The 144,179-nt window shown below is 35.4% G+C and overlaps 1 protein-coding gene across 2 annotated transcripts; it reads right to left on the bottom strand.

Moving 5' to 3' along the window:
- Positions 1 to 1,263: 1,263 nt before the first annotated feature.
- Positions 1,264 to 86,398, bottom strand: Wars2 (tryptophanyl tRNA synthetase 2, mitochondrial). 2 transcript variants are annotated; one of them, XM_063256353.1, is made up of 6 exons: positions 86,146 to 86,324; positions 38,482 to 38,739; positions 22,124 to 22,204; positions 19,924 to 20,009; positions 3,473 to 3,591; positions 1,264 to 1,952 (listed from the first exon to the last, which is right to left on the bottom strand). In XM_063256353.1, exons 1-6 carry the CDS (start codon positions 86,233 to 86,235, stop codon positions 1,504 to 1,506), a joined length of 1,083 nt encoding a protein of 360 aa, XP_063112423.1. In that variant the 5' UTR covers positions 86,236 to 86,324; the 3' UTR covers positions 1,264 to 1,503. The 2 variants fall into 2 exon arrangements, with proteins under 2 accessions (XP_063112423.1, XP_063112434.1); XM_063256364.1 differs by lacking the exon at positions 19,924 to 20,009 and having other exon boundaries at positions 1,777 to 1,952; positions 86,146 to 86,398.
- Between the last annotated feature and the right edge of the window lie 57,781 nt (positions 86,399 to 144,179).

Here is a 144,179-nt window from a genome sequence, read left to right on the forward strand (position 1 = left end):
CAAACTCACTTTCAAAATCACAATGTTTGCTGGCTTGAAGATGCTGCTTCACAGAGCTTTATGAAAATGAAAAAAATAAAAACAAAACAACACAACAACAAAAGCAAACCAATCAACCAACCAACCAAAACATACTACTTCCTCAAGGAGTAAAGGTTTTACTTCTGGATTTGCTTCTTACTCTATGAGCTAACTGTGCTCCCTGAGTTTCACTTTCTGCATATGAGAATGACAATACCTCTTCCCTAAACTGAGATAAAGGTAAAAAAGGGTTAGTTAAAATAATAATCCAGAGACCTGTACAATTCTTTCTTTCTTTTTTTTTTTTTTTTGTCTTTTTCCTTTTTATCGGTACCAGGGATCGAACTCACAACTGCCTGCTTGCAAGGCAGGCGTTTATGCTGCTGAGCTAAATCCCCAGCCCCAACCTGTACAATTCTTTTACAATGAATGAATCAAGTTGAAATAATGCAACATATTCACAAGAGGGTATCCCATATATTTCAATTAAAAATCAAACAAGTATTTGCTGGAATGATCAGTGTGGCCCCTGGAGAAACAAGCAGCTTAGATACATTAAGTCAGGCAATATCTCAGTGATAGAGAAACCATATAATAACCAACCTGTTCCTATGAGATCTGTTATGGTTGAATTTAGAAAGACTCCCAAAGTCTCGTGTGTTCAGAGATGTTTTAGAAGGTGATTACATCATAGAATGCTATACTCATCAATAGATTCATCCACTAATCAATCCATAGTTAAATATGCTATTAGGAGGTTGGGTATGGTTGGGGGCTGGCCACTGGTGGTGTATTCTTATTCCTGGCTCTTCTTTTCCTCTCTCACCTCTTGGCCTGCATGACATGAACAACTTTCCTCTGCCAGGTTCTTCTACTATGCCCCTTCTGCCTTGGAGCCAGCTGAGTATGAAATGAATTCTCTAGAAATCATAAATCAAAATAAACTATTCCTTTTTTAAGTTGTGAGTGTCAGGTATTTCCATTCCAGTGAAAGGGAAGTGAGTAAAACAAAACCTGAATATAAGTTGGATCAAATGACATCCTATGGATTTCAAGTCTGAGACCTCAAAGTACTGCTTTTAAAATGAGTTGGGATAGGTAAAGTTAATATATATTAAAGTACTCAAGGAAGGAAACACATATCATACCCTACTTCCCAAGTTACTTCTCACTTCCATACATTTGTACAGATACATTCAGATCAAACAGCATTCCCCAAATCATTGGAGATTCACACAGCTATGCCTTCTTTAGTATTTTTTATTTTCTGATCATATTTCATTGATGAGATTTGGAACATTATTTGAACACTATAAAACCTTATTCATTAAAGGAAACCAATAATAAGCTATACAAAATTAAATGATTTAAATAGCCCCAAGCTCCGTGTGTATTTGTGTGTGCAGAAACTGGAGAAAGCTAACTTTAATACAGTGTCCAGACTGCAAAATACAGATCCTTTTGTGGTTACTTTCAAGCTTCCTATAGAATACCCACCAATTTCTTCACTTCTTGGATCACAGGATATGCTAATTCTTTGGCCTTTGCTGATCCAGTGTGTAAAACCTTCTCTAAATATTGCTTGTCCATCTTCAGTTTTTCGATTTCATTCTTAATTGGAGCAAATTTCTCAATCACAGCCTCCGCTACCACCCGCTTGTAGTGGGCAGTATCAATGCCTATGCTACGGTGGACCACTTCCTCCACGGAGAGTCCTGTTACTGCAGCGTGGATTGCCACCAGGTTGGAGACGCCCTCTCGTCTAGCAGGGTCATAGGTGACCTCAGAAGTGAAGTCTGTCACAGCCTTACGGAATTTAGTCACTATCTCCTCTGGGCTGTCTGTTATCCGGACAGTGGCCAATCTGTCAGGGTCTGATTTTGACATTTTGGCAGAAGGGTCACGGAGGGATTTCACTTTCTTCATAGATGCTGGGTAATACCAACACACACATGCCAAAAAACAGAACAAAACAAAATATGAAACAAACAAAGCACCAGAAACGTCACTGTATAAATCTTGAAAACAACAAGAATATCAAATAATTATTATTTTACCTGATTATACAAATAATACTCATAGTGAAACTCAAGTAATGTATGAATGACTATCTCAGTCCTGATAACATTAACATTGTGCATTTTAAAGCATCTTTGAATGTACACAGTCACATAAAAATGTAAAATTTTACACAAAATTATGTCAGTCATTCTGCTTTTGTTGTGTACATATTTTAAACTATTCCTCTTCTTTTCTGCCCTATTACAAGTAATCTTTTCCTGTCTTTCCTGCCTCCCCTCCTCAATCAATTTTAACAATCTGTGGCAATTCTTCCATTTTCTCATCCAGGATTATGTAAGTTTTACATACACACACACACACACACACACACACACACACACACACACAGAGAGTCACATGTGACTTGTTTATTGCTGTTAGAATAAAGATGTTAATTTGTGCTTAATAAACCAGCGTTATTATTAGTAATTGCCTATTTTATGGCCATTACAGAAACATATAAAATTTAAATAAGTAAAATAATAATAGGTCAAAACATTAAAATCCTATTTATTGCTAAGGAAAGTTGACTTAAATGTATGGAGTACTCTGAATTTATTGTTGTGAGCTATTGAGCTAAATGCATTCACACACACACACACACACACACACACACACACACACACTGGATTTTTGTTTCTAACTGACACTAGGCACATATTATCCTCCTTTAAAATGCTGTCAGCTTAATAAAGATGGACAGTGCTCAGGTTCCATGATCTCTGATAGAGACTTGTGGCACCTGTCATGAAGAAGTTATACAGACTGAACAGCATCAGAAGGCTGGGGCTGACAGATCGGATCCAATAGGTGCATTACACACATTCCATCTCTCTGTCTCCATTTAGGTAGACAGAGTGTGAACCTAGTTGATTCCCTCTTGTTTTATCTAGATCTTTATTCAGCAGTTCTCATTCTTATGACGTATTTTATTGTATTTAGGAAGGCAAGGTACACAGAAGAACTCAGTGTAGGATCCAACTCTGATTTTAAGTAGACACAAATTGGTAAACAAAGTAAGATTTGCCAAGCCTTCATTTCTTTATTCATCTTATAGGAAAAGATATCTGCTCCATCAAATAAAAGTATATATTGTATAAATATACATATATATATATATAATTATAACGTATACACATAATTACATATTTAATACATTAAAGTATTATTTTTAGTTTTTGTTCTCTCATGCTAACTCAACAGTTTTAATTAACTTTTTCAATAATCCAATGCAGTCTAGTTGTCCTACATGAAAAAATGAGGATTCGAGCTATAAATCCTTATAACTGTCCGTGAGAAAGTTAAGTTTAGTAGCAAAACAGTCCCAAGTCTCTGTATATTATCCAGTCCTCTCTTCAAGTATGATTTAACAATCTCATTTGCTACTTACTTAGAATGGACTGGGGTACTGGAAAGAACTGACCGTATTTCTTGTTGAAACTTTGTGCTAGATCCTGAACTAACTCCATGTGTTGGACTTGATCTTCTCCAACAGGAACGTGTGTGGACCTTTAATAAAAGACAGACAGGAAAGCTCAGCAAGGCTGTGTCTTAGAAAGAAATAGTGTTGTAAGCAGCTATACTTCCTGTGCCTATTTCACTACTGATGTTCAACAAATATTCACCAACATTGAGAACCAATTCTTTATGTGTGTATCAGATGAATAGTTAATAGCCATTTGTCTATTCTGTTTTGTTTCTTCCACAGCAGAGAAATACAGCCATCAACACCAGTGTGATAGGACCTTGCTGGGGAGGATGAATGGGATTTTCAATAGCATATGCTGTACCCATAATTGCATTTTAAAGTCACTTTGTTTTCTCATCCAGTCAGGGAATATTATTCCAGGCTTAGTTAAGTACTTTTTACCTTGGAGCAGTGGCTCACAGTTGAAAGACACCACGTTCCCAACTTAGAATCAAAAATAGCAGAAAGCTCAGCTCTTCAGGCAAGAATGTTTCCTCCTTGGCACACAGGGAATAACTAACGATCTTTTTGGAATATACTTAAGTTTTAAGTAAATTGCCATCACAGGACAATTAATATGCTGTAGGGAAAGGAAATGAACAAAATCTACAAGTACAATGTAACTGGAAGTTAAAAACGATGTGGGATGAAGAAAGTTGGTATAAAAACTTACAGGAGTGAAAACACCTCCTCAAATCTATGTGATAGCTACTTCCAGAGAACATGGGCCTGAGGTTAAGACATGGGTCTGAAGAAAGGAACAAAGGAGATCTCAAGTTTATCTGTAACACTTTACTTTATTAAACATATGAAAAACAAAAAATCAGAATATAGGGAATTTATAAGTACTTTAATTTCATATATGAAATTTGCTGGGTCAGATCATGATGAGGTATTCCAAATAACAATAGAATTAAGCATTATAAAGTAGCCTTGGTGGGGAAAACTTTGTACTGAAGTGTTAGGGTGGGTAGAGTCAGGTGATTTTAAGTATGTATTTAATACTTGGCTGGCAAGTTTATATTTGATGATACAGCTAATAAGTGGTCATACTTCCTTGATCAAAGAAATTTAATATTACTGCTGTGAAAGAAGCAATTAAAAGTTCCTGCACACCATCTCAAGCCCCAGGAGAGGTTAAGATCATCGCTCCCAGTGGTCAAAGACCCATCCAGCTTCCAGCCACACTACACTGGACTCTTCAGGTTTTGGGCCTGTCTGGGCCATGACCAGTGACCTTCTTTCAATATGGGGAACTGGGCTTCAGAGGAGGTGAGTTCCTGCACACCATCCCAAGCTCTAGGAGACTTCAAGATCATCGTTCCAAGTGATGAATGACCCACCCAGATTCCAGCCACACTAGACTGGACTCTGAGGTTTCAAGCCTGCCTGGACCAGGACCAGTGACCTTTCAATCCAGGGAAGAGGTTTGCCTGCAGGGGTGAGTTCCTGCACACCATCAGAGCTCCGGGAGAGTTTAACATTCATCACTCCCAGAGGTCAAAGACCCGTCCAGCTTCCAGCCACACTAGACTAGGCTTGGGAGGTTTTGCAGCCTGACTAGATTACACCCAGTGACCTTTTTCAATCAGGGAAGTTGAGAGCACGTGAAGTTCCAGTAAATTGGTTCTCGCCCAGAGAGAGCTTTGGACCATCATCCACAGTGGTTAGGTCCCCGCCCAGCTTCCTAGAATACTGGAGGTGACATGAGAAGGCCTGAGGGCCTAATTGGACCACACTCAGCAACCTCCATTCAGTCCCAGGAGCTGAGGGCATAAGAGATGATTTCTAACACGTGCAGGGGAAGCCATGGAAAAACACTTGAAACACAGAAATATAGGAAAATGATGAAACGAAAGACCAAAATGCAATCTCAAACCTGCAGCCCAACCCACAAAAGCCTACGAGCCATGTACAAAGAAGAAAATATACGCCATACACCTGAAATAATAGCAACTGAAATAAAGAAGCAACTTCAGGAAGCTCTAAGGAATTCAAACAAGAAATAATCTCCAAGGTAAAAGAAGAAATGATAAAAGTAATGAAAGAGATGCTGAACACATCTAAAGAAGATACAGTTAAAAAATTAGAAGAACAACAAAACAATAGAATCCCTAGATGAACAATATAAGAAACAAACAGAATGAATGAGGTAGATTCAAAGAAATACACAGGAAATGAAAAATTCCATTGAAAGCTGTCAAACGAAAGCTGCCTCAACGAAAGTGAAGACAGAATTTCAGACCGCGAAGACAAGATTGTAGCTAGTGAACAGCAAAGGAAAGATCTTTTAAAAATAAGAAATCAGGCAATAATTCAACAGCTGCAAGATGATGCAAAAAAAAAAAAAAAAAAACCATAAGATTGATAGGGATAAATGAAAAAGAAGTGGATAACACAAACAATATCAAGAGGATATTTAGAGAATAGCTGAAAATTTGCCAAATATGAGAATGGAAACTGACATTAAGATTAGTGAAGCATATAGAACTCCAAATAACCATAACCAAATAAAACTACACCTAGACAGATAATAATCACCATCTCGGAAATTCAACGTAAGAACAGAATATTAAAACCTGTTAGAGAGAAGAGACAGATCACCTATAAAGAAAAACCTATTAGAATCAAAGCAGGCTTCTCAACACAGACAATGAAGTAAAAAAATGCATGGAGTGAAGAATTTCAGATCCTAAAGGAAAATGATTTCCAACACAGACTGATGTACTCTGCAAAACTGTCCTGCAAAAGGGATGGAAAAATAAGACACTTCCATGACAACAGCTGCAGAACTTCGTGATCACCAAGCAAACCCTGCAAAGAATACTGAAAGACAGCTTAGATACACATAGGAAAAAAATCACTAAGCAAGGCAAACAACTAAACTGAATGTAAGGATAAAGATGCAGCATCAGAAAGATAACATGTCAACAATAAACCAGCATATGACAGTTAAAATGGTCTCAATTCATCAATTAAAAGAAACAGACTGGCAGAATGGATCAAGAAACAACATCCAATCATATGCTGTCTACAAGAAATCCATCTAATACAAAATGAAACTCACTGACTGAAACTGAAGGCCATCTATGACAAACCAAAAGCCAGCATCATATTAAATGGCCAAAAAACTAAATGCCTTTACCTTAAAATCAGGCATAAGACAATGATATCCCTTATCACTGCTCCTATTACTAGCCAGAGCAATTAGACAAGAGAGAGAAATAAAAGGGGTAAAGATAGGAAAAGAGGAAGTTAAATTATCATTATTTGCAGATGACATGATACTCTACATAGAAGACCCCAAAACTCCATTGAAAGACTCCTAGATATAATAAATAAATTGAGCAATGTAGCTGGATACAAAATCAATACTCAAAAATCAATAGCATTCCTATACACTAACAACAAAATCACTGAAAGAGAAATAAGAGAAGCCACACCCTTCAAACTAGCATCCAAAAAATGAAATTCTTAGGAATTAATCTCATGAAAGAAGTAAAAGATCTAGAGAGGGTAAATTATAACACCCTGAAAAAGAAATCAAAATCAGAAAACGGAAAGACATCCCTTGTTCATGGATAAGAAGAATAAACATTGTGAAAATGGCCATTCTCCCAAAACTGTTATATAGATTCAACACAATCCCAATGAAAATACAATCAACATACTTCATATATCTAGAGAAATCATTCCTAAAATTCATTAGAATTAGAAAAGACCTAGAATAGCAAAGACAGTTCTAAGCAGCAAAGGCAAAGCAGGAAGCATCACAGTCCCTGACTTGAAGTTATACTACGAAGCAATCAACATATTACTGGAATAAAAACAGAGCTGAAGATCAATGGAATAGATCAGAAGATACAACCACAATTACAAACACACTCATCCACCTTATCTTTGATAAAGGGGCCAAATGGAAGAATGACAGTCTCTTTAACAAATGGTACTGGAAAAACTGGCTCTCTATATGCCAAAAACTAAAACTAGACCCATGTCTATCACCACGTACTAAACTAAAATTTAAATGGATCAAAGATCTGAATATTAAAACAGAAACACTATAACTGTTGGAAGACAGATTGGGTAAAATTCTTGAAGACATAAGGGTAGGTAGAGAATTCATAAACAGGAATCAAACCTCCTGGGAAATACTTCCCAGAATCAATACCTGGGATCATGCCTTATTAAAAAGTTTCTGCATGTTGAAAGAAATCTCTAGCATAGTGAAAAGAAAACTCACAAACTGGGAAAAAATCTTAGTGAACTGTCCCTCAGACAAAGGACTTCTGTCTAAAACATATAAAGAATTAAAAAATCAAACCCCTGAAATTCAAAGACCCAATCCAAAAATAGGCATCTGAGATGAATCCACAGTTCTCAGATGAAGAAATACAAATGGCAAATAAATACATGAAAAAATCTTCATCATCATTAGTCATTAGAGAAATGCAAATTAAAACCATACTGAGATTCCATCTCACTCCTGAAAGAATGGCCAGGATCAAGAAAACTGCCCACAACAAATGCTAGAGAGGCTGTGGGGAAAAAAGAACTCTCCTGCCCTGTTGGTGGGATTGTAGACTGGCAAACACTGTGGAGGTCATTCTGGAGATTTCTCAAAAGGCTTGGATTGGAAGTCCCATTTGATCCAGCTATACCACTTCTAGGCATATTCCCAGAAGAACTGAAAACATCACACTATAGTGATATATGTGCATCCATGTTTATAGCCACACAATTTGTAATAGCTCAGGCTAAGAAACAACTTATGTGTCCAACAACTGAAGAATGGATAAAAAAGTTGTAGTATTTTTATACAATGGAGTACTACTGAGCTATGAAGAATGATCACATTGAGATATTTATGAATAAATGGAGGCAACTCGAGACCATACTCATAAGTGAAATAAATCAAACTCACATGTATAAATACCACATAGTCTCCCTAGTGTTAGAAATGGTAAGAGTACATAAAAGTTTATGGTAATCATGATTCCCCATTACATTGCTTTGAAGCCTTATAACGTTTCCATTCATTAGTTGGAATGGTTTTATCCTAGGTTTATTATCTGTGATGGTATGAACAGCTATTTTGAAGAAAAGAAGACATAAAAGCCAGCGCTGATTTAATATCATCTTGTTTTGAAGTCCTACCATACTTTTGTTCTTCTGCTTCCATTGGTTCTATCATGTAGTATCTTATTGGATTTTATCATGTGTGGTAGTATAAATAAATTTTTTATGGACAATGAAATAATATAGTAACCATTGTTCATTTTCTGTTATTTGGTTCTGAATGCCCTGAAATACTTCCATTCTCTTTAATGGTTTTATACTACTTTGTTATATTTTATACTATTGTATATGAAGGTATGCTCAATTATTTCAAGGAAAGAGACATTATGGTAGCTATCGTTGTATCAGGTTCTCTTGTGGTGAAATACTTTGTTGCTTAAATTGTTCTGTTCTGAAAAAAAAAAAAAAAAAAAGAAGCAATTAAGCTGCCACTGCAAGATTCTCACCCTTTCTAAGTCTTCATACCCTGAATCAAGGGGATCAAAATGGTGCTGAACACACACAATTCTTTAAAAAATGAAAAGCACAGCAAATGATAGAGCTCGGTAAACACTAGCTACTGACATATATATTTATTTCTACCTGAAATAATAAAGAAGAGCTGGTAAAAGGAAGATACTATAAGGGATCTTAATGCTGGTATACTGCAATTTTTTTCAAATAAGATAATTTTTCTTCTTGATAGTTGACTCACTATATATACACAATTATCAACAGAAAATCTCAGAGATGATCTCAGTGCTGGGAAGCAGCCGTGAAATGGGTGCAAAATATACTTCAAACTGCCAGTTCACATACTCAGTCAGGTGATCCTAAAATGCTATAAGAACTCCTACTAAATGATTGTGAGGGTCATATCTACACAGCCAGGGGCAAAAAGTCACAGCTAATAAATGATACAAACAAAAACGCTTATTTTTTCCTCTCTTCAGTACCTTGCGAAAGACTACAGTGCACCTCTCTGAGGTATACATGAATGAGTGCTACTTTTGTAAGTTTCTCCTTTGGCTGGATCTTGCTATTGCTGTCTGGTAATTATAGTGAGCTGACATGCAGAGATCATTTTGACTGCCCCAAACCAAATTAGCCATCAGAGCAGGTTAAAAAGCAATTACAGTAGCCCGTAGGAAATCACCATGGACTGCAACTAACACAGAAAAAACAATTACCATAATCAATACACTTTAAGCACATCAAAATGAATATTTCCACATGTCAAAATGGTTCCAGATTCACAAAGCAACCAAACTAAACAGAAAACACATTTAGTTTTCGTAATGACGCTAAGTGTATCTTGCCTTATGTGGGATCCTTGTCTTTTTCTTACAGTTCTGTGGGGTTTTGATTTTTGAAAAAAAGGATTAAACATTTTTAAAGTGTTTCAACTGGTCTTATTGCTTCACGTGGCTTTTGCATCTGACTTTCATTGTTTGTTTCTGGTATTTCCTCCCTCTGCTCCTGCTGCTCCTTTCACCTCCTGCAATTTATTTTGGCGTTTACTTCTCATCCACTGAGTTTACACTCTGTATTAATTCAGTCTGTCTTTGATTTTACTCACTTACGGGGCTTATTCTCTTCACGTTTTCAACCTCTCCCCTCAGTCTTCCTTTCACTTCAGATAATTTAGTGCTGTTCTTTAAAAACTTACACGCAACATAATGCTATCCATATTAATATGTCTATTCTTTTTTTCTCTTACCCTGACTCTGCTTTGAGGCACATCATAAAGCAAAAGTCTTTCATAATTTTGATTGTTACAACCTCTGTCACATAATAATGCGTCTGATCTTTTTCTTTGGTGACTAAATCATTTTTTCTTTCATTTAGTTTCTTATTGCATCTAGTTTACTTGGGATGTACCCCACCTCTCTGGCAGAATTAGTGTCCAGGTAAATAATCACGGCGGACAAATATTTGCTTGCAGAGATTGACTCTCTCCCCCGTGGCCCCTGTCAATTGCTAGGCTATGTGAGTTCTCAGCACTGCCTCCTGGACCCTGCATAGGTAAGACAGGGGCTAGTGTGTCTTTCCTGTCATAAAGCATTGATTCTTCCTCACTGCTGGCTCACTGGATTTGCTATAATGAATCTAATTTAGTAATCTAGAGAAAACACACAACGTGAAAGGCTTGGGGTGGGTGTTATGAGAGAGATTACAAAGTTTTTAAACTTCTTCAAGGGAAGATACTGAATAGAGCCACAAATTCCTTTAACTATTCCTCTTTTGGGGTCCCCCATCTCAGTGCATGACAACACCATCAATTCAGTTGCATGAGAAAAGTGCTCTCACTGCTGAAGCCCCACCCTCGTACACATTGAGGTCAGGATGGAGTCCTGTCAGTGTGACCTCCTCAGAGTCCCTTACATTTGGCTGTTTCTCATCCTCTTCATTGCCATAACATGGTCCGTGTGAAACAGCTTCTGAGTAGACTGTTCAGCTATTCTTCTCTTCCTATAACTCATTCTCTACATTTTAATCAATTAGCTTTTGAAAAGTATAAGTCATATCAAATTCACTTTCTCCTTAAACTGTATGAATAGCTTTACACTCCTTTTTGGTGAGTGACCTGGATTGTTCAACATCTTGCCACAATTCTCTCCTTTCTATGCTGTCTTCTGGTTTTCAGGGGCTAGTCTGAGAACTACTTATCCCAGATGGCATTTCAGTAGAAGTTTAATTTAGTGTGGTACTTGCCCAATAGAAAGAAAGAAAAAATGATTTCTGAGGCAGTGTGAGCAAATATGTGGGTAGTTGTCAGACCAGACAAACAGAGTTTAGGCAGTAGCTTTCATGATCTCATAAAAGTTCAGGTCCCTCAAAGAATAGATGTAGTTCAAGAACTGGAATTCCTCAAACCAGTGTTAGGAACTTTAAATACCTAGTATCAGCTCTTACAAAGCTTATTTTTAGAATCGGTAGTCTGATCCACAGACATCACAATGACCCATCTCTACTTGTACTCTACCAGTTAGGAGTTTGGGGCCAGTCATTTTACTCTCTATACTCTTTGTTTAGGGTTTGGTTTGTGTTACGGTTTGGATCTTAAATGTCCTCTAAAGGCCCTGTGTTGAAGACATGGTGTCAGCTGGTGATGCTATTGAGGGGAGTAGAGCCTTTTAGCAATGACCTAGCAGGGCGGAGGTCAGGTCACTAGGGGTCTGCTCTTGAAGGGGACAAAAGGACCTGGCCCCTGACATATTCTTACTTCCTGGCTGAAATGAGATGAACAGCTTTGCTCCTCTGTGTAATCTGTTATTATGTAATTCCTCATCACAGCCCACAGTTACAAGGCCAAGGACTATGTGATGAATCTTCTGAACAATGAGCAAAAGTAAACCTTTTTCTCTCTTAAATTGATTTAATAGGTGATTTATCTCATGTATTTTATCACATTCCTGGAAGGGTAACTAACACAGTTTGGTGTTCACTTATTCGTAGTTTCTTGAGGCCTCTGTTCCTTATTTTCCTACGTTACTTCAGATTTTGATTTCACAACCTTATTCTGTTCTTCTATGCTTCTGTTCAAATTTTTGAAGACAATAATCTGATTAGTTGATGCAATCACTCTCATAACTATGAGTAAATTCAGCAATTCTTGCCTGAAATGTGATTTATCCGTCAAATAGGGATAATAGTATCATCCTTACGTTACAGAGCTAAGATTGAAATACATAATGTGCGTGTAGCAGCTATTATGTTGCATGGCAACTATTACTTAGCCCATCGTTAATTCTTCCTTCTCTTTCCCTCGAGGTCATAGGTACTGCCTTTAACCATAGGTAGTGAACAAATACTTGTTGAATACAAATAAAAACCGTGTGTATATGTGTGTGTGGAAAGAGAACAAGAGAGACACTCAATATACACTCAGTTATTTGAAATTAGGCATTTAGATGAGTAAAGCCATATGAAATAAAAGTGAGCACATGCTAGTCTAGAATATTTTACCTTTCTTCAAATATCTGTTATTTGCTTTTAGGAAAAGATGGTTTCTGTTCCTGAGTTAATTATCACATTTTACCAAAACAGTTACATAAACCCTTTGTAAGTCTATCTAGAAGGCTCCATTTCTACTCCTTCCCTTTGTGTTTGTTGTCTGGCCAACCATGCCACTCATTCTAATGCTGATTTTAACGAAAGCAAATACTAAATCTGTACTTGATTTGCATCACTGTTTTATGAAAAGGCCACACAGATTTACTAGCAGAAAAAAATTTATAAGTATTTCATTCACATTTCATTTGTCAGCCTATCACCTATCTACATATATAATGTAAATATTCATAGATATTCTAGCTATAACCTTTTGAAAATCTGGAAATATCTGAAACAAATAAAAAACATCCATAAGTGCATAAGTGGTCCAGCCCCAGACCAGACAGGAGGGAACTATCAGACTGTTTCCCTTACAGAACATTCAGAAGTCTACCTCATGTCTATGCTTAATTGTGGAATTACATACAGCAGGGGATGGTTAAGATAGCAGTCATTGGTTTAACATACTCAAATCAATAAATGTAATACACCACATCAACAGAGCCAAAAACAAAAATCTCATGATCATCTCAATAGATGCAGAAAAAGCTTCTGATAAAGTCCAACACCTGTTCATGATAAAACTCTTCAGAAAGTCAGAATACATGGTGTCTATCTCAATCTTATAAAGGCCATCTATGACAAACCAACAGCCAACATTATACTAAATGGGCAAAAACTGAAAGTCCTCATTCTAAAATCAGGAACAAGAAAAGGATGTCCACTATCACCACTCCTATTCAATATAGTTCTGGAAATATTAGCCAGAGCAATCAGACAAGACAGAAATAAAAGGAATAAAAATAGGAAAGAAGAAGTTAAATTATCATTATTTGCCGATGACATGATACTTTATATAGAAGACCCAAAAAACTCCATTAAAAGACTACTAGAGGTAATAAATTTAGCAGCGTAGCTGGATATACAGTCAACACTCAAAAATCAATAGCATTCTTGTACATAAACAACAAACTCACTGAGAGAGAACTTATGGAAATATTGCCTTTCACAAATAGCACCTAAAAAAATGAAATATCTAGGAATCAACCTAACCAAGAATGTAAAAGACCTATATGCTGAAAATTATAGTACTCTAAAAAAGGAGATTGAAGAGGGTATTAGAATGGAAGGATATTTCTTGCTCTTGGTTAGGAAAAACCAATGTTGTAAAAATGGCCATACTCCCAAAACTGTTATACAGATTTAATGCAATCCTAATCAAAATACCACTAATATACCTTACAGATCTAGAGAAAACATTTCTAAAATTAATATGGAAACAGAAGAAACCTAGAATAGCAAAGGAAATTCTGGGCAACAAAGGCAAGGCAGGAGGCATCTCAATTCCTGACTTGAAATTATACTACAAAGCCACAGTGACAAAATCAGCATGGTACTGGCAAAGAAATAGACCTGAGGACCAATGGAACAGATCAGAAGATGCAAACACAACTATGAAGACACTCAGCCACCTTATTTTGACAAAGATGTTAAACATGTTCACTGGAAAAAGGATAGCCTCTTTAATAAATGGTGTTGGAAAAATTGGCTTTCCACATGCCAAAGACTGAAACTAAACCATGCCTGTCACCATACACTAAACTAAATGTGGATCAGAGATCTAAATATTAAAACAGAAACACTAAATCTATTGGAAGACAAGGTAGGTGGGAAATTTGGAGACTTAGGAGTAGGCAGAAAATTCATGAACAAAATGCAAACTGCATGGGAAATGCTTCAAAGAATCAACAACTGGGATCTCATATTATTAAAAAGTTTTTGCACTTCAAAAGAAATCACCAACAAAATGAAAAGAAAACCCCACAGAATGGAAAAGAATTATAGCTGACAATCTCTCAGACAAAGTACTTATATTCAGAACATATAAAGAATTGAAAAAATCAAGCCCCCCAAATTCAAAGACCCTTTCCAATGTGTGCTTCTGAGATGAGCACACATTTCTCAGCTGAAGATATACAAATGGTGAATAAATACATGAGGAAATGTTCACAATTACTGATCATTCAAGAAATGTAAATTAAAATAGCATTGAGATTTCATCTCACTCAGGAAAGAGTAGCTGCCATCAAGAAATCAATTGATAATTAATGTTGGTGATAGGGGCTGGGGATTTAGCTCAGTGGCATAAGCACCTGCCTTGCAAACAGGCGGTCATGAGTTTGATCCCGATTAAAAAAAAAAAAAAAAAATGTTGGTGAGGATGTGGGGAAAAAGGAACACTTCTCCACTGTTGGTGGGATGTAGCCTGGTGCACCCATTATGGAAATAAATATGGAGATTCCTCAAAAGATTGGAAATTCCATTCAATCCAGCTATCCCCCTCCTGGGTACATTCCCCCCAAAATGGAAAAGATTATGTCACAGTGATGTATGTGCACCCATATTTATTTATAGCAGCATAATTTATAATAGCTAAATCTTGGAAACAACCAAAATGCCTATCAACTACAGAATGGATGAAAAAGATGTGGTATTTTTATACCATGGAATATTACTCAGCTATAAAAAGGATGATTTCGAGGCCTTTATAAGTAAATGGAGACAACACTATCCTCATAACTGAAATAAGACCCACATTTTTAAATATCACACTATCTTTCTAGTGTAAAAAAAAACAGTAAAAAACTGAAAGAGTATTAAAGTCCAAAATGTATAACAGAAATTGTGAAAGTGAAAGGGAGGGAAAGTGCTCTAAAGGATATAACTGTATGTAAGTTTAAGTGTGTAAGACAGAAGACCATATTACTAGGTTTTCATTAGATCATTGAACAGAATGGTTTGCATTGTGAATGTCTGAGTATCTGTCCGCCTTTGATTTTGTAACTTCAATAACTATTTCTAAGAGGACAATATATAAGTCATCAACTAGTAATATCTTAGTATTAATATTTCTCTTTGAAACTATGTATTACCTCTACTCTTTTTTGTTTTGTCTTTTTTTTTCTTTAAATAAAAAAAGACAGCAGTCATCTTGAATATCATTTTATATTTACTCTACAGTTTTATAGAAAAACTTTTTTTTTTTTTTGCCTTTTTCCTTTTTATCGGTACCAGGGATTGAACTCACGACTGCCTGCTTGCAAGGCAGGTACTTATGCCGCTGAGCTAAACCCCCAGCCCCTAGGAAAACATTTTTATCTGTTTGTTTGAACAAATTCTAAAAAAACATGTCTTGAGGAATTCTACCACTACTAGCTTCCTTTTGAAGATAAGCAAAAAAGTATCTTATGCCCTTCTTAGAACATATTCCAACCACCAGATAGATCAGTAAAAGTTAAAGGAATATTTACAACATGGGAATTCCTTTGCTACGGCAGTTGGCTGAGACAAAGTTAAGGTTTAAAAAGAAATGTGTACCCCTGGAAACATTAAACATTTTTATGTGAGAATCCTGATATTAAGTGACAGTGAGAACACTTTTAAGGATTACCCACCATATCTGAAACACTTATTGTTTGATATAACATAAAAAGACATTTATAACCTCAGGCTCTGTAATAAATAGGGCAGCATGCAATACATGTTTTGAGATCTTAAGCTATTTTTGCCAATGTCAACCTTTTAAAATTGCCTCTTACTGCCTAAAATTTTTGGATTGCTTTTACACTGAATGATAGCAACTTACATGTAATTTGCTTATAACACCCTAAGCTTTATCCCATTGATGTACTTGATAGGTTAGAGAACTATAGTATTTTAACATTCTGATAAATTATATTTTAGGAAATTGATAAAAATATACAGTGGTTACCCCTTATCCATGGTTTCAATTTCAGTTACTTGGGATCAACTATGGTCCAAAAGTATAAAATGGAAATTTCCAGAAATAAATAAGTTTTGATGTGCATGTTGTTCTAAGCAGTATGATGAAATCTTACACTGGCCCACAGATCTGTTCTGCTCAGCATATGAAACATCCCTTTGTCCACACTCATTCCATTAATTGCTTGGGAGTCATCTAGGTCATCACATTATCTGCTGCAGTGTCACAATGCTTATGTTCACTAGCCCTGACCTTAATATGATCACTAAAGCACAAGGATAACGATGCTGGCAATTTAGAAATGCCAAAGAGAAACTAAGTGAAAATATGAAAGTTCTTAAGGAAAATAAAAGAATCATATGCTGAATTTGTTAATATTTGTAAGTACATATCTTCTACCTGAGAAATTATGGGGAAAGAAAATGAAATATGTGCCAATTTTACTGCCATGCCTCAAACTGCAAAAGTTATGGCCCACTTCTCAGGTATGTGACATACTTTGTCATTTACTTCCTTTGTTCTATCCTGTAGGCATTGTATTATCTCACATTCTCAAAAGAAGGATATGTACAAGGTATTTTGAGATAATTCACATTGACATAACTTTCATTTGAGTACAGTACGATAACTTTTATGTTATTACTGTTTGTTTCCTATGATGTGTTATTTATATGTTTAAAATGACCATAGGGATATATGTGTTATTGTATGGATACGTTTGCTGCACATTTTCATATGTAAAGGTCCTGGTCCCAATGTGGTACTACTGGGTGGTACTGCAGATCTTTAGGAGGTGGGCCTTACAGTCTGATTAAGTCACTGTACCACGTGCATGCAAGGAATTGTGGGACACCCCTTCCCCTTTATCTTCTCTTCTCTTGTTTTCTGGGTATGAGCTAAGCAACTTGGTTCCATTCTTTATCATCTGGCATCCACAGAAGCCCAAAGCAATGAGTCTGTCCTGTCTTGGGCAGGAACTTCCAAAATTGTGAGGCAAAAATTCTTTGTAAGTTAATTTTCTTTTTTTAGGTATTTCGTTATAGGGATGGAAAACTGACAAATACAGTATGTATTGGAAAAAACATGGTACCTGTATGGTCCAAGGAATCCCCTGGGAATCTTGGAATGCACCTCTTGCAGAGAAAGTGGACCTATTGCATTCACCATGTGACACTATACTGTGATATTGTATTGTTCTGGCTGTTTTATGTGATAGTTTTGTTTCCTAACACCGCTACTGGTCTACCACTAACCTCAGCAAACCACTGAGTATGCTCTGATGCTCCTCTGTGTGCTGACTGGACACTGGTGCTCAACCTTATGGTCAATATCTGTAAACAAAGGAACTGAAGACGTTCCTTTAAGCTAATCTCCACTCCATACTTCATGGTAACATGAAGAGAGCATTTCTTTTTGTTAAAAGTTACTCTTTTTCAGACCTGAACTCAGAGAACTCTTCTGCTATAGCTCCTAAACTATCATGGAAATCACTATGCCTGTGTTTTTTCATATTGGCCTCATGAAAAGACTCAGTTTTTGTTTCTGTAAAGCAGTAGTCTTTAAAATCAGAATTACATATAAAATTGCAATCATCAAAGATATAATTATTAACAATCATAAAAAGTAACAGCTTCCAGAAATAGCACTTCTTTACCCACATTTCATTTTAATTCTAATAATCTCATACAGAATAATTAACCCTATTTTACAACTACAATCATCAGAATTTTTACAGAATTTTAAAGTAAGTATTTTCCTTCCTTAGGAAATGCATTATTGGATTACTTTTGTTATCTGTTAGACAAAAATATTCTATATTTCCCAGGAAAAATCAAAAAGTCTTCTTAAAATGTTAAGTGGTATCAAGAGTCCAGTATTTAAGTTAATATAACAGGTACAAAATCCTTTCATGTGTTATAATCAGAATTAAAAACATGCCTCATGGACTCATGTGAAGTCCCTATTTGTACAGCTAAGCAGCTACGCTCCTGATCGTTTCCATCATAACTGCCTAAGAGTTTTGGTTCCTTCATTGAAATAAAGATATTGTCATTTTCATAGCACTATCAGATTTACATGCAAAGAATTCTAATTCTCGTGATCTTAGCAGAAAGAGGTGAAAATGGAATTCCTGGAGTCCTCGTCCCTCTGCCCTCACTCCAAGCGTTCATATAAGGAGGCTAAGGTTGTAAGTGCACACTGACTAGGAGGTTTGATCTCCAGAAAGTGAAATGGGGTTAAGGGAAGCAGATGAGGGGAGAGCAGGAAAAAATTAGACAGGGATGAGATCAGAAGTCCAGGGCAGCACAATGGAGTACAGGGGTATATTTTTGAGGCCCATAAGCAGTAGCGAAATGATGGATTATGGGTCCAGGATCATAGGGAGTTAATGTATATTCTTTTCAAAAATTTATTCTCAACAGATAGTCTAATACAGGAGTCATTAATTAGTTTCAGGTGGGTCTTTACATTTCAATTAATTAAAGTGAAATATATATATATATATATATATATATATATATTTTTTTTTTTTTTTTTACGTTTTTTTAAGACAGGGTCTTGCTATGTGGTTCAGGCTGGTCTTGAATTTATTATATAGTCTAGGCTGGCTTCAAACTTGGTGGATCCTATTGCCTCAGCATTCCAAGTTATGGGATTATAGGTGTGCATCACTATATCCAGCTAAGAAAGTTAAATAAAAATTTCAGTCAGACAGGAACACTAAAACATTCCAAAGGCTCATTAGCTACATGTGGCTAGTGTTGACAGCATTAGAAAGTACAGATGTAAAACATTTCCTTATCATAGCAAATCCTATTGAATAGCATTGTTCTGTAATCCAGATTATGCAGGAAATCAACATTCAAAACTGTTAAAGTTTAACTGTTACTACAGAAATACATATGGCATAGAGTGAATAGAAATATAGCCTGAAGAAATATAGCCTGATAGAAATATAGTCTGCATAGACTTAAGAAATATATTTGACATGGTGCTTAAGAGCATAGCCCGAGGGAACATATATGGCATAGTGCTTGGGAGTAAATTTGTACTCAGATTTCTGGGACTCAAAGCCTGGCTCTAACTTTTGCAAGCTACATGACTCTGGGCCCAGTATTAACTATTTTGTGCCTCAGTTTCCTTGTTTGTAGAACTGGGATACTAATAGTGTAAATTTTACAAGGCTGTTGTCTGGATTAATGTATATGAAGCTTTAACAACATTTTCAAATACATAACATGTGATACTTAAGTGTTAGCTCTTAATGTTACTATTTTCTCATTAAAACATATATGCATGATTTAGTTCCTATCACTAAGGAATACACAAACTGATTCACAGGTCTGATCCTATCTGTCCCTTGCCCCATAGACCACTGTCTGTTCCCTGCCCTATGGATCAACCGTTTGTTTTATGAGTTAAAACACTCTTGTTATCCCAAGTGCGTGAGACCAGAGGTGGTCTTTCTTCTTACTTGTAGGATAGAATGTCAGCAGCCTGGAGTACTGGGTATGTGAGCAGACCCATCATTCCATGATGTTTCTGTTGGGCAGTCTTCACCTGTGGGGAATGAAGAGGGGAAGAAATCTGAGTTGGACCTAATTATATTGTTCAATTAAGAAGCTGTAAAGTAAGTCAAGTGTGATCTGAAGCCACCTGTAATAACATATAACCTCAGTTCCTTTTAGCAACTGTTTTCTGGTAGGCTTGCCTTCATGTTACGTAAGGATAAGGTGACTATTTCACCCCTCTTCATTCATTTATGCATCTATCCATTTATTCATTTAGTTATGCTGGGCCCAGGGCCTTGCTCATGCAACACACACATTCTATCACTGAAAGATATCTCTGGTCACTTGCCCCCTGAAAAGATCCTGAACTGTCACTGTTTCGTATTTATTTTATTAAAGACAAAGCAACTTTTTAGTTTCTAAGTCAGACAAAGTCCATATTTCACAGATAAGGTCAGAAATTATTATGAAAATGACCTTCAAGAAGTTAACATGACTTAGGATCACCCTTATCACAATGCCTATAAAAAAGGCTAGTTCGTCATTTTTAACAAGTAAAGATTATGCAAGTTCATTTGGAGATGAGCAAATGAGCTCTTACCAGATCTACTCCTTGGCATTGGAATCCTGCCCTTAGAGCATCACACTTTATTACTTGTTTAATTGTCTTTGTAAATAGACTATATCTCTGTCATATAAAATGCTATATCTCTAGCACCTACCATGACAAAAGATTTGCAGAAATTACCACCAGAGTTTGTTATTGAAGTTCTGACCACAGACGACACCAGCATGTGCTGACACAAGGCTAGGATTTGAAATTCATGTTTCCTACAGATAAGAAATCACTGACTTGTGCAAGGGATTCTCCAGAAAATCAGCTCATTCACTAGTATTCAGAAGTCCCTTTCAAATCATTTTTAAGGGAGAGCAGTGCCTATTAAATCAACATTCACTTCCTATTATAAAAAGTTTTTAGCATCAAACTCAGTGGTAGATTATGATGATAAAAAGCTAAAGTTTTGCCTAAACCCAAATATGGTAGAGAATGTTATAAAATGCTGTTTTTAATTCCTGGCAGGTAATAAATCTGCAGTACTATCAATACTATTTTATTTAGTATCTTAGTCTGTCTAGGCTTTTATAACAAAATATCATATCATATACTCAGTGGCTTATACACAACAGAAATTCATTTCTCATTGTTCTAGAAGCTGGGAATTCCTAGTTGAAGGCAAAGTTAGGGCCTATCAAGGGCCTATTTCCTAGCTCCTCAACGCTGCTTTCTTTCTGTGTTCTCTCATAATGGAAGAAGAAGAAGAAGAAAAAAAAAAAATCTCTCTGGAGTTTCCTACACTTTTTATGAGAGCTCTACTTTCATGATCATCTCTCAAAGGCTCTACCTTTGGAGAGTAGACTTTAACATGTAAATTTTAGGGGGATACAAATATCCAGACCACATCATTTAGGTATTGTCACTTCAGAGATCTTTTTCTCTTTTTCTTTTTCCCCGTGCAGCATATGTGAAAGCTTCTGAAGACCAACTTCTGAGAAAAGCACTGGCCCTGAAAATATGCTCAAAGGTGCTTGAAACTGAAATTAGTGTTGACATGGTACCATTAATTTATCTAATTGCAAAAATAAATGGATGTAAAGTACTACAAATTATCTAATTTATCTTTCTCAGTTGAACATCTTACAAAAACAGAGCCGTAGTTTTTCTGAGTTTGAAATCTTGCCTACACTAGGTATGTTAAATAAAATATATTTTCTCTTCTCTCCACAATGAAAATGTTTTTGCCTGATTGCCAGTTATTTCAGTGAGGATGAGAAGCAACTTTGGGGCTCACATTCGGACTTTGGGGTTTGAATTTTGTAATTTCAATCAAGAAATTATGGCCTAAGTTAAATATAATGTGGTAAGCACAAAATCATCACCAAGTTGATTGCAAGACAGGTAAGAAAATACAGTTAATAGTATTTGTAAGTTAGAAGGAATGTTGCACTCTTTCATTTTCCACTTAATATCCTGAAGCAGAGAAAGACGCTACACTAGCCATTAGTGGGTAGCAGGTAGGAAAGTAGACTTAGGATTCCCAGAACCTAACAGAATAATAAAAGGAAAGTAGAAAATGGCTTCCTTTCTGTTGATTAATCACTTACCTTCCACTGGTGTAAATGTTGTAATCGAGGCAGTCTGACCATGCAGGTAAGGATCCAACTTAATTGTGTGTGTTCAGAAACCTACAGAAGTAAGATAGAATGTTAACAAAAAGACCAATAATTTCTTGCATATAAGCCAAACTAAAGAGTAATATGTACAATCTTAAGTGTCTGAGACTATTCCAAGTCAAGGTTATTAAAATAAGGACAGGTAAAGGAGATTTAGCAGTGCTTCATGATAGAATTTTAGGTAAAGAAACTGTAAAAGATGACTGATATACGCTCCAATTTTGTGTTAAATTCTCTTTACAATATACCAGGAAAGGACTGACCAAAGTCTGCTATTACAACACCTTACTGAGGGGGTTTGATTGTGTCCTAAGGCATTCAATGCATCTTTAAAAAGTCAAGCTTGCTAAGAAAATGTGTGTGTGTGCACGCGTGTGTGCACATGCGCGTGCACACACACAGAGCAGATTCTTTTTAATCAGCTTTTAAACATATAAAAATAGTAACAATGTCTTACATATAAATGGTGGGATATCACTCACCTTAACAATTGAAGTTTTTAGCTCTAGAGAGATTTGAAAATTAGGAATGAATTTTATCATCCCATCACTCCAAAGGGTATTTTTATAATTTCTAGTTCTTTCTCTTCCTCATCCTCTTTTTCTTCTTTCTTCATTTCCTCTTTTAACTTTTTTAAAATAGAAGAGCTCTAATAGAAAATATAAACTTTTCCCAATTCATTTTTGTTTAAATCAACTTTAGTCAAATAACCAAGCCTGGCAACAACTTGGGTGATTCTTGGGTCTAAGCCATGGTCTGACTGATGACCTACAATTTCAGTTCTATGCATCCCATTTCTGGGTCTTGGGGACTCCTAGCTCTTCATTAACTGTGGCTTTTTTGTGTCCATATGATTTCCTTAAAACCAGAGACTGTTGCCAAGTCTGCAAAGTGGCCCCAAATGTTTTCTTTGTGGATTTTGCAAAAGGAATGAAACTGAATCAGCACTGGCCTATTACACTGCCATCTGGTGTAAGATAGTTTCTTGTTTTTATTCCCCTGAAGTTATAAGGCGGGAAGAGTTGTTTTTCACATGTTTGACAAGGAATCACTTTTAAAGTTTAGCAAGTTGCTAGGCTGAATCTGTCATCTTTCTTCCAAGAGGCATTTGAGCTTCACTGAGGGCAGTAACTCTGACAGCAATGTCCAAGTAAATTGCTAACTGCTGCTGTAAACAAACAACTATCAGACAAAAACAGTAACCCAGGATGTAAGCAAGAGGATTAGAGTTAGTTTCAATCACTGAGAAAAATACATTCCCATAGGAAGTAATCCAACAAACACTACGTTTTGGCATGAAGAAGTATGTAAAGATTTTTTCCCCTCTTTTACAGAGTTGGGGGAAAGGAATGAAAACAGAAAATAACCATGGATATGTGGAAGAGACAAGATGGTTCCTTCCTTACATCTCTGGTTCAAATGCTTAGCTTTGGTGATAGACAAAGAGCTATTACTATGTTTCTGCTAACAAGTATTTTACTGGGAGTGGCCTTTTATTTGGCCATATGGTATGAAACTTACTTAATATTCTGCAGAGATGTTCCTGCTGTTTCCAAAATAGAGAACATCCAATTAGTTCAAGTTATTTTCATACAGGAAAAATAGGTAAAAGTTTAAAGGCAAATAATTTTTCATAATTCATCATTCATGATTATTTAAGAAAAGTAGCATTTCAAAAACTGGTTATCTTTATATTCAAGAAGGCAAAAGCAAAAGTCATAGGTATATAAATATAGTATTTCCTTATGTTATGAAGTCACAAACAAACATAAGATCTGTTTCATCCACAGAAGAACAAAAGGAGTGGACAGCAACCTGGATCACTAATCATCCACAAACAAGTCAGCAGTGATTAGCAGAAAAGAACTGAAGGTTTCTGACCCTCTTGGCTGTAACAAGTGCATTCTTCAGTTATACTACATTTTGCCAGTCTCAGTTATTCCTGTAACAGAGCCTGGCACATTGAATGTGTTCAGTAAATATTTGTTGAATACATTAACTCTATCAAAGCTCACAGAAAGAAAAAGGCCATTAGATTTGGCTCCTGACCTCTTGATCCAGGCAAAAGCAATTTCAAATGAGTAACTGAGATGGAATCTAAATTACCATCAGATTAAGAACAAGACTAGAAGATGCAATACAAAGACAGATGAGCAAAGAACACAGCAGAGTGGTTAAGAGTTCCGTCTTCAGAGTGAAACTACATGGGATGGAACAGCAGTTTTACTATTTATTAGCTGAGAGATTGTGAGTCAGTGACTTAAGCTGTCTGTGTCTCAGTTTTGCAATTAGTAAAGTCAGGTTAACAATACTATCCACTTAGTGTTTACAAGCATACTTAACACATAGTAAACAGCCAATATTATGCTTATTATTACTGCTGTGTAGGTAATTTTTAGAAATACTTTTAACTTCCTATTTTGAGATAATTATAGATTCACATGCAGTTGTAAGAAATAATATTTAGAGTCAACATACCTTTTTCCCACTTTCCCCTAGAGTAACATCTTGAATAAATACATGTTAATATCATAGTCAGGGATGTTGACTGAATTTGATACAATCCATCTACACTATTTAGATTTCACCAGTTTTACATGTATTCACTATGTGGGGGTACTTAGTTTTATGCAATTTTATCATATGTGTAAGACATTTATTTTTTAAGAATAAGGCAACTAGTAGGAGCTTGTATATGTTATCTTTCCATTGCTCGAACACAAGAGTTGACACCATTAAATTAAACAAGGAAAGCCATATGTAGGTTCAGGGGTTTCCGTTCATGGTCAACTAGCTTCAAGGAGCAAACTATGGTAGAAGAGGATGATGGACAAAAGCTGCCCAACTCATGCCATCCAGGAAACAGAGAGAAGAGAAACAGTCAGATAAAGATATATTCTCCATGGACATGCCCACAGTGACCTATTTTCTCCAACTAGACCTTACCTGCTAATTGCTCATTCAACTATCAACTCATCAATGGATTAATCCAGTGATGAATACAACAATGTCAGGATCTAATCACCTTCTGAAAGCCCCACCTCAGAACACACAAGTCTTTTGGGAAGATATTTTGGATCCAAACCATAACACAGCTAGAGAGTAAAAAGCTTGTTTGTTAAGGCTGGCTAGATCTACTGAGTAAAAAGTTTGTTAAGGTTGACTAGATCTTTTGCATTATGTACTAAATAGGAAGCGAGCTGCTGAAGATACAGGAAAGAGGAAAATTTGAAGAACAATAATCCCAAGTCAAATCCAACTCCAGAACCTTTCAACACTGTTAGTAAGGAGAATGGGTTCTCATCACTGATGTAAGACACAGAGAGAGCACAGCTGCATTGTGCTTGAGACTCCCTCACACCATTCTTACGCAACCCACCCCAGCAGATTTCATTTCACCACAGCACTAAAACTGTTCAATTATGATCATTTATGCTCACAGCAGAGGAGAGGCTGTCATCTTCCTTGACATGTTCAGCATCATATGACATAAGTGATTATATCCTTCCACCATGATACATTTTCTTCAGGTGGAACCCCAGACGCTAAATGACTGTAGTTTTTCTCCCTAGTTTATCAGTTTCTTTTTAGTATCCTACTACTGTTTGTACTTTCTCTTGTCCCTGACTTCATCATATTGCCAAAACTCAAATTTTAGTGGTTCTTTACTTAGATTCTTTTTTATACATGCTCTTTTCAATTTTGTGTTAACTCATTGCTTTAAATAAAATCCATAAAACAGATGATTTCAGAATTGATACCCCAGCCAGGCTTCTCTGATGAACTCCAAACATATGCATTGAACTGTGTATTCAGCATGTATGCGGATATCTACTGGACATCTTGAGCTCAACATATCTGCAAACCAAAGATCCTCCATCCCAAAATGTAATAAAGACATATTCTTATTTTTAATGGAGTTTAATTTATAAAGGATTTTGGTAGGGAGCGGCTTCGAATAGCTGCTGCTGCCCTGCCCCTCCTGCCTGAGGGCATTTTGTGTGTCAGCCTACATTTCCCATGATCCTCATGTCCGCCTACATTACCCATAATCCTCTCCTGCTTACGTCATATATCTGGATGTGATGATGACCTATCAGATAACACTCTGTGACCTCTTCCTGCCCTTGGCCCGCCCCCCACCCTATATAAGTTGTAGCCATTTTAAAAATAAACGAGACTCGATTGGAATCGCATCCTGTCTCCATCTCTCTTTTCTCTTGCCCTGCCCCCATCCCCGACCCCCTCTCCAGGTGAGACCCATAGATTGGTCCACAGGTCAGATCAGGTTTTTATGTTTAGCCATTCTGAATCTTGTTAAAAATCTTTAATGATGAAAGGAAACAAAAATACAATGAACTGTTTGACTCAGGGCTCTCGTGCTTGACCTATAGCTCTCCTATCTCTGTGGTTGGAAACTCTGTCCTCACTGTAGCTAGGGAAAAACTTTGTGTCAATCTATGTTTTTCTTTTCTCAAATTCCATATCCAATCTACCTGAAAATACTACTGCCTCAATTAAAAAACACAGTCAGAACCACACCACTTTGCACTACTTCTGCTACAACTGTGACTTGGATATATCAGTACTTTCCTCTGGCATTCTGTAAAGTTTCCTCAGTGGTCTCCTTGTTCTCCACCTCCCTATGGTCTACTAAGAGCAGAGCAAGTAAGGTATCGCAGATTATATCACCTCTTTGTTCAAAATCCTTAACTTACTTTTCATTTCCCTAGAGTACAAGGCCAAGTCCAGTAGTGGCCTATGAAATCAGGCATGAGCATCTCCTCCCATTCAACACTGTTACCTCAGTGACTCAAATTCCACTCTGGAATCTCCTCCTTTGCTCCTGTTCTCCTGTGTCCTGGCCTCAAGTTCTCTGAAAACACTGATGCATTACCATGTCAGAAGCTTTGAAATGGCTCTTTTCTCTGACAGAATTTTCTCCTCAAAGGCACTGACCTGGTTAAATTCCTCACCTTACATCTGATCAAATACTACCTTGTCATGGGGGCTTATCTAAACCACACTATTTGAAGTAGCAATCTGTTCCCCTTAATTATCCTTAATTTGTCTCCATTTCTCTTATCATCTTCTAATATACTTTATATTTGACTTACTCATTGTGGTTACTTTGTTACTCTAAAAGAATGTAAGTATTACAGTAGCAAATATTTCAGTTTTGTTTTTTTCATGATATAACACGAATACTTAGCACAATACTTAGAATATAGTGTTCATTAAATATTTAAGAAATAAACGCATGAATAAAATTAAAGCTTTAGTAATAAAAAAATGCCTAAATAAAACATGATACATAATGGGAAATGTAGTGTAATGGCATACTGAATAACATACAAAAGAAATGAGATATATTTACATGTATAAACACAAATCACAAAACATACTATTCTATGAGAAAAAAATTGAAAAACATACTACAATGCATCATTTTAAAAAAATTTCAAGCAATAAAACAAAAAAATATTTCATATTCTTCATGTTATTACAAATGTAAAATATGAGCTTCTGGAAAATAAATGCAAAAATATGAGCTAGACTAATATACACCAAACACAAGACTGTAGGTACCTAGGGTTAGAGGAGAGGAATGTAAGGAGGAAAGGCAGAGACAATAACCAAGTCAAAGAATTAAAAGAGACTTCAGCAATAAGATTCACTATGATGCCCATTCTTGTTTGACTATTATATTCTTTTGAAGTCCTGTAATGTTTACAAGGTTTAGGTTTTATTGGTCTTGTTCTCTACAGTTTTGTTCAACTTTATAATACCTAATGAGATAGACAATTCTTTTTAAGGAAGCAAGAGGCATTATGGTAACCATTGTTGATAACCTTATACTCTGTTTTTACATCATGTGCTATATCTATCCTTGGTTTTGACTGACAGCTTTGTTTTGTCATATTTGATTTTATTCTATTCCAAAAAAAAAGTAATTAGAACTATGAGAGTAATAAAACCCAAAATGTGTAAATTTTGTTGTAAAAAAGAGAGGAAAAAAAAGTGCTCTAAAGGATACAATTGCAAGTGTGTTTAGGTGTGTTAGATGACCATATTAATGTTTTTGGTTGGATCACTGAACACAACTGTTTGCAGTCTCACTGTTTGAATGTCCACTTTGTATGCTTTGATCCTGTGATTTGAGCAACTATCTCTAAGATGATAATGTGTAATCTATTAACTGGTGATTTCTTTTTTTTTTTTTTTTTTTTTTTTTTGTAGTTCTGTATTACTTGTAGCCTTACAGTGTTTTGTTTTGTTTTGTTTTCTCTTTTTCCTTTTAAATAAAATTAAAAAAAATAAAAGGGCCTTCAACTTTGTCTATAATTTTATATAAGGAAGTCAAAACAAATATGCCAAGATTTTAATAATATATACCCTTGATACGAGGACCTGAATACTACAATAAACTGTCTGCATTTCACTACATTTTTAAAAAAAACTTTCAAAAATATTTAATTAATAGAGTACAGGAAAGCACTGATTTCAAAAGACATAGCTGCTAGGTAGCAATCACATTTACTCAAGAAATTATCTGATTCCATAATTCCTGGATCTAACCTCCAAGATACTTTGGTGCCCCATAGAATTTTATTATTTCGCACATAAATGTTATCTTGCCAGGAATCAGGTCGTACAAATTTTAGTCAGGACACTTGGAAGACTATTCAGACTCACAAATTCCCATTTATTGTTTCCTCTCGGAAACTAGCAATTTCATGCTGAGTTATTTTTATTAGACTCTTATCATCCCCATGACAAATCCCCTTAACAAGAACCTTGTATAAGGATCTGATTTTAATTAAAAGAACTCTGTATCAGTGATAAGCTCACACTGTCTTCAACTGGTCTGCCTCTTGCTGTACTTGTATCTGCCAGTACACACTTGGGGTTCCAGAATTTGTTCTTCATCTAAGATTTCCAAAGCTAAATAAATTTCTTCTATTAATCTCCTGACTTAAAAATTCATTTTTATCTAAATTTTGTTCTTTATTGTATATGCATGTATATATTATACATTTTTGCTTTACTTATAGCATTACATTCATCTATTTTGCTAGGATATACTAGGTAATAAACAGCCTCCAAATTTAAGCAGCTGGTAGAAATTGAGTCTTTCTCATTTACATTACATATTGGTACCTATAGATTGGCTACAACTGCTTTATATATCTTTTCATTCCACAATCCAAAGCGAAAGAGAAACCTCTTTTTTGGAAAATATCATGCTTATGCCAGAGGAAAGACAAGATAAATACAGTAAATATGGAAAGACTCTGCTTGAACATCTGCAAATGATAAAGAGAACTACAGAAAATTATCAAATCATGAAGGTAAATAAGAGAGGGGCAGAAAAGAAGCAAGCTACAAACCCAAACAACAAGCGATACAACGGCAGCAGTAAACTCTTACTATCAATTAATACCCTTGAATATATGGATTAAATTCTCCAATCAAAAGATACAGAATGACTGAATGAATAAAAGGCAAGATTCCATGATGTGCTACCAACAGGAGAGCTATAAGGGCACACCTGAGCTGAAGGTAAAAGAAAACAAGATACTGCATCGACTCTGCTGGTAGAAGTTATATATCATGCCCATTTGCCTTCCTCTGACTAAAAGAAAAGTCATATGGACAATCCCTATGTCCACGCGGCAAGAAGAGAAACTTCTCACACAGGGTGCTGTGTCAGTCGCAAGGCCACGGCTAGGACAGACAGCCTCATACATAAAGCTTACTAAATACTGCTTTCAGACCATGTCAAGTCTATAGAGAGTTTCTGTTCAGTTCCTGGGCTAAAAGAGATTTTTTACATTTTATAATGGTAGTGAAATTTTAAAATGAGAAGAAAAGGAAATGGAAGAAAGAAGAGGAGGAAAAGGAGAGAAAGAGGGGAAAGAAGATAAAGAAAATTAGGAAGTGAAAGGGAGGTAGCTGGTCATGGTAGTACATGCCTATAATCCCAACACTTGGTAGGCTGAGGCAGGACAATTGCCATCAGTTTTAGGCTAGTCTGGGCTACACACTGAAACCTTGTTCCCCAAAACAAAACACAACATAACAAAAAAAAAGGGGTGGTGATAACTGCTATGATAACAGAGACCACAAATGACCTGTTTTCTACCCTTACAGAAAATGAAAATGAGTAATTATGAACAATAACAATCTACTACAAATATCTCCCTAAAATTAGCTAACTTGAAGGAAAATATCTAGACCCTGATGGTAGACAACTGATTTTTTTTTAAATAAAAGCTACATTTTCAGTACGTTTCTATTTAAATTTGTCCCATGAAATTTCTATTTAAATTTGTCCAAGAAAATAATGAAGGTATTTCTTTCTCTTTCGTATCACATCAAAATTTAAAACTCTCTGCATCAAAAAAGATAACCAAAGGAGTGAAAAGGCAAGCTATAAAGGGAAAAACATTAGCTGCTTAAAAGTTACCAAGTAACAAGAAGGACATTTCAAAGAAAATAAAACAAAGATAGTGGAAGTAATGAAATAGAACACCAAGATACAAGAGAGAGAGCCATAAAACCAAATTTGTCCTCTAAAAAAATTCCGGTTGTCTTCCAGTAAAATTCATCAAGAAGTAGCAAAACAAGAGTGGCAGTTCAAGGAATAAAATAGTGGATAACGGGGATCGGTACTGATACATTTTCATTTCCAGTGATTTCAGAATTTTAGAAAACATGTACCTATCACTATGTATAGACCAGCTTCCCCACACTTGGAGATTTTCCTGATGGGTCTGTGGATAGGTTGGAATTTGTAAGGAGGTCTACATAATTCAGTTTTAAATGTGAAAAGCAAAACTGAAAAAAGAAATGGAAGTAAAACTTAGGCACAACAAAAAACAGCACTAAAAAACACCAGTTAAATACAGCATAGGATTCAGAATACATAAAGAACTTCTGTGAATCAGTAAGAAAATTTCAAAAATAGGCAAAAGATATAAACAAATAATTCATAGAAGAAAACAAAATGGTTAAAGAAAATATTTAACTTTATCAGATTTCAAGAAAATGCTGATAGTCTACCAACTATAATGAGAAAAGTAAAATATTTAATAACACATCAATATTTCTGGCAATTAGATGAACAGGAATTCTCCTGTTGGTGGAAATGTAAATCAAATTCCAATCTTTTGAGCAATGCGGTAACATCTACATGTCATACATCCTCATGATTCTGCTGTTAGGTATACACAGCTAAAGTCTTTCATTCATGCACAAAAGGTATTTCCCTCTATGCCCACTGTAATATGTTTTGCACTAACAAAATGTTGGAAAAAAATCAAAAGATCCTTGGCAAGGAAGATGGGTTAACAAACTGTTACATAACCAGACAATATAATACTGTATAGCAATTAAAACAAACAAATCTCAAGGCATGTACCATGTAACCAGATCATATAGATGCAGGAAGATATACAGTATGCTGCCATTTACAGAAAGTTGTAAAAATGCGGAAGAAATAATATAGATTACTTATGGTCATATCATATGAAAAAGCAACATTTATGTGTGAATGATAATGTTAAATCAATATCATGAATACAACTGAGGAAGCAGGGAGCAGAATAGGATTAGAATGAGCTATACAGAAAGTTCCTATTATATTTACAATGTTTCTTTTTTCTAAAAAACAAAAAGGTAAAACAAGTATGCCAAAAAGTACTTCAAAAGGCGTTTATATTTATACTTTCTGAATGGTTAAAATATATTTATTTTAAAAAAGCAAAACTAAAGAAAGGATAGAAATGATACAGAATTTCAAAAAATAATAGGAAATTAACACTAATTAATATATTGCATATTGTTATCTTAGAAGCAGTTGTTCAAGTTATAAGATTTAGGCACAAACAGAAAGATCAAACAATCAAATAATGAAAGCACAAACTTTTCTTTTGAATGAACTAACAGAGATTAGTGGTATAGCTACCTATAGTTCTTTAAAAGCCAAAATAGTTCTTTAAAAGGTTTCCAAATGAAAAAAAAGTCACCAAGAAAGTCTTCTGAACATATTTTATTTTACTTTATTGCAGTGCTGAGGACCAAACCTAGGGCCTCATGCTTGCTAGGCAAACACTGTACCATTGAGTTACACCCACCAGCTTTGAAAATATTTTATTATTGAGGATAAGAAGATGTATTGTCATTAGTTTGATCTACATCTTTTAGATTTTTTTGTTTTTGTTTTTGTTTTGTTGTTGTTTTGAGGCAGGGTCTCATTACATAGTCCAGGCTGGCCTTGGGCAATGCTCCTGCCTAAATCTCCTGAGTGGGATTACAGATTTGCACCACCATGCTAGGTGATCTCCATCTTTTAATCCTACTTTACCTTTATCTATATCCTTACAACATCAGTGTGCCTGATAGGGAAGTACAGTATATATACAGTGGAGTGAGGTCATGTGAAGATAGCATTTACCAAGGATGATACATCATTTTAGTTAAGTCCTTATTATAGACATTGAAAGGACAGTTCAGAAAATTTTAGTAATTTGTCCACTGTGTTACAGTGAAGACGAGGTAATAGTGACATTGAAGCCAAATCTATCTGGTTCTAAAGCGTACACTTTCCACTACTGCTTTGACAGAAATCTCCCTCCAAGTTTCCTCAAAGTACAAGGGATTATACCCAGAGCTTTTGCCTGCAGCATTTATTTATTTATTTATTTTTAATTGCAATAGGATCTTGCTAAGTCACGAAAGTGCCCAGGCTAATCATGATCTTCCTGCCTCAGCCTTCCACAGTGAAGAATATTTTTTGAAGATATAATCAAGCTATGACCTGTTCCTCTGGATAGAGGCAACAAAAACACCATCACTGTTCATCAGGTCACCCAGGGGTAATAATCTAGGCAACAAGTGGTGCTAGGGTATGAGTGGAAACTGCAGAGAGAAACTACTTGAAGATTTGGTTACATAATCATTTTTCTAACTTCTCATCATCTCCCAAGTCCATCACTGTCTGCAGGCATTTCTTTGCTTTTTTCTATTATGCGCTAAATGTGGACCTCTTTTTGATATCTAACAATTTTGAGAACCCAACAAAGTACATGTATTCAAATACGATTTTTTAATTACCAGGATAAATAAAGTCAACGGAGACTCTGTCCAACCTTAGACCTTCATTTAACATTCTAAGACAAGGAACAATAGAGTAGGTATAACTCCTGTTTGTGTATAGAGAGCCAAGATTCATGTAGTCACTTCCCTTGGCCTCCATTCAGAAACTGATTCCTCTATCCTCCCCTCTTATTTATCATTATTATTGATTTTAGTTTCCTGGGAAACAAAACATAACTCTAACTAGAGAACAAAGCCACATTCCAAAACTGCAGTTCCCATTCTCCTCCCTGGACTGATTTGGACTTTCTGTAACATGAGGGCTAATGGTCTAAACTGTCATTTTTCTGGCCTTAGCAAAAAATCAGTGCCTAAAGCTTTTTATCTTCCATCTGTAAGGTGATTAGATTGTAAGAAAAGTAACAATGAAGGATTCAAAGATCTGTACCTCAGAGATATCTGTGGCACTCAGATATCTGCAGTCGGGCCTGCTGGACATTAAAGTCCATTGACTTTGGCATTTAAACAGAGACCACTGCCAAACACACACACAGATGCACGTACACACACACACACACACACACACACATACACACACACACAAACTTTTAGAACAGAGTCTGTAAAATTTCCCACATATGGCAAACATACTTTAGGGGAAGCACTATGACTATAAGCCAGTGGGAAAAAAAAAGAAAAAAAAAAATGAGAAAAATCTTCAATACATTTAAACTGTTCCAGTCAGAATGCTAAGAATGAACACAGAGGCTAGGAGATGCACATTACTGGTAAAATCAGCATTATACCACAGCTGAATTCCTTCCCTACTCCATGTCATTACCAGGCATCTTCTGATCCACAAGAACAGCATATGGGAACATTGTCTTTATACTCTCGCAGTAAATACACTGTAAAAATTCATGTAATTTTAGAAATACAAAAGAGTAATAAATGTAAAAATAATGAGAACACAGTTAGAAGAGTGAGATCATATGTGGAATCTAAAAAACATCCAACTTGTAGAACCAGAGTAATAGTATAAAACAATATTTTTCTTTAACACACAATTTCAAATAATCTTCATTTTACTTACAAATAATTCTGTGGGGGGTACAGGTCTAATTAATTTAACTGGCATTTACTTTCAAAATTTCAAGAAAAATAATTTTTCAAATTCCTATCCTCTTTGTGACATATTTGATGATCAATTAAAGGTTTAAATGTACAACAAAATCCTCAATATAAGGTAACTAACAAAAACACTTTATAAAATGTGGATAAGTGATTAATTTATCAAATTTCCTCAAAATAAATCAGAAAAAATTCTTCAACATTTAAACAATTACTGATAAAGAAGTTGAATTCAATCATATGAATACAAAATAAACTGATGATAAAAATAGCTTCATGATTTAGTGGAAGAAATGGTAGTCTAATGCTCTTTGAGATTTCACTGCTGAAGGCCTTTCTAGATAAACTGAGATTACATTTTTTATGTGAGGGCAGGAGCAAAGTATGCATGCATTTCTGGTAGAAAGATCACTGTCACCTAGGGACTGAACTGCCACTCTGTAACAGTAAGACAGGAGTAAAGGGAAATTCAGTTGTCCAAGCAAGAAATAATGCAAGATCCCCTTGCAGTTGGCTGGAGATCACTACTGTCCCTCTGCCAGGACCTCCTGAGGCAAAGGCACTGGGCAGGTTGGCAGGCATGGGGCAGAATAAGGTTCCCACCCCATAAGTATTTCTTATAAAAGTGATGTATCTGGGGAAAAGCAAAGAGTCCTGGATTGCTCAAGGTATATAACTCCAGACAGCTAATTAATAAGTTACAGGGATAAAGAGCGTTTGTGAAATCCAAGCTTCCACAGCCTGGGAAGTATCATATAGCATACCCAGAGTCCAGAGAAGCCTGGCCTGGGTTAATTGTGGATCTGGTGGAGTCATAATCACCTCTTTATACCTTTATTTAATCAGGAGTAAAAGAAAGATAATAGTAAGATCTAACTCCTGTGTCTGTTCTGATGATTAACAAAAAAGTCACACGTATCAAAGGACTGGGTAAAAATAATTTTAAAATATTAGTTTTCTAATAAATGTGACATCAAACTTTTTATAAATCTAAAAATGCTGATTAATTTCTTTTCTGTTCCATAATTAGAAAATTCACAGACTGACCACTTCACACTGTTTGAACGAATATTATTAAAAAGTTAAAACATAATAAGTGTTAAGAAAACATGGGAAAAGACAAACTCTTCTTTGTTGTTAGGGACTATAAATTAGTATAGTCATCATAGAAAATGGTATGGAGGTTTCAAAGAAAATTAAAAACAGAGATACCACATAAATCCACTATTGGATATATATCCAAGGGATATAAAACTATGTCAAAGAGATGTATGTATTCTCATTATTTCTTCAGTATCATTCATATTAGCCAAGATATGGAGTCAGCCTATGTTAATCACCTGATGAATAGATAAAGAAAATGCGGTATAAATAAATACACACAAAATAGAATACTATTCAGTCTTTAAAAAGAAAGAAATCCTATGATTTGTGACAACATGGATGAACCTGGAGAAAATTATGTTAAAAAAATGAGGCACAGAAATATCAATGCCATACAGAGCACATGTCGGATCTAACAAAAATTGAACTCACAGAAACAAGGAGTAAAATGGTGGCTTATTAGGGGCATTTGAAGGGGAAATGGAGAGGTGTTGGTGAAATGATATGATATAAAATTGCAGTCAAACATAGGAATGAATTTGAGAAGCTTTTTGTATACCATAACAGGATATAGTCAACATCAAAAAGATTTTCAACATTTTCATTACAAAACCCTGAGGTAATTTATGTATTCTTGAGGTTGATTTAGCCACTCCACAATGTATACATATACCAACATCATGTTGTATTTATAAAAACGCACAAGTTTTATTTGTCAATTAAAAAGGAAAGAAATGATCACGATCAAGCATGACTTGTAGTCCAAAAGACTGAGGAAGCCTTTTAGATTGGCTTTAAGGAACATATGAGATATATGCAAAGTGAATACTTCCCTCAAGTTTGTTGGTGGACTATTCAAAATTCCATATAACAGAGCTAAGTCAGGAATGGCAGGAAGGTAACTGTGAGGCAGCCTCAGGCCTACACAGAGGAGAAAGGCACATGCCAGTCAACATTCACACCCTGCGCTCTGCTACCTACAACCTCAGCCTTCTTAGAATCAATGAGCTTGTGAGGCTCCTTGGCACCATTCAAATGGAAGGTAAATTTTCTTAAACCTCATTTATGAGAGGGCCTATACAAAGTCTTTTACACTGTGAGTTACTCTTTCACAACTGCTGCTTTGTACAACAGTGTTCCATATGGAAGTACACCATCAATTACTGAGAATTTTAGATCTTATGAGGTCACCACCAAAGATTCATTACAAAGGAAAACACACCTATAACTGTTCATATTATAATATAGTAACTATTTCTGAAGAAGTAAGTTTACAGTACATTTGTTGAATGTGACTATACATAAACTGTTAATATTTACAAGTTACTTAAAAAGCCATCTGACAAGGGGTGACTGGGGATTGCTTATATGTAATAAAGATGATGTGCCTTGCAAAATGCATTAGGTGATTCAAATGACTGTGATGATGAGCACCTTCCCATGTCAGAGAGAATGCAAAGAGTTTGAATAAACTTTATTTCATGAAATATCAGAGATAGATTCCTTTCAGAGAGAAAGTGAGAATGCTTCTAAAGTAGGGTGACTGAGACAGACAGAATTGGAAACAACAAACATGAAGATAAAACTTACAGGGTAAGGACAGTATATAACAAATGTCTCCAAGTATGTGAAGAACAGATGTGTAGAAAAGTTAATTTGTTGTCTAGTTTTAGAGAGCAGAAATTAAATGACTGGGTAGAAATCATGGAGAGGCAGATGTTTGCCCAATATAAGCAAGAACTTGACAGCAATTAGAGCTTTCTGAAATTGAATTTTAAAAGTCATGTGTAGCGAATACTTCTTGACCAAAAAAACCCAAACCAAAACAAAAATACTTGGAGTGAATTACCTCTATGGGCCTTTTAATGATTATATTCTAGTATTTTATCAAAATATCTACATGCTAGCAACAAACAAATTGATAACTTCATTCATTTTTGACAATAACTCATGTAGTGTGCATATGTGCATGTATACACTTTGCAGTCTGGAAATCAAACCCCAGGCATTGTGCATCCCAGGCAAACGGTCTACCACTGAACTACACCTTGACCCTATAATATAGATTTTAATCACTTGCTTTGTATGAATTGTTACATTAAGTTCTGTGGGTAATAAAACATACATTAAAATAATGGTAGATGGTTATGAGTAAGGAAAGCAATTCTTTTGCTTCAGGTTAAAGTAAATACGTAATGTGGGCTTGATCCAGTTAGAATTTGTATCATGTTTCATTGTCCTATATCTAGGCCAGAGAATGAACTGATTCTGTCCAAGAATGAACTGATTCATCTAGAGCAAAGATATAAGTCAAATATTTTTGCTTTGTTCTGATTTGAAGCCTTTCTTGGTTTGGCCACAAGACACTGGGACTTTGTTTTCCAATTTCCCAGCTTATTTTAACAAATCTTTTCAAAAAACTATTATACAATGAATGAACAATGGGAATTATCCAAAAGGCCTTCCAAACACATAAACAATTAGAGCTTTCTGAAACTGAATTTGAAAAGTCATTTGTAGTAAATATTTCTTGAGCAGAAAACCAAACCAAAACAAAAATACCCAATAAAGCAACACCAGAATTATGTAAAACAATTGATCACTATATCCTATTCTTGATCAAGGAGATTAGTCAACAGCAGGAAGTCATCAAATTAAGTGCAACTCAATATAGAAAAAATAGTTTCAAGTTTATAAATTTTGATGAGATACAACTTCTTGGTAGATGAAGGACTATAAATTTATGGAGAATAGTACAAGGAAAGTAAAAAACTATAAAATATGAAGATACTTAACGATATGGTTATGGATAAGAGATTAAAGTGAAATAATGACATTTGGTGAAATCATCCTCAAATGTAAAGGTCATGAAAAAGAGCTGTTGGAATCATTCCATTTTTTCTTTAACTAATGTGAAAACAAAAATGTTCTCAGTTGTAATCTGAGAAGCTAACCTGAGATTGCTGAAAGAGGATGCTTTTCTCTGGGTTTATGCCACAGGCAAGGAGAGCAGCAGTCATGTCTAGGATGCTCTGCTGAAGGACGGTCGGATCTTGAGGGACAGTGAGGGAGTGGAGGTCAACAATACTGTAAAGCACTGTGTCATACTCATCCTGTAACTTCACCCAGCTCTCAATGGCTCCCAGGTAATTTCCCAGGTGGAGGATTCCTGTAGGTTGAATACCGGAAAACACTCGCTCCATGCTGTCTTTCTGGAAAAAAGGAAAACAAACAGGTTTTTTTTTTTGCTACTGGGGATGGAACTCACAACCTTGTGCTTTCAAGGTAGCCGCTTATGCCAGTGAGCTAAATCCTCGGCCCCAAACAAACGATTCTTATGATTACCGGATATCTGTACTTCTGTGAAGAACATATTCAAGTTATTTGGTGATTTTTCCTCAGATTGTATTGTTGTTTATTGATTTAAGAATTTGCATATATTATAGATACTAATATTTTGTCAGAGAAATGTATAACAAATTATTGTCATTTATTGATTTAAGAATTTGCATATATTATAGATACTAATATTTTGTCATAGAAATGTATAACAAATGTGTTCGCTCATGCTCTGGCAACTTGTCTTCTCTTTATGTTACCTTTTGATGAAGTGAAGTTCTTAACTTTATCAGTCAAATATGTAACTTTTGAAAACAGAGTTTTATGTCACAGAAGAAATGTTTCACTATCCAGCGGTCATGAAGATATGTACAAGTATATATATATATATATATATATATATATACACACTTATACACACAGAAAGCATGTATATGTGTCGACATGTAAAGTTTTATCTTTCATGTTTTGGTCTGTATTCATTTAGCATCTTTTGCATATGGTATGAGGTAAGCAATCAATTCCTACCACCCACACACCTAATATAGACATTTCATCATTCTAATATCATTTATTTAAATATCTTTGGAAAATCATTACTCTGGAATGTCATCTCTGTCCTAAAGAATTGCTGCATCAAAAATCTGGCAAGAATCTGTTCTTTCAGTTTTATCCCATTGGTCTATTTGTTTAAATCTATGGCAGAATCATACTGCTTTTTAAATAAGTCCTGGGGCCTAGTAGATTGAATCTTCTTCTCTTCTTTTCTTCCAGATTATCTTATATATCCTTGGCCCTTCATACTTTCCAATACATTCTGGAGTCATTTTGTCAAGGAAAAAAAAATCTGTTGAAGTTTTCTTGAGTGGAATTACACTGAGGCTTACATATTCTTTCCTCAGAACCACCACCTTGGGCCTTCCTTTCCCAGAAGCCACAGAGCATACTAAGGCTTTATCTTTATGTCTAACATTAGTTCCCAAAAGATAACCAACATCAAATATGTAAGTGCCAAGATCATGTAAAATTTCCCCTTCCCCGTCCCTAGGAACTCCAAATGTACAAATAGCCATTTGTTTTCCTGCCTAGTCCGCTAACACTTCTAAAATAGAATGTTTCGTCACAGTTCCATGGTCTAGAATTGTACTTGATCCAAGCACTCAAGAAGAGACCCAACAGATCTGCAGCTCTGAGGATATGAGAAATATCGTTTAAGTACCTGAGAACAAATATAATCTAACCATTCAAAATCATAAATGCACACACACTTTCACTAAGTCTTCAAGTAACTAACAAATCATAATTTAGAAACACTATTTTAAAAATACTTTCCAATTGAGAATTGAGGGGAAACAGAGAGAGGATGGAGGAATAGAGGGAGGGGTGAAAGGAAGGAGGGGGATGTGGGGGGGATGAGAATGAGGGGGGCACAGAATGAGTACACATATTAGTGAGGTTTCCTTCAGCACCCAGGGATCCTAACAAGTTCTGGATTCCTGATATGGGAATAAGCAAAGGAATTTTCAGTACAGTAAAAATGATTAATGGGTTTTAGGGTTGACTGATGAAAAGAAAAAACAGAGCAGAAAAACAAACTCTGAACTTAGTAAATGGAAGCGAAAAAAATTCCATCCAGAAATACTTGACTCAGAAAGAAGAGGGACTGCTTATGGTAACGTAAAGGGTTATAAAGATGAGACATATGAAGTTGAAAAAAAAAAAATGAGTATTTCTACAAAATTTCTTCCTAAGAAATTATTCCCCAAGAGAAATGGAGGAAACAAATTCTTGAGAAAACTAGAAGGAGGAGAGACTGTGGGAAAAAAGAATTGTGACCAGTGGGAAAGGGCTAGACATGACCTAATGCATCTTTTCCATTTCTCCAGTTTCTGAGATTCTATACATCAGTGCAGAGGGAATGATATTATCATGAAATAGGAGCAACAAAAAATGTTTTGTTCAATATTGAAGCAGTTATTAAAAAAATACAGACTCTAAATGGGAGCTGGATTCCTAGCCTTAAAAATATACAGAGAGCATCCTGCTCTTCTAGGGTGAGTTTATGTTCCTGTCTATTCCCCCTGCAAGAGACAGCAGGCGGCCTGGCGGCATGGCAGGGGAGATATGCCTGGTACCATGAGATCACAGGGTTGGAATGCAGAGTTTAGGTGGTGGGAGGATGGGGGTTCTGTGTTCAAAAGCGTTAGGGTTGGAGAAGAATGAAAATGAAAGAAGCATGGGCTTCCCAGTGGGCAGGAGACAAACCACAAAGAAAACAGCTTTAAGACTAGCCCATAGGCATTCACTCACAGGAAAGACTATAGTTCCATCCCAAGGAAGAGGACAGAGTGGGTGTACTTTACAAAACAGGTCTTTATTTTTTATTTCAGGCATATTTCCTTAACAAATACCACTTTCAATCAGTGCATGTTTGGGTTCATTTTAGAACTAGTCCTACTAACAGTTCTGGGACTTGGTATCATCCAGAAGAGAGGATAATTGCTTGAATCAAAGGTAGAACAGATTTATTAATTCAAAACATAATCAAAACTATTCCTATATAAGACACTGCATATACTTTATAATTTTTAATTTTAATGATATTCAAAAGCAACTGAAAAACTGATAATATGGCAAAAAAAAAAAAAATGTGATCCACTCAAGACAGCTTGTCTTTAATTCCCAAAACCAAATAACCTACATAAAAACAAGGCTGCCTTTTAGCTATTTAGATACTTTCAACTTCAACATAGTAATAAGAACCAAAACTTCAACTAAAGTGTCTGTTTTCTTAGAAAGTCCAGTTCTACCTAACCGCAGGTAATTGTCCAATGATCACACTTGCTTTAACCACAGTCAAGAGTAAACCAAAAACTTGACTGAGCAATCATCATGCCTTTTGGTTAAAAGAAAGGCATTTTATCAAAAATTGCAAAAAAGAAAGTAATCAATAGTGTTACTAGGTGATTGTAGTGGACATTTCTTTCTGTAAATCTATTTGTTCTCTTAATTATATATAAATTAAAAATACTTTTTGAAACTGTCACTCCTCAGCATACATTACCCCCATTTTAACTCTATGCTCTAAAATAGCAGGGCAAAATAAACAATTTAAAGTAGAGTTTTCTATAGGCTTATTTAAGCTACTTCAAAAATTTAAGAATTGTATATCCATTTTCCTTATGCATACTGTGCCATCCTTACCGGAAGATGTTTCAAGGCTAAATAACCTTCACAGGCAAGTGAGTCAAATCTGGATCTGTGTGCTTATTTCTGGGCTCTTTCTCCTTTTCTTATTGGCCTGGCCGCCATTAAACAACCCCACTCTCCTGAACTCCTTACTTCTCGAAAGAGGAAAGTGAACTGCTGAGATGCTGAATCCAGAACTTTAGTGCTCTGCCCACCACAACATCCAACATTCCTGCCCAAGTTGAATACTGTCTTATCTAAAATGCCTGTTGAAACTTATACCCCATTGTGGTAGTGTAGGAGATGGGCCTTTGGTGATGTGACTAGGATTGATGCCCTTTAAAAAAAAAAGGCTTCAGAGAAAATTCATTCTTTTTGGCTTTCCGTCTCTTCTGCTATGTAAAGATATAGCATTCCTTCCTCCGAGATACAACAACATAGTTACTCAAAATTGAACAAAACATAGAGAGCAGCCTCATAGACACAAATGCTGACACACTGATCTTGGACTTCCAGCCTCCAGAAATTAAGAAAATCATTTTATGTTCTTTATAAAATTAGTCAGTCTGTGGTGGTTTGTTATAGAAACACAAACGGACTAGGATAGTAGGTGTGTTATTAGCTACTACACTGAAAAGCAATTGAAAAATCCCATTATCCCTTTTTTTGGATGGGGGTACTTAAATATCTCTTTGGCTTATTTCCCTCACGTCTTTCTTCTCCCTATCACACAGCACCTCAGTGAGTGTGTCCTTGTCAGAAGAAAATGAGAAAATATTAAATCTTGGAAGTTTGATTCCCAGAAAGCATATATCACCATTTCAGGGCAGTTAAGAAACATTAAGTGCATTATATAAAAACTGCTTTATGGCAAGCCTGTAATTCCAGCACTCAGGAGGCTGAAGTAGGAGAATCAGTACAAGTTTTAGGCTAGCCAGGGTTACATAGCAAGCCTCTGATTTAAACAACAAGAAATAAACAGAGGTAATTTTATTGAGCTACGTATGGTGGCACATGGCTGCAATTCCAACTCCTGGGAAGGCTGAGGCAAGTGGTTTTGACCAGCACTAGTTGAAGGTTAGTTTAAAGGATCATGTTTTGCAAATGGGAAGGGCATCAAGATATAGACACATAGGGGAGAAGGACAGAAGGAGAAGGGCAAGTGGAAGCAAAAAGAACTGAGATGGGTTATGAACATGTACCAACTACCAACAATGGGTATAATAATTATGTGCAAAATATACTCATAAAAATTATGAACAATTAAAAAAGGATGCATGGAAGTTTTGGGGTTAATTTCTAAGACTTAAATAAATAAGGCTGGGAATGTAGCTCAGGAATCAGTACTCCAGTACTGCCTGACCTACAAAATCTGAGGTATAATTTATATACCATAAGATATAATTAAGGTTAAGTTGTAGGTATTTTTTAGTTTTAGTACAAAGGAGATGAAACTTAAATTAACATATCACTTAAATTAAACATGATTATATAAATACGTGCAAAATATTTTCAATTCCTAATGATAACTATTTGCTCAGTTAAATCAGTAAGTGTCATATGCTTGCCATGTATGACTTATTTACCACTGAACAATTTACTTTTATTTCTCTTCAATACAATCGAAGTTTGTTTCTTACAATTCAACGGTCTGAGAATTTTTCAGATCACTGGTAAACTGTGGCAGGACTGATTTCTGCGGAATGTTGGGAACAAAAACCTAAAGTGATTAAACAAAGAATGGGGAAAAGGAGAATTATAATTGGAGAATGTATACCAACAGTTTGCTCAAAAGGTTTTGTTATAAAAGGGAATCCAAATGGGGTAGTATTTTGAGGGAGCTATAGGTTTGAAACATTTTTTGTTGATTTTTTTCTTTTTTTTTTAGGGTGCTAATTAAGATAGAGCATTAGATAAATGTATAGTCAGAGCTGTATCCTCAGCTTTTATGACTAATTTTTTATTCCAAAGAGAATAAAACCAAAAGTAATAAAACAGAATAAAGATAATCAAAACAAAACAATGAACGTGACACAAAACTTCAAAACCAGATAAAAGGAAACCAACAATGCTATCATTATGCCTCTTGCTATTTTCAAAATAACTTCCTATACCATCATGTACAATAAAATCAAACAAAATAGAACAAAATAAAAGCAATCAAAACCAAAACAATGAAAGCAATACAGGACTTCAAAGCAACACAGTAGGAATACAACAATGGCTACCCTAAGTAGCTACAACAGGGGCATCTTGTTATCTTTAAAGTACTGTTTATACCTTCAGACATAATAAAATCAAACAAAACAAAACAGGATAGTCAATCAAAAAAACTCAAATGATACAAGGCTTCAAAACAAGATAAAAGGAAATCAATAATGGCTACCATAATGCCTCTTGGTATCTTCAAAATAACTTCTCATACCATCAGGCATAATCAAATTAAACAGAACAGAATAAAACCAATCAACACAAACCAATGAAAGCAATACAGAACTTCAAAACAAGACAGCAGGAATACAACAGTGGCTACCATAATGCATCCTGTTATCTTCAAAGTAGCTGCTTAAACCATCAGACAAAATAAAATCAAATAAAACAAAAGCAATACAGGGCTTCAAAACAAGATAATTAGAAATCAATAATGGCTACTATAACACATTTTATTAATTTTTGAAACAGCTGTCCATTCCATCAAATATGATAAAAACAAACAAAACAAAACAGAATAAAAATAAGCTAAAAAGAACAATGAAAACAACACAGGATTTCAAAACAGGATTAACCATGGCCACTGCCTTTTCTCTCCAGACATCTCCTTCCCTTTCACTTTCATAACATCTATTGTGCATTTTGGATTCCACTAACTCCATTAGTTTTTCATACTAGGAAGACAACACGAAGTTCACTCACATGACTCTCAACCATTTCACCCACGTATGATCTCAAATTGTATTCATTTACCTACAAGAGCCTTGAGGTTATCTTTCTTTATAGCTGAGTAGCTTTCCATTGTATAGAAATGCCATATTTTTCTTATCCATTCTGTGGTTGATGGGTGAGCTACCCCTACTTTTTTTCTGATTCCCTGTCACATTGAGCATTGTTTTCTCTCCTTTGGCTTTTAGTCTATGAATTTCCTTTTGAGTTAAATGTGTTTCTTGAATAAAGCATATTGATGGATCTTGTCTCCTGATCCACTGTGCCTGTGTTTCTTTTCAATTGGTGAATTGAGGCCATCTACATTAATGGTTATGATCAACATGCACTTGCTCGTATCTACCATGCTATTTTCCTGTTGTTGGCTGCCTATTTTTCCCCTCCATTCAATTGTCTGCCCTGCTTGGTGATTCCCCTCTGCCATTGTTCCTGGAACCATGATCTTTTTTATCTCTTTCTAGAATGTCCTTCAGTATGTTTTGTAGGGTTGATTTGGTGTTCATGAATCCCTTCAGTTATTCCTTATCATGGAAATATCTTGTTTCTCCATTAATTCTGAAAGATAGTTTTGCACGTTACATCAATCTTGGCTGGAAGTTCTTTTCTTTCAGGACTTCAAATATTTCACTCCAAGCTCTTCTTGACTTGATGGTTTATGTTGAGAAGTCTGTCATGATTCTGATGGTTTTCCTTTATAGGTGATCTATCTCTTTTCCCTAACAGGTTTTAATATTCTGTTCTTATGTTGAATTTCTGGAATCTTGATTATGATATGTCTGGGTATACATTTATTTCAATTATGCCTAGCTAGAATTACATAAGCATCACTTATCTGTATACCACATCCTTTTTCCATGTTTGGAAAGTTTTCTGTTGTTACTTCTGTAAATAGGATTTTAATGTCATTTGTGTTGACTCCTGTTTTTTCACTGACAATTATTCTTAAGTTGTTTTGCTTTGTATCATCTTGCAGTTGTTGAATTGTTATTTCCTGGTTCTTTGTTATTTTTAAGAGATCTTTCATTTCATGATCACAAGTTGCACACCTGTCTTCAAGGTCTGAAAGTCTATCTTTAGTTTCTTTTAAGCAGTTTTGCCAACTTTCAATGGAGTTTTTAATTTCCTGGATATCTCTTTGAATCTGTGTCAAGCATTCTAAATCTCTCTTATGCAGGGGATTTAGCTCAGTGACATAAGTCCCTGCCTGGCAAGCGCAAGGTAATGAATTTTATCCCTGGTACAAACAAACAAACAAAGTACCACGTTAATCTAAATCTCTCATATATTGTTCATTCATGGTTTTTCTCATATTCTTATGCACCTCTATTTTTAAAATTTATGTCTTTTTAGAAATGCTTAGCAATTCTTTTATTATGTTTTTCATTTCTTCCTTTACCTGAGGTAGAATTTCTGTTCTAATTTCTTTTATAGCCTCATGAAGTTGCCTCTTTACTTCATTTGCCATCACTTCAGAAACTTCAGGTGTGTGACTCTCGATCTCTTCCATGTTTTCATCTCCTGGACATGCTCTGCTTGGGTTGGAGTCCAGGAACTGCCTTCTGCTTCTTCTTGACATTTTCTTAGGTTCTTCCAAACAAGCGGGCAGTGAAGTTCCAGGTACTTTCTATGTTGGCTACAATTTCTCCAGAACATGACTGCTTGGTTCTCCTGGCCAGTGCTGGTTACAGGTATCCAATGGTGGCCACTGGGTGTGCTGGTCCAGGACCAGTTGCTGTTTTACCAGCCCATGCTGGCTATCTGGAGCAGATGGCTGTTGGGGTGTACGCATAAGCCGGACTGGCTGCTGCCTTCCTATAGAGCTGGTTACCTGTGGGCAGTGTCTTCCGATGACTGCTGGAGTACGCAAGAGGGTAGGGCCTGCTTCTGCCTCCCTTTCTGGGATGGTTACTCGCAGGCAATGCCTTTAGATGGCTGCTGGAGTGTGTGCAGGGGCAGGGCTGGCTGCTGCTTCCTTACCCAGCTGGTTACCTGCGGGCAGTGTCTTCTGATGCCTGCTGGAGTGCATGAGGGGACAAGGCCTGCCTCTGCCTCCCAACCTGGGCTATTTACTGGTGGACAGTGTCTTCAGATGGCTGCTAGAGTGCCTTATGATTGATTTTTCTTTTCTTTTTTTTTTTTTTTGGTTTTGATGGGCACTAAACCCAGGACCCTATGCACACCAGGCAAGTGCCTCACTACTGAGCCACATCCCCAAATAAGTTTTTTTTTTTTTAAATAGGAAAAATTACAGCATGCTTTAGTGCTAATACAAGAAAGACCTGAAGATGCAGGAACATGAGAATTTCAAGAGCCTATTTGAGTATGTAGAGGAAATGTCAACTAGAGTAAAAGGTGGCTGCAGGTAGCAGAATGGGTGACTCGGCCATGCAGACAGCAGCCTAGCCTAACTGCATGGGTGCAGAAGTAGGCAAGGCAACCACTAATCCTGGTGTGCCTGAGGTTGAGGGGCTTATTCAGTCACAGGAATTTCAATGCCCTGACCGAACTAGAATGTTTGAAGGGCTGTGGTGGTAAACATATGGCAGAAATGCTACAGTCATCTGTGTGTTTTCACTGAAAGTTCTGAAAGGTTTGCCATCACTGACCTAAAGGTAGGCAGTATGCAATGGAAGTTTATGGTAGCTATGTTTTGATTGTTTTGACTACTGCCATATAAGAAAGGTCAAAAAATTCTCTGCAGATTCAATCCATTACCAAGCATAGGTAGTCTTAAAGCCTGTGTTCTGCACTCACAGTACAGGATATCATAAGTTATAGTTCTTGGGCTAGGGCTATAGCTTAGTGGTACAGAGCCTGCCTACCATGTGCAAGGCCCTGTGTTCAGTATCCAGCCCCATAACACAACAACAATAATAAATTCCTTAAGCAAAGCAAAACATTAGTACTTCTGGTTTTGTAGGCACTTGGCATAGTGGATGAGAGAAATGAACAGGACTACATATACAGCAAGTCAATGTGAGATTTAGATAATGAGTTTACTCATTTAAGCCATCTAAATTATGTTCTACATTCTCAGGAATATACTATCTACTAGAAGTAGATGATACTTAAATAAAAAAAAAAAAGAAACATTGCCTGAAATTTTACTGATTTTCAGCATGTACAGATCCATCATCTCTTTATCTTCACAATGATATTGGGTAGATGCTCCTATTATCATTTCCACTTCAACTGAGACAAAAACCCACATGAAATGATTAAGCAATTTGTTATCCCAAGTCACACAGGAAGTAGAGGAAGGTCTAGCAGCTTTGTTTATTCCAGAGCCTAAGCTTTCAGCACTACATTGCATTGCCTTCTAGAAATTGCTGCATTATATAGAGATAAATTAGTATCATAGCCAAGTGACTCACATATTTAGAGACAGAGAGAGGCTAGGAATGCAGCTTAATGGAAGAACACTTGCCCAGTGTGAGCAAGTTTTGAGTGGAATAGTAAATACAGGAAAGAGATCAATAAATGTTAAAATTTTTAAAATATAAAGAATAATCTAAGTATTTAAAATTAGCTTTTGAGGTCAGAGCTTTAGCTAAGTGGCCTATTTGGCAAGCGCAAGGTCCTAAGTTTGACCACTGGTACCAAATAAATAAATAAAATTAGCTTTTTTGCTTTAAAAAATTTATCATTAGTCTGAAAGTGTTCATCTAGGAATACAATTTTGTCATTAAATATTGTGACCAACCTAAGGCTTATCCTGCCTATCAGAATCACTGTTTACATACCCATATCAATGTCTGTCTGACAGTCCTTCCACTGATCATCAAAAACATCTATCCTTTTTTTGAAATTCTGTATTATTTTGACCCTTTTTGTTTTGCTTTTTTTCTTTAAACAAAACACACACACACATACATACATACCATCTATCCTTTTGCTATCCACAAAGTCCTCAGACTGCTGTTAAATTTCTGAGAATTAGACTATTCTAAAACTTTTCTTAATTATGTACATTTTTTGAATGCAATATTCTTATTAAACATACCCGATATGTAGAAAGTCTTAAGAAGAGCTTGGCAGGTGGCAAGGTAACTAGAGAACAAGGTGGGGAGCCCTATGAAGCCCTCTCTGCTCTTTTGATCTCCCAGCCAACCTCAGAGGAAGATTCCTGGGGCAGTTTGAAACTACTTATTTCAAGACATTATAAAATAATTAATACTTTATTGATTATTAAAATTTCCTTCCTCGTGATTGTATGAAATAGGAGAAAGCTCTTTAAAAAAGGAAAACCTGGATTAAAAATATAAATATCTCCCAGCACGTAGGAGTTGGGAGGCTGAAGCAGGAAGATCATTGCAAGTTTGAGATCAGCCTGGGTTACAAAGTGAGCTCAAGGTCCTCCTCAACTGCATAGTGAGACCCTGTCTTTTTGAGACAGGGTCTCACTATGCAGTTGATAGTGGTAGTTGATACTATATATATATATATATATATATATATATATAGTATCTAATAAATGAGTATAAGCTTTCTCATTCCTCTGGAGTAAGGTTTATGGGGCACTTACAGTGCTCCTCAATCACATCACACCATATGGGGAGCTTATCTGACTCTTTCGCTTTCCCATATAGCTCATTCCTCTCTACAACTCTTTTTCTCCCTGAAGAAATCCCCCTAGCTTTTAACTCCTAATGATCTCTTCCTGATTGCAAACCTCTCTTTCCCCTACCGAATGTGTGCCCACACAGGCTCACACGCATGTTCACTACACTCCCACTCACTACATTCAGTAGCTTTTCTCTTGCTGCTCACCGCGCTCCCAGTCTTTGCCCCATGCTTCCAAGAACAGATCCCTCCTTTAGTTTTTCCTTATTGCACAAATCACATCAGTAACTTGGTAAATATTTTCTTATTTGCTTAGTAAATATTTTCCCACCTAGAATACGAGCTCCTCTAGGGCAGAGGCTGTCTTTTTCATCTTTATATTCCTAGTAAATAGCACATGACCAGGTACATTGTGAGCACCCAATAAACATTAACTGAATACATGACAAATCTTTTCTCCACCACTTTGGCTCCAAATGTAAAGGGCAAAATAACTACAAACAAAATAAACCAAATGTTCTAGTTACAGGCAGCTGCTAAACAGATTTTGTTCTATAAGTTTGTTTAAAAATTGTTTTTTTAAACCTCACAAACTCGTCTTTAAATGGCAGTTAAACTCCTGAAGGCAGCCCATCAAGGCTTCTTTGAGCCCACATAATTCCAGAAGAATGGTTCTAATAGCAGGATTTCAGCTGTACCTAAACATTCATAAAATTGTTTCTCTGGGAAAATGAAGTCCAAGATCCACATTGGAACATTAGAAACCTATCCATGGTCGGGTCCAATTCTGAAATAAAAGGTACATAGGGGGAGTAATTTTGTATGAAGAGATTGCTTTTGCATATATAGTACATTGTTTTTAATCAGATTTGATGATTACTTGGAGGTAGAACAATATGCTAAATTCTCCTCCAACATCTATGATATATATATATATTTTTGTACCATAAATTGAACTCAGAACCTTGTGTCAGGCAGGCACTGTGCCGCTGAGCTATATCTCTGACCCTGTATGATCTTTCTAACACTGACATTTTGAGTACAAACCATCTAAGGCAGTTTCCCTAGCCACGTCTAGTGGCAAAGGGCAGAAGAAAGGTGGGAAGACGAAATTAGAGTCAAAGTTCTTCAAGTATTCTCTTTACCAACAGTTTTACCATAACTCTATAACTTGGGAGTTTTCTGGGTCCCTGTAAGGCCTACTAAATCAGAAATTCTGATAGTTGAGCTTACCCTAGAAAAAGAAATGGGAAAAGTTATGCAATCTGTGCTTTCACAGGCTTAGGTGATCCTGATGCATACTAAAGTTTGAGAGGAGCTTTTGGGCACCAATAATCTATTCTTCAAGTTCATTTCAACAGCATAAAATGAGCTACAGATGAAAACACTATGAATGAAAAAAATAAAAGATACTTTCTAAGGCTTACCCAAATGTTCTCAATCTTGGCTGCAGTAATCGCCTGGGAGCTTTAAATATACCAATGCCCCCACCCTAAGAGATTCCAATTTAATCAGCCTGGGCTTTGGCATGAGGACCAGGAGTTTTAAGAGCTCCCCAGGTGATTTTAATGTGAGGCCAAGATTCAGAAACCAGTATTCAAGGACAATTACTAGATAATTATTCTCTGAAGCTGCCAATCTGCTAGAAATCCCCTCCCACCACACACACACACACACACACAGAGAGAGAGAGAGAGAGAGAGAGAGAGAGAGAGAGAGAGAGAGAGAGAGAGAGAGACAGAGACAGAGAGACAGAGACAGAGAGACAGAGAGACAGAGAGAGAGAGACAGAGAGAGACAGAGAGAAAGAAAAGACTAAACATCTGAGGAGTAAATTTACTTGCTTATAATTTACATTTCAAGGTCATAAACTCTCTAAGACAATTACATGTTACAGAGGCCAGAGGTCTCTTAGCGTGGGGTAGTTCAAATATCACATTTGGCAGCTAGAAGGTCAGCAGAGAACGAAAGTGAGAAGAGACACCTGATGTCATCACCTGGCACTGGAGAGAGAAGGCATCAGAGGAAGAAGCACACTATCTTTGATGGTGAAATAGACTTACTTGGCAATGTCCAGTTCTATAAATCCCTATGGCTCAGGGATTTAGAAAGGATACACAACTTGGATTTCATCAAAAAAATAATCCCACTAACATGTTTGTCACAAAACAACGCTCATGGATAGAAGATAAGATTATTCTACTTGAAGAGATATCTTTTCTACCTATTTCACATTTGGCAATCTATGTAGGTTTTTCTCGATTCATCATCCAGGCAGCAATATGAGGGCCCTGTAGCTAGTAACTGCTTGGCCAAAATTGGGACTCACTAACAGATGGCCTTAACCTAGTGAAGCTGAGATGCCAGAAATTCTTACATACCGTATGTGAAATAATTCCATGTCTATCTTGAGAGTGTTCTGTAACTTTTTTGAGAGAGCAAAATGAGCTCCCACAACAGAGGAAAAACATTTCTTAGAAGTTGTTTTCCTGGCATAAAGACAGGATACACACACACACACACACACACACACACACACACACACACACATCTCTGTTTATCCTGACCTCTACCATGTGAAAAAAAAAATATCTCACTTTCTAGCTGGTCGTGGTTCCCTTTCTCAGCATGCAACGCATAAACAGACAGAATCCCACACTTGTTTCAACCATTGTTACATCAGTTCACAACCCAGTCAGCTCAGACTGTTAGCTCAATTTTAATGTAAACTAGAAAAATCACAAGGTCAAGTGGTAAGTTATGATTATGATAACTAGCTTGGTTGTCGACCACTGCAAGTAAACAGGACTTAGTGCTAGACTGCCTGGACTGAAGTCCTCATTCTAGTATTGAGCGCCTGCAAACGGGGGAAAACAACGGCACCTACTTCATAGGATGCTTAGGAAAACTGTGAGGAGTTTCTTAGCATAAATTCCTTCATGTCTGCTGCACAGTAAGCTCTTCGTAAATTATTTATAGAGGTGAGCATTTCAAATGCCTTATTTTGATTCAACCAGTCAACATAAGGAAGTCTGCCCTACAGAAATATGCAAGGCTATCCAATGTTCCCCATTTGATTATTTACTGACAAAAGGACTACAAGTGACTATTATGTATTAGCAGGGGAAGTACTAACTAAATGACAGTTTTCTTTTTAGATAATGGAATTCTATAAACAGATGAGAAGAATTAAGTACTATAACTACTGGTAGAGAGAAGGAAGCTAATCCTGGAGCCAGAACATGTTAAATCCAGTACGAGTCTGATGTGCATTATGTGTGTTCCCATTGACAAATCATAGAATCTCCTCCTCTGTCAAACAGGAAGAACAATGTAACTCCCTGAAGATCCAAGGATGTTCTTTAGCCTTCAGTGGTTCTATACAAACATTTGTAGAATACACAAATGCTGAAAAGGAATGAAGGATGCACATCTAAGTTATCACTGGTTTCCTAAGGGAATGGCAGCAATGACTTACTTTGGGCAGTTTTTTATTAACTTTTATCTTTGAACAGTCTTTGTCATCAAATAAAATAGGCCTAGTCTTCCTGCATCCAGTTTGATTAAATTAATTGGCATGGTATGTACCTACAAGGGTTCCATACTAACAGAAATGTCATCAATTACCATTTTAATTTTACATAATAAGAAATAAACATATACAGTTATGTATGAATTGAAACAGCATAGTTTAAAGGGCATGAGTTTCAAAGGTATGAAAGTGCTAGGTTTAAATTCTTTCTATGCCTCTTAGTATATTTCACAAATTCTTTGACTTCTCTGAACCTCATTTTTATTATTTGAATAATGAGTTTAATGAGAAGAGCTAACATTTGTGGAGTACCTACCATTTAAGAAGCCCTACAACAAGTGCTATGAATGCATTATCTCATTTAATCCTTGCAAGAACTCTGAGGTCATACTACCATCCCTGTTTTACAGATGTAGAAATTGAGGCAAAGAGGAGCTAAGTAACAGATAGTAACAGTGAAGACATGACTTGAACCACAGCCATACATAAGTCAGAGGGAGACCATAAGAAGATAGTGATGCATTAAAGATATTATTTGCCTCCACCACTTTGATCCACTGACACTACCTTTGAGTATTACCTAAAAATCTACCTTAATTTTATGTTATTATAAACTGCTAAAGGGATGGGTGACTCACTTGTCTACACTGCTTACACTGAAGGTAACTGCTTGATGTACTTTTTTTCACTGAGAAGTGGTGGCCCATACTAGGGCAGGTGACAAGGACAGTGGTTCTTATTCATCTGGGCAGCAGCTTCAGTGCTAATTCTAAACACAGGTGGTGAGAGAGACAGCCAACAGGAAGGGAGAAGGAATCACTGCTGACATGAGCAACTGGGAAGATTGATGGCTTCCCTCTCTCCTTTTCCCCAATGTGTCAGCCTGAGGGCAGAGATGTAGGGTCTGCTGTGCCGGGGACAGTAAAATACACAGCACAGTGTCTACTTGCTGCGACACTGATTAATGAGACCAAAATGACACAGAAAACAGGCAGTGCTTCGGCAGGAGAATTCACAGGCATTTTTTCTTTAATGATTTTGACAAAAGCAGTTCCCATAAACCACCAGGTTTGAAGCAGAATACCCTGTGGTTAGAGCCATGCATGGGTGTATTCAGTGGGAAGCATGCATCAAAGGCTGAATGGGGGGGTCTATGATGAAGTAAATTGGCTTCTGACTACAGGAAGGCTACAAATTAATCACAAACTGCTCTATCTGATTTATTAAAAAATTCTCCAGAGTCCCAAATAAGGTATTTATTTGCTTATCTTAATGTAAAAAGGACATGAGAATATACAATCTCAAAGATTCTGTTGAAAGCATTCTTACTTTTCAGAACTAGAAAAATAATAATAATTCTCATGTTTTGTTTCTCAGCTGCCTCATATAAAGATTAACACATTACTGTCTCTCATCAGAAAAGGTGAATGTTAATGTTAAATTACTCCAGTAATACACGGTGATCTATGGGACATATCCATTTGACCAGAAAGTCTCCAAACCACAACTACATTCAAAACAAAATATATTGACTCACAAATTGAACAGCTTTTCCCAAACCTGCTATGCTTCTGCATTTTTAATCCTGGCTCATGGATGATAGCCATTCAGTTTGAATTTTATGAGCCATTCCCAATTCCTTCTTTTCCTTCACTACAGTCTATGGATTCAATGCCTACCTCCTCTAATTACCTGCATGATCTTTAGCAAATACTTATGATTCAGTTTCTTCATCGAAAATAAAAATTTATACAGTACTTCATAGGATTATTCCAAGAATAGTGTACAAAAGTACACTAAAGTGCTTAGAAGAGTGACTGGCACTTACATGTACTCAATAAATATTAGCTAATCAATTAACAGGGACATTATGTAGTATGATTTCACTTTTCTATCTCCACCACCATCGTCAGAAATACCATTCATCTTACCTGTGCTGTTTTTGATTTTGCACCTTTCCTTATCATCAGCAGAAATGTCTTCTCAAAACAGTAATTCTGCACCGGTTATTACTTCTTATAGAGGCAATTCCAATCTCCTCAGTTTAATATGTAAATCCTCCACAATCTGACTTCATACACACATTACTAAAATACATGGAGATGAGCATCTCTATATCAACTTCTACTGAGCAATTAAAAATCTTATGAAAAAATTTTTGTTTGTCCTTTATACTTTTGTATCATGCTATCTTTCTTTTTTTTTTTTTTTTTTTTTTTTTTTGTCTTTTTCCTTTTTTCGGTACTGGGGATCAAACTCATGACTTCCTGCTTGCAAGGCAGGTGCTTATGCCGCTGAGCTAAATCCCCAGCCCCCATGCTATCTTTCATTAACAACCTAACTCTAGAGCTAAGTTCAAATAAAACCCTAACAGTAATCAATAATTGTTAGAAACTGTAATTTAAAGCCCAAAAGGTAAGAAATATTTATATAGCAATTTACGGTAAGAAAAATATATAGTATTTCCAGTGTTTGGTGTAGAGGCTTAACTATTTTCACCATAAATTCATATCTACCTGGGACCTCAGAATTTGATTTTATTTAGAAAGCAGATATAATCACTTAAAATAAGACACACTGGATTAGAGTGTCCCCTGAATTCAATAATCTTTTTTTTTTTTTTTAATAAAAGAAGACACATGGAGACACAGAGGTAAGGTCATGTGATTCACGATGGAGGCAAGGTTTAGAATGATGCAGCTGCAAGTGGAGGATGCCCAAGGACTACTGGAGCCCCCAGAAGTTAACAAGTGGCAAGCAAGGATTCTTCCCTAGGGCCTACAGAGAGGGCATTTCCTACCAACACCCAAAATTAGACTCCTAGCTTCTATGACTGTGAGAGAAAATATTTCTGCTCTATGAGGTCATCCAGTATGACATACTTTTTTCAGCAGGCTTAGGAAACTAGTGCACTTGGTTGAAGCAGTAAATTGATACAGCAAGTCTTCCAGACCCAAAATCTGGCTAGAATGTCATCACCGTGGCCACCGAACTCCTCTTCCAGAACTGCACAACCTAATGCTGGGCAACGCAGAGTAGAACAAAAGCATTCTGTATTGACTACTGTGATTGGCCAAACTCTAATTGGACACAGGTAGTAGTGTTAAGATGCAGGAAGCATTACTGGGTCAGCCACATCAACCAAACAAACCACAGATCAACTATGGTAGTAAAATCATAGATAAAATTGCTGTTATTTTAAAATTTTATTTTAAAGAGGATAAAACCAAGGACAATAAACAGAATAAAATCAATCAAGAATAAACCAGTATAAGAGACACAGGACTTCAAAACCTTAGCAAACCAACAATAGTTACCATAATGCCTGTTGTTGTTTTCAAAATAGCTGTAGATACTTTTGGACATAATAAAAATTGAACAGAACAGAATAGAATAGAAACAATAAAGCCAAAACAGTGACTGCAATTAAGACTTCAAAACAAGCCAATAGTAAATCCAAAAAGGCTACCATAGTATGTCTTCTTATCTTTCAAACAACTCTTGCTCCTGCCATCAGGTTTAACATAATCAAACAAAACAAAAGAAAATAAAACCCAACCCAACAAATGAAAATGATATGGTTTCCTGGCCAGGATCGCTTCCTGGTGAGGCTCATGGTCGTCCTCCCACCAGCTACAATCTGTGAATGGTGAAGACTTATCTTTCTTTGAAATTTTGAGACTATTTTATTTTTTAGTTTTTGGCATAATCACTCCAGCCCAAATGTTTTTAGGATATAGGTTTTGTTAGAAACTCACTGAACTATTACTTTGAAAATGAAGTACACATGTCTATAATTTTTTTCTTTGAAGCTCTTCAGAAAGAATTCTTCAAACCCTGTGTATGCAATTAATAAACTTGAGTGGGGAGAGAAATTCAAATTTACAAATCAGTGTCAGCTGATCATTAATTCACCATCCTTCTTTATGTTTAAAAGAGTATGTCAATAACCTCTGGAAGCTCTCAATAACAGCCCATAATGTTAGAGAACAAATAGTCCAATATATTTTTGACATGCCACATGGCTTCCTGCATGTCACATCTTTGGGCTGCTTATAAAACTTTGAAAAAACTTGTGATCTATATACAGATGCAGAAAGGATGTTATCAAAGAAGTGTCAGTATTGGAAACATTTCAGAGCGTTCGATTTCTTAAACTTACTAATATACCTTAGAATTTTGCACATGCAAATACATAGGTCTTCCTCAAAACTTTTGCCATCATGCTCAATTTTCTACTTATGTTTAGTCACACCACCCGAATTCTGATTTACCCTCAGTCGTGTGTGTATCTGTAAAATAACTCTGTATTGCTTAGCCATTTGTTTCATTAAGTCTAATAAGATTCAAGAACATTTCTTAAGAAAGCCTTCACCTTCTTGATTGTTGACATAAACTGATAACGTTTTTTTCATTTTGTTACTAAATTGGTTCATCACATATTGGTAATAATCTGAAGAAAATTTTATCTTGTAAAATAATTCAGCTTCATGTCTTTAAAAAATTCCAATTATTTCTTTTGGTATTTATGAATTCTTATAGTAACTAAATTGTGAATGTATAAATTTAAAATAACATTTTAATTTTCTTTTGATTTTTCAAGAGCTCCAAGAAATGTTTTTATTCACCAGTGGGATATTTATCACGTTCCTTTGTATTGAATACTCTTGTTCCAATGTACTGTGCACATTCTAAATAAAAGTCTTTATTTATTGTATATTCTGTTCTTATGTAGATATACTCAAATTCTGTAAGCACTTTGAGTCAAAAAATGATAGTTTCCAATGACACCTTAACCACAAAACCAGCACTCACTCAACTGTAAGATTTTAAGTATAAGTTACTTAAAAGTTTTTTAGATTCCTCCTTCCTAGCTAGAATTTTAAGATTTCAAACATAATCCTCCACAGCTACATTTTAATATATAAAATAATTATCACAAATAATACAATATTGTTCTTTTAATAATTCTAAGCACATGGTTTGACAGTGTACCCTTAAGGTACATTATTCTGGTTAGATGACAAATTACTATGTGCTGAATAATTATTAATCATAAACACTTGGTACCTCAAGTGACATCACTGATTGTTTCAACTGGTAAATTCTTGGATATTTTTGTGGAAAATAAGATTTTTGTTTTGATATTACAATTACATAATCACGGTCTCAACAAAGTAACTTCAGATGCTTATGTTCAAAGCATTAAACTGATGAAGAGTGAAATATGTGAGGTAGATCAGAGCTGTTTAATACAAACAGTAGGGATGGTGAAAGACAATGCAATGCTTTTAAAATGCCACCAGTTCAGTTTTACAGAAATGATTTTCTTAGTTTCTTTTCTTTTTTATTTTTAAAGAGAAAAATACAGAAAAATCAAGAAGCAAACAAACATTTAAAAATCAAACTGACAAAAATGGCAATAAAGGATTTCAAAACAAGATAGGAATTTAATAATGATTGTTATAATGCATGTAGTTATACTCAAATTAACTGTTTAAGCTACTAGATACCGGCATACAAGATTAATTAAACAATATAATTTCCATTTGAACAATGTCTTTCCCTTTTACTGTATCTAGTGTAACTTTTGATCATATTTACTCTTTCACCTTTTTATGTTAGCAAGACAATACAGTATTTACACATGCAAGTCTGACTTATTTCACTTACGAGTATGGTTTCTAGTTGCATGCATTTACACATAAAAGCCTCGAGTTTACTGTTCTTTATGGCTGAGTAGTATTTCATTATATAAAAATACCACATCATTTTTTATCCATTCCTCAGCTGATGAACACTTGGGTTGTTTCCAAGACTTAGCTATTACAAATTATGCTGCGATAAACATGAATGCACATATATCGCTGTAGTATGATGTTTTAAATTATTCTGGGAAAGTACCCAGAAGGAAAATAGCTGGATTGAATAGAATCTCTAATCCTAGTTTTTTGAGGACTCTCCATATTGACTTCCACAGTAGTTGTAGCAGTCTACACTTCCACCAACAATGGAGAAGTGTTCTTTTTTCCCATCTCCCTGCCACAGCATTTGTTATTGGTCAATTTCTTGATGTCAGCCATTCTTTCTAGAGTGAGGTAATATCAGTGTTACTTGCATTGCTCAAATGACCAGTGATGCTGAATAATTTTTCACACATGGATCTGCCATTTGTATTTCTTCATCTGAGAATTGTGTATTCATCTCAGCTGCATCATTTTTTCATTGAGTTTTTAAATTTGGGGGGCCTGATTTTTTCAATTCTTTATACATTCTAGATAAAAGTCCTTTGTCAGAGAAACATTTGGCATAAATATTTTCCCAATCTGTGGGTTTTCTTTTCACTGTTGGTATTTCTTTTGATATGCAAAAACTTTTTAATAAAGCAAGAATCCAATTGTTCATTCTTTGAAATACTTCCCATGCAGTTTGGTTTTTGTTCATGAACTCTAGGCCTACCCTTATGTCCTTGAGATTTGTCTTCTAGTATGTTTAGTGTTTCTGTTTTAATATTTAGATCTTTGATCCATTTTGACTTTAGTTCAGTGATGATAGACATAGGTCCTTTAACCCTTCAGCATGTGGAAAACCAGTTTTTAAACTGGTTTAAAACACCACTAATTAACACCACTAATTAAAGAAGCTAACTTTCTTCCAGTGAATATGTTTGGCCTCTGTATCAAAGATAAGATGGCTGAGTGCATCTATATCTTCTGTTCTATTCCATTTAAGAAATTTCTGATTTTTCAAAATACAATAGCAGAAAAAATAGCCCAGTGATCTATCAGATTGTTTATGTAAGAAAGAATTTTTCGAATTTTCTTTTATGTAACGTGTGTGTGTGTGTGTGTATGTGTGTGTGTGTGTTTGTGTGTGTGTGTGTGTGTGTGTGTGTGTGTGTGTGTGTGTGTATGCATGTTACTGGGGTATTAAACTCAGGTATGCTCTATCACTGAGCTACTTTCCCACCCCTTTCTACTGTTTATCTTAAGATAGGTCTTGTTAAGTTGCCCATGTAACAACTTCCAATCCTCCCAACGTGCTGGGGATTAGACATGTGCCACCCCACTGTGCTATATTTCCCACAGTTTTAACTTCTTTGGTGAGTTTCTATTGCATTCATTGGTCCTACTGAGTTAAAAAGGTGCAAGTCTACTTTGCTAGCCATTTCCTACTATCCCTTCATTCTGTGAGTTGTATACTTTCCTGAGTCTTGAAAAAGCCATATTCTTTCTAAATTCTAAGCCTTTGTGCATGCAGTATCTTCTGCTTAGCATACCTTTTCTCATGTGCAAAATTGCAATTTATCTTTTAAGACCCAGTTCAGAGTAATCACATTTGTTACATCTTCTCCAAATCCCCAGGTATGACTTACTTGCTTCTATAAGTACTTACCATCCTCTGTTCTCCTTCTTTTAGATAACATGGTAACTTACATGTTCTACATGTCTACTACCTTCACTTGTCAGAGAAACCCTATAGTACATAAGCTAAGCTTGTATCCCTCAGGGAGTAGAGGTTCAATATATATACATACATGGATGTAACAGAAATGAACATTCTAGGATGCAAGAGCCATCAATCTGGTCTTAAGCTTCAGGGTACTCAGGCATTCCAGGGAAAAGAAGGATGAAGGGAAGACATTTACCAAGAATGAAAAGGGAATTTTCAAATGCTCCCTCCCAGGCTGCCCATGTACATCATGGGCACCTTTTAGTAAACAATGACTACAGATATCACAACACTTTTCCAAATTACTGATGCATTATCATTTTAATTGAATCTGTAGTCAAGTTCCCTTTAAAGTAATATGTAGTTGTTAGCAACTACTATATATACAATATACATATATACATACCACTATACATACACTATCTATATCTATATCTATATCTGTGTATATGCCATATATATGGTACCGAAACTAGCACCTTTGCTTTGACAAGAGTCTCTCTAAATCAGAGTCACCCCTGTTGGGCATGAACTTCATTGTACGTGCTACTAAGACCAGCAACAACTAATTTCATCACATCCAACAATTTATGACCTGTATAATGTTACTCAATTCCTCTTACAATGCAAGCAATCCTACCTTAAGGTTCAAAGTGGGTTTTATGTGATAATTTCTGGATACTTAATTTTATCACTGTGTTGTTAAACAGACATTCAACAGTACACAGGGAGCTCAGAGAACTCAGTTTGATTTTTTGACTAGCTCTATCCAGAGGTAGAGTCTGTGTCTAATCTACAATACAGTGCATTTCCTCTTTTCTAGGAGAACAGCACTACTTGCACCCCACCAGGCACCCAGGAGCATTCCTAATCTGGCAAGGGTAGAAACAGAGCAAAACACCACAGGATCAGGATGTTTTGAGTTAAATTAAGGGCTGAGATTCATGGGAAAACTGAGTAGAAATGTGTTTATGTTTTTAAATCAGAATCCTTAAAAAGAATAAGAATCGTGAAATCAGTATCAGATGTTGCACGATGACTTCAACACAGCAAATAACACTGGAAAACAAAACATTTGAAATCTAGTTTGTTCTTTGCTCATTTGCTGCTGCTATGGTTCAAGGGGTCAGGGCTTCCATTGTGATGGTTCCTAACAACCAAAAGCAACGCTAGAAAATACTTTGGTCCAACTAGCATTCTTAGCAGTAATGAAGAAAACTGCAAACTTCCAAAATTCATTGGCAAGTAGAGGTAAATAATTCTGTTTAGCAACAGAATTATTTCAACTTTCTTTTTAGAATATATGTTCTGATCTTAAATCCAAATCAGATACATGCTAAAATTTATGAAGAAGAATCAAACATGTTCTCAATGAACAAATCATGTTTTACTAGTCTCATCTTAATAAGAACTTCTCTCTGTGGAGCACAGGTGTCCATACATAATTATTATTAATTAACCTCTGTATCTATGTACCTTTGCATCCTGTGCAATCTAAGCATATACTCTATCACTGAGCTACATCAGCCCCTTAATACAAATGATGGTTTCATCATCATTTTCCTTTTTATTCTCAAAAGCCTTTTTCTTTTCATGTTTCTAGCAGTTTCTGATCCTGTCCTTTCTCTTCAAAGCCTTTTACTGAAGTAAAGGCAATGAAATGTACATAGTCACTTATTATATATAAGACTCGAAAATGCAAGATCCCAGGCTAGTCACAATTCAATCTTAAACACGGAGATGTGAACAATCTTAATGTTACTGGAATATTCTGATGAATCAAGAATCAAGGTGCAGGTTCCTTAGGAAACATGGAAATTCTCAGTATGATATTTCTGAATGTGGCTCAGATTCAGAACTAAAAGCAGCAAAATGATACATATTAGATATCATAACTCACCCTTTTTACCTACTACTACCCAGACAATATGCCACTGCTATTCCTTAATCTACAGAATGCCAACCCTCATGATTTGGGAGCTATAAAAAAAGGTACCGTCTACTTTACTAAGTCCTGTCTTCAAGTTGTAGATGTGAGTTTAGTTTAATAAGTATGTTTAATCTCATCCAGGCTTTTGTTTAGGGCAACAGTAGTTTAATTCAATAAAGTAATTTTTCAGTGAACACATACTAAATACTAGATTCATCCTTAACTTCTTTCCTTCATCCATCCATCCATCTATCCAGATATTTATTGAGATTATCCATGTGGCAAATACTCTGTTGCATGTTGAGGACACAATGATAAGTATAAAATAAAATGTGAAAATAAGTAAAAAAAAAAACTATGCAACCAACAAAACACAGCTGCTGCCCTTGATAAGTCTGTAGTTTGGTGAAGACTGAGCTATATACAGCTACTTTACTTGGAGCTACTTTTCAATCTCTAGTTGGTTAAATTCCTAGAAGCTTTCCTCTGTTTATCAAGTAATCTCATTTCTTGCTTTACAGACATTACTATGTACATCTTTTCTACTTTACACTTCCAAATACTCCCATGTTGAAAACCATCTTTTCTTCCACTTTAGAGAAAAAAAAAAAAAATCCCTCTAAGATTACTGTTTTCCACAGTGTGACAGGTTACCTTTTCACATCCCTCACAATATTTCTCCATCAAGTTTTCTTTTTCTGTCTCCCTCTTTAGTCTTCATCTCTTTACCAGATCTTTAATTCTTCACTACTGTGGAGAAATGTAAAGAGCTACCCCAATCTGGGGTTATTTCTCCTGCCCTACTCTTCCCAACTGTACCTGTAGGAACCCCACACTGCCACCCACCTTAACTTTACCCTCAATCTATTTTAGGTTCTCTGACTTCTCCATTTTGGCTTTTTAGTTTCTGTTTTTTATTTTCATTTGTTCAATGGGGTTCTGATCCAATGTATTTTTCAGCTTCTTTTCTTCTACAACAGACAACATTTACAGAAAGAGGAGGCTTCTTTCTTCATTTCTTTTTGAGTCAAAAAATTGCTCATTCACTTAATACTCTTCAAGGACTGTGACCAGGCGACAGTGCTCCTGCCATTCCGCAGACTTATCCTCGAGCCAGGCCTGGCTCCCTGAGTCAGCCCCGTTCAGGAACTGGTATTCTCTTTTGCACCCTCTATCTCAGGAAGCTGGTAATATACATTTTAATATTTGGGTTTGGGTTTAGGGTAGAGAAACTTAGGCCTATTCAAGTTTACCATAACTGTATGCTAGAGTATCAAGTCCATACCAAGTCGGTAATAAAACAGTATTTTACCACTCTCCGTATGTGTGTGTGTGTGTGTGTGTGTGTGTGTCTATATATATATATATATATATTCTGTAAGCTCCTTGACAAAGAAATCTGTCCTTTAAAAAAAAATATGCGCACTCATGGAACTCAAACTGTCACCTTTTTGTTCCATCCTTATTAGACTAAAAAACAAACAAACAAACAAACAAAAAAACAAAACCAAAAAGCTGTAGCTGTGTGTGGTGGTGCATGCTTCTAACCATGCTACTTTGGGGGCTGAGGCAGGAGGATTGCAAGTTCAAAGATAACCTTGAAAATTAGGCTAGACCTTCAAAATAAAATATAAAAATTAGAAGCTAGGAATGTAGCTCAGTGGAGGAGCACTTGTCTGTCATGTGCTTCCCAAGTTCCATACCCATTACCACCCTGAAGCCAAATAATATAAAATTATATAAAGAAAAGAATAAAAATTTTCTTTGCTTTTGAAACCCAGCAATATTAGGTCACAAGAATATATATATTCACTTTATCAAAAACATGAAAAATTTACATATGTAGCATAAATTTTTAAACAAAATTGGGATATTACTCTCATTTGCTTTTACTACCACATTACAAAATACCATGAATATCCTCCCAAGTAAATCATGCAGATGTAACAAGTTCTTTTTAATTAACTAACACCTGTAAGATTAGGATACTTTTTCTTCACGCCTGTCTCTCTGATAATAACCTTTCCACTATTTTGTTGCCTCTGTTCTCTTCCTTTTGAGAACCATAAGACACAGGAACGTTAAAAGTCATTAAGTTATACATAAAAACATTTCTAGTTTTTTAAAAAAAAGATGTTTCAAGATATTAAAAAACTACCTTACGAACATTATATTAGTGGAAAAGATGGTCATTTAATAAATATTTCTGCAGTGCCTACTCTGTGATCTTGGTATTATAGAGCTTAAATTTTAGGAAAAATCATGCAAAACTCAAGGAAACAAATAAATATGATAACTGTAGAACATGATTAGTACCATGAAGAAAAAAAAAGAAATTAAGCATATTATAGATGTGCCTACTTTAGACAGAATGCAACAAGAAGTATCTTGGAGTATATAACTTTTTAATTTTACCTAGAGAGGGAATAAATTTTAAAAAGGGGCAAGACAAAAATATTCCAAAGTAAAAAACAAAAATGGCAACAATAGAAGAAAAATCAGCAATCCTGGTGTGCAGTGATGAAGGGGAACAGAGGACTAGGAAATAAGGCTGGAAAAGCAGACAGAGAGGCCTTGCAGGTAAGGGAAGAAGCCAGTTTGGGGAACTGATGCAAAGATCTTAAGTAAGGAGTGATTTAATCAGATTTATATATCACAAAGGATTACTCTGATCTCCAGACAAAGAAACAATTGAAAGTAGCCAAGAAAGGAAGAAGGAAAGTCACCACAGAAGCAGGGGTAAGTAATGACAGTAGTTATGCTCAAGGGAAGCGAATTGATGTGGACAGATTTGACAAGGATTTGAAAGAGTATTACCATGAGTCTGGCTGATGGACTGGGTGTGACACTGAGGAAAAGGGTGATACCAACAATGGATCCAAAGCACTGCTTGGTAAATCTGGTATTTATTTATTTGTACTTGGCAAAACTTGGAAGCAGCCAAGATGTTCTTCAATAGATGAGCAGACAATTTCTGGGACCTCCAGACAATGGAGTATTACTCAGTGCTAAAAAGAAATGAGCTATGAAGACACAAAAGACACGGGAAAAAGCTAAATGCTTATTACCTAGAGAAAGAAACCAATCTTAGAAGGATATGCGTTGTATGATTCCAACTACATGACAGTCAGTAAAAGGCAAAACTATGGGGACAGTAAAAAGCCTAGTAATTTTGAGGTGTTCTGGAAAGGGAGGGATGAAAAGGCAGAGTATACAGAACTTTTTAGGGTAGCAAACTATTGTGTACAACATTACAATGATGGACACGTGTCATTAAATATCTGTCCAAATTCATTAAATACACATCTCTAAGAGTGATCCCTAATGTGAACCATGAGCTCTAAGTGATAATGATGTCAGCAGTGATTCATCACTTGTGACAAATGTACCATTGTAGTGTGGAAGTCTACACTGGGGAAGGCTATTCCTATATGGGGAAAAAGGAGGTACGCAAACTCTCTGTATTTTCTATTTTGCTGTGTACCTAAAACTTCCCTGAATTGTTAACATTTTTTTCAATCTTCAAACTCCTAAAATGGTCTATTCTAGACCGATGTTTGTTCTCATCCCTATTTACTTCCTATCTTTTATTGTCAAAGTCTCCAACAACTTTTACAGTGCCAAATCCAGTGGTGACTACTTAGAACCTGTATTACTTAATGTGTTGATCCCATTCCCTTATCCTTCCTAAAACATTTTTTAAAACAAGTGTTCATTCCAACACATGTCTCTGATTTATGACAACCTTTCTGGCTGCATTTTCTCTGTTACATATGCTGGTCTCTCCGCTCTTTCCCTACTGACCACTTCTACATGTTGGAAGGCCTCTAAATTACCAACTGACCACACCTGCCTTCAGTGAGCTCATTTGCCCTCTGCAAGATTCAGAGGCCAGAAAGACAAATGGCTGCACTCAGCAATTCATGTGCATTACTCACTCATTCTACCTGAGCACAGAGAGGAAGTTTCTCAGAGGCCCCACTTTGGCTTCGACAGCAGCGGAAGTGGTCTTGCCTCACACCAAATGCAAAGAATTTTCTAATATTAGAAAGGAGTATAATCAGGCAATAATGTTTTAAAAAAGGAAAAATGTTTAAAAGTCATTTTTTACTTTTTTTTTAATTCACAGGAGTTTATGAGGGACTGAGCTGAGGTCAAGAAGACAACTGAAGATGTAATCACTATCTGAGGCGTCAGAAATCATTGCAGAGACCAGTAAGGCAAAACCAAACAAAAAGATGAAATCTCTGTGCTTCTAGATTTTACCTTGCAGTGGAGATTGAGCATCTTGGCTGTTTCCAACCTACTATGTATCTGCTACTCTTACAAAGCTAACAAGACAATATTGTGATTTTAAGGATCTCCTCCTTGCTCCAATTGTTCTTGCTTGCTAACTCTTGACATTCTTCCGTGAGAATACAAGTTCTCCTCATTTATAATAATAAAACGCTTAACATGCTTGGTACTTTGCTGAAGTACAAATAACTACACCTCTTATATTAGCTCCCTTTCCATCACTATGAAAAAATACTGAGATGAACAATTTAATGAAGAAAATAGTTAATTTAGCTTAGAGTTTCAGAGGTTTCTGTCTGTCAACACTTGGCCGTAGGCTTTGGGTCTGTGGCAGCACAGGACCTCATGGCCAGAGCATGAAGTTGGAGAAGGTGTCTTCACTTCATGGTCACTGAAAAGCAATGAGCAGCAGACCTTTAAGGTTATACCCCACATCTCCTTTAAGGTTATACCCCAGTGACATGACTCCTTCAACAGGGGCCCACTTCCTAAAGGTTCCACCACTTCCCAAAATACAACGGCCTTTGGGGACACTTAAGATCCAAACTATGGTACCTGTTTATTCAAAAGTATATCACATAGGGACAATGATAGTAAATTCTTATGTATTGAACACTCTGCCATATCAATTTGTTCTCTTCATTTACTGTATTCACAACAAAGCTATAATGCAGCCATAATACAGGCACCACCATTATTTGTATTTTACAAATATGATGGCTAATGCACCAAGGGGATAAAAACAGTGGGAGATGGCAGAGTCAGGAAGGTGGCTATAGTAATGACTTGAATACTAGCTTTTCTTCTATTTTTTTTTTTTTTTCACCAGAGAGAGGATATCAGAGTAGGCAAAAATAAGAATACAGAAAGGGATAAGCTTACCTGGACATGACTGTATACATCTCATATCCCAGCACTCTGGGAGTCTGAAGCAAGAGAATGACAAGTTAGATGCCAGCAAGAGCAATTTAGTGTCCCTATCTCAAGATTTAAAAAGAAGAAAAAAGGGCTACGAACAGACCAAAAAGTCCCTGGTTCAATCCCTGGTATGAAAAAAAAAAAAAAAAAGTGGTGAGTAGGCAAATCAAAGCTCAACACGGACAACACTCTTAAAAATTGGCAGCATTTGGATTAATAAGGTTTGGAGATTTTGTTTCTTTTTCTTAATCTAGAAAAAAGTACTTTTTCTCAGTATTGAGGGATCTAAGACAGATAAGAACAAGAAGATTCTGAGATTGAAGTCCCTTAATAATGAGAAGCAGGGAGTACAAACAGAACCAGTTTGGAGTAGAAAAAATAATCACGTTGGACCTACCAAGGGTCCTCACTTTAACAGCACATACACTAAAATTGGACCTACAAAGGAACACAAACAGGTACAAAACTCTTTTGTTGCTTCACAAGAATTCACCAAGAGCATCCTCAGCTTTTTAGATAAGGTTCTGAGATTTGGGAGTTGATCTAATATTTAAAGTGCAACCTGAGGGTCATCTTGTTCATAAGAAAAATAATTTTTATGGTTAGGATTTGACAATTTTGCCTGTCATACCATCTCAGTTGAAGAGACAGTGTGGCAATTACCCATAATTCTGTCTGCTACAGAAGCTAAAAACTCATTTCTAAGTACATCCTGCAAAGATTCAAACCAAAGCCTGCTGTATCAGAAAGTAGGGTGAGATGGCCTCTAGCTACCTTAAAATGCAGCCATATGCTCCCATTACAGGTTCTATTATGCAAGTCTCCCCCCGCCCCCACTATCCCAGAGGAGACTAGAGGACATGCCACTGCTGTTTCTTCCTATCCACATTTTAAAGTAACAAAAAATAAATAAATAAATAACCTACCCACAATTGGCTCCAGTTGGTGTGAATAATGAGATGTAGTTGTCAGATTCCTGGAAAGTTGCCAGTAAGGTCATTAGCGGGCCAGATACTAGGCCCATTTATAAAAAGAACTATGAATACCATGAGGTAAATCTCAAAGAGATTTTAAATTTGGAATTTGGGTGCGGAATGAAATAATCTATGAATCAGTATCTTTCTTATAGTAAGTTCGGACCATAAGAAAGGGGATAGATCAAACTGAGAGGAGAGTAATCTGGAAATCAAATTACTCTTCAGTAATTTTGCCCAATTAAAACATAGTCCTTTTTTGAAGTCTGATAGAAGTATCCTAGCTTTGACAAGTTGGCAGTAATCCTTATGATCTACTTTACTGCGATATATATTGCCACTGCAAAAAATAAAACATACTACAAACTGGAGAGCAGACCCTGCCTGTGATCATTAGACAGACTGGACCAAGTGCCTCAAGCCTTTGATGCCCTGACATATTATTTTCTGGATGGTGTCCAGCAACTCATTGCAGAATAGTTCTTTCTCTACTGTATCCAGATGGCAAATGGAACAGATCAAATTCAACATTTTCAGGGATAACCTTAATGGATATGAAAGGCTGGCTCCTCTATTAGCTTTTCAGAAATCTACAGTACAGGAAGAGAAAAAAAAAAAAAGGCCTGGAACAAAGAGATAAATAATTGGTTTCTCTGCTCCACCCTTCAAAACAAAACCATGGATGTAGTAATCTGAATCAAGTCCATCTCCTGGTTGAAAAAGCCAAATATCAGATCAGTTCTAATCACTGACATTCTTATGATACTTTCTGTGAAGTTCAGATGGCATTAATCTTTATATTCTGAAAAGTTCTTTTCATACTCATCAAGTAAATATTTTCACTCTTCTTCTATTTCTTTCAAACTCTTAACCAAATATATGTATGTATGTAGGTTGTGTGTGTGTGTGTGTGTGTGTGTGTGTGTGTGTGTCTGCAATGCAAGAATTCTTAAACGTTTAGGTTATAATTAGGTTATAATGAGATTATCACACTTCTACTACAGGCTGAGTTTCAGCACTGGCTAGTATGAGCCTTAGCTATTTGTGCTGAGGAGGCAGAGATGATGAAGGGGTCCCACAATGTGCAAAATAGAGATAGGTCCATAAAATAGAGATAGATCAACTTTAAAATAGGAGAACTGCACTGAAGCTTATGGATTTGTCAAACTGTACACATAGTTTTTAGAAAAGACATACACATTTTACAAGGTAGCAAACATTTAAATCAGAGCAAATAGTTACACACACACACACACACACACACACACACACACACGCACGTGTGCACACACCCCAAAATATGAGAGCTCTAAGATCAAGACTTAGAAATGAGATTAGGCACATTAATAAACCTAAAGAGAGAATACCTTCTCTTGAGGAGTAGAAGCTCAAAAAAGACAGATCTATTGGGAAAACTTTTACATTGTAAAGAACTGTCCAAGCGAAATGGACTTGCACAGAGGCTAGTAATGTCCAAGAAACAGGAGTGTTTCATGCTGGTGAGGGACCTGAGTTATCACAAGCTTAACTATCTAGCCAGCGTGGTAATACAATGAACTCCCTCTAGCTTGATTTCATACTGTCAAGCTATCTGTTACGGTTTTAAATAGCTGTTCCCCTACAGCCTCATGTGCTCATAGGCAGGTCTTTTGGGGGGTAATTAGATTTTGGGGATGTGACACTCATCAGTGGATTAGTGATGAGTTTATAGTTCAACATGATTTGAGAGATCAAGGCTGGTTGAAAAAAGTAGGTCACTTGGGGCATGGCCTGGAAGGGGATAGCTCCTTTCCTTCTGCCTTGATTGCTCTCTGTTTCCTGCCTGCCATACCATGAGCAAGTCTCCTCTGGCATGTACCTCTGCTATGTTGTCCTGCCTTGGAGACATCCAACCATACAAACCTCTACAAGCCATGAGCCAAAAAACCCTTTCCTCCTTTAAGTTGTAAGTATCAGGTACTGTGTCTAAGCGATGACAAAGTAACTGAGATACTATCTTATTAATAATTTGCCTTCCCAGTGAAATCTGATCCCAAGTAGACACCACATTATTTAAAGCTGGGATTCCATCACTCTATCTTCATAAATAATGATGTAGTTTGTGTAATGTATGTGCATGAGCATGCATGTGTGTATGTATGTATGTGTGCATGCATGTGTGTATGTATGTATGTGTGCATGCATGCACATGTGCATGTATTAATTTAGAAAACACTTTCATAACTTAAGCTTGCAGGATATGACCTACTTTTTCTTCTACCTATTTGATTATTATTCTTTTGTCTAGTTCTTATCATCCTAATATTATACTCACTGGTTCAGTACTTGGTCCTTTTCTCTTTCTAGACTATCCTGAGGATTCAACAAAGGTATATTTCTACCTATAACACTTTTCTCTTGAGTCTTGGGTTTCATATATCTAGCTGCCTCCCCAATATCTCCACTTGGATACTAAGCATCTATACTCAACATATCTAAAAGCAACTCCTAGCCTGGTACAATGGTACACATCTGTAATTCTAGTGTTTTGGGGGGTTGGGGCAGCAAGATTATAAATTCAAGTCCTACGTAGGCAATTCTGTAAGATCTTATCTCAAAATTATAAATAAATAAATAGGTGTGAGGACACAGCTCAGTGGCACAGCACTCATAGATTTGATCCCCTTCACCACACACACACACACACTCCAACCCTCTTGATCTTACGCTGGAATTGAAGCCGATTCTTCTCTTTCTTTCACCCTGCATTTAAGTAATCAGAAAAAAACTCATTCACTCTACATCTGTTAAAATAAATATCCAGAATGTGATTGCTCGTCATTAAATTATCTTTACACCCAATCTAGTCCAAGCCACTATTTTCTTTTACTTGGATCTCATATTAGTTTCTTTTCTGGCCTTCCTGTCTCCAATCACACTCTTCTATATACTACGTTTATCAAAACAGCCAGAGTAATGTTTTAAAATCTTCATCACATCTTGTCATTACTCTACATAGTGCCTTCCAATGACTCCCTAACTCAACCTCAGTGAAGGTCACAGTCTTTACAATTGCTTTTAAGCCTTTATACTAAACCTCCTACTTCCACAATCCACTTAGCTATCTGATTTCATGTCCCACTACTACAATGAGTAGCATGATGGAAAACAACCAAAGGTTAGGATTCTGGCTCCCCACCCTTTTTAGCAGTGTATTTTGTTGCTTTTTTGACAAGTTACTTAACGTTTGTTTTACAGATCCTTATTTGAACCATCTTATGGGTTGTTGTAGATATTAAATATATTAGCATTTGCAAAATATTTAGAAAACTGTCCAAACAAAGTAAGTGCTATGCAGCTGACTCTAAATCTGCAGGTTCTTTGGGCTGAAAATATTTTTTAAAAATTATGCCTGGGGTCAGGGGTTTAGCTCAGTAGCACAAGCACCTGCTGGATAAGTGCGAGGTCCTGAGTTTGATCCCTGGTACCAAGAAAAAAAAATAAAAAATTGTGCCTGTACTGGACATGTACAGATTTGTTATCATTCACTAAATAGTATAATAACCATTTATATAATATTCACATTGTACAAGATATCATAAATAACCTGGAGATGAATTATAATACCTGAGAGGACATATGTAAATATTGTGCCGCTTTATAAAAGGGACTTGAGCATCTGTGTAAGACATCTTTGGTATCTGTAGGCAGTCCTACAACCAATTCCCAGAGGACATGAAGGGACAACTTTATAGCATATCTTAACTAAACAAAGTACCTCCCTTCAGTCATAGTTATCTTCTTGCTGGTTTTAAGACTTAAGTCCTAATTTACAACTTTTGTTTTCTTCTCTCCTTTCCCTAATTTATGTTCTTGCTCCAGGTATCTGCCATGTACATATCCATACAACCTGCAGGTCTGACATCAAAAGTTACCTTTTTGGAGGCTTTTCGTGACCTCCTGCTTTAAAACTGCAATATTCTTCAGTCCCTATCTCTCGTCCTTGCTTTATTTTTTCTCCATATCACTATCACCCAATATTTACATTACTTATGTTCGTCTTTTTGTATTAGTGAAATGCACAATTTGTCTATGTTCTTCACTGGTCTAGCTCTGATATCTATAGTACACAGTAAATGTCCAATAAATAATTGATGAACAAATAAGTACATATAAAATATTCATGATTTTATTACTTCCCTGAAATAACAGAAATAAGGAAATAGAAATGAGGAAAGAATTCACTGGGTAACATATCAAAACAAAATGAAAAGGATGTTTTAGTAGTTTAGGAAATATTGGATACAAATTGTCCAAAATATTTCACATAACTACATAAATACTTGATGATGTTTATACTTATTTATAGCCCTTTACTGCTATTCCCATCTCTTGGATATTCTCTTAAATTGACTAAAGGCTTAGGAAACTGGTTCTCTTTCTACTCTAATTTCCACTATCTAAGACAGTGCAATTATCAGGTATATGATCCATCTAATATAATAGTATTCAATACATTGGTTAATTTTCTCAACTGTAACCGTTTATTCCCATGTCGTACCCCAGAACCTTATCATCAAACCAAATTCCTCCAGTTTAGAAATGATAAATGCCAATATTCTACTTCCATCTTTCAATGCTTTCATACTTTCATTGCTTTTTTTGACAAGTTACTTAATGTTTGTATCTATTTAAAAAAAAAAAAAACTTGTTTAGAAGTCAGAATCTCTGGTTTTTCCCACTGCAGCTCTCCTGATCTGTCCCTTCATCTTCCCTACAAGCCTGACTCCATGGTCAGTCACCTGCACTAGGCTTTCCTAAGCAATCTCAGTTTCCTGTGCAATTATGACTCAACATCAACAGCCAAATAAAACTTTAATCCTGGACCAAAGCTAGAGAGCTCTTGGGAAAACTAGATATCTATTTGTGTTAGACTGAAGCAGGACCCATATCTGTCATCATGTACTAAACTAAGATCTAAACATTAAAAAAGAAAGTACTGGAAGACACAATAGGCAAAACACTTCAAGTCATAGTAATAGGAAGGATTTTTAAATACAGAACCCCAATTGGACAAGAAATAATAAGAATCAACAAATGCAATTACATCAAATTAAGAAGCTCCTTATGTATCAAAGAAAGCAACTAGAGTGAAGAGACAACGTACAGAACAGAAAAAAAAATGTTTGTCAGCTACTCCTCAGACACGGAACTAATATCTAGTATATATAAAGAACAACAACAAAACCTAAAAAGAACCAATCAATAAATTGGCAAGTGAAAGAGAAACTTCTAATAAATATAAATGGTCAACAAATATATGAAAAACATGTTCAATATCTCTGGCCATTAGAAAAATGCAAATTAAAACAACACTAAAATTCCATGTTACACAAGAAAGAATGGCAATTATCAAGAGATTCAAAGAACACCAAATGCTAGCATAGCTCTGGTGAAAAAGGAACCCTCCTACATTGTTGTTGGGAATGTGAACTCATGGAAATTTCAAAGAACTAAAGTTAGAAATTCTACATGACCCAGGTATTCCCCTTCTAGGAATTTTCTCCCAAAGAGCTAAAGATATCATACTACAGAGATACATGCACATGACTGTTTAGAGCAGTGCAATTCATAATAACTAACTCCTGGAGGCAAATGGAATATCCACCAATTGATGAATGGATAAAGAAAGTGTGATCCTATAAAAATGGAATACTGTTTGGCCATTTTAGACATTCATAGGAAAATAGAAGCATCAGGAAAATATGCTGTTGGGGCGAAATAAACCAGCCATACAAATTTAAATACTGTATAGCATCTCCTAGTTGCACAAGACAATGTCCAAAAAGAATAATAAAGGATAAATAGAAGGAAACAAGGGAAAAGACCTTTTGCAAATGGGAAGGGGCCCAGGAGACCCAGCACGAGAGGAGAAGAGAATAGAAAGTAAGTAGAATTTTGATATGTCATGTACAGGAACCTATTAACTTCAATGAATGTAAACATTATATGTTATAAACATGAGCTAAGAATAACAGTAATAACTAGAATAAAAATGAGGAAAAGCAATTCAAGAAATGGAGGGAGGGAGTTAAGTGAGAAGGGAAAAGGGACTAAAAAAAATCGAAGTTTGAATATATATATATATACCCATTCCCCATGATGAATTAAACATCATGTACAGAAAATGTATTAACAAAAGAAAAACAAAAGTTACAACTTCTTCTATATACAAGTGCCTTATTTCCTGAGTAGTGCTGGCAAAAAAATAAAAAATAAAAAAAAACCCTCAAAACAATGAAAATTTACTTAAAAATCTAATTTTATTCATTTCTAATCCAGTTAGGCTCACTGCTTATCAGATCCTTTTAAAAATTATTATATAATGTGCGTGAGATTGGTCTAGATTCTTACATTAACTCATTTAACCTTTACCATAACCTTGCAAGGTAAATACTATAGTCTCTATTTTACAGATGAAAAAATTAAGGCACCTCAAAGGTTGACTGAACAAGGTCACACTGTTAAAGGGTAGTAGAGCTCTACTAGCTCCAAATCCCAGCAGTCAGATACAGAATTCAGGCTTCTACCTATACAGCCTTCCTCATCTTAACTATGAAGAAAACAACGAAGTACACAGAGGTTCAGTAACTTGTCCAAGGCCTCCAACTTCCACTGAAAGAACTTGAATTTGAATGTAAAGTCTGACTCCAGAGCCCATACAATTACCCACTAACCAACTATTTCCTCAGGACTCGAGTCCTCAGGAAATGTATTGGCCAACAGATTTTGGAGTTCCTCCATTTCTTGTGCCATTGTTATGGTACCAAATTCATCTAGCTCACACCCATCTCTATCTTCCTCTCAGTCTCTGTCTACCAGTCTCAGAGTTGATCTGTCTTTTTCATTGTCTAAAACACTTACTCCAGATTGTATTTCTCCCATTTCTTTACTTCGTTTTCAATGTTTCCATCTATACTCGCTTTTATAATCATGCTTAAATCTATCCCATTCTGAAAAGCCCAACCTTCAAAATGTTTGCTTGCTAGGGTCGTTCTTTATAGACCCTTTACCTGCTTTGACATTTACTCAATCAGTGTTGAAAAGAACAGTCTTCACTTTCATACCTCTTATCTCTCTGTAGTATTTAATAACCCTTCTAAAGTCACCATGACCAATATCATTAGTGATATATTAATTATAAACTCTACTCAACAACTTATTCATCTCACCGTACCACTATCTGCTGGTTATTCTTTGAAATTCTAGTGGCATCCTTAGATCTACGGTTCTTCTCCAACTTCTTCTCCCTTTTGGATTCTTCAACTCTGGCCTCTCTCCCAGAGTTTGAGCCAAGAGAGGATTAAAAGAGTCTGACTTACAAAGGAATTGTTTTCTTACATTACATGCCTTTGTTGATCTCCCTGTAGAAGACAAGTATTTAAGTGCTACTCGGCAGAAAATGAACCCTCATAGCTTTGTTGTTTTTTGAGCCTTTTCTTTTTCTCCATTCCTTCTAACAAGTGGTCAGATGGAAGTTGATTCCATATCCATAGGTTGACGTACAGGTGGGCATGTGACTATGAAGAAGATAAGTATTGTAGAAACCTGAAGGTTTTATATATATATATATATATATATATATATATATATATATATATGACAAACAAACATCTCTACTTAAGTCATAGATATGTTAATATATTCCCAATCAAAATTAAGGACATATGGCCTGCTAAAGAATTTCTGTTCCCTTTTAGAATGTGAAAAAGTATGTTAGATGTTATGTAGATGCTGAAACATTGGAATTTACAAGATGTTTTAAAGATTTATGGGAACAACTGGTCCTGGATTTTACAAAATGTCTGGCCCCTGAAGGTACAGAATAAACTACACAATGTTTGTGCCCTCCAAAATTCATGTTAAAACCTAATTCCCAATGTGATAGTTGTTGGACCACATTGTGGGACATTTGGGAAGAAATTAGGTTGTAACTGGAGAGCCCTCTTGAATGAGATTAGTGCTCTTACAACAGAGACCCCAGATAGTCCTCTTGTTACACAAGGTTATAGCTAGAAAGCAACTATCTATAAAGTAGGAAGGATCGCTTCTCCACACATGGAATTTACAAGCACCTTAATTTTGGACTTCAAGCTTCCAGAACCATGAAAAATAAATATCTGCTGTTTAAGATATTCAGTCCATGGTGTTTTTTTATAGGAGCCTCAATAGGGTAAGATACGGATTAGTCTGAAGATGGTACAACCAAGCCTCTTCTTTCAACAGACATGACATTCCATGATAGGTCTGTGATTATGCCACGTTGTTATTGTTTTATTAAAACATATAAATGACAAAATAAGTAAGCAAACTTTATAACAATAAAGTTTTCTTAATCAAATAACAAAATTCACTTTAAAAGAAGAAAATATAAATTATTTGCAATATCCTGATCATGTAGATAATAAAACTTGTTTGCATCACCATCTTATCATGGTACAAGGAAAAGCCAAGTTACATTAGACTGAAAGGTCGCATAGAGCCTTGCTATCTGTATCATGTAACAATACAGCAAGCCTTCAGGCTGTTGTCTATGTGGATACAGAGCATACCAACACCTAAAAAGTACAAGTATTAGGTAATGCTTATCAAATTACTTTAAAGGAACGTGAAATGGATGACTGAATACAAAAGGAAAATAGCATCATAACAAATGAGTTCTTTTTAACTCCTTCACAAGGTGAAGAAAGCAAAGCTTTGAAAATAACAGCAAAAAATATCACGTTGGGTATCATATATGTAATAGGGAGTATTTATGAAACTAGTTTCTTGAGGCAAAACAACATTCAGAGAAAAATCTTTTTCTTTAAATCAAATATGTCTACACTTTTCTATATATAGAGTAAACAGACTTCAGTATCATATAAACCTCAATACACTTACTGGTGACTTTCACAAATAATGTTAGAGCTAGATTAGATTTTTTTAAAAGTCTGTTATTGTGATAAACTGGAAATCTATAGCTGCTGGAAAACTAATAAAGTAGAATTAGTAATATCTTTCAATTACAATTTCTAGATACTTTGAAAAATAATATGACATGAATTCTAACAGGCACTGATCATCTTTTGTAATTAGTACACCAAAATATACACAAAAATGAAATCATTTATATTCAACAATATGCTTAATGTCAATGTCTTGCATGTTCTCATGTGTTACCTCATTAACTTTGTTTTACACTGAATTCATGTACTCCTTACATACTGACTGAAGTCTTCTAAGGCAACAGTTATTTGTAAAGATTTAAGTAATAACTTATATCTCTCACACACACAGTTACCACCGCTAGGTATGACAGAAGAATACTTACTGTCTTTCATGGCTGATGGGGTCTTCTGGGAGCACACTGCCTGGTGGGGTTGGCCTGCTGGCTGGCAGCCAATAGCTCTACCTTAAGCCAAGACACACTGGCCCATTCCTTACTAGTGTTCAAGAATAGGACTTAAAAAAAAAAAAAAGGAGCATGCTCTTCCCTTTACCTTGAAGCTGATGCCTATACATAGACAGAATATAGAGAAAGTTGTAATTTCTATAAGAAAGATGTAATATCCTATAAAATTTCAAAAGGGAGCAGTCATCTCCAGCTTCAGAAAAAAAATTCCTGGAAACTTTATATAAATTTTGTTATTTGGTTTAAATTATTTCATGGAGGTATGCTTCATACTCAAAAGCTGTATATATTTTTGCTTTTAAAGAATAGAGAAATACAGAAAGATAAAGATGGGAAGAAAGGTCTGCTAAGAGAGATAAAAGCAAAGTAAAATGAGCCAGGTATGGTGACACACACTTATAATTCCTGGACTTGGGAGTCTGAGGCAGGAAGATGCCATGAGTTTGAGGCCAGCATGGACTACATAGTGAATTCAAGATCAGTCTGAACTAAATAGCAAGACTCTCTCTCTCTCTCACTCTCTCTCTCTCTCTCTTTCTGTCTCTCTCTGTCACACACACACACACAAAGTAAACTGAATAACTAAGCAAATTTAGAAATTTCACAAAATACAAGGCCAAGCATTCACGTATGTCGGCAATCACTAGAGAAATACTTTAACATTTAATATCTTAGTTGTGGTTCTCCCTTTGTAGTACATAATTACTTCCAACTCAAGAAGTCTCTTTCCCAGCAAGTTTTTGAACTGTCTGCTTAGATAATTCTCCCCATGGGAGGACAGCAATCCAAATCAGAAATTTGAGTAAATCTCTATTTTCCTTCACTATTACATTCTCCTGCTTCCAAACAGGGGTCCAGGGAATACCAGGTGTACAGAATGGGGCTGAATGAATATCTTGTAAATGGTTCATATAGTATTGGTTCGTGGGGAATAAAAGGAAAAAGATGAGAAGACTCTTTTTTGATATAGAAAACTGTGTTCAGTGTGTGAATTTTAAAACTTCACGTGCATCCTAATTAATGTACTGACTGGTCATAACTCACCTTAATATCCTATAATTAGTGAATCTTAGACCTCATTAACATCTCCTTTAAAGGAGAATCCTTTAGAATAAAATTCTTCTCTCTCATAGAAATGGCCCAAGGTATTAATTACTTTCATCTCTCTTTCCTTTTCACTTAGTAATTCTGCTACATCTTGAAAAAAAGCACTTAGGCCATAATTTGCAACTACACCTTAGATGCCCCTGGTCATCCATCAGCTTTAGCACTCAGCCTGTCCCAGTGATTGCAGGGTCCTGCCCAGGTTGACCTTTCAGTTACAGAATAATACTACTATAATAATACAGAGCTTCCTACACGCACTATGGGATTTATGTATTAAAATATAAGCTTTTATTTTATACAAGGTAATCTTAGTAGCAGTAGTCAAATACCGTACAGACATTAAGATAAAGTTGTAAAACAGCTTTGTATATTTCTCATAATTCATTCAGTCAAAGAAGACCATAAGAACAGCAACACAAAACATGATTTATAATTTCTACTCTGTATGTTACCATGGGAAGATATAGAAGTGGCTGTCAAGGAAAAGATTTAAAATTTGCAAGGCAGTTATTTGCAAAATAACAACTGTAATTTGTTATGAAATTTGTCACCATTTTATTATAGTTAGTTCAGAGTTTGAAATCAGGCTACTTAGGTTTATATTTTGGATCCGCCCAAAATATACTTGCCAACTATATGACCTCGAGTGAATTATTTACCTTTCCAGTATCCTCATCTACAAAATGGGGCTGATAATAGCACCTACTTCAGTAAGTTGCAGGATTTTCATGAGCTAATGCATATTAAGTACTTACAATTGTGCATGGCAACTGACAAATGCTTGCTTTTATCACACCTACCCATTAGCATCTTGTTTAGTAATAAGTGAAATTATCAAAGCCCTATCAGACCAAAACTGAATTAAATATTGAATTAATTTTAACACCAAAAAGAAAATACCCAGTGAACTAAAATTTAAAAGAATACAATCAGTTACTTAGAATATGATAGAATTGGTAAAAATGAGAGAGAACACACTGAAAGTATAATCACTGAGTAAAATATTTAGATGGTTAAATAGTAAAATTTTGTATGTTACTCAAGGTTAATGAGAATATGTGAAATATTTTGGAAAATACAAAGTCCTGTATTAGGGTTAGGATATTATTAATGGACAACACAGATTTCACTTGAAAACACTTACAAGATGAGATTTGATATTTTGCTTGGAAGTCCAACTACCTTGCTGAAAAACCTGTTAACTATCCTTCTAAGAAACTGGGACAGAAAGCAATGTGACCAAGATTGTTTAAGGTTCCATTCTCAGTGGAGCTGTCAACACTGTAATAAGGCCACGGTCAAAATAAGAGAACAGGAAAGTAAAAGAGAAACAGACATCCCTGAATACTAGCTGACATCCTGACAAGGGATAGAAAGGGATAGCAAGGGATAGAACAGTGGAAGCTGTGAGAATCTTCACAGGTTAGGGGTCAAGTTGACTTGATTCTGCTTTTAAGAGGCAGAAGAAGAATCAAAAAGGCAGTTCAATTGCCAGAAGTAAGTTCAATTACAAATGAAAAGGTACCTTGAGAAACAAGCAAGGCATGTTTCAAACAAAGAGATATAGATGAATTCTGGTAAATGATCAGAAGACAAAAGGTACTCAGATGACGGGAAGCACAACCACCTCAGTATAACTTGGCTTTGCTCAGTAAGCTAGGAAATTAGGAAAAAAGTATTATGTCCCCAATAGGCAATAAAAGATACAGAATTAGTTAAGAATTATATACAGAAAATACTATAAATTCCTGCATACAATTAAGTCAAGCTAGAATCACTGTGTCATCTCATGTGCCTGCAGCTAATGTCTCACACTATGGCAGATCAACTTCTACCCTAAATAAGAAAAAATCTTGTGGAAATTTAGGAGGAAGATTTAGGCCTCACACTTCATCAGAAGTTAGGAAGACATTTAGAATTTAGGAAAACTTCTAAAGTCCTGGTCAGTGGTGGTAGAACAGAAACAAGAACAGAATGGAGTGAGTGTTCTTTGTGAAGAGGTAGTAGACAGAGTAGAGTGGCTTAGTGTGCACCTGTGCATCTACAGCATCATCTTTGTGCCCAAAGATCGGCATACTTATGTAGAAATAAATTGTGGAAAAATAAAGAAGGAAAGAAAAATGTTTCCTATTATTTTTGTACTTATATAGCTTAACATAAACAAAAATATTATATGTTAGTCATAAAACATATATATAACAATCTTAATACTCCCAAATCACTTTTATAGAACTTCTCAAAAATAATCTACCAATTACACATGATCTTAACAGACTCACTTTGATGTTTAAGAAAGCCAATTTTAAAAAAACTGCATCTTGAGAAATACAAGGCCATGAAAAGCAAGCTGAAGTTTTTCTCAAACTACATCTTAAGAGATGCAAGATTGTGTAGCACTATCTCAGAGGCCCCTGGTTTGGGTGCAGTAGGGGATGGAGAAGGTGAGGCTTGAACAAACAGATTCTGTACCTCTTAAACCAGGAAGGTTATATTTCTATGTGCTTTATCTAACAGGTATTCAGGTAAAAATTCATTTGACAAGAGATGACTACTGATCAATAAGAAAAAGCATAAGCAAAGCAGGGTTTGAATCCTGGAGCTCTTTACTGGCCGTGACTTCAAGAAAATGACCTAATCTCTCTGAATATCAGTTTCCTCTTTTATAACACCAGGAGAATAATATTTCCAGAAATGTTGGAAGAAGTTAATAAGATAAAGTATGTATAGCATATAGCATGGGGCTTTTGAGCGTAGTAGGCCTTATTTAAATTTTAGTTCCTTCCTGAAAGATATATAGAAATAAATATATGCACACAAATGTAACTATATATCTTGGTTTGTGAACATATCTTATTCAAGAAAGATGCTTAAAAGCATTTGTATATCAAAGAAAAATGTCCCATAAGAAAGAATGGAAACAACGGATGATTCATCCCACAACTCAAAAATATTCATACAAAAATGATTACAATATTAAAATACACAAAATAATAAAGAAAACATAAATATAAATAAATTAACCTGCACTTACCTTTGAAACCCTTCATGGCTAATGTGAAAGAGAGAAGAGACAGGATAGTCACACTAATGGAACCTCTGTTCTCTATTGGGCCAACAGAATCTTTTTTCCTTACATACAACTTTCACATGGAACCTATCTAATAACACTTGTTTTCTCTCTTTTTGAGAATTACATAGAAATGTAACATTGCATTGTCATTACACAGATTTATCACTTACACTGCTACAACCTTATTCAGGTGGTCCTTTTCTACAAATTTGGCATTATTTCTTACATTTTACAGATCTCCCAAATCACATATGAAGTGAGAGATTCTTCTTCCTTTTTCACTTCCTCCTCTACAAAGGAGATCTCTTCCATAACCTTGTGATGATCACTCATAATCCCACAGTGTGAGAAAAAAAGAAGAGGATCATTGGCTCAGGTGTGATTCTGTGACATCCAGTGTCACTTACTATTGCTATTGCAAGACATTGCTTATTTATCAAGTTAGAATTTATCTGAAATATTTGTATGTCTTATGGAATGCTTGCAGAATAAGTTACTTGCAATCCAAGGTTTCAAGGTTTGTGTGTGTGTATGTCTGACTGTGTCTATCGCTACATCTATATCTATATTGTTCTGTAGACAGTTTTTCTGTAACTTGCAGTTATGTAACTATATTGAGACAGAATTTGGAGGTCAGCAATGTTATCCTCTGGCAATTTGTGGCTGGAGCTACCCTAAGATTTGCCAGTGTAAATCCTCATCATTTATCTAGTGTTCCTCTTCTTAATTTCAGCAGTTACTATTGGTAGTTTTCATTAGCAGCTCAGAGATAATTTTAAACAATTGAAATACTAGCCAGTATTTATATAAGTCAGTTCACATGGACAATTAATCTAAAGAGTATTTTTAATGAAGGGACCTACTGATTGAGAGTAAAACAAGTTATAGAGTGGATTCACTTAAAGCCCTCCTGTATAATTTTAAGAAAAGCACAGAGACAAAGTACTTGATCAACCTAGCAGTACCAACTAGCAAAACTTTCAGTTAGTTACGGGCATTCCCAAACGCTTTCCATGATGATTAGTTCATGTACCAAGTTTGTACGGAGAATACTGACAAAGAAGTGCTTAGAGAAAAGCCCCTTGGAACACTACCCCAATTTAATGTCAATTAAATTCCCTGCATGAATGTTGCAAATTTGTTGATCTAAATTTTTTTTTAAAAAATCATAAAAAGTCTTGTATTAAGAACTAAATACAAGATCAGAAATCTAATAGAGTGTCTTTTTTTTGGTTAACATTCCTTCAACTAATGGCTATGCTTAGTGATTGTTAAAAGCAGAAACAGCATATTAAGATTGACCAATCCTAAACTGAAGCGAACTACGCTGTTGAACTGCATTAAATAGGAGACATTTTATACTTTAACTGAATAACTATAAATAGTTGTAAAAATGTACTATACAACTCTCTGTACAATACAATCATTAATTAGTGCTTCAAGAAGTATGGATTCTGTGTTTGGCCAATGATGGCAGGCTTAAATTTACCTAATGCCATCAGCATCTAAACACAACATATCAGATTTTCAATCCTGACTCTGTGACGACTTTCATCTTTAGATTTCAACAGTTTTCTGTCAAGCAACATCTGACAAAATAAACCTTTTTCATATAAATTGTTACTATCTTACAATGGGTATCATGTGACAACTCTGTGTGTGTGTGTGTGTGTGTGTGTGTGTGTGTATGTGTGTGCACATATATATATTTCAGGTCTCCACTCTCTTATAATTTTACACCAAGTATAAAATTAGTTTCTTACATTCTACACAAGTGAGCTACATCCCCAGCCCGTTTTTCCCTATTTTGAACTTACATGTAGCCTTAAAGAGCAAAAGCCAGAGATAATTAAAGATTACCAATGCTAAATTTTTCACCCAAGACACTATTTAAAAAACATTTCCCCGAACAATAAAATGACTTAGAAACCTCAATATTCTTACTGATCACAGTTCCTTACAAAGCACTGTTACTGCTTATCTAGGTTTGCTTCCCACTTTAGGTAATAAGTGCACAGTCTAAACCAACAAGAAACTTAGCTATTTCCTGATTTTTGATAAAGCCATCCATGTGATAAATATACTTATTTCTATTATACTTTGGGAAAATATTTCTTTGTTTTCTACAAAGGCAATGAGATACCATAAAAATGTCTAATGCATCTGGTTTAAGAATCCAATTCTTCCTTCACATATTTCTGCATCTGTTCACAAAATCCCTTTGACTTCAAAGAAAGCTTTTCAAGAGAAAAAGAAGATACACACAGGAAAAGTGCCCATAAATTTTTAGTGGTCCTTTTCTAAGGTCATTTTAATAACAGCATTATAGGACAAGTTTCTCTCTCAGAAACCTAAAGTACACGAAGAGTATTAGACTACAGGTTAGTATAGATTTATGTTTTCAATTTTTGGTTGTAAAAACGATACATCTTCAATTTACAACATGTAAAACATAACCTGTAAAGAAAACTTACATTAATTTTAATCTACTTTTTAGGAACACCAAAGCACAAGAAGAAAGTTAAGAATGGTTGTTTCCTTCTAGTCTTATTTTTCTGTGTATACACATTGATATGAATATTTATATATGACACTGTAACTATTCTACAGTTTGTTTTTTCTCAATTAGTCTTTCAAAGAACTTTAGTCTTTTAAAATCTCATTTCTATGTCTGAAAGTATACATAGTTTTACAAATCAAAACTCACATTTAATTCTATTTCTGTTCAAAGCTAAATTACAGGTTTAGAAATACTAATCTGACAAATTCTTCCCAAGTAATTTATGGAATTATTAGAAAAATAAATTTTAGTTTTCATCTATTTTTCACTAGTTTTATTTTACCTTCATAGTCTAGGAGCCACAGGTTTTCCAAAGATTAAAAATGCATTAACCTGTTAATCAGTCTAACTCTTCCTACATCTGACTTTCAAGGAAAATAAGCCCAGAGAGACTGTGACTTGCCATGTAATGCATCTATCAAGTGGCACTCAGAACCCTGGATTTTATTTTCTAACTTCAAGTCTAGTACTTTTTCCAGTACACCAGTTACAGTATGACATTTTCATGTCATATCTACACATGAATGAAAATGAACATTTAAGGTGTGTGTCAGGAAATTACCTAATAATCAGTTTCAAATTTCTCTTTAGTTCTCAGAATATACTTACATATGTTAACATTATCAGCAGGATATGTGAAAGTGCTTACTACTGAGTTTGCACTTGGAAGATGTACAACAGTTAAGTCTAAACAAGTGAAATGATATTACCCATTTTTTTTTTTTGCCTAAATAAAATTCCAAATACATCTGGAATGAAGTGCGTGTCACGCTCTTAGCAGGACTAGAGAAATGATAAAGGGATGATGCATTTGGTAGCTTGCTGTCATTCTTTCACCTGCTAGACAGAGTATGCCTAAGGGTGAATGGGAGGAACTTGTGTGAAAGATGAACATTACTGCGAGAGGGTGGGCGTTAGGCTGTATTAAGACCGTACGATTCTAAAACGACTTCTTTAATTTCTCCATATACTCCTGGCTCGCTGTTAAGAGAAAAGCGGCTAAGAGCAGTAATGGAATCATGAGGAAACACGGCCCCTGGTTTCTTACAATTTTTACACCAAGGTTGTTTCCCGTGTTGCCCAGCAACGAGTTGCGTTCGCGACTACGCGAATCAAGCGCCACTCAATGCTTTCAGAAGGGAAGCTTTACGTCATTACGTCGTTTTGCAACCTTTCCACTCTCCCCGTGGACCGTAAGAGAAAGACATCTTGGTACTCTCCCGAGGAAGCCGGAAAAGATGAATGGAGGAAGTAAAGGAGTAATAAGAAGAAACTCAGGAAATAAGGCGGCGTAAAAAGGCTCGGCTTCGGTTACCTGAGAAGTGGGAGCAACTTCGGGTCCTTTGTGAAGTGCCCGGATGACACTCCTGCATCCACGCGCTTTCCGCATTGCGTGTAACGCCATCTTGAGAAGGGCGCAGCTGGCGTTTCCTGGATGACGTCACTAAGAGCCTGCTCCAGTCTCACTGAGCCTTTTGCTTGTTGCGCATGCGCATGTACTGTGTGCCTGTCCTTTCCAGTAGAGGTGGGATCTGGAACGGAGTGGGTGCGGTGTTCGCGTCTTCCTGGTTTTTGTGCAGGCTTCTTGGGGGGCAGAACCGTCGCTGGAGATATAAGTAGTGAGGCCTAAAAATGAGAAAGTCAAATAGATTGCCTGTCTGAAGCTAGCGATCCAGAGACCGCTCTTAAGAATTTTCTCTGGAAAGGCAGGCTCCCAGTTTTGTTAGAGGTCAGTAAGTGGCTTTTTGGAACCTTGTGTGCTATCCGTTCCATCTGCAAACTTTGTCTAGCACTGGGCCTTGGATGAGACACTGAATGAAGGTATAAAGAAGGATATGTAGTAATCTTACCCTCAAGAAGTGCGCAGCCTTCAAGGCAGCAGATAAATGATCGACCTTGATAAGCTGTTACAAAAGCAAATTCCAGCTTTGGAAAGGATAGGACTGAAGTGCTGCTTCTTGTTCCGGGGGAATTGAGGGAAGACTATGATGATGGGAGAAATTTGTTAAAATTACAGACATGTTAATAGAGCTCTCTTGCTTCTATTAGTAAACCGAAATCGTTCAGTAAAAGTATGTATGTAAATAATTATATATAATAATATTCTCCGAGGGATTTATCACAATTCCTTTTTGTGTTCTCTTCAGCCAACTTGTAAATATTGGAAATCAACACAGGGAAGGCAGAAAATAAATTGTACCAGAGATACCTGTTCTATTCAGGGGTGACGGCTACATTGTTAAGATAGAACTTAATAAAACCAAAAATATCTTGTAAGCATACCATGTATTGGTGAAGTTAAGCATAATTGATGTAATTAGAAGTAAACAAGTAATTACGGGGATGAAGGGGGAAAAAGGGTAAGGAAATCAAATTTCATTCATCAACAAAATGGATTGTTCTGTTTATTAAATCTGAGGTTTCTGGTATACTTACAAATGCGATACCTTTTAATGGATACATGAGTCTACAGCCTGGAGGCAGGAGATGATCTGGGAGTTAGCAAGATTAAACCTCTGATATTTCCAATTACCCATATTTCAAAATAAAACCTAACAATCAGACTGGTGCATCAGAAACTGTTGGTAGCATACTCTCCCTTTAAGTAGTTCTTAGTTTTATCTTCTGAGACTCATATACTATAACTGATCATATTTTATGGATGATATTTCCATGGCATATACCCACTAAAATTTATCAGAATACAAATCTGATTACATCAATTTCTTAGTTTTTAAATCATAAGCCATTGTTAGAAAAAAATGATGCTTCACACCACAGTGATCATGTGATTCTGGAGTGTCATGTTGTTTTTGGACAAGGGCTACAGAGTTTATAATTATTTTATAACAGTTTTACAATTGTTACATTTTCCTCAGCATCTGTGTAGTGCCTAAGATGGAATAGTTACCTCTTTAAAATATAAATTTGATTTTAACAAATTTCAAGCTCACTGTCAAAGATTGGTGTACTGCTCTTAACAGCCAGAAGGAAGGTTGACCTCCCCCCAAAATAAAGTACAGAACCTGGTAAAAGTAAACCAGTCACACTTATAATTTCAGCTACTCTTAGAGAATGAGGCAGAAGGATCCAGGCCAGCTTGGGCAATTTAGTGAGACCTTGTCTCCAAATAAAAGTAAAGCGGGTTGGAGGTGTAGCTCAGAGATGGAGTAGTTACCTCCCTATAATGTATGAAGACTTGGGTTGAATCCCCAGTATTGGGGGTTGGGGGAATGTGAACCCGTTCTACCTGCTTTTGTGCTCTTTCACAATAACATTCTGATATTGGGAAAAGATTGAACAAAAGACAACCATCTTCTAACTTTTAGGAAGAGTACTATACATTTAGTTTATTTTAATAAAGGTAGCCATAAAGCTTCAGAGAAACATTACATGTTTGTGTATCTTTAAATAGAAATTCTGAAATGTTTCCATGCAAAATGGTTAACATTTTAAAAGTTTATATTGTACACTGATAAATTTGGTTATACTGAAAATTCACCAATGAATTTTTCACATTCTCCTACCGTGTCATTTTAACAACTGTGTTTGAGGATAATATTTTACCCCACAGCTATCATTTGGATAAGTGAAGAACTCTAGCAAAAAGAGATATAACTGTATTAAAAGTAAGCTTTAGATTTACTTAAGATTAAAAACTGTATAGAATGCATAGTTCTTATTCATTGTATGACTACATATGTTCATGCTTACAGTTTTGAACACTTGTTTAAAATTTGATTTCTCATCAACACTTTTATTTTATAGTTAAGTTCTGATAATTTTGCTCCCTTCTTAACATTCCCTGACAATCCTCTCCTGCTAGAAACAACAGATTAAAACCAGACTGGCAGTTGCAGAATGGTTTCTATTGCAACCATGTGTGTCAGAAAAACGGATTAGGTTTCCTTGTCCAAGAACATCAAGGGGAACCTCTACCTCTACACACACACCTCTATTCCTTAGTAATGGAGAGTTTATACCTAGTTAGATTTAAGTGGGATAAGGAAGAGTTTAAATCCACTTTTAGCTCTCGTGGTATAATCAGCCCTTAAGTCTCAAAGTATCCAGTTTTGTTTCTCTAATTTAATTCTAAGTGTCAGGTTGATGTTCGGTGCTGAACAAGCTAATAGAGAGTTGCTCTACACCTTTATTCACTTAAAGAAGAATTTCACAGACTGCAAAAGTTAGATGGCAGTTTTATTCAAAACTTTCTTACCCACTTACAATCCACTTACCCATGCATTTTCATTTATATTTAATAAGATTTTTCTAATGTAGAGCGCTGATTCCATAATAGAAGTAAATCTTTCTCTTCTTAATTATGAGAACATGGCTGCAGTTCTTTGGCCATGCCATGCTGGACCCACTGTAAAGACCCAAACCAAAGTGAGGCTATTGAGTGAGATACTTCCAAGAGTGATCAAAGTATGTGGAAAACCATAGTAATGATTTGGTAATTATTCTTTTTCTGCTTTGTCTTAATTCTAATTCTGCCAGACACTTATAGTTGATGAAACTGATCCACAGATAATAAGACCTTGACCCAAACCACACAACAAATAGCAGGAATGGGAGAGACCTTAGTCTCCAGATGAGTGCATTGTTTTTAGTGACGTTACTGTAAAGCTGAAGAAGCTGAGGCTAGGAATGGTCCAGGCGGGAAAAGTTTTCACATAAAGTCACAATCCTGTCAGAACAAGCACATGTATTGAGGTTTTTTTTTTGTTTTTTTTTTTTTTTGCAGTGCCGGGGATTGAACTCACGACCTCACACTTGCCAAGCAAGTGCTTATGCCGCTGAGCTGAGTCCCCAGCCCCACATGTATTGAGTTTTTAAAAACTGACACTTCTCTCTCCATCTCTAACATTAAGGGATGGATTTTCTCCTGTAAATTTTGGAAGAGTGCAAATTGTTTTAGTGTAAATGTTCTAGTGTCAGAACAATAATGAGAAAATTTATCTTTTTACATGAGTTTTAAGAGAGGCATTATTATAACTTTCTAGACATGCCATCTAATAAAAATCAAGGACTGTGTATAGTGTAAGGATTGTGAATGGCCTGTGATTTTTCTTAGTACCTTTTCCCTTGAATTAAGAGAAAAGATGATATATATTTTTTTTAATTACTAGATGCAACTTCTTGGCCTAAGGTCTCTGACTCCTGCTTCACAGCAGTGGAATAGTACTTTTGATTGAAGTTAGCAGAAGGCTGCAAGAGTGGGTAGAGACAGAGCAAACTAAAGTAATTTGTTCTTACTAATCTTTAGAAAACTTATTTGGAAAATCTTTAGTATGCAGCACCAGGAGGAAAACTGATGCTCTAGGCCTGTTAATAGTTCATCTGTTCACCCAGTATGAGAGAACAGGTCTTAAAACAAGACAAATAATAGTTCCCTTAACTATGGATCTATAATAAAATACTTTTAGAGAATTGTAAGAAACCATTCAGTGTTCCCACTCACACTATTCATCTTCAGTTTTAGGATATATGTTCCATGGAGAAAACAGCTTTAAAATTAGTAAAATTAAACTTTTGAAAGTATATTTTAACAAGTTGTCCCTTATTCATATGTTTTCCAGATGATGGAACCTTCGAGACAAAATCTATGTGCTCTCTACCCACATTCTATTTTTACATCAGCCTCAGTTCCTAGCTACAGTGCTATCTTGGTTTCTGAACTCAGTTCTTCCCATGATTCTGGTCATAAACCAAATTGCATGAGAACGAAATCAAATTCCTGTCCAATCTGGTTTGCAACCAAAGAAAGAATTAAGCTCATGAACTGAGGTACCACCATACCATCATACTGGATGTGAACTGGTTTTCCACTTTTAAGTTTATGTTGAACAATGTAAACTTTAGAAAGGTCTCCAAAAAACCTTCTGAAGTAGCGTTTAGGTAGATTCTTTTCTGTTTTCTCCTTTGATATTTGTAAACAAACCCTTGTTATCTTCCTTTCCACTTCTATGTGGTATGATTCTAGGATTTTAACTATGACTAGTGCTTAGATCTTGATCTTTTTAAAAACCAAATCAAAAGATCCCTTTAAAAATATGTTATGTATCTCACTATCTGAGACAAATTCCATTTGAGCCAGTCACTTTTCACTGGATTTCCCCAAACCCAATGATGTTCAACTTAATGTTTTCCTTTGCTCTTATTTTCTTTCAGTTGAACTTGAAGATCTGCATGCTATCCCTATTACTGACTTCAGCGAACAATTGAACCTTCATTTACCTCTTTCCTTACATATTGAGTTAAAAAAAAATAGGATGAGTAAATCCATTGTAGCTCATCTGGTTCTAGATGTGAGCTTCTGATTAGTCCCAAATTATGAGCCATTTAAAAATACAGATATAATGCTAAACTCAGGATTCATATGTCAGGCATACTGACCTCATTTCCATGGAAAATGCTGAGATATACATAGTGAGAATGGACTTGAAAGTTGTTTTTCAAAACTGAACCAAGAAGCTATACTTACTAAATAAAATTACCCTTCTTGTCATACAGTTGTGGCTTATTTTCTTATATGGAAAACAGAGAATGTGACATTTCTTGACCAACTATGACCATCAAGTGGCTGCACAGGTCTCTTTTCAAAGAGCAGAGAGACTATCTTGAGGGATCTTCATTCTAACTACTTCAGGCAGAAGTCCTCTTAACCTCCAACTCTTTTGCTTTCTGTTTCGTTTTCTTTGAAACATGCCTGTTATTTTGTTACTGGCAATATCAGTGACTTGTAGGACAGAAAATTATTGGAGAAGTCTTCCCAACTGATTCTGTGGGAGGACTGTCACTACTGTCAACACAGTAGCAGGTACAGGAAAAAGATGTACAATAAATATTGTTATCTCTCTCTCTCTCTTGCCTTTTGATCTTTTGTTTGTTTTATTTGCCAAACCCCAGAGCATGATTTATCTGGACTTTTACGGTGAGGTCCTCTTCCCACCCTAGAGACACAAAACAAGATAAACAATGGTAATATCTAGAAGATATAATGCAAATTTTCAGTACAGAACCACTATTCATTTATAGAATTAGAAATGAAACAAAAGATGTGAGCCATTCTAAATCTTAGATTAACATTCTAAGTAAGTGTTAAATTTCTGGAGGGCAATATCTTCCTCATCTTGGACTCCACAGAGTATTTGGCACATCAAAAAGGGGCTCAGTAAACACTGGTTGATTGATTGATTAAATGAACATATGTGAGAAGCAGAAGGTGTTCAGGGTGTTAAGTAATTTAGAAATAAAGATAGTAAAGAAGTTGGGGCAAAAGGTATTCTTTTGTTTAGACTAAAACCTTGGAGGCATTTTAAAATTGTCTACGCTTTCTTGTGGTTTGCTCTTTCAAAAAAATCAGAGTGCATGAAATATTCTGATACTTGAGGTTTATGACTTAGGTTCCAACTAATATTTTTGAATAATAAATCTAACTACTCTTCCTCCGTTTCCTTTCCTTTTCTGTTTGGTTAGATCCCTGTGGACAAGCATTGCATTCCTGTCATGGGTAAAACAATTTCTGTGGAAATTATTCAAAGCACAATCTCTGTAAACACTATGAGAAGCTATGATTTATTTCTGGACTCAACACATGTGTTTGCATCATCTCTCTACTTATGGTCAAATTCTTTATTGGCCAGCATCTCTTTTTAAGGATTCTGTTCATATCTATGTATCAAAGAAGGCAAACTTCTTTTAAGAGTGTTGAAGCAATGAATGAGGAGCAAAAGAGGAGATTGTGTTTGAGGAATCAATGAGTACACTGAAAAAAAACCCTAGACTTTATTCCCAGTCCTGACTTTCCCGGATCTAGCAGAATGATCTTGAAAAAGCCTTTATATTTGAACCTGTTTTGTTATTTGAATACAATGAAAGTGGCTGAATTAGATAGCTCTCCTGGTCTTCCAGCCCTTAACTGTATATGTTTATGATCATGTGAATATTGTATTTTTAATCCAACAATTCTCCAGTACTTTAGACTTTTTTATTGGTACCAGGGATCGAACTCACGACCACCTGCTTGCAAGGCAAGTGTTTATGCCGCTGAGCTAAATCCCCAGCCCCCAATTCTCCAGTACTTTAAAAGCAGGATGCCAGGTTGAAACAATCCTCCCATGTTGATAGATGGTACCCCTGGGGCCTGAATGTTTCTTTAATTACTGTGTGATGAATTTTCAGAAGATCCTGAAAGTGTCCTAACCTACTGTTAGCATAAATCAAATCAAATTGTAACTAAATTGAAGAGAGTGTCGATAATGAGAAAATCATTAAATAAGAAATTTAAAATAAATATGGAATAATGAACTTTCCCTTATTTTCTGACTTGTGGAGAGGGGTGGTTTGGGAGATGTATTTAAGAAGATCATACAGGCAGAGTTAGAGCTGGAGGAAATAGGAAAATCATTTATCTTTCTAAAGGTTATTAATCAAAGGAATTATAGTTTTATTCATTCATACTATCCTTTTATGGAAAAAACTTTCATATATACTTATTGAATGCTCATAAAAATAAAGGATGAAAAGGGCAATGTTTGTGTCATTTCAAGCACCACATAATATTCCTTATCTGTTACCACGTGTATCACCATTGTTTCCCTGCCTTACTTTCCTATTTTCAGTCTCCATCCTTCTGTCCCTCAGTGCCATTCTTAAATTTACTGACCTATTATTGTGGTCCTGTCTAAGATTCTGGCAGTGCTCTCAGATGGATGCCACCATGTGAGAAGCATGATATTGTAAGGGTGATTTCTGGTAAATATTATTAAAATAATGGAAGTAGGTTGATATTCTAGAGCAAACATGGTCATAGTAGTTGAAGTCTTTTAGTTTTAAAATACTAACAATTAGATAGCTTGAATGAGCCTGTGAGTTCACTGCCAGAATAAGGATCCACTTCTTGAGGCCTGCTGTGTTTCGGATGTGATTTGTTCTCTAGTTCATTGATTGGAAATGGTGAAATTTTAAAGGAAGTAAAGCCTAATAAGAACTCCTTAGATCAATAGGAGCACTGTCCTCAGAAAAAAATTGTGGTACCTTAGCCATTTTGGCTTCCCAGTTAGTCTTGTGATCTCTATCTTTCTCAGATGTTCCTCCTGTCATCAGCTCTAAGGGGCTCACTAGAGCCAAGTGGACGCCAGCACCTTATTGTTAAACCTTTAGAACTGTGAGCTAAATTCCCTTGCTCTATTCACTCTGGTTTAACCCCCAATCCTCAGCATTCATCATCACATAATGTATTTTACTTTTGTACTCTTCTGGAACATAAGCATCATAAGACTTTTGTCTGACTTTGTATCTTCAAAGGTTAAGTATACATGGCTGATGATACACTTGTGGTTGAATGGATACCCTCAGGTTACAGATAAGAACACTAAAATCAAAGATAGAAAGTGAGGTCAAGCTGCTCCTTTGAAGGAGAGTCTAGATTAATAGGCATACAGATCTTTTTCTCACAAGGGTTCTGTACTAGGCAGAAAAATGGGCCCCAGAGATGTATACCTCCTAATGCCAGAAACAGGGCAAAAAGAACATTGTGGAAGTGATGAAGGATATTGAGGTGGGAAAATTATCCTGGATTATCTAGGTTTGTTAAAGGTCATCCTTGGTGTTTTCTAGGGTAGCAGGAGATTGCAGTCAGAGAAGGAAAGAGAATGATGCAAACAGCTGGACAGTGGAAAAGGGTCATGAACCAAAGCGTACAGGTGGAAAAGAAAAGGATGGATTCTCCCCTGGAGCCTCCAGAAAAAAATGCAGTTCTAACACCTTGGTTTTAAAACTTTTTACCTTGTAAAACTACAAGGTAATTAATTTGTGTTACTTTAACTCACAAAGTTGATGATGATGGTAAAGCATCATTAGAAAATTAATGCAGGCTCTGTTTACTGAATTTTAAGAGACAATGTTTGACAGGTAAGGCAAGAACAACTTGATAATTCATTTCTCAATAAATAACTACCAAGTACCACTCCTTCCTTTTCTGGGAGAACATTGTTCCTGATATTGTATATACTAAAATGAAGTAAAAAATCTATTCCTTGCACTCAGGAAGTATAAATGTTAGCAGGAATAGCTTTGGCTAGTGGATGGTGAATTCTGAACTCAAGGGGATGGAATCTGTGTTTGACCTGACTTTGATGCCACAAAAGCTGGGAGCCTCCTCCCAGGGATATCTTTAACAGACAGCCATTCTCTTGCACTGTCACTTAGAAGTCTCATACTTTCAAGGAGCCTCTCAGTGAGTCTTGCTCAAGAACACATGTTACCTGAGGAAGGGACTTTAAAGGCAACTAAGTCCAGGCTTCTGTGCTCCATACTGAAATCATCTTGGCCATTGTTCCTACATATTTTGTATCCTTTTGGTTTAGACCTAACTTCTGAAACTCACGCTTAGCTTCTTTAGTAGATTTATTTGCTTACTGATTTATTGAGTCAAACAACATTTACACATGCATTGATTTACCTGTTTTAGTGAAGAAAGAACTCAGGAAAGATATGAAAGGAAAACTTCAATATATTATTTTATTTTTTAAGGAAGTAGAATCAAGAGTATGTGACTTGTTCTTTAGTTTAGAAATTAAATGTCCCTCGCTTCTCCTCCTTTTCCCTGTCCTCCTCTTCCTCTTCTTCCTCCTTCTGCTCCTCCCCAATGTGCCCTTCCTAATCTCTCCTTTTATGTCAGTGCTGGAAATGGAATCCAGAGTCACGCACATGCCAATCAAGCACTCTGCCTCTAAGCTACCTCTCCAACCCTCCAGAGTTCTTAATTTTAAAAATACAGGCATATTTTTTGAAAGTTACTCTCAGGCCTTGCCAACGTCAGACCTGGAAACAAGAGAGAAGCCCTGAACCATATACACGTAGAGCTGAATAAGAGTGACTAGTGAATGGAGTACTGTATTGTTGCTCCATCAAAATCAAGATTTACTAGGGAGGGGAATAGGATTCTGTGGTGGTCCAGAGAACCTAACTCTACCTGAAAGATAGCTTAGTGATAGAAAGACTTGAATAGAGAATTTGGTCTGTTCAGTATCAAAGATTGGGCATTTGGCTTTGCCTATCGCTGGCCTCAGTTTTACTAATCAGACACAGCTGTGTTGTGGGTGTTTTGCCCCATCCTGTTGTCCCTGGCTGGCCTCTTCCTTCACTGCCTCCCACGCCCTGGCATGACCCAAGCATTTGCAGCCCTTTCCCAGGAATCTATTTAGAGCCAGCATCCTGTGCTGCTTATAGAGAATCACAAGCCCATGATGAAATAAAGGAAGAAATTAGAAGCAAAGAAAATGAACGTGGATAAAGCCAAAGGAGAAAATAAACACGTTTTCATTTGCTTTTCCCAAACAGGATGCTTTCACAGCACTTTTTATAATCTAAACAGCATGCTCCTCTTTAGCATACTGTGAAGATGTAAAGCCACACTTCTTCCAAGTTGGACTTAGTAACCTCTGGGTACTCCCTCACATCTCTGTGCTCCCACTCACAGTTTCTTTCACACTTTCTCTCATCTCCTGATGGTTCTGCAGGAACCTTCCAAATGCTTCTGGACCATTGACTACCTTGCATAACATATGCTTAGTAAGTAATTGCTGAATTAAATTGAGCAAAATAAAATTATGTATGCACCAGTTTGAGCAAATGTTGAAACTTCTCAAGTCCAACCCTCATTTTCAAAGGCTAAAAAATAGTTTTCAGTTTCAACTGATTTTTAATTATAATTGATTATTTATGACAAACCCTCCCGATATCACTGCAGTTCTCAAATATTCACCAATGACATTTTTCTCCTGTCTTAACAGATAGGCTGTAAAGGGGTACAGCTTGAGAGCAGTGTAAGATTTCTCTTGTGGTTGCCCTGTAACTTGTGGTTGTATATGAAGGATTATGGGACATGTAAGAAGGAGAATGCTCTCAAACGCTAAAGTAGTTGGCAGATGTTAGTGTGTTTTCTGACTATTCAGACAGAGACAGATCTCACATTTGATTACTTTAATACTGAAGCAAGCATCTGTGTGTATGACAGAGGATTAGAAAAAAGAACTGTTTCTTGATATACACAGAGCATTCAGATATTTAGGACTTACCCAGGACACAGATAGTATGCCAGTACTGGAACTGGCCAGGGCCAGAAAGGGAGGTGCCTGGGCTTTGCCTTCAATTAGTCAGCAATACAATAGTTCAAGAAATCTCCTAACAGTGGCACTGTTCAGTTACTTGCTTTGAAAAAATTCAAATCAAGTGGCAGAGACACTTCTTGGTGGCATCTTGACTTCTGAGAAGTAGTTGATGCCAACTGCCAACTGTCTCTAGAAGAGACAGCACCTCCTGGTTTTGCTGCAGTCCAAGGAGCCTCTGGCTGTCCAGGGAAATTGCAAAATATTCTTAAGAACAAAATTAAATATTCATTTCATTTTAATTTTCAAATAGCATCCAGTACTTTTTAAAGATGTCAGTACAATGGAATGACATGGTCAAACAGAGTATATTGTAACTCTGAGATCTAGTTCTAAATTCTCAGAATAAACACTTATGGCCTGCAGTGCCATGCTGTCTGATTTGCATCTTGGCCAACTCTGCTATGTGGCTGTAAAGTAGTAGGCCAAGATGGTCTACTGATTTTTCTCAATAATACTGCTCACCCAGTAACAAAACAAACATCTTCATTTTACAATTGCATCATGGATTTTGTCATGAGAAAACTTACTTTTTGTTTTCCAGCTAGAAAATAAATATATTATAAACCATTAGGAATGTTAGGATTGTTGTTGGGGAGTCAAATGTGCTGCACATTTCCATTCTAAGCTATTTCAAAATTTCTTCCTCTTTTACTTTTCCTTAAGTATATTGGTATGAGTTGCCTTGAAGTTTCTGTATGTTTTAACAGAACAGGTAATACAAAATTCAATTTAACTTTTCTTTTACAAACATGCTATAACTTACACATCACTTGGCCGCTTCCTTCTACAGAAAATAAGTGAGAATCAAGCCCAAAAACATGGAAATTGCTTATTTAAAATACTTCTCAGTACTTTTTGTAGTTTTATTTATTTATTTTTCCAAATGCATTTTACTTCAAGGAGAAACAGAAAAAGAAAGAAAAAAACCCTAAAAATTTCAAAACAACTAATCAGAGGGCAACAATGGTACATACATTGTACATTGTCACCCCAAAATCATTCATCCAGAGCACAAGATATTTGCATTCACTTGTCTGAACAATACCAGCATGAATCTTTTTCTTTAGTGAACTCAGAGAACTCAATAGTATAACTGTCTTTACTATTGTTTTATAGACATGTATATACATGTACATGTGCATAAATATACATATGCATACACATATACATATGTTGTTTCTTCCAGTTTCTCATACTAATGAGACAATATGATGTTTACATGAGTGTCTTATTCATTTCACTAATGAATATAGGATCAAGGTGCATCCATTTACTTATAAAAGTCTCCAGTTTATCCTTCTTTATGGATAAGTAGTATTCTATTGTATAAAAATACCACATCTTTGTATCCATTCCTCAGGTGATGGGCATTTAGATTGTTTCCAAGGTCTGGCTATTGCAAATTTTGCTGCTGTAAACATGGGTGTACATATATGACCATGGTATGATGTTTTGAACTCTGTTGAGAAGATGCCCATAAGGGGAATAGCTGAGTTGAACAGGACCTGTAGTTCTAGTTTTTTGAGGAATTTCCACACTGATCTCCACAGTGGTTCTATGAGTCTGCATTCCCACCAACAGTGTAGAAGGGTTCCTTTTTCCCCACAGTCCTTCCATCATTTGTTATTGCTTGATTTTTTGATAACACCTTTCCAGGTCAAGATGAAATCTCAGTGTTGTTTCAATTTGCATTTCTTGAAGGACCAATAATGGTGAACATTTTTTCACACACTAATTTGCTGTTTGTATTTCTTCATCTGAATATGTATTCATCTCAGATGCCCTTTTTTGGATTGAGTCTAAATCTGGGGAGATTGATTTTTTTGAGTTATTTATATGTTCTCAATAGTCATCCTTTGTCTCAGGTACAGCAGGGAAACATTTTCTCCCACATTGTGGGTTGACTCTTCACACTGTTGGTGGTTTTTCTTGCTGTGAAAAATCTTTTCAATAGAGTAAGATCCACGTGGTTGATTCTTTGTGATAGTTCCGGTGCAATCAGGGTTTTGGTCATAAAGTCTTTGCCTGTACCAATGTCTTCAAGAGTTTTACCTATTGTGTCTTGCAAAAGATTTAATGTTATTGTTTTAATATAAAGATATTTGGTCCATTCAGATTTTAGCTTACTACATGATGAAAGATATGGATCCAGTTTTAATCCTTGGTGTGTGTAGAGCCAGTTTATCTAACACAGTCTAACTGAAGAGGCTACCTTTCTTCAGTGAATATGTTTGGCACTTTTGTCAAATACAAGGTAGCTTAGTGTGTCTGGATTTGTTTCTTCATCTTCTAGTATGTTCCATTGATCTTCAGGTCTGGTTTTCTTTTGCTAATATCACATTTTTTTAATCACAGTAGCTTTATACTATAATTTCAAGTCAGAGATTGTGATGCCTACTGTCTTGTCTTTGTTGCCCAAGATTGCCATTGCTATTCTAGTACTCTTCTGGTTCCAGATGAATTTTAGGATTGTTTTCTGTATTTCTGCGAGATATACTATTGGAATTTTGATTGAGATTGCACTGAATCTGTATAACAGTTTTAGAAGTATGACCATTTTTACTATATGGGTCCTTCCAAAGTGCATGGAATGTCTTTCCGTTTTCTAATATTTTCTTCAATCTCCTTTTTGAGAGTGCTATAGTTTTCAATATAGAGGTCTTTTACATTCTTTGTTAGATTGATTCCTGGGTATTTCACTTTTTAAATGTTATTGTAAAAGGCATTGTTTCCTAAACAACTTTCAACCCAGATTGATGTACTTTGCAAAACTATCTTTGAAAATTGATGGAAAAATAAGATACTTCCATGACAAAGAACAACTGAAGAAATTCAGGACCACCAAACCAATACTACAATGAGTACTGGAGGACACTGTGGAAAGAGACAAAGATAACTAAATCCCAAGAACAGCAGAAGGAAACCATGAAACAGAGCAAACAAACAGAAAAAGTAGAAAACTAACAACAGAAAGATAACATGACAGGGACAAGTCAGTACATATCAGTTGTATCTATCAATGTAAATGGTCTCAATTTACCACTAAAAAGAAACAGAAGCACAGAGTGGATTAAGAAACAAATTCCAACAATATGCTGCATACAAGAAACACATTTAACTCAAAAGGAAATTCATAGACTGAAACTCAAAGAGTGGAAGAAAATACTTCATGCAATAGGAACCCAGAAAAAAGCAAAGGTAGCTATTCTGTCCACAAACAATGTGAACTTCAAACCAAAAATGACTGAAAGAGATAAAGAAGGTCACTACATGCCTGTTAGGGGAAAACTTGAAGAGGAAGAGATTAAAATCATAAATAAATATGTATCAAATATGGGAACATCTAACTATGTAAGACAAATCTTAATAGACATAAAGATTAAATAAACAATAATACAATTATAATGGAGGAATTTAACTGCCCATTGTCACAAAGAGACAGATCAGTCAAACAAAAAATCAGCAAATAAATAACAGAACTGAATCAAACTTGTGAATAAATGGACCTAGTAGGTGTATACAGAATGTTCCATCAAACAACATCAGAATACACACTCTTCTCAGCTGCACATGGGTTATTCTTATTTATTTTTCCCTTAATTAAAATAAATAAATAAAAATGAGATTGAGATAAAAGAGGACATAACAACACAACAGCACAGGTCAGAACATAACAATTTAAGCAACATAGTGTTTCACCACAAGATAACCCAACATAACAGTAGTTACCATAGTGTCTCTTTCCTTGAAATATTTGAGTATAACTTCGTATACTATAGCATCAAACATTTCAAGACAGTGTAAAACTATTCAAGAGAATGAAAGTATTACAGGGTATTTAGAACCCACTAACAGAAAATAAACAATGGTTTCTATATTATCTCCTTGTCTATAAAAATTTTTGTTTGTACAATCGCATATAATAAAATCCAATAAGCTACAACATGATAAGACTGATGGAGACAGAAGAACAAAAGCTTGATGGGACTTCAAAACAAAATGATATTAAGTCAGCACTAGCTATTATGATGTCTTGTTTTCTTCAAAATAGCTGTTCATACCATCACAGACAGTAAAATCAAACAACCCAGAATAAAACCATTCCAACTAATGAATGAGAACATTATAAGGGTTCAAAGCAATATAATGGGAGGAATCATGATTACCACATACTTTTATGTATTCTTATCACTTCATACACTAGGGAAACTATTCACTATTTATACATGTGAGTTTGATTTATTTTGCTTATGAGTATGATCTTAAGCTGTGTCCATTTATTTATAAATATCTCAATGTGATCATTTTTTATAGCTGAATAATATTCTGTTGTATAAAAAAACCACAACTTTTTAAATCCATTCCTCAGTTGATGGACACTTAGGTTGTTTGCAAGATCTAGCTATTACAAATTGTGCTGCTATAAACATGGGTGCACATATATCACTGTAGTATGATGTTTTCAATTCTGGGAATATGCATACAAATGGGACTTCCAATCTCAGCTTTTTGAGAAATCTCCAGAATGATCTCCACAATGGTTGCACCAGTCTACACTGTATGGGTCATTCTTAAAATAGATCATATACTAGCCCATAGAATGTGCTTAAGAAATGCAAAGGAATTGAAAGAATTCCATGCACATTATCTTACCACAGCACAGTAAAATTGGAAATTAATGACAAAAGCCCACAATAACCCCATAAGCAAATGGAAGTTAAATAACACTCTCTTAAACAACCAGTGGTCACAGAAGAAATTAAGCATTATCTTAAATCTAATGAAAATGCAAATACAAATTACCAGAACATACAGGACACAATGAAAGCTGTTCTTGGAACTTTATAGTATAAAACTCCCAAATGAGGAAAATGTAATGATAACACACAGAAAATAAACAACCTAATGCTGCACCTCACACTTCTAGAAAAAGAAGAGCAAATCAACCCCAAAGCCAAAAGAAGACAAGAAATTATAAAGATCAGAGCAGAAATTAATGCAATTGAAACTAAGAAAACAATACAAAGACTTAATGAATCAAAGACTTTGTTTTTTGAAAAAATAAATAAAATTGATAAGTGCCAAGCCAGTCTTATCAAAAAGAGAAAATAAAAACCTAAATCCATGCAACAGACATTAAAAGGTGAAATCACCTTAGACCCTGTGGAAATACAGATCATCAATACCTACTTCAAAAAACTTTATTCTCATAGGTTTAATAACATAGAAGAAATGGACAGATTCCTAGAAATGTATGAATCAAGAAGATGTAAAACTACTGAATTACTCAACTTCTATTAATGAAATTGAAAAAATAATTAAAACCTTACCAAAAAGAAAAGCCCAGTTCTTGATGGATTCACGGTTGAATTCTACAAGAAATGAAAAGAAAATATAATGCTAACACTCCTCAAACTCTTCAATGATATTGAAAGGAAAGCAATTCTCTCTAACTCATTACTGTAAGCAATTATATCCCAAATACCAAAACCAGAGAAAGACCCAACCAAAAAAGAGAACTACAGGCCAATTATGCTAATGAACGTTGATACAAAAATCCTCAAGAAAATACTGGCAAATAGGATGCAACAAGTCATCAAGATTATACAACATGATCAAGGAGGATTCATCTTAGTGATTGAGGGCTGGTTCAACATACACAAATCAATAAATGTAATACACCGTATCAACAGAGCCAAGGGCAATAATCACATGATCATCTCAATAGATGGAGAAAAAGCTTTTGACAAAATCAAACACTCATTCATGATAAAAACCCTACAGAAAATAAGGATACTCTATACTTTAATCTGATAAAAGTCATATGTGATATAACAGCAGCCAACACTTCACTAAATGGACAAAAACTGAAAACTTTCAACCTAAAATCAGCAACTAGTCAATGGTGTCCGTTATCACCACTTCTATTCAATATACTTCTGCAAACATTAGCCAGAGCAATTAGACAAAAGAGAAATAAAAGGAATAAGCATAGGAAAGGAAGAAGTTAAATCATTATTTGCAGATGATATGATACTCTATATAGAAGACCCCCAAAACTCCATTGAAAGACTTCAAGATATAATAAACAAATTTAATAATGTAGCTGGATATAAGGTCAACACTCAAAAATCAATAGCATTCCCCTTCACAAACAACAAAATCACTGAGAGGGAAATAAAAGAACCCATACCCTTCACCATAGCATTAAAAAAAACCGAAATACATAGAAATCAATCTAACAAAGGAAGTAAAAGATCTATTCAGTGGAAATTACATTATTCTGAAAAAGGAAATTGAAGAGGATGTCAGAAAATGGAAAGACATTCCCTGTTTGTAGATTGGAAGAATAAACACTTTGAAATTGGCCACCCTCCCAAATTGTTACACAGAATTGATGCAATTCCAATCAAAATATCATCTATATCCCTCAAGATCTAGAGAAATCATGCCTCATATTCATCTGGAACCAGAAGAGATCTAGAATAGCAAAGGCAATCCTGTGTAACAAAGGTAAGATAGGAGGCATCACAGTCCCTGACTTGAAATTATATTACAAAACTACTGTGATAAAATCAGCATAGTACTGGAATAAAAACAGACTTAAAGAGCAATGGAATAGGATAGAAGATACAGTCACAACTACAAACACATTCTGCAACCTTATCTTTGACATAGGGGCCAAACATGTACACTGGAAGAAAGACACCCTCTTTTAATAAGTGGTCCTGGAAACACTGACTTTCCATATGCCAAAAACTAAAACTAGATTCATGTTTATCACCACATGCTAAACTAAGGTCAAAATGGATCAAAGATCTAAATATTAAAAAAAGAAACACTAAATCTGATGGAAGACAAAGTAGGTAGAATGCATGTCAAAAGAAATCTCCATGAGTGAAAAGAAAACTTATGAATTGGGTAAATTTCTAAGCCAACTGTTCCTCAGGAAAAGAACTTCTATCTAAAACATATAAAAATTTTAAAAAATCAGGCTTCCAAAATTCAAGGACCCAATCCAAAAATGAGCATCTGCAATGAATATACACTTCTCAGATGAAGAAATACAAGTGGCAAATAAATATATTAAAAATGTTCAACATCATTGATCATTTGGGAAATGCAAATTAAAACAAAACTGAGATTTTGTCTTACTTCAGAAAGAATGACAAGATCAAGAAATCAACCAATAACTAATACTGGAGGGGTTAGGGGGAAAAAAGGACACTTTCTGTTGGTAGGAGTGTAGGCTCATGCATCCACTGTGGAAATCAGTGTTGAGAATCCTCAAAAACTTAGATTAGATATTCCATTTGACTAGCTATTCCACTTCTGAGCATTTTCCCAGAAGAATTTAAAACATCATACCATGGTGGCATATGGTTACCCATGTTTATAGCATCACACTTTTTAATTTTTTTTTATTTTAAGGAGAATAAAACAAAAGAGGACAGAACAAAGTAGATCAGAACAGAACAATGTAAGGAACACAGCACCTCATAACAAGACAACTGGATATTAATGGTAGCTACCATAATGCCTCTTTCTTTGAAATAGTTGAACATACCTTCACTTACAATATCAAACATAACAAAAAAGTATAAAATCACTCAAGAGAATGAAAGTATCATAGGGCATTCAGAAACAAACAGAAAATGAACAATGGTTACTATATTATTTCATTGTCCCTAAAAGATTTGTTTATACTATCACATGTAATAAAATCCAATAAGATACAACATAATAGAACCAATGGAAGCAGAAGAACAAAAGCATGGTAGGACTTCAAAACAAGATGATATTAAATCAGCAATGGCTATCATAATGTCTTGTTTTCTTCAAAATAGCTGTTCACACCATCAAAGATAATAAAATGAAGCAACCCAAAGTGAAACCATTCCATCTAATGAATGAGAACATTATAAGGCTTCAGCAATGTAATGGGGAATCACGATTACCATAAACTTTTACGTACTCTTACCAATTCTAACACAAGGGACACTATATGGTATTGATACATGTGAATTTGATTTATTTCTCTTATGAGTATGGTCTCAAGTTGCATCAGTTAGTTTATAAATATCTCAATGTGATCATTCTTTATAGCTGAGTAGTAATCCATTGTATTGAAACACCACAACTTTTTTATCCATTCCTCAGATGATGGGTACTTATGTTGTTTCCAAGATCTGGCTATTACAAATTGTGCTGTTATAAACATGTACATGTGCACATATATCACTGTGGTATGATGTTTTCAGTTCTTCTGAGAATATGACTAGAAGTGGAATAGTTGGGTTAAATGGGACTTGAAACTCCATTTTTTTTGAAATCTCCAGACTGACCTCCACAGTGCTTGTACCAGTGCACACTCCCACCAACAGTACAGAAGAGTTCCTTTTTCCCCATAGCCTCTCCAGCATTTCTTGTTGGTAAATTTCTTGACCCTGTCCATTCTTTCAGGACTGAGATGGAATCTCAATGTGGTTTTAATTTGCATTTCTCTAATGACTAATGATGAACATTTTCTCATGTATTTATTTGCCATTTGTATTTCTTCACCTGAGAACTGTGTATTCATCTTGGATGCCCATTTTTGGATTGGCTCTTTGAATTTTAAAAGGCCAAAAACTGAAAGCCTCTACTTTAAAATCAGGCATAAGTAAAATATGTCCCTTATCACTGATTCTGAGGGTCTGATCTTTTAAAATTCTTTATGTGTTCTGAACAGAACTCCTTTGTGTGAGGGATAGTTTACTAATATTTTTTCCTATTTTGTGGGATTTCTTTTCATTATGCTGGTGATTTCTTTTGACATGCAGAAACTCTTTAATAAGATGTGATCCCAGTTATTGATTCTGGGAAGTATTTCCTGTGCAATTTGATTCTTGTTCATAAATACTGTCTCTACCCCTATATCTTCAAGATTTTTACCTACTTTGTTTTCCAACAGATTTAGTGTTTCTGTTTTAATATTTACATCTTTGATCCATTTAGATTTTAGTTTAGTACATGGTGATAGACATGGGTCTAGTTTTAGTTTTCGGCATATGGAGAGCCAGTTTTTCTAGCACCATTTATTAAAGAAACTGTCATTCTCCCAGTGAACATGTTTGGCCCCTTTATCAAAGATAAGGTGGTTGAGTGTGTTGGTAGTTGTGGTTGTATCTCTAATCTATCCCATTGATCTTCAGATCTGTTTTTAATTACAGTACCATGTTGATTTTATTACAGTAGCTTTGTAGTATTACTTCAATTCAGGGATTGTGATGCCTCCTGTCTTGCCTTTGCTGCTTAGTACTGCCTTTGGTATCCTAGGTCTCTTATGGTTCCAGATGAATTTTAGGAGTGATTTCTCTGATCTATATGGTATGTTAGTGCTATTTTCATTGGGATTGCATTGAATATGTATAATAGTTGTGGAAGAAAGGCCATTTTCACAATATTTATTCTTCCTATCCATGAACGAAGAATTTCTTTCCATTGTCTGAGATCCTCTTTGATTGTTTTCCAGGTATTATAATTTTCCCTGTATAGATCTTTTACTTCTTTTATGAGATTAATTCCTAAGTATTTCATTTTTTGATGCTAATGTGAAGGGTGTGCCTTTTCTTACTACTCTTGTTGTTAGTGTATAGGAATGCTATTGATTTTGATTGCTGACTTTATATCCAGCTACACTGCTGAATTTATTTATTATATCTAGAAGACTTTCAATGGAGTTTTGGGGGTCTTCTATGTAGAGTATCATGTCGTCTGCAAACAACTTCCCCTTTTTCTATCTTTATCCCTTTTATTTTTCTCTCTTGTCTAATTGCTCTGACTAGTATTTCCAGTACTATGTTGAACAGAATCAGTGATAAGGGACATATTTTACTTATGCCTGATTTTAAAGTAGAGGCTTTCAGTTTTTGGCCTTTTAATAAGATGCTGGTTTTTGGTTTGTCATAGAAGGCCATTATCATATTGAGGTAAAGACCATCTATTCCAATTCTCTGTAAGGTTCTTATCATGAGTGCATGTTGAACCTTATCAAACGCTTTTTCTGCCTCTATAGAAACGATCATGTAGTTCTTACTTTTGGCTCTACTGATGTGGTGGATTAAATTTATTGATTTATGTATGTTGAACCATCCCTACATGCCTGGGATGAATCCCACTTAGTTATGGTGTATAATCTTGATGATTTGATACATCCTGTTTGCCAATATTTTATGGAGGATTTTTGCCTCTATGTTCATTAGGGAGATTGACCTATAGTTCTCTTTTTTAGATGAGTCTTTCTCAGGTTTTGGTACTAGAGTAATATTTGCTTTCAGGAATGACTTAGGAAGAATTGCTTCCCTTTTGATTTCATTGAAGAGTTTGAAGAGTGTCGGCATGAAGTCTTCTTTGTATTTCTTGTAGAATTCTGCAGTGAATCCACCTGGGCCTGGGCCATTCTTTGTTGATAAAGACTTAATTACATTTTCAATTTCATTAATATAATTTGGGTTATTAAGCAATTGGACATCTTCTTGACCCAGCTTTGGTACTTCATATGTTTCTAGGAATCTGTCCCTTTCTTCTGTGTTATTGAACCTATGAGGGTAGAGGTTTTTGAAATAGGTGTTGATGTGCTCCTGTATTTACATGGTGTGTAGTGATTTCACCTTTTTTATTCCTTATTGCATGAATTTTAGTTTTTTCTTTCTTTTTAAAATAAAGTTGGCTAGGGTCTTATCAACTTTATTTATTCTTTCAAAGAACCAACTTTTTGATTCATTCATTCTTTGGATTATTTTCTTAGTCTCTATTGCATTAATTTCTGATCTGAGTTTTATAATTTCCTCCCTTCTTTTGGCTTTGGACTTGACTTGCTCTTCTTTTTCTGGATGTTTGAAGTGTAGCATCAGGTTGTTTGTGTTCATTTTGTTTTCCTGATATAGGAACTCAGTACACTAAATTTTCCTCTGAGGACAGCTTTCATTGCATCCCACAGATTCTGGTAGGTTGTATTTGTATTTTTATTTGCTTATAGGCATTGTTTAATTTCCTCTGTGACCCACTAATTGCTCAAAAGTGTATTATTCACTTTCCATATGTTTTGGGGTTTTTGCAGTTTCTTTTATCATTAATTTCTAGTTTCATGGCATTATGGTCCAGTAACTTGCATGGGATGATTTCACTTCTTTTGCATTTACTTAGATATGTTCTGTGGGCTAGTATATGGTCTATTTTAGAGAATGTCCCATGTACTGCTGAGAAGAATGTATATTTTGATGTTGTTGGATGGAACACTCTGTATAGGTCTATCAAATCCATTTGTTCACAGGTATGATTCAGTTCTGTTACTTCTTTGCTGATTTTCTGTCTGGTTGATCTGTCCCTTGGTGTCAATGGTGTGTTAGTGTCTCCTGTTATAATTGTGTTATTACTTATTTGATTTCTCATTTCTGTTAATACTTGCTTTGTATAGTTGGGTGTTCTGCAATTTGGTGCATATATATTTAAGTTGGTTATCTCTTCCTCTTGAAGATTTCCCCTAACTAGCATGTAGTAATCTTCTTATCTCTTCAGATCATTCTTGGTTTGAAGTTCACATTGTCTGCAAACAGAATAGCTACCCTGATTTTTGGGGGGTTCCTATTGCATGAAGTATTGCTTTTTATCCTTTGAGTTTCAGTCTGTGAGTTTCCTTTTTGGTTAGATGGGTTTCTTGTAGACAGCATATGGTTGGATGTTGTTTCTTCATCAATTCTGCCAGTCTGTTTCTTTTAATTGGTGAATTGAGACCATTTACATTAATGGTTATAACTGTTATATATTGGTTTATTGCTGTCATGTTATCTTTCTGCTGTTGTATCTTTATCTTTCCATTCTGTTTAATTTTCTGCTTTGCCTAGTGGTTTTTTCCTATGTGTATCTAGACTGTCTTTCAGTAATCTTTGCAGGGTTGGTTTGGTGATCATGAAGTTCTTGAGCTGTTTTTTGTCATGGAAGTTTCTTATTTCTCCATCCATTTTGAATGACAGTTTTTCAGGGTACATCAGTCTCGGTTGGAAGTTGTTTTCCTTTAGGATCTGAAATACTTCATCCCATGTTCTTCTTGACTTCATTGTTTGTGTTGAGAAGCCTGATAGGTTTTCTTTTATAGGTGACCTGTCTTTTGTCTCTAACAGCTTTTAATATTCTGTTCTTATTTTGGATTTCTGGGATGCTGGTTATTATATGTTTAGGTGTAGTTTTGTTTCAGTTATGTCTATTTGGAGTTCTGCATGCTTCACTGATTGTGATGTCAGTTTCCATTCTCGTGTTTGGGAAATTTTCTACTATTTCTTCTGCAAATAGCCTCTTGATATCACTTGTGTTGTCCCTTTCCTTTTCATTTATCCCTCTAAATCTTATGTTGTTTTTCCTTGCATCACCTTGTAGCTGATGAATTGTTATCTCCTGATTCCTTGTTATTTTTAAAAGATCTTTCCTTTCTTGTTCATTAGCTGCAATCTTGTCTTTGAGATCTGAAATTCTGTCTTCACTTTCGTTGATGTGGTCTTGACAACTTTCAGTGGAATTTTTGATTTTCTGTTTATCTCTTTGAATTTGCTTCATGTATTCTGTTTCTTATATTGTTCATTCTATCTTTTTGTATTGTTCCTCTTATTTTTAAACTGTGTTTTCTTTAGATGTGTTCAGCATTTCTTTCATTACTTTTATCATTTCTTCTTTTACCTTTGGAATTACTTCTGACTTGAGATCCTCTATAGCTTTCCAGAGTTGCTTCTTTCTTTCAGTTGCTATCATTTCAGGCATTTCAGGGTTATGGCTTATATTTTCTGAAATGTACATGGCTTCTAGGCTTTCTTGGGATGGGCTGGAGGTTTTAGATTGCATTTTGGTCTTTCTTCTTGTCATTTTCCTATATTTTCTTATTTCAAGCAATGTACCTAAGCTTCCCCCAGGTGGGTTGGAAATCAACTCCTAAGCCCTAGGCTCCTGAGACTGAATGGAGGTTGCTGGGTGTGGTCTAGTCAGGCCTGCAGACCTCCTGTGCCACCTGTTTTTCTAGGAAGCTGGGAGGACTCCTATCCACTGTGGATGATCGTCCAAAGCTCTCCCTGGGCTAGTGCTGATGTGCTGGAACTCACCTTATGTGTCCTCAGTTCCCCAGATTGAAGCAAGGTCGCTGGGTGTGGTTTTGTCAGGCCAAAGAAACCTCCCAAGCCTAATCCAGTGTTTCAGGAAGATGAGTGGGCACTTAACCACAGGGAGAGATGGTCTTAAATTCTCCCCAGGCCAGCACCAGTGTGCTGCAACACAGCTCCCACAGCCTTGGCTCCCTGGGTTGAAAGAAGGTCATTTGGTGTGGTCCAGTCAGACTTGCAAAACCTCCTGAGCCTATTCCAGTGTGTCTGGAAGCTGAGTGGGCACTTAACTGCTGGGAGCAATGGTCTTAAACTCTCTCCAGGCCAGCTCTGACATGCTGGGACTCACATGTGGCCTCAGCTCCTTGGATAGCAACACAGTTTCTAATAGCCAAATCTTAGAAACAACGAAGTGCCCATCCATCAAGAATGGATTCAAAAGATGTGGCATTTTTATACAATGGAGTATTACTCAGCTATAAAGAATGATTGCATCAAGACTTCTATAAGTAAATGGATGCAACTTGAGACCATACTCATAAGTGAAATGAATCCAACTCACATGTGTGAATAATGTACTGTCTCTCTAGTATAAGAAAGTGAAAAAGTATATATGATCCAAAATCTACAATAAATATTTTGTAAAGGTAAGAAACTGCTGAAAGAGTAAAAGCAACTGGGTTATGGGAAAGGAAGAAAGAAGGAAGGGAAAAGGAATATCTATATATCTATATATATATATATATATATATATGGCTAAAATAACTATACTATTGATTGTATTAGCTATTAGAAAATAATTCAATATTCATATGATTAGAGAAATTTTACATGTCTATATCTGTTATTCTAAGCAACTCTTTTGAAGGTAACAATATGCAGTACTGAAACCTCTGTTGAATTCCTATCATCTTGTTTTGTAAACCTGTACCATTATTGTATTGGGTATGCTGTTTTTGTTTACTTGTCTCTTGCATTTTGCTTTTTTTGTGTGTGTCTTTTTTTCTCTTAAATAAATAAAAAAATTTAAGATAAGATATTGTTTCCCTAATTTTCCTCTCAATGAGTTTATTATTCATGTACAGGAAAGCTATTAATTTTTGAGTGTTGATTTTGTAAGCAGCTACATTACTGCATTTGATTATTAATCTAGAAATCTTTTGGAGGAATTTTTGGGATTTTTTTCTATGTAGAATATCATGTCACCTATAAATAACAATGATTCAACTTCTTTCTTTTCTATCTTTATTCCTTTTGTTTCTTTCGCTTGTCTAACTGCTCCAGCTAAAGTTTCTAGGACTATGTTGAATAAGGGTGGAGACAGTGGACATCCTTGTCTTGTTCCTAATTTTAGAGAAAAACTTTTCAGTTTTCTACATTTAATATGATGTTGGCTGCTGGTTTGCTGTAGGTGGCTTTTTATCTGATTGAGATAAAGACCATCTATTCCATTTTCCCATAGGATTTTTTTTATCATGAATGGGTGCTGGATTTTGTGAAAATCTTTTTCTGCATCTATTGAAATGATCATATGATTTTTGCCCTTGGCTTTGTTAATATGGTGTATTGCATTTATGGATTTACATATGGTGAACCATCTCTACACCTCTGGGATGAATCCTACTTGATCATGCTGTACAAACTTTTTGACCATTTGTTACAGTCTGGCAGTATCTTACTGAGAATTTTTGCATCAGTGTTCATTAAGCAGGTTGGCTTGTAATTCTCTTTCTCAGTTGGATCCTTCTCTGGTCTTGGTATCAGGGTAGTGCTTGCTTCCAGGAATGAATTCAGAATTATTGCTTTGCTTTCAATTTCTTTAAAGAGTTTGAGAAGTAGTGGTGTTAGGTTTTTCTCCAAATTTCTTGTAGAATTTAGCAGTGAATCCAACAGGGCCTAGGCTTTTCTTTGTCAATAGGTTTTTAATTACATCTTCATTTTCATTTATTGACATCTATGTTATTTAGGATTTCTATGTCTTCTTGGTATAGCTTGGGTAATTTATATGTATATAGGAATCTGCCCAGCTCTCCTGTATTTTCTATCTCATTAGAATACAACATTTCAAAGTAGATATAGATGATACTGTGAATTTCTGCAGGGTCTGTTGTGATTTCATCATTTTCTTTCCTATTGCATGGATTTGAGTCTTTTCTTTCTTTTTTTTGATAAGGTTGGCTAAGGATTTGTCAATTTTATTTAATCTTTCAAAGCACTAACTCTTCAATTCATTGATGCTTTGTATTTTTTTAGTCTCCAGTGTATTAATTTCTGCTCTGATCATTATAATAACCTCTCTATATAAGGTTTGATTTAGTCTACTCTTGTTTTTCTAAAAATTCGAGGTTCAACATTAATTTGTTTATATGTGCTTGCTTTGTTTTCCTGATATAAGTATTTACTGCTATAAATTTTCCACTTAAAAGTGTTTTCATTGTGTCCCACACGTTCCCATGTTTTGTATTTTCATTATCATCAACTATAAAAACTGCCTAATTTCTTCTTTTCCATTGGTTGTTCAGTAGGGTGATATTTAATTTCTGTGTGTTTATGAAGTTCTTGTCATTTTCTTTGGCATGGATTTCCAATTCCATTGCTCTGTGATCTGATAGTATGCATAGGATACTTTTAATTCCTTTGCATTTACTGAATCATTTTGAATTCAGTTACTGAATCATATGAGTCATTGTATGGCCTATTTTGGAGAATGTCCCATTCCAGCTGAGAAGAATGTTTATTCTGATATTGTAGGATGAAACACTTCATAGACATCTACTAAATCCATTTATTTACATTCATCATGGATATTTGGATTGTATTAGTACCTGGCACGTCTTAAATCTTTTTACTTCTCTTTCCTCTCTATCCATTAGCCCTCTGGACCCCTTCCCATTTGCAAAAGATTTATTTCTCTATTTTTATCATTCCTTTGCTTTGCTATTTATTTATTTTTGCTTTTATCAGATAAGGGATACCATATTATATTTAAGTTTGTGTTTCTGATTTTCTTTTTTACTTAACATTATATTTTCCAAGTGTAATGATTTTCCTACAAATGTCTTTACTGTATCCTTCTATATAGCCAAGTAGTATCCATTATCCATAGATAACACATTTTCTTTATCCAGCCACCCATTGATGGGCACAGAGGGTGCTTCTGGGAATTAAATATCATGAATTGTGCTGCTAAGTAGAAAACTTTTACTTTGTCTCATGGTCTGAAAGGTTTCATTCCATGGTCAGTTGGTCCTGTTGCATTGGACCTGTAGTGGCATAGTACATAATGGTAGAACTCGTAGTGGAAGATGCCTATTTACCTCATGGGGCCTGGGACACAAAGAAAGGAAGAAGACATTTTAATTCTCCATATCTCTTTTAAGGGCACATCCCCAGTGACCTATCTTCCTTCTACTGGGCCCCATCCTAATCTTTCCATATCTCCCAGTGGTACCATGTGCTGGAGTACCAAATTCAGTACAAGAGCTTTTGAGAGAAATTAAGACAACATTTCTACTATGTAAACTTGATACAGTGAAGATGTATTGGTGTTTTTTTTTCAATTTTTGGATATTTTATAATTTAAAAAGATTAAGGATTTTGAACACTTGCCTTTAACTGATTTAAGAATAACTTTATTTGAAGAATAAAAACTTAGAGAATGAAACTGGTCATTCATGAAAAAGACCTTGAGAGGGAGTTTTTCAAGGTAAACCTATGTAACAAGAGGAAAGGAATACAATTTTAAGGGTACTCACCTGTGAGGACTGGATATAAAAATTCAGGAATCTAGAGATTGCTATGAATCTCCTGCAATGTTGCTACATTCCCACTGGGACATAATTCCTAGAACAAGAACTCATTTTCACAGAATACAATCATAATACAAGGGGCAATGATGCTAGTCAGGAAGTGCAGTGCTTACTTAATTCTTATTTCTTCAACTCTAATGACAAATAAAATCTGTGCTTCTCCTTTTACATCCTTCTGGAAAGCAGTGTCCTCGATTCCTATTTTCTTTGCATAAATTTGAAACTTGAATACTTAGGGATTCATCTGCAAGTTTATATATTTTCTTTAGAAAATTCAATTGTCCTACTCTCAAAATCATTAGAGGAAATATCCAATGCAAGAATTCTTAGTAAAATAACATTTAGATTCAAGGGAAAATGTGCATTACAACAATTTTGTCTGTTTTGCTACCAAAACAATCTACATAACATGAAATATCTCTTTTACAATTGATGAAAGAAAAAATATGCCTGTCACGTGGTATTTATAGAACTCAAACATGATTTGAGTTCCATAAATCGAGCTGAAATAGAAGAAATAAAATTATACTTTTAAGAAAATTATTCTTTTAAGAAAATTAAAAGTAAATGCTTGACTATTGGTATTATTATAAAATTGTATAAATCCAGTGAAGTAGAATTTGATGATATCTACCATTTATTCTTTGCTATAGACTGAATTGCATCAATCTCAAAGTTATATGTTGAAGATAAGTACTTTATAGTCGGTAAATAAAAGTGGGATTTACTTGGAAATAAGTTCTTTAAAGAAGTAATTAAGGTTAAATGAGGTCATGTAAGTAGATCTTAACCTCATATTATTCTTGTTTTTCTAAAATGAGGTAATTAAAGTGATTAAAGACAGTACACAAAAATCATCTGAAGATACAGGGAGAAGACAGTCATCTACAAGCCAAGGAGAGAATCTTTCAAAGAAACCATGCCTTTGGCATAGTGTTCTTGGACTTCTAACCTGCAAAACAATGAAAAAATAAACTTCTGCGTTTAAGCCTTCTATTCTGTGCTATTTTGTTATGGTTGCCCTAGGAAACTAGTATACTCATATTCACAACTCTGGAGATAATCCGTTGACAAAAAATAAAGCAACGTGTATTTATAATTATTCACTGTTGTGATACTAGTAATATAATAAAAAGAAATGGAAGCAATATAATATTCTTTTTTTTGTACTGGGGATTGAACTCATAACCCTGCACTTGCCAGGCAGGTGCTGTGTTACTGAGCTATATTCTCTAAAATATCTTTTCATAGGAGATTCATAAACTATGGTATAGCTATCCACATAGTCTGCAGTATAATGCATGTATGGAAAAAGTGACGAAGTCCTCTGTGACTTTTTATAAGTGTTTTATGAAGGAAGGAAGGAAGGAAGGAAGGAAGGAAGGAAGGGAGGGAGGGAGAAAGGGAAAGAGGTAGACAGGGAAGGATAGAGGGAGGATTCTAGGAAGGGAAGTAATGAAGATGGAAGGGATAGAAGGAAGGAAGAAAGGAGGGTAAGAAAGAAGAAAGGAGGGAGACAAGCAAGGCGACACAGAATGCTATGGCTTATATCTAGATGTCCCCCCAAAACCCCATTCACTCATCAATAGAGCTTTTGAAGCTGCCTGGATCTAGGACATAGCACACTGAGATTAAGGTTATGTGGTACTAAATCTCTCCACTGGTTAGAATTAGTATAGTTCTGAGTATGACTAACGAGTTTTACTGAAAGCAGATGCTCCAACCTGGGTATGGGTGGCATCACCAAAAAGTTTGTAGCCTGGATAGAATTAAAAGGAAAGGCTTGCTCCTTACTCCTTCCACCATGGCATGGACTGTCTCTCCTTTGCCATTCTGCCCTGCCTTAGAGACTGCAGACTATTAACCGAAATCTCTACAAAATATGAGTCAAAATAAACCTTTCTTCTTTTAAAGAGGGTGTTAGGTGGTTTGTTTGAGAAAAGTAACTAAGGCATAGAGTTTATCTAGCATGTTATGTTTGTTTTAGGAAAAAAATAAAAACAATATATATATATATACATATTTGTTCATTTTTTGTGAAAAATAAACATGAGAAGAGTAAATAAAACTTGAACAGAGGTGGGGGGGAAGTAATGAATTAGATATGATAGGACTGAAATGTAAAACTCCTAAAATCATCTATATGTTTTATATTTTTGAGTTCTGAAAAAGTTTTACAAATTGAAAATTAAATTGAAAAGGCAGAAAGAACAAACACTAACATTGAATATAATAAAAAAGAAACCTAGTCACTTATCAAGTTGATAACATAAGCATAGGGATAAGAAGAATAAAAGTAATGTGAACAGAGAATCTGAAATGCATTTAACTAGGAACTAAATGATCTTTAGTGAAGTCTAAAATTTATGTTGTTAGGACACTGTCCTAACAATTGAAGCATTGAAAACTTTCTAATTTGTGTTGAACAATAGACCTAATGTATTTAGATAGTTGAAATAATCTAACGGGTTCTCCCCATTTAATAAGTATATATAACTATGAAGTTGATAAAAGCAAGGAAAATCCCTGAAATTAGAAAATATGACTCTGTGCCAGGAGCCCTGGGAACACCTAGAAGTTAGACTTTGGCGTCTAAATACCATTTTCACTAAAACCAAAAGTTAGTACTAAGTATGGCATTAGCTGTATGTGTTTTGTAGATGCTGCTTGTCAAGTTGAGGATGTTTCTTCTATTCATAGTCCTCTGAGGATTTTTAAAAATCAGTGATTGATGTATTTTGTTAATTTTTTCTCAGTGTACTAAGATGATTGTAGTAGATCATCCTTTATCATTCTCTTTTGTCTGTTATTCTAACAAGTATTTCATTTTGTTTTGAAAGATATTATTTTGGACTCAGGAGTTCTGGTTTGACAGTTGTTTTCCTTTGAATGCTTTTCTAAAATGAACAAATATCAAGTGTCTACATATTTATGTTATATAACATGAAATTTGTATGTGATACCTCTCATGTGTATCTGTGTGTGTATGTGAAGAGACCACTTAAGCCAGTGATGATGAGCCTTTTTTTTAGAGCTTTCAATGATAACAAGCAGATCACTGAGGTATGAGTGCCATGGGTTCACCTGACTTTATACTCTTTTGTCATCATTGACTTTATATTCTTTTGTCAATTTTTAAGTTTAAAATATATTGTTATTAATTATAGCCATCATGTACAATAGATACCTTGAAGTTATTGCACTCATCTAAGTAAAATTGTTTATTCTTTGACTAACATCACTCTCTTTACACACATGCATATTCTCAGTACTCTGCTAACCACCATTTTCTCTGTTTCTTGTGGTTAATTTTTAGATTTTTCATATAAGTGAGACCATGTAAATTTTATCTGTTAGGGCCTGGTTTATTTTTCTTAATGTACTTTCTTTCAGGTTTGCTCACATTGTTGCAAATGAGAGTTTCTTCTTTTTAAATGCTGTATCATACGTCATTACATTTATATGGTACATTTTCATCATCCAATTTATCTGTTAATGACACTTTGGTTAATTCCACAATTTAGCTCTTGTTAATATAACTGTAATGAGTACGGGAATGCATGCATCTCATTCATATACTGATTGCAAATCTTTTAAGTAAATACTTGAAAGATTGATATGATTATTTTATTTTTAGTTTTTTGACAAATGCCTGTAAAACTTTTCATTATGATTGTATTAATTTGCATTTTTATCAACAGTGCACAAATGGTCTATTTTCTCCACATTTATCTTTTTGATAATAATTATTGTAGCGGGTATGAGGTGATACATTACTGGGTTTTAATTTGCAGTTATCTAGTGATTAGTGATGATGCTCATTTTTTTTTGGCTATTTGTATGCCTTCTGTTGAGAAATGTCTTACAAGTCTTTTTCCTATTTTTAACTGAAGTATTTTTTATAGAGTGGTTTGAGTTTGTTATACATTTTGGATATTTAGACATTATTATATCATCTACAGTTGTATAACCAGTTTTACCAGCACCATTTATTGAATAGACTATCCCCTCCCTGTTATTCATTTTTGTCATCTTTATCAAGAATCAATTGATCATAAATGAGTAGATTTCAATTTGGGGTTTCATTGTTCCATTGGTCTCTATGTTTGTTTTTATGTCACTATCATGCCACTTAAAATATCATTAATTAGCAGTAGATTTTAAATGGCGTAATATGGTAGCCATACATTTATTCTTTTTGATCAATATTACTTTGGAAATTCAGGACCTTTTGTGATCTCAAAGTTATTGAGGATGATTTCTTAAATTTCCATGAAAATAAAATCTTTGGAATTTTGTGAAGGATTGAATTGAACCTGTAAGTTGCTTTGGTTAGTTAAGTATGGACATTTTAACAATATCAATCCTTTTAATCCAGGAAAATGGGATACTTTTCCATTTATTTCTGTCCTCTTCAATTTCTTTCATCAACATTCCATAGTTTTCAGTGTATCTTCTTCGTTAATATTATTCAAATATTTCATACTTATTATAAATGAGATTATCTTATTTATTTTTGAAGTTATTAGAGTATGGCCTTGCTGCTGATTTTTTTTTGAGGGGGGGGTGATCTCCAAGGATATCATTCTCTGTTCTTTATCTCTGAAGAACATAGTGCAGTAAAGCTGGCAACCATTCTTCCTTTGAACCATATTATATTATACCATATTATATATTAAACCATATTATATATTTAATTTTATATTGGGATGTATTCTGCATCTTGGTCATTTTTAACAACCTTTTCTCCCTACTCTTATCTCTCCTCCCTTTCCCAGATTCCCTTCCTCATCTCCAAAAAGCATACCTCCCTGCTTTCTATCATATCACCTTGATTTTGTTTCTTAAATTACTTCTATTTTGGGTTTTTCATATCAGAAACCACGCAATATTTCTTCATCTGATTTATTTCACTTAAAACTGTATTCTCAAGATGCGCCCATTTCCCCACAAATAACTCACATTTATTCCTCTTTATGGCTGGAATATATAACATTTTTCTTATCTATTCTTCTGTTGATGGGCATCTAAATTGTTTCTATAATTTAGCTATTGTGATTAGCACTGCTATAAACTTGGATATACGTATATCACTGTAATGTGAAGACTTTAACTTTTGGAATGATACCAAGGAAAGATATATCTGAGTCAAACAGAATTTCTACTTTTAGTTTTTTGAGGAATTCCAAAACTGACATTCATAGTGATTATACTTGGTTTACATTTCCAGGAACAATGTAGAAAGATTCTTTTCCTCATGCAATTACACAAGCATTTGTTGAGTTCTTGATGGTGTCCTTTTTTTTTTTTTTTACTGAAGTTAGATGGAATTTCAGTATTGTTTTACTTTTTATTTTTCTAGCATTCAAGATGCTGAACATTTTTTCATGTATTTATTGGCCATATATACTTCCTCTTTTATGAAACTACTATTCATTCAACTGTCATTTTATTGTGTCTTTTGTTTTTTGAGGGTCTAAATTTTCTTTATATATTCTAAATATTTGTCCTATAAGAAGTCCAGCCACATTGACTTACCTGAGCCGCAGATCCATCTCCTTACCTCAGATGAGCACTAGACTCTATCTCCCTTTTCTTTTCTGTGTGGTTGGAAATTCCCTCAAAGATTAAGATGGCAGTTTTAAAGTTTTTCTCAGTTGTTTCCATCTCTAAGAAAGCATTGTCATCTATTGCTTATGTCCAGAATTTTAATAACTATTATTTCATATATTTGCCCAAATACTGTTTTATACCAAAAGTTAAATCTATGTTTGGCCAGATACAGAAGTCCCATGAGGCTATTTTTATTCATTTACAAATATCCTCTAGCAAGCTCTAGCTGGGCTTCTCTGAGCTATTCAAGTTATCTCCCAGATAATAATTATTGCCTATGTTAATTCTGACTTTACAAAGTTCAGTGTATTTTCCCCCATTCTGTATTATTTTAGCATGTAAATTTACAATGTGATGCTTTTAATGAATGCATTGAATATTGTGATGAAGTTATTTATTTTATTTTTATTTTAGTGATAAATGTTGAAACCAGGACCTAAGTTATGCTATGCACAATCTCCAAAAACAAATGCAATTTTAAAGTATATGATTGGCACACAGTTTAGGCAAATACGGAAATACATAAAGACAGACCTTTACTGATTTCTTAAAAAGTGAAATTAGATGGTCATATTTTTAAAGATAGATTTCATTTTGTGTGAATCAATCTTCATTATTGTATCTGTGGAGAAACAGATACTCATTAAACTCTTTGCTTACGTTCAGAAATTCTACTTTACATCTTTATGTCTTTTGCTGTGCAACATTGCTTCTGTTTATCTATCTACAAGATTTTATTCTTTCTTTAAAGATAAGGAAATGAACTCAGGGAATTAAAGAATATGCTTCAGATCTCACAAATAGTGGTTGTCAGGGGTCTGTTTGACTCCAAAGCTAAATTCCTTGGCTCACTTTGTTCTCTGTTATGAAACATAATAATGCTCAGTAATTCTTTGACAGAAACACCTTCCTTTTTTAGTGTTTAATTTTCTTAAAGAAGAGAGTTAAAAATTCATTTAAGAAGAAACAGTCCAATGTACATCAGTTAATAATTATGCACCTGCAGTTTTCTGAATCTACTCAGGGATTAAATTGTGTGATAGGGCATGACTATATGAGACCTGAATACTACAAATAGATTGAATGTAACAAACAAACATAATAAACTAACAATATGCTGAAACATTTTTTTAAAGTTGACCTTTTCAAGTTTGTACCTGTAGAGATACATTTACTCTTCAGGCTCATCCCAGTTCTTTTGGTCATGACAGAAAGTATATTTGACTTAAGGACAGTTTGTTGAACTATGCAAAAGCTTCTCTTAGGAAGGATATAAACTAGATGAAAAAATTGAGTTTTGATCTTACATGTCTTTCCTAAAAATGCTGTTATATAGGCTGAGCAGACCGTTTCCTGAGAGAGGATAAAATTATATTGATCTCATAGTGGCCCATTCTAGTTTCCCAAATGTGACTCCTCCATGACCAGAAGACCAGATTTCACATTATGTGGGCCGGGGGGTACGGTTTGAGCCTGGAGGCCACGGACAGGGAGCCTGTCATCAGAGGAAGTGAAGCACATGAGCCCAGAAAATGAGAGGGAAAAAAGCCTGGATTCATGAACAGGGCATGGAGTTTATCTGAATTGCCTTCAGTCTCAGGCAAGGTTTACCATCAGGTCATTGGTGCCTATCAGTATGGCAATGAGGGATTATTTATAGTAAGCATTTTGTGTTTGTGCAAGAGATTTCAGTCATTAATCATTTAACTCTTGTGCCTCCCGAGACTTTTGTAATGCGAAAAAAATAACACAATCCTTATTCAAAGTTAGAGAAACAGAAGTAATGTTGCTTGCCATTATTACACACTGAAAGAGCTAAAAAGATTCGTTAGAATTTGGGGAACGAGGCCAGGAATCTGAAGTTTTTGATCCAACAGAAATGAGGTTTTCTGTTTTTACACAAAATGGACTTGCATATTTTTCATTTTGAAAGCACAGATTCTGAAATCTACTGAAGAAAAACAATCACTTACCTCTTTACATTATACAATGTGAAAATTTTGCTGAGTTCCATTGTACATCCACGTATTCATGTAAGCAATACAGACTGTAAGGCATTGTCAGTCTTGTTTTCTAATAAGAAATAAAATATGAGTAAACACAGTCAGTGTGGTTGTGAGTATAGTGAAACCCTGAGAGGACTACATAGAGATCCTGCTGCCTGGGCTTCCTGGAGGGGCTATGTTTTAAATTTCAATTAAAAGCAAGAAAAAAATAAGATTTCAAAGATTCTTCATCAGAGTTGCTTCAAAATATATTCTTCATGTCTTTCTATGGACTATGTATATCCCCAAAATACATAAATATTACAATAAGGAGGAATCACGAGAAGGCTTTATGAGGGCACATTTTACAGTAGTGGGAAATAAAAGTTTTCTAACAGTGAGATATTTGAGATCTGTTAACTCTATGTGGTTAAAGGAGATATGGGATGGAGCTTGCATGGGGAACAGGATAGTGAAAACCACTCGAAAAAAACTTAAAAAGCAGCATGGCCTCTGTTGGGACAAGGAGCACAGAAAGGGTTGAGACTAATTCACTCCCTTTGATATACGGCAGACCTTGGATTCAAATCCATTTTTAGCTAAGTGATCGAAAGTCCCAGGTTCTTTATTTGTAAAATGATACTTTCAAAATCCTGCTTCACCTGTCAATGAATGAAATAAAAGAAAGCCTGACAAATGCTTAGATGCTACATGGCTCTAGACACTTATACCTGGAGCTTATAAGAAGTCTGAAGCTTATTCACTTTTGAAAGGGTCCCTTAAGAAAAAAATGTACAATTCCAGTTATAAAACCAGTATATTAAATATTTATTTAGAAAAAATCACAATAAATCACTAATTTAAGCAAGCTGACAAATAGCACATACATCACAAATTTTTAAAAAGCATGATGTTTTTATTTGTTAGCTTCCTGAAATACTTCTATTTCTCATACACACATGCATGCATGAAGAGGTGTACATATCCCGCACATTTTGAGGGCTTCTTCATGTAATAACAGTTTTATAGTATCCTACTGTATAGAAATAACAAAAACATATTTTAACTTCCCCAAAGCATGGGTATCAAAATTTGCTTTTTGTTGTTGAAATTATATAGGTGAAAAATTTTCAGCATCACAGCTTGTGGCTTGAAATAATATTCATGCAAAATTTTATAATCACTATTGATTTTAGGAGAACATTTTCAAGATTTACATCTAGGAGTTGTGAGATCTAGATAACTTTTCTCTGATTGGCTTCTGGCGCTTTAAATTTCAAATCTTGATATATATTGGTCACTTAAATGACTGGGTAAACAATGACAATAAACATAGCTCTGGAATAGATTCATATAACTGGGTCATTAGTGAACAACTTTATAGGGAAGTGTCATGAACCAAATAATACGTTCCACTCTACGCAGCCTAAAGGTACCTTTAACTCAGTTTCATGCCACCCCACACAGGGGGGAAACATGACAGAGGGAAATTTAAGGTAGTATTAAGTAATTTTATAAAGTATATCCATGATAGTGTGCACTCCTGACACTTTGAAGGGACTCAGGTCTCTAGCTTGATAGTCAACCGCCTCTACGTGTCAGGTCAATATGCTTCATATATTCCCTCTCACTACACTTGCAATTCTTGCCCAAAGTGAGCAAGATGATGCTGCGGTTTGGGATCTTGAATTCAGGAGATCCCATGAGAACAGGATTTTACCCAAACACAGATACATAATGCATGTCTCCTTCATCATTGTTGAATCTAAATTAAATTGAGTTGCGAGAAAAGAAACTGGAAAGGAAAGAAACAGTTCTTTTTACATTGTGCTGATTTCTTCTGTAAGTTTCAACAGGTTATATTTAAGTCCAAAACTCCTCTTTGAGATCACTGTGATTTACTTGGGTCTGAATTCTTTCATCTTTCAGGAAAGTTCCTTCTAAGAGTACTGGGATCCCATCCCTCAAAGTGAAGATGGTAGAGCTCAGCTGGTAAATTTGTCCTACCTGCCTGACAGCACCTCCACATGTTCTGCCTGACAGCAACTCCACAAGAGAGGCCAGTGAAGCAGCCATTGGGAACAGGGGCTAATGGTGTGGTGGTGGCCATTCCTGAAATGTAACCTTCTAGAAAACATGCTGCCCAGGCTCTTGGAAAATGGGTAAAACAAATAAAGCTGCTGCCTATTTGGAACATACACTAGCTCCTTCCACATCTGCAGGACATTTAGGTTCTTGCATCTGGTAGTGTTTGTGCAAATATAATTCCATATTCACTAATAATTCCTGGGGCTAAAGCCCCCCATCTCCTCGGGTAACCTTGTTAATATTCTCCCAAGGCCTGGTGTGAACGCCTCATAGCATTTTGATTAGAATTCAATCTTGTGTTTTTTTCCCCCTCTCTGTCTCTTTCTCCCTCTCTCCTCTCATGCTTTTCTGGCCTCTGGTTTCCTGGCCACCCACATCAGGAGACATTCTCCCTCCCTTCCACTTTCCATTCTCAGTTTCAAGGAATTTCCTTGTGTCAAAGGCAAAGTGTGATTGACATATTTTTCCCCTCTTAAGAGCAGTCATCTCAGCATTTGATTTAACCATCTCCTTATGGGGCTCATACAGTCATTACCTGGGTAAAAGAAATCTTATGCTTCTGTACCAGCTCAGCCTCATATAGTTCAGCATTTTTATAGACTTTTAATTTGCTGTTCTCCTTTTTATTTCCTATATTTGGCTTGAGTGGTAGTGGCATATCTTCTGGTGCGTTGTACCCTGAGATTTAAAGAATTTTAGGTATCCACAAGCAGTTAGAAAGCTACCTCCTACCAGTGCCCTCTGCTGCTAGGAAAGTCATTTGCTGCACAACAGACACAGAGAGGAGAAACAGAATGAGTTCTCTAGTTTTGTATTCACCAACTCTAGGCAAGTTGTGTCCCTTTAGTTCTTTAGCCTCCTTGGTCTGTGTATCTGTCTCTCAAGAAACAAAACAAAACAAAAACCAGAAAACAAAAATAAAAGATAACATTAGCATGAGGAATTGTATTTATATGCAAGGATTTCTTGGCAATAAAGGCTATGAGTGTTGAAGTCATTCTGGAATGTGTGCACTGCCAGAGTCTTTAAAACAGACTGTCTCATCATTGAATTACTGTGGGTTTTGAGGACTTTTGCTGCCCTGAGGGACTAAACTAGGTGACCTTGGAAGGTCACGTGCAGCTTTTCAATTCAGCCGCAATCTTCTTTTTTCTGTGAAGGGCCACACTTCTCACAGGGTTGGAGCAGACTGTGTTAAGGGAATTACTCATGTTTTTCCAGAAGTAGCCTGAATCACAATCTGTTTTCCAGTACTGAAGTACGTCTTCTGCTGTGGACTATATGATATGCTGCTTATGCAAAGCTCCCGATTATAGGCAGCTATATTGTAGGGCAATAATTATCTTTTTAAGGAGGATCCCCACCACCAATCTCATTGGTTCAAAGAACAATAAAGTGCTAAAAGATAAAAGGTTTGGATTTTCAGTTACAAAATTTTTTTTCTCTGCCAAAATTTCAGCAAGTAGAGATAGTTAGAATAAAAATCTGTAAGTTTATAAATATCAAATCTTACTTCATTCTGTAAAATCAACATTGACTAATATTTCACTTTTAACCAAGTTAACCAAGAAGTGTGATCACTGAAGTACTCTTACTAGCATAGTATAACATAAGTTCTTTCTGCTCACCTTTAGCATCCATGATAACCATGAAGCCCACCAAGCAAAGAAACAGTGGGCTTCACTGGAAACAGTGTTAGGTGTCTTATAAATTGTGTTTTTTTTTAACTGACACATAATAATTCTACACATTTATGGGACACACTGTGGTAATCTAATGTATATATATAATGTGTAATGATCAAATCAGGACAGCTAGCATTTTTCTCTACTGAACTCTTATTACTTTATGTTTGGGTTGTTTTCTTCTAGTTCTTTATAAATTATAAACTACTGTGCTTTGGTACCAGCTATCTGATCTTCCTCTTTTCTTGCATGCTCTCCTTCCTATTCTCTAGTATTATTATATTATTATTCTACTTTCCATTTGAGTTTTTTAGCCTCCACAGATAAGTGAAAGCATGTAATGTTTGCCTTTCTGAGTCTGGCATACTTCTTTTAACATAATGTCCTCCAGTTCCATCTATGTAGCAAAAAGAGATAGGATTTCATTTTTTTGTGATTAAATAATATTTCATGATGGATATATTTTACATTTTTATCTCTTCATATGCTGATGGACACAGCAGTTGTTTCCATACCATGGTTATTGTGAATAGTGCTTCAATAAACAAAGGAATTCAGGTGTATCAGATATGATTTTCTTTTCTTTGGATATATACCCAGTAGTGATATAGCTGGCACATGGTAGTTCTATTTTCACTTTTTTAAAGAAACTTGACTGTTTTCCATAATGACAATACTAATTCAAATTCTCACCAAGCATGTAAGAGTTCTTTGTCTACTTCTTTGAAAACTGTGTTTTCAATTGGTGTTATATCTCATTGCCTTAGGGAAATGGCTCTAGAAGACAGATCAGTTAAATCCATTATACAAATACCCAATGCATGTTAGGCCTGTTAGCCGGTGGACTACTCACACCAATAACTGAGCCTGAAAATAGAGTTATAGGACTGTGTAGAAAGATGGTTACTTTAGAAACTGGCCTAAAAAATAATAGGATGGATCCCAGGATACTTCTATCTTATCTCAATGTCCTATTACTGATAGCCCAGTACCATTCACTGAAGTCAAGAACTGAAGAACTTACATAGTCCACAAATGAATCCAAGTATTTTCTCTATGCAATTTGTATTGTCAACCTACATGTCTACCCAAAACAGTAGATTTCATAAGTTTTGTTACCTGAAGTGTTCAGTAGCACTTCTTACTTGTTGATAGGGTTGTCATACTGACTTGTGAGGCAGAAGGACTCTAGCCCCACTTGGGAGGTTTACTTTCTGACACTTCGCAGTGAGATCCTGGGAAAGGTCTTGCTTGTACCTCCAGTCTTAGTGGCACATTGCCTGTGACAGTGAAACAGTTTTGCTGCACTGGAAGTCTCACTTTTCTGTCGTGTGTTCTCATGATATGGAAGACCACTGCGGACCCCCACCAGGCTGCTTTTGAGTGTTAATCTCCCTTTTTCTAAGAGTGGAGGCAGATTCTTTCTTTCCTCACAGCACAGCCAAGAACAGATTGTAACAGTTAATAACAATTTGTTGGTACAAGGTTCAGATTATAACCACAAAGAAAGTATACCCCCCAAATCACCAGTTGGGCAGCAACACATCCTGTGGAATCTGCTCTAAACTACATTTTACCCAGCAGCTGGAGAAAATCTTTCTGCCCAATGTTCATTTTCTTTTCCTTTAATTACAGAAATGTATTCATTTGAGATGGTGCTGAACCAGCTAAAAGGATATTTCCCCCATTTTCTTTTGAAGGTAGAAATATTATGTTCACAAGACTAAGTTCTGGCTAATACAACAGAAATGTATTTCAGAGAAGGCTCCTTACAGGAGATGATACTTCAATTATATTGAAGCATGAGGTGTTTCTGAGATTGGAAGCAGATTTCAAGAATGACACAGCAAAAATAAGAAGTGAAATCTCTCATTACCATGAAAAATCACTACAGTATCCTTGGAATAGTTGTTTCTGGTCTCCCTTATGTGTTCAAGTGACTGTTATCTTGGGCTTTCTGCACTTTATAGGCAAATCTAATGATGTAACACAATCATGAGCCTACCACCTTCACTGGCTATGGTGGTGGCTTTTCCTATATGGCAGAGTCCGTGTTCTCTCCAAGTGGCAAAGTCCACTAGCATGTCTCGACTCCTCCAAGATTCATCGAAAGAAAAATGAAGGCCCAGTGGGAAAGAATTCCTTTCAAGGCTCTAACTCTAAGGCATAACTGCAAGTTTTTTGTGTCCTGAACGAAAGCTTCCTCTTTTCCAGATAATTGAAAGTTATGATTATTCCTTCACACTCTACCTTTGCTCACAGAGGCATGGCCTCCCCTAATGCTGCCAGTAAGGAGAACATCAAGGTTAAATTTCAACCATGCTCAGTTCCTTCATATCTGAAAGCAAGAGAAAAATGTAAAAGAAACATAAACCACAAATGGCTTTAAAATATACCTCTCATGTGTTAGGTTTGGAATCCCTATCAGAGTGGCTCTTAAATTTTATTTTTGGCTCATCTTACCCATATATACTTCTTTCATGAACAACAACATATGAATATAAACTCAGAAATGCACACACAGACTCATGAATAATTTCACATATATGCACAGAGGTTTTTCTTCACTTGTATTTTTACTTTTATTTTGAGTGAGCACTATAACTCAGTCCAGTGTTAAACTCATGACAATCTTCCTGCCTCCACCTCCCAAGTGCTGGGATTACAATTATGAAACTCCACACTTGAGATAAGATTTTTTATATACTCCCACATCAAGATGCATACCTTTAGCATATACCACAGCACATTCATTCACAAGCTCAAAGGAACACAGATGGAAGATTACTGAATAAGAAGTACAAGAAACGCCTTAGATGTAACAACTGGTGAGACTAGACAGGTAGGATATAAAAAGTAAAGCATGGTATTCAATTTTAATGGTATTTCCATAGTAAAAATTCTCTGTATATTCCAGTAATAGATTCCACAGAAGCTGACTAGAGAAACTGACTTAAAGAACAGCCCAGTGCTACTGCTAAGCCAGCCTTTCCAGGCTGCCTGTGTCACTGGCTACTTCATGATAGTAGGACTGTTACGAGTTGTCTTGAATTCCTGGATGTTAGCAAGAAACTGTAATTCTGTTTCTCAGCCTTATCATAGACATCTAGCAAGGTTTTGATATGTGAGTGAGTAGTTAATATTATTTGTATAAGCACACAGTTAGTGTGTGTGAAGAGGAGAGAAAAAAACCAAGTGTCTACTTGGTTTCAGGATCGCATCAGGTGAAGGTAGGCAGTTGGAAACCATGCTGAAATGGAGATTAGAGGCCTCGGTGGTGACATGCTACCTTCTGTCCCAGCAGCTGGTTTGCTCTCCTAACACTGAGAATGTAAAGATGATCTAGGATGGATTTCAAAGGTTCAAGACATCTATTGCTCCCCAGAGAGGCTGCTCTAGAGATAGACAGACTGAGACTTTTGTTTGGATATCTCCTAATTTTGTTATTTCTTTTTTCCATTTTCATCTTACTCTTCAACTGCTCCTCTCCTTTCCTAGTGTCTGAACATGTCAAATACTTGTACTTGAACATGCCAACCACAGCTTGGCCCTGCTGCCCATTGGCCAACACATTTAGAGATTTTTATTTTTCAGTATAAGCCAGTATCTTTGGTTTTTAATCATTTCAATGGTTCTCTTCTGAATTCTGCCAAATTTAAAAATAAGCTAAATTTTCTGCTCCTGTAGATTGAAAAAATAGGCTGTTGCAAGCCCACACGGAGATCCAGCTTGTAAAGGTAATTTATTTCCGCATCTTAAATTTTATATTCTCAGTATTCTTAAGTAGTGCAGACTGCAAAAGGCCAGAGAAAATAGACATGGGAAAGAAGTTTGGTTCAAGAGCTGGAGGCAATGATGATTGTGGGATTTGTTTTAAGTTTTATTAATAATTGGTTCAAGTGATAGTTGTATCTGAGTCAGAATTCAAAGATGGAAAAGCATACACAATGAATAGAGATCATTATTTCTAATCTTATCACCCAGCTCATCTAACTCTGAAGGAACAATCAGTTATCTTTATACATAGCACTCTGGAGATATTCAATGCATATTTAACCAAGTATGTATACACATGGTATCTTCTACCTACATTTTTATGCAAAGGGTCATTGTACATTCTTTGCTTTCTTTCGACATTCTTTTAGCAATCTATCTTGCAAATTTGGAATTTGAACCATATGATACATAAATAGTACTCTCAATATTTTAAGAGCTCAGTAGATAGTCCATTTCCTCTATATTTTTACCTAATTGTTGCTCTTGTATTGATTTGGAAGCAGTGTTGTATATTTAGGAGATAAACTCCTTGAAATATAAATTGCAAATATATTTTCCTATATATTACTCCATAGATGAATATATTCATCTTTTGTTTCATGCTATCTGAACTTTGATTTCATAGGAGTATTTAGACAAGTTTTTTCCACTTTGAGATTTAAGAGGTAAGGCTAGATGTATGACTCAGGGGATAAGTGTTTGCTTTACATAAGAGGCCATGGGTTTGAGCCTCAGCATTGTGAAATATGTAAGAAACAAGTAAACCAAACTTCTGTCTTCCTAGATAGCTAACCAATTGTCTCAACATCATTTATTAAGTGATCTGTCATTTACTTACGGATTTAAAATGTTATTTTATAATACCAAACCTTTATTATTTTTGTGTTTTATGTCATGACGTATCATATTTTCATTATTTGTAGGTTTACAAATTTGTACACTAGAAATGGTTTCTTTTTAACACTCTTCTCTCTCCTTCAGAATTTCCTGTTTTACTTATTGTTGTTATTGTTTCTTCACCTGAAATTTAGAATCAGATAATCTAGTTCAAAGTATCATTTTGATATTAATAAGAACAGGGGCAAGTTAAACTTATAGATTAATCTAAGGAAGGTAGGCATCTTTGTAAAAATGATTTCTCCTCCCCGAGAGCATGGTCTGCTTCTTCACTTGTTTATGTGGGTATCAGTTTCATTTTTCTATTTCATTTTCATAATTTGTGTCCATTTCTTGGCTTAGTCCTTTTTGACTATGTGAAAGTTGGATCTTCATTCATCTCTTCTAAGTAACTGTGTATGTATGCGTGCATACATTTTTACATTGTGCAGATTAATTTTGTAGTCATCATTTCAAGAAACATACTTGAAATCTTTTTTATTTGCTCTGTGTTTCTCCAAATCTTCTAGGCCAAGGTCTCAGCTCTACAGAATTAGTATTTTGGCTGGATGAATGTTTGTTGTTGGGATAAGGTGAGGAGAGAGGTTTTGCCTTGTGTATTGTAGGTGTATATGGCAGCATCCCCATCCTTTACCTACTGAATGCCAGCGAATACACCCATCTCCAGTTTAAAGCAATCAGATACTACCCCCATTGCCCTGTGCATTGAAGAAAAATGCTTACTTCTCCTGACTAAGAACCTTTATTCTAATCTGTATTCTATGAAAGGTATTCATTATTTCTGTCCACTCCCAAACCGCTGCTCTACAATACAGTTGTGTCTAATCATAAGAGTGGAAATAGCTAAGGGTTAATGTTCTCTTTTGAGAAAAAATTATACCCTAGAAGTAATCATTGTTAAGTACAATTTAGAGGCAGACATTGGTTTGGACTGAACTTCTGCAGTAGGCCCTACAAATCAAATCAAACTGGAGTCAACCATGCTAAAATTCCACATTACCGAGTGAAAATCATTTGTGTGACCTGAGAAATTAGGAGACTGACAAATAATAGCCAAATAGCCAAACAGACCAGCTTCTCCTGGCATCATGGGAAAGTCCCTGTTACTTTAACCTTTACAGAGACTGTAAGTACAAGTGAGGTTTTTACTTCTCTTTATTTCTGCTTACCCTGTCCTTTTTGTCTATGAAGCCAGTCTCTTCTCCTTAGCTCATCTGAACCTCAGGCAGCGTCCGATGCTAGAACTGCAAATAAATCCATTTAAGATCTTTAAATTGAATTTATTGTAATGTTATCTTTTGACACTATGAAAATAATGGTTATTCACAGTTTATATTATGTCACATGTGTAAATTATCCACAATACAAACTGTATGAATTTAAAAATTAAATAGAAAGAGATAGGCTGACTGATTGCTTCTGTACCACAGCACTTAAATCTTCCAGGCACGGTAGTACGTTTACTAGCTGTGCCATGGTTTATGTTGGTGGCCCCCAGGCCTCATGCATTTGCATTATGCATTTGTGACTGAAGGCGTGTCTCACTCTCTTGCTGGTTTCTGCCTTACAGTTTGCAGCCGCCATGAACTGTGGCCCCGCCATACCACACTGCCTTGGAGTCAACTGAGTATGGACTGCAATCTCCAAAAACTGTAAGAAATAAAACTTTCCTTTCCCAACTTTGGGCATCAGGTATTTTGTCTCAGTGACAAGTAAAAAGTAAGTAAGACAAGCTGTTTGGTGTGTGATCACTGTTCAGGCTAAAGCAGAGCCAATGTGTTCCTTAAGGCACTATAATTTTGTATATCTAAATTGTACCAATAAGCTTAATTTAAAAATGTGACATTATGTGTCCCTCCATTTCATACTTTCAGCAATGTCAGGCTACTTTTGCATTTTCTGAAGTATTTATTCCTTTGCCATATACAAGCCAAGTGTTCATCAAAATTAATATTTTTTGGCTGGGGATTTAGCTCAGTGCCATAAGTGTCTGCCTCAAAAAGGCGAAGTCATGAGTTCAATCCCCGGTAACCCCCCCAAAATAAATAAAAATAAACAAAAATTAATATTTTGGTATCTAATTCCTTTAGTCTGATATCCTCTGAGGTTCTTAGGGGAAGACAATATAATATAATGTTTAGAGTTTAGATGCCTACATTTAAATCTTAGCTAACAAACTTGCTATGTGAATAATTACTTAATCTCCATGAATGATATTTGCAAAACTATAATAAATCTTCTTATGTTACAGGTTGCAGTGGAGATAGGATGAGATCACATGTACAACACAACAAGCATAAAGCAAGATTATAATGCAATTTAAGCTCAGTTAAAACTTGAAGAAACTGAAAACAAAAAAGGTTTTATCTTCATGTAAAGAAGTTCTTTATATGAAGAATTAGGTAAAGGAATCAACTTTTTTATTAAAAATTTAAAATGTGAAGGAATGAAATGCTATGATTCAAATGACTAGATTTATAGCATTAACTATCAGATATTTCTGTAAGAAACCTCCATTCTTACCATTTCTTATTTCTCAGAGATAGACATTTTGAAGTCTAAATGGTTTGGATGTTCTGCTTAGGTCAGTCAGCTTCATGAGTGATTTCTCTGTGGCATTTAAAGTTGATTATAGACTAATTTATGATGCAAAAAAGCAATATTTGTTCGTTTGTGTTCTCCATGAAATAAATAAAATCTTAACAGTAGTGTTGTAGGGAAATATTTAGCTGTGCTTACTTATTTCCAATTTGGAATGCCACACACATGTAGAAAAGTAGACAAATGCACTGCATAATAAACAACCATATAGAAAATAATGGAAAACCTCTGCTCAGGCCAGGAAATATACAACCAATCCCCAGAACAGAATATCCATCCTCATCACAACCTTTTCTCTCTTTTTTTTCTTTAAGTTTTACTACCTATGAGTATGTTTCTTATTAATGGAATATTTTTGTCTTATGTTTAAACTTTACATTAATACAATGATATTATATTCTTTTGTGTTTGGCTTCTTTACATTGGTCAGTTTTGTCTATGTATTTCTCGATAACAGTTTACTGCAAAAATGAAAAACAATTTATGTATGTATCCATTCTACTATAAATGAATGAATAGGTTATTTTTAACTTTGAGTAATATGACCTAGGTTGTTGTAAACATATGTTGTCAAAAAGAGTAAGAGATTTTCTAGCTTAAATACTCATGACAATTCTAGAATACTATATAAGGTATGACTAACTTCAACTTTAAACATTTTCCCTAAAAATGTATTAGTTTGCCAATTAAGTATTTTCCCATTTGTGAATAACTTTTTAAGGTTTTCATGTGTTCATATATTTATTTATTTGGTACCGAGGATCTAACTCATGATCTCGCGCTTGCCAGGCAGGCATTCATACTGTTGAGCTAAATCCCCAGTCTATTTATTTCTTTTTGTTAAGTTTTTTTTTGTTGTTTGTTGTTGGTGGTGGTGTTTATTTCCGTTTTTATATTGTGGATACCATTCATGTGTCAGTTGAATGAACTGTAAAATTTCCCCAATTATCTAATTTATCCCTTCTTTTTCTTTATGATTTCTACTATTAACAAAGTTCTAAAATTTAATGTCAATTTATAAATATTTTCTTTTATGGTTAGTGCTTTTGTGTAATGGTTAATAAAGAATTTTTTATGGAAGTCAGAAAGGTATTCTATTACTTTTCAGAAACTGTAAAATTTTGGCTGTATATTCAGGCTGATAAATTGACTTTTGAATATTCCTTGAGGTAATGATGCATTTCATTCCACACCTCCCCAGCCATCATATGCATATTGCATATGCAATTTTCCCAGCACCATTTATGAAAAGATGTACTTAAAGGTATCCTTCCTCCAAAGGGAAGGTTCCCTATACAAATGAGATGTTACTGGATTCTCTTTAACGTACCACTGGGCTATTTAATGAGTCCTGCTTCAGTAGTATTTTTAATTATTGTAATAACTAATAATAAACTTGAAATCTGGTGGGAAATTCATCTTCTTTGTGTCTTGGTTACTCTTGGCTTTTCACAATTGATTATTGATTGCAGAATCAGCTTTTGGGACCAAAATGCAGACAACTATGTGTACATATATTTATATACCTATGTGAAACCTGTTTGGAATTTAATGAAACTTGTAAGACAATTTGTAATATCTGATATCTTAATAGTTTTCCATTTATTTGGGCTTCTTTAAGATTTCTTAATAAAATGCTATATTTTTCTTTTAGAATCCTGGCTCTTTTGCTAGATATTATGCCTAGGTAGTTAACTTGTAAAATGCTATTGAAAAAGATATCCCTTTTATATTTTAAAAATCTGCACATGGCCAATGTATAGAAGTAAGCATACATGTTAGTATATCTATTTTTAATTCAGCAATTTCATTCAATTCTTATTAAATCTAATTTCTCTCAATATCTTTTTTCTATAAAATGTGATAACAATACTTTTTTTTTTTTTTTTTTTTTAGTTTTAAGTGACCCACATTAGTAATTGAGACCAGTGCCTGGCACAAAGAAAGTATTCGGTTAACTGTATCTATTATTATTCCTTCAAGAAGTGCTGCGGTATCAGGGGTAACAGTTTGGTGCCAGAAAGGTGTTCAATACTTTGGATAAACATAATTGTAAGTAGATAAGAATAGCTGGAGGTAAAGACCAATGAAAACACAAGGCAGTGAGTATGTGGGAATTAATGTTCAAAGCAGGGAAGTTTGTGGAATGAGAAAAGATAAGGAGGTTACTCCAGACAGGAAATGAGGAAGCAGAATTAGATTCAACATTTACATGCATCTATACACGTATATGTATGTTTACATATAAAATATATGTTTGTACAGCTATTTAATTTTACAAAAAAATAGAAGAAACACAATAAAAATAAAGTAAATTCAACATCAGTATTAATCACAGGTAACAATTTCTTGGATACTTTTGTATGCATATATTTCAAACATCTGGTTTGTAATGAAGAGTGCAGTGTAGAATTTATGCTGATTAACACCTTAATTTTCTATTCTAATAATATCTTTTACAGTTTTTATTGAATTGGTGGGTAATAGTCCCAGCAAATGGGTTATAAGAATTCATTCAAGTATTGTTACTGGGGGAAGGAAAGGACATTGAAGCCGTGTAGTTGCTTGCTTTTAAAAATAATGCTGTGATTAATCTTTCTTGCTTGTGTGTGCATGAATACTAGAAACTGTGAATTTTATTCTGTTGGATACTCATTGTTTTTGCAATCCTGTAAATATCCTTGAATGTTGGTGTGTGTGTATGTGCTTGGACACATGCACGTATGTGCGCTGCAGAGTAAACCTGGGGCCTCTGGTATGTTAAGCATGTGCTCCATCGCTGAAGTATATTCCCAGTTAACTCTTTAGTCTTGATTTGATCCATTTGGATCTTGTTAGCCAAGGCAATAGCAGCATTTAATAGGAATAATTTGCCTTTAAAGAGCCGTATCTCTTCTGGGTGCTTTACTTGATGTCCTCTGAATTTTGAGGTATTTCCCTCTGGTTACAAGGAGCAGGAAAAGTTTCCAGCCCATTAATGTGAGGCGTTTTCTCTCAAGTCTTTTCCAACAGTTGTTCCCCTGGCTTCTAGGGCTTCAGCTAGTTGAACCAGACATGTTTGCTTAGCAGTACTGAGTTGAATTCTGCAAGGTGGTTCTCTAAAGATCTCTGCAGCTCACTCTACATGGCTCTTTCCTCTCTGGTTTTCCCTCTGTGGACTCTAGCTGCCTTCCCTTTCCTGGGCTTCTGGCTCTGAGCTCCATTTAGTGAGATCTCGGGTCTCCTCTTGCTTTCCCTCCCTTGAGCAGGAACAATCCTTGGGCTAATGTCATTCATTTCCAGTCCCTCAGGGATCACTACTTTTTGTTTTCCAATATTTAAAAAAAAATTGTTTCCTATATTTTGTCCTTGCCTATTTTAGATATTTCAGTCAGGAAGATAGATAAATCTGGTCCATGTTTTTCCCATTCTATCTCTAAATCTTGTATTTTCTACATTTTTATATCTTTAATACATCTGGAATTTATTTTTTGATGAAAGAAATGTAATTTCAATATTTTTTTAGCGGCCAGCCAGTTGCCCATCACCATGCTTTGAATTCTTCCTTTTCCCCTTCACCTTGTTTGAAATGTCACTTTTATCATAAACTAAAGTTTCCTTGATATTTGCACTGTTTATTCTATCACACGCATTTTCTGATTTTTATCAAATAGTAAACCTTTTAGACATACTGAAATTTCAAAATATATTGCATTACATAGTAGTTTTCTCAGTTTTAAAATATTTTCAAAATTTTCTTAAGTAGTCTTACGTGTGATTTTCTGCCTGAATTTTCATATCACGTTAAAGCACCTCAAATATTGCAAATGCTATTTATTGTGATTATACTAAATGTGTAGGTCTCAGGGTAATTTTGAACATAGAAAGATTTGGGAGACTACAAATTTATTGACTTTATTTGTGATAGAGTATGAGGCAAAGCTCCAAAGCTCCTACTATTCCATACACTGGAATAAACAAGATGAAGGTAAGATTCAGAATAATGGTAAATGGTGCTGTTCCAGTGAATCATGTGTACTATGAAGAATGGAGTCATTAGATCCCTGAGAAAGTTAGCTCCAAAACGTGTAAAGCAATGACTGAGCATCATGGGACTAAAAACGACTTTATCAGTGGGTATGAAGCTTTCATGTTTCCTTCCTCTGAAAACATGAAGAATGCCACAAATTAATCCAAGGAATTGCAATTGTTGTTAACAACTCCCAAACCAAAGTAAGACAAGGTTTCCAGTTTCTTTGAAAATAACTATCTCTGTGGTTCACTGTTAATCCCCGGGGCAAACCACATTTCCTATCCATAGCTGGCACTAAATAAATAATGATAAAATGACAAATTAATTTCCCTGAATTCTGCTTATGACACTACACTATCATCCTACTGGTATTTCTTCAGATTCAAGTCACTTTTTGTTCTGTCAAAATCTAAAGGACCAGTTCACCAGTTGCTTGGAAGCACAGAACTTGTGGTTTTTTTCTGCTGACCAAAGTTTGGGAATTGTAGCCTTGTTACATTTTCTTTATAAACTATTTAAGTTATTCAAATAACTAGGAGGATAAGAATTAAAATGAAGGGGGAGTTTAAGGGAAAAGTTTTAATTTCATTGAATTATTCAGACATTCCTATTAATAATAGAAATGAAGGAAAGGAGTCTATCTTATGTCAATGTGGCGCTTGAACTGAATGACTCTTTAGAAAATCACTATCAGAATTACTAAATGATTTTGTAAAGGCAGACTTTTATTGAAGTGTAATTTTCCAACAGTTGTCTCTTGGATTAGATCGACATAATGTGATCTAGACTGGCACAGCACCTTCACCCTGAAATATCTCAAGGTAGTTTCTGATGAAGAAAAAAAACTGGTCTGTCTTAGGAGACAAAGCTTATTCTTCCAGTAGGAGGGCATATTTTAAATTCAAGCACTCTCTATGTGAAGATGAACCACTAAATAGGAAAAGGAAAATTTAGAAAATTCAGAATGCACTCAGACATTTTTAGATCTTGGACTGATATCTTTGATAGGCCATGTAGATTAATTAGGTCCCATTTCCATTTTAAAATTCATTTTATATTATTTTTGTAAGGAAAGTAAAGCTTGAAATGTGTTAACATCCCCTCAGAGACTGATCATTACATGGGGAGCAAGATTTTGATGAATTAAGAGGAAAGTGAATCAGAAATTTCCCCCTGCACAGTCAATAAAAGTAGCTCTTTGGGTAAAATACATTTTAGATTTTATTGAAAAAGAAAGTACAACCTCCAAATGTGAAAATACACTATTATAAAAAATTTTGACAATCTTTTCTTTTTCTATGGAAAAGTGATTTAGAAGTTTTCATATTTACTTTAAGGTAAAATAAAATTTCATAACAAAATAAGAGAATAAGAATACATTACATGTCATCTTTAAAGTATTTGCTCAAGGTACAAGATACAGGCAAAAAATTTCCCCAGTATTAACACAAAGCTTTCTTTTAACTAAGAGACTTTAATAGTATATCTGACTTGCATTTCTTCCCTTTTCCCTACTGTTCTTAAGTCTTTCACTTATCCAAGTTCTTTTTCCTTTTGAATGATTTCTTCCCATTTCACAATATCTATTATACCTTTTAAACTTTATTTACTCCTTATGCTTCTCACACAAGGGAGACCATGATGTTTACACATGTGAGTCTGATTTGACTTATGAGTATGATCTCAAGTTACTCCATTTACCTGTAAAAGTCTCAAGTTTATCCTTCTTTGTGGCTTACTAGAACTCCATTGTATAAAAATACCATATCTTTTTATTAAGTTTTTCAGTTGATGGGAAATTGGACGGTTTCCAAGTTTTAGTTACTAAAAATTGTGCTGCTATAAATATGGGTACACATATATTGCTGTGATATGTTATTAATTCTTGTTGGAAGATATCCATAAAGGGAATAATTGAGTGGAATGAGACTTCTAATCCTAGTTTTTTGAGGGATCTTCACACTGATTTTCACAGTGGTTGCACCAGCCTCCACTCCACCAACAGAGGAGATGGGTTCCTTTTCCCCCAAAGCCCCAGCAGCATTTGTTTTTTGTTGGTTTCTTGATGATAGCCATCTTTTCTGGGGTGAGATGGAATTTCAGTATTATTTTAATTTGCATTTCTCCAATGACTGGTGATGTTCAACATTTTGTCATATATTTACTTGCAATTTGTATTTCTTTATCTGATAAATGTGTATTCTACTCAGAGGCTCATTTTTTGATTGGGTCTTTGGATTTGGAGATTCTGATTATTTTCAGTTCTTTGGATGATCCAGATAGAAGTTCTTTGTTTGAGGGGCAATTGGCTAAAATTTCTTCTTAATCTGTGGGTTGTCTTTTCACTTTGTTGATATTTCTTTTAATGTGTGAAAGCTGTTTAACAAGATGAGGTCAGAGTTGGTGATTCACTAAAGTGTTTGCTGCGCAGTCTGGGTTTTGTTCATGAGCTCCCTACCTACACCTATGTCTTGAAGATTCTTACCTACATTTTCTTCCGGTAGATTTAGTGTTTCTATTTTAATATTTAGATCCTTGATCCATTTTGACTTTAATACATTATAATATCCAGGGGTGTAATTTTACTCTTCAGCATGTCAAGAGCCAGTTTTTCCAGCACTATTAAAAAAGAATTTCTTCCAGTGAACATGTTTGCCCCTTTTTCAAAGATTCTGAACTGAGTGTGTTGATATTATGTCTGCATCTTCTAGTATGTTCCACTGGTTGTCAGTTTTTTTTTTTTTACCAGTACTATGCTGATTTAATAATAGTAGCATTATAATATAATTTCAAGTATGGGATTGTGATGCTTCCTGCCTTTGTTGCCTGAGATTGCCTTTATTATTCTAGGTCTCTTCTGATTCCAGATAAATTTTTGGAATGTTTGTTCTAGTTCCATGATGTATGCTAATAGTTTTTTCATTGGGATTGCATTAAATTTGTATAGCAGTTTTGGGAGTATGGTCATTTTCACAATGTTGGTTTTTCCTATCCAAGAGTAAAGGATATCTTTTCATTTTCTGATACCTTCTTTGATCTCCTATTTTCAGAGTACTGAAATTTTCAATAAATAGATCCTTTACTTCCTTTGTTAGATACATTCCTAAACACTTCATTTTTGGGGGTCCTATTGTAAAGGTGTAGTCTCCCTAATTTTCTGGGGAAATGTCTGCTATTACTCTCTCAGTGAGTTTGTTGTTTGTGTACAGGAATGTTATTGGTTTTTGAGTGTTGACATAGTATTCAGCTATGCTACTGAATTTGGTTATTAAATCTAGAAGTCTTTTGGTGGAGTTTTTGGAATCTTGTTTGTAAAGTATCGTATTATCTGCAATTAAATATAAATTCTTCCTTTTTCATACTCACTGTTTTTATTTCTCATTCTTTTTATTTCTCCTCTCTGTCTAATTTCTCTGTCTACTGTGTTCAGAAATATGTGGAACAAGAATGGTGATAGTGGACATTCTTATCTTGTTCCTGATTCTGGAGTAAAAGTTTTCAGTTTTTGTCCATTTCTATGACATTTGTTGTTGATTTTTCATAGATAGTTTTTATCAGATTGAGATAAAGGCCACCTATTCTAATTTTGTGTAGAGCTTTTGTCATGAATGGGTGTTGAACTTTGTCAAAAGCTTTTTATGCATCTATTGACATGATCATATGATTTTTTATTTTAAAATTAAAAAGGAAAGAGAATAAAAATGATGATACAGAATTTCAAAACAGAATAATAAGGGCTTAACAGTGGTTACTATGTTACCTATTGTCTTCAAAGTAGTTTTTCAGATTACTACAAGTATGCATGAAAACACCTATCAAACAATGAAAGTACAAATCATTCTTTTTGTTGGGCTAGCAGAGATTACTAGTATAATTATCTCTCATGTATTATATATATGTAAACATATACATATATTCTTTTCCTTTCTTTTCCTCCTTTTTCTCAATCCAGTTGTTCTTTACCTTTTTAGCCATTTCCTCCTTTTCACTTTCACAGTATTTATTGAAAATTATGGATTCCAGTAATTCTTTATTTTTTTATACTAGGGAGACAAAAAAATATTCATCTATGCAACTCCGAAATATTTCACAATTGAGTATGATCTCAAGTTGCATTTAGTTACCATCAAAAGCCTTGAGATTATCCTTCTTTATAGTTAAGTAGCACTCCATTATATAAAAATGCCATATTTTCATGGTTAAATTCCTACTGTCTTATTTTGAAGTCCTGTATCATTTTAATTGTTTTTATTGTTCTATTCTTTGGATTTTTTTGGTCTTTTTTTTTTTTTATTGGTACCAGGGATCGAACTCACGACTGCCTGCTTGCAAGGCAGGCGTTTATGCTGCTGAGCTAAATCCCCATCCCCTTATTCTTTGTATTTATTATGTCATGGTGTAGGCAACTATTTTGAAGATAACAAGAGACCTTATGGTAGCTATTGTTGATTTCCTATTATCTTGTTTTGAAGTCCTTGTTACTTTCTCTGTTTTGTTTTGATTGGCTTTATTTTGTTTCATTTTGTTTGATTTTATTCTCTTTAAAATCAATCAATGAATCGATAGTACCATATCTTTCTTATCTATTCTTCAGTTGATGAACAAGCGACACCTGCTTTTTTCTGGATTCCTATGACATGGAATATTTTTTTCTCTCCTTTGACTTTCAGTCTACAAATTTCCTCTTGAATACAGCATATTGATGGACTTTGTTTCTTCCTGATTTTTAATTGGTGAATTCAGACCATTTACATTAATGATTATGTATTGGCTTGTCTTTGTCATGTTATTTTCCTGCTGTTGGTTCCCTAATATTTCCCTTTGTGTAACTGCTTGCCTTGCTTGATGATTTCTTTTTTTTTTTTAATTTTATTTAAGGAGAAAAGAAAAAAAAAACAGTGAAAGGGTACAAGTTATACAGATTTACAGAAGAAAAAAATGAACAGTAGGAAATCACTAGTTAATGGATTACATATTGCCATCTTAGAAATAATTGTTCAAGTCACAGGATTAAAGCTTGTAGAGTGGACATTCCAACAATGATACTGCAAACAGTTTTGTTCGATGATCCAATAAAACTCTGTGATATCATTTTCTATCTTATACACTTAAATATACATGCAGTTATATAGTTTAGAGCCCTTTCTTTTCCTCTCTTTTGTACAATGACTATTACACATTTTGGGTTTCATTGCTCCCATGGTTCTTATTTCTTTTTTGGAAGAGAGTAAAACCAAATGTGGCATAACAGAACAGAATCGGTCAAGTCAAAAGGGTGGACATAATAGATAATTTAAAAACATAATACAAGGTGATCAACAATGGTTACCATAATGCCTCCCGTTATCTCTAATAGAATTGCCTATATCATTAGTTATAATACAATTGAACAAAACCAACAAAACCAAAACATTGGAGACATTGTAGGTCTTCAAAAGTAGATAAAAGTTAACGAGAATGGGCGTTATAATGAATCTCATTATCTTCACAGCTGATGCCTAAACTTTCGAACCTGATACTATCCAGCAAAACAGAATAGGGGAACATCGGTCAAAAACAAGATGGTGAGAGTAATACAGGGCTTCAAATCGAGATAATAGAAAGTCAAAGTGGGTTACTATATTATATCCTGCTATTTTTTCCCTTTAATTAAACGGATAAAAATAAAAAAGTAAATAATGGAGTGGAGATTGAGAAAAAAGAGGGCATAACAGCGAAACAGCACAGATCAAAACATAACCATTTAAGCAGAACAGTGTTTCACCACCAGATAATTCCGACCCAAAAGTAGTTACCATATTGACTCTTTCCTTGAAGTCCTTGAGTACAACTTCGTATACTGTAGCATTAAGTATATCAAAACAATGTAAAACCATTTAAGAGAATAACAGCATTACAGAGTATTTAGAATCGACTAACAGAAAATGAACAATGGTTTCTGTGTAATCTCCTTGTCTTTAAAAGGTTTTTGCTTATACTATCGTACATAATAAAATCCAATAAGATACAACCTGTTTAGACCATTGGAGACAGAAGAACAAAAGCTAGATGAGGCTTCAAAACAAGATGATACTAAATCAGTATTACCTATTAAGATGTCATTTTCTCCAAACTAGCTGTTCCTATCATCCAATCTTCTCTGTCTCATTTCTGTTGAGCTCTTTTTCTGTCAGTAGCTGTCAGTTTGTCTTCTTTATTTTGTTCTCTGCTCCATTCGTTGTGGCCTCCCCGCCACTATTTCTGGGTTCTTTGTATTTTTCTTTTTTTAGAATATCCTGCAATACTTTCTGTAGAGTTGAATTGGTGGTTGCAAATTCCCCCAGTTCCTCTTTATCCTGGAAGCACCTTGTTTTTCCATCAATTTCCAGGGACAGTTGTGCAGGATATCTCAATCTTGGCTGGAGATTATTATCTTTCAAAGCTTGAATTATTTCCCCCCAGGCTCTTCATGATTTGATGGTTTGTGCAGAGAAATCTGCTGTAATTCTGATGGGTGTTCCCTTGTAAGTGGTCTGTTTCTTGTCTCTTACAGCTTTTAATATTCTGTTCTTGTATTGAATTTCTGGAATTTTTATTATTATATGCCTGGGTGTTTCTCTGTTTGGGTTGTAGGTGGCTGGGGTCCTGTATGCCTCATACATCTGAGTATCTTTACCTTTTGCTAAATTAGGAAAATTCTCCTGGATTATTTCTGTGAGTAGCTTTTGTAGTTCACTTGTTTGTGTCCCTACTTCTTCTTTTATGTTCTTAATCCTTAAGTTATGGCTCCTCTTATCATCTTCTTGTCTTTGTATTGTTGCTGTTTGTTTCTTTGTTATTTTTAAGAAATTTTTCATTTCATTCTCCCATATTACAAGTCTGCCCTCCAGTTCAGATAGTCTGTCCTTAGTTTCTTTCAAGCTGTTATGCCAGTCTTGGATAGACTTCTTAATTTCTTGATAGTCCCTTTGAACCTGCTTCACATACTCAATGATTTCTCTGTTTTCTCCATCAAACAATTTTCCACTCTTTTTCTGTTCTTCCATTCCACCATCTGTTTTTCCTGGGTGGTGCTTAGCATTTCTCTAACTACTCTGCATACTTCTAGCTTCAGGTCGTTGATAACTTCATTCCTGAATTGGTCTATGAGGCTCTCTATATGGCGCTTAATGTCTATTGGTGCGGTGTCCGCTATTGCCTGTTTCTCAGAATTGGGGGCTGAGGAGCCTTTCTTGTTGCTGCCTTTTCCCATATTCTCTGTTCCTTATATATATGCAAGTTTACATAGGAGGCCCAGCTTCCCTGCATGTCAGCCACAGCCTGATCGAATTGCACTGGCTAGGTGTTCCCGCCCACTGCTGCGCACCAGGGAGTTAAGGACGAGGCAGCCTACGCGGGAGTCGCCCCTCTGGGCCACCGTCAGGCTCTGGGATCTGGGTTGGGCTAGCCTACGGAGTCCTTCTCTCCTTGCAGAGCCGATGTAGAGGCAGCCAGCCGCTGAGTGGAGGGAAACCCAAATCGTGGCTCCCGATGGTGCGGGGTCCAGCCTCCACACCGAGTCTTTTCTGTTCCTATTTTAGCGCCAGGACTGCATTCCAAG

Source organism: Cavia porcellus, unplaced genomic scaffold, assembly GCF_034190915.1.
Source record: "Cavia porcellus strain 051 isolate PalLab524CR breed Dunkin Hartley unplaced genomic scaffold, mCavPor4.1 scaffold_1, whole genome shotgun sequence".
Classification (NCBI taxonomy): Eukaryota; Metazoa; Chordata; class Mammalia; order Rodentia; family Caviidae; genus Cavia; species Cavia porcellus.

Coding starts and splice junctions, on each gene's coding strand:
- Wars2 (XM_063256353.1), bottom strand. CDS start 86,235: ATGGCGTTACACGCAATGCGGAAAGCGCGTGGATGCAGGAGTGTCATC. Junction 22,205..38,481: donor TCCTCTTTCAGCAATCTCAG/GTTAGCTTCTCA, acceptor TTACTTCTGTAG/GTTTCTGAACACACACAATT. Junction 1,953..3,472: donor AGTACCCCAGTCCATTCTAA/GTAAGTAGCAAA, acceptor GGTATTACCCAG/CATCTATGAAGAAAGTGAAA.